Source organism: Cibotium barometz, chromosome 8 (genome assembly GCF_041138505.1).
Source record: "Cibotium barometz isolate CiBa-2024 chromosome 8, ASM4113850v1, whole genome shotgun sequence".
NCBI classification, from domain to species: domain Eukaryota; kingdom Viridiplantae; phylum Streptophyta; class Polypodiopsida; order Cyatheales; family Cibotiaceae; genus Cibotium; species Cibotium barometz.
In genome coordinates, this window is record NC_141053.1 from 1,084,195 (window position 1) to 1,201,863 (window position 117,669).

At 44.7% G+C, this 117,669-nt stretch overlaps 1 protein-coding gene across 13 annotated transcripts; it reads left to right on the forward strand.

Moving 5' to 3' along the window:
• Nucleotides 1-27,125: 27,125 nt before the first annotated feature.
• LOC147635820 (Ribosomal protein L7Ae/L30e/S12e/Gadd45 family protein) lies at nt 27,126-105,216 on the forward strand. Of its 13 annotated transcripts, none has more exons than XM_086801174.1 (8): nt 27,126-27,305; nt 27,762-27,900; nt 27,983-28,055; nt 59,447-59,516; nt 89,003-89,191; nt 95,930-96,100; nt 96,402-96,467; nt 96,591-97,182. In XM_086801174.1, the coding sequence occupies exons 2-8, from the start codon at nt 27,837-27,839 to the stop codon at nt 96,630-96,632; spliced, it is 675 nt and encodes a 224-aa protein (XP_086657300.1). In that variant the 5' UTR covers nt 27,126-27,305; nt 27,762-27,836; the 3' UTR covers nt 96,633-97,182. The 13 variants fall into 13 exon arrangements, 10 of the variants coding, with proteins under 10 accessions (XP_086657300.1, XP_086657301.1, XP_086657304.1 ...); XM_086801175.1 differs by lacking the exon at nt 27,126-27,305 and adding an exon at nt 27,332-27,620; XM_086801169.1 differs by lacking the exon at nt 27,126-27,305 and having other exon boundaries at nt 27,629-27,900.
• The last annotated feature ends 12,453 nt before the right edge of the window (nt 105,217-117,669 follow it).

Sequence of the window (117,669 nt, forward strand, 5' to 3'; positions counted from 1 at the left end):
TCGGGGGATTCACTCTGCAATTAGAGAATGAGGTCAAACTTGGAGGTAAAATCATTTTTTATGGTTTTTTCTAATTTTCTCAATAACTTTCTTCTTCTCAACCCCTCTCAAGTTTGAGAAGCTTTCTAAATGATTGTTTTAATTCAAATCAAGCTTTCCCTTAAAGTCTTAATGTTTAATTAAGAAAAAGTTAATCTTTATGCTTATTTGTAATGCTTTCTTTAAGTAAATCTCTCTCTCTAAAAGAATAGCCATCTTATGGCTAAATCCCTTGGAAAAGGATGCTTCTCAATGATAGTCTCTTAATTCAAAGCTAAACTCTAGGCTTGTTAAGCTAGAGATTAAGAAAATGATATTTTCATGATTTTGTGCTATTAAAATAATGGTAAATTCTTTTAGATTGTTTATTAATGGTAAATTCTTTTAGATTGTTTATGAGTAGTTGAAAACTACTCTAATTCGTTCTAAATAAGAAATGGATTATCCTAACAATTGGAAAAAAGAGGAATGTTGAAATTAGCTTAATCTAGTGAGATAATCATAGTTATGTTTAATTTTATGGTTAAAATTATGATTTAAATTCATAGTTTAATTATGAGCATAAAAGAGGAACTACTATCATATTTTCATTACAAGCTTTTATTCTTTAGAAAAAAATTGAGAATTACCAATAATAGCAGTGAAGCTATGGTAAAATTTTCAGAAAATAATACATATCTTATTTTTATGTATAATGCTAAAACAGGACTTCCTACCATATTCTAGGATTGGACATCCTATGCAAAAAGAATGATTTTCATCATATTCATGAGAAATAAATTTTTGTAATTATACATAATTAATTGATTATGAGAAAAGAGTAAATTTTGGTAAATTTATTTTTATGCAAAAAGAGGAATTTCCATGATATTTTAGATCCAAGTAATTAAATAGTAAAAGATGATTTTTTGGCATAATTCAAATTATAAGTATTTATCAAAAGTGAAATTTTGAGCATTATTAATTTTATTGGAAAATATGGGTAGAATTGATTTTTGTAAATCCCATGAATCTTTTACTCAAAAGAATAATATTGAATATATTTCACTTGAGAAATTTGAGAAAGAATATGAAAATATCCATCGAGAAAAAGTACCTTTAACTAGGCCAAGCAATTGGCAGAAACTTAGAAAAGTCCCATCGGTATCGAAAGTAGAAAACAGTATTAAAAGAGGATGTGATAAGATGTGATGTAGAGCCGAATGAATGTAAATGAATGTGACAAGATGTAAATGGATGCGATGTGATTAGATGAGATGTGAATGTGATAAGAGGAGATGTAAATGTGATGTCATAAGATGTAAAGGCGATGTGATAAGATGTGAATGCGATGTGATGAGATGTGATGTGATGTGATGTGATGTAAATGGATGTGGATGTGAATGTGGATGTGATGTGATGTAAATGGATGTGGATGTGGATGTGGATGTGGATGTGATGAGATGTGATGTGATGTAAATGGATGTGGATGTGGATGTGATGAGATGTGATGTGATGTAAATGGATGTAGATGTGGATGTGGATGTGGATATGATGAGATGTAATGTGATGTAAATGGATGTGGATGTGGATGTGATGAGATGTGAATGAGATGTGATGATATGTGAATGGGTGTGATGTGATGTAAATGGGTGAGAATGAGATGTGAAGTGATATATGTGCATGTGAATGAATGGATGGATGTGGATAGATGTGAATGTGAATGAATGGATGGTGTGGATAGATGTGAATGTGAATGAATGGATGGATGTGGATGAATGTGTGATGAGATGTGAATGGATGTGATGAGATATGGATAGATGTGAATGTGAATGAATGGATGGATGTGGATGAATGTGATGAAATGTGGATGAATGTGATGAGATGTGAATGGATGTGATGAGATATGGATAGATGTGGATGTGATGTGATATGGATGGAATGAATGTGATGTGATAAGGATAGATGTGGATGAAATGAATGTGATGTGATAAGGATCGATGTGAATGGAATGCATGTGATGTGATGTGGATGCAATGAATGTGATGGATGTGAATGGGTGTGATAGATGTGAATGGGTGTGATGGATGTGAATGGATGTGATGAGATGTGAGTGGATGTGATGAGATGTGAATGGATGCGATAAGATGTGAATGTGATGATATCTGAATGGATGTGAATGTGACGTGATGATATCTGAATGGTTTCCAGGTTCTATGAGCTAGGAACTATTAAAAAGACCCCTAAGTGAGCAGGTGGTGAGCGTTCTGGTTGCCAATGATGCCATAGGTACGCAGGGGAAGAAATGAATGTAATACTTGATTATATTTTCGGGTACAATGAGCTAGGAACTATTGAAAAGGTCCTTGAGTGAACAGGTGGCGAGCGTTCTGGTTGCCAATGATGCCATAGGTACACAATGAAGGAATGATTGTAAATTAGAATTTAAGCTAGATATTTTGGAGGATTATAATCAGTGATACTATGGTTTCATTAAAAGATTGTTTTAAAGACAGCTGAATCTGTGAAATAGGCAATTTCATATTGGGTGTGTAAGTGGTGTGACTATCTTGAAGTTTGCTTGAAGCGCCGGCTAGGGGGCCTGGGAACTCTTTTCCTTGGTACCTAGGGCAAAACATAACCAAATTTCTAAATGGATCCTATCACTACAGTGGTTAGGTGGTTGGTTAACCCATGGGATTGGATGGGGTTAGGCTGGACTGATGGATCCCTAAAATGAGACTCAATTCTATTAAGTTACGATAGTTGAAGTAAATCTTGGATAACCCTTGTTCTATGGAAAAGAATCAACGGCTGTGCCTCTTGATGAGGAAAAAAGCGTTGGATGATCCAAGTGCAAGTCTCTTCTTTGATGTGACCATGAGACTTACGGGTTCGGTAGGATCAGTTTGGTTAGTGAAGACCTTGACTACGTTAGAATAAAATATCCCAAAGGAATCGCCTATGTCTGCTGGACGAGGGAAGTTTTTTCGAGTTCGGTTTTGGAAGAACCGAGGGATTAGTGTCGTCTGTGGTAGACGAGGCCCCGAGTGAGAGGCTCTGCCTTGCGCAAGAAGTACTACTTTCGCTGCTCATATTCTTAGTTCTCATCTTCCCCATCCAACATCTTATTACAAGCTCTATAAAATCATTAAAAAAAAAAGCTGGACGGGAAAAAAAAAGTGCACGCACAAACTTTCCTATTATAGGTTTTAGGCCGTTGCGATCATTCGGCATAACCACAAGACAAAAAAAAAACAATTTTTGATAGTTAAGGGACCCACCTTAATTATAGGAAACCACCTCTGGTCGGTGAGAAAAATATTATTTCTTTTTGTAGTAGTATTTGAGAGTGCTTAAAGCCCACTTTAGACATACTTTGGTAAAAAAATCAATTAATAAATTAATCCAAAAAAATAACCTAAAACATCTCCCTAGCCCTAAAACAGTCTACAATGATACGTAGTTACGATCTGGGTGTGTTTAAGAGACATATTTAGAGAAAACTGTGTCGACCCAATTAGGCTCTTATCAACCCACCTTTATCTCAAGACCCTCTTCAAGAACGAGATTCAATATAGTATAGGGCCCGAGACTCTCAAACAAGTAGTGACACTTCCTTCGATCGTGGATCAGTGTGAAAGGGATATTGGACCAAGGGGGAGAAAACCCCACTTAAATAATAAACGCTAAACCTGCCACCCACCACTAGCTTGATAGGCCGCATGACCAATTACTTTAGACTGTAGCCTCTGTACTTAACCACGCAACATATCAATTTGGGGATGAGGGAGTTTGGCTATCATAAAGGCCGTATGTATTGGACATGTTGTCCAAGTATGGGATGGCTGATTGTAAGTTAATCTCGGTGCCATTAGATCAAAATGGCAAGCTTAGTGAGGATGCAAGTTATGTGTTGGAGGATCCCACTATGTACATGAAGATTGTGGGAAGTTTGATCTATGTCATGATTAGCTTAAGGCCACACCTAGGGTCACCTTACAAATGAGCACCATGCATGTAGAAATCCCTATGCATATGGGACCAATCTTGACTAGGAACCCTATGCTTATAGGCCAAAAGCTTACCCAAACCTTAATGCCAGATGGTGCGACGGTAGAGGAGGTGCAAGAAGTAGAAGCCCTAATCTAAGTTGTTAGGGCGAAAGAGGAACAAACCTTAGGTCGAGCCCAACAACGATTTTAGCGTCCCAAACTACACCAATTATATGTAAGCCAATAAGCTGCACCAATTGTCCATGTGATTGATAGCCTAGAGGGTGTCGGACCACATGAATTTATATCCAAGGTGGATCTAGGTGTAAGATTCTCAGACACATTACTACAAACTCAGAGAGCTAGGAATTTGATGCAACCCAAGAAACCTTGATGGACCTACCTAACAGGCATTATTTAAAGTGTTAGCTGAAAGGAAATTAAGCTAGGAGGTAATTAAGTAAACCATCTCTACTTTCACGAATGAGGAAGAGCGACTTCAGAATGTGATGGAATGTATTTAGGCTATTGTAGATAAAGAGAGGCTTAGACAAGCTTCACCATGCAACTTCCTGTGACACAAGTTGGGATAAGTAATGCATGAGGTCCTACCTTAAGTGAGATGAAGACACCATCTCACTTAACCCCTAGTAATCGCACATATGTGGTAACACCTAGCTACATGATGAACCAAGCCCCGACTATTGATGTTGTTCCTTAAGGTTACACGGGCTTCACATTGAGACCGCATATCGAGCTGCTACCTGCCATAGTTAAGAGAAGAAGAGAACTAGGTGTTGTGCATCAAGAGAGGAGAAAGTGGAGCTGTTGTTGTGAGCTTATACTTGCAGAGGCTGAAGAGAGAGGCAAAAAGAGGGAGTCCACCATTCCTTGTGCATCATAAAGAAAGCAAGAGCGTGCTCGCCTGCAGAGCAGTCCAAGAAGGCAAGAGGCTACCACACATCCAGAGCACAGCCAAAAGAAGGGAAAAGCACAAAATCTACGCAATAGAGTGGAGAGAGAGAGAGAGAGAGAGAGAGAGAGAGAGGGCATGTGAACTACAGAGCCGGCTACTGCAAGTAGTGAGCGTGCCGCATAAAGAGAGAGGAGGCCTAGCGCAACGTACAGAGAAGAGAAGAAAACAACCAACCAGCATGCAGCTATGAGAGAGAGCTTCACACTGTGACCTACAACAACGATCAAGCGGTCGTCAGATTAAAGATAAGGTTATTATTATTTTATATAAAAAATATTTTTTTAATAAAAAGGAATCACCACAAGACCCTAAAAATTGGGTGTAAAATATCTTATTTAAGAATCATCGAGAGAGAAGCTCTTTCATCAAACAAAAATTACACTAAATTTTTCATGTTAAACCATGAGTCAAAAATCATTCTAAAGACCAGCCAAATGAACACGCTAACATGTTTTTGTGTGAAAGAGAAGAATGCAACTTGTGTAAAAATGTTGCAACCACATGATTATTGAAGCGTTTATGTGCAAACAATAAATGGAAAAGTGCATCTAGTTCACATCAAAGGAGCAAGACCAAAGAGCCGACAAGAAGAAGTAGACATCATCAATAAGAAGAACAAGAAGTGGAGTCAAGGTTAAAGTAACCAAGAGGCTACCACGACATCAACATCAACATGAGCAATAATCAAGCTACCAACCACTATCCTAACCTAAATCATATATTGTAAAAGCCGCCACCAAATGAGTAGGCAAATTTGTATGTTTTGAGCACACTTGACCACCTCTATGAGTACCTAGAGAGCACCTAGGGGAAGTGATGCAAATGTAAAACACTCAACCACCAGAGAGGAGCCAAAGTAGCACCCTGGGGGAGTCAAAATCAAATTGACCATGTATAAAGTAACCTTTGAGCTTGAGAGTAACCAAGCCAAAGAACCTTTGAGTTACCCAGCCAGTTAGAAATAAAGGGGGTGAAAATATGTTGTAAAAACCAACATCCAACCACCTTGAGTATCCCAAAGATTTGGCACCAATGGGGGGGGTGTTGAGAAATGTGGTGCCAAAGAGCACAAAGAAGAGATAGGAAGTAAGTTGACTAAGCTAAATAAGAGCAAATCATAGCATGCAACCACATGAGCAAAGGAAATTATCCCACATTGATGTACAAGCCCAAGGGTGTACTCCTCATATAAAAGGAGGCCATTTCAAACAATGAAATCATATCACTTGCACTTATCTTAAGTCTCTTTATATATCCAAGCTAATTCGTCTTGGTGTCTAATTATACTTGAGTGTATCTTAATTAGCACGCACTCATGATGAGTTTTCTTCATTTCTATCCACCTTAGATTAGTGATCTCATTAGTGTAGGATTAGTTTATAATTAGGTAGATGTCTTGTCATTAGGAGAGCGTGATCCATGATTCTCAACAATACAAAGGAAGCTCGACCCTATCACAAAATCTCACACACTCACTCTCTCACATGCAAGCAAGAAAGCACACATAAGAGCTCAAAAAAGTAAGCAAGCAACAGCATAAGATAATAGATAGAGAAGAAGAGTACTCTATTGAATTACTATAAAAGAATGAGTTGTGATAGTTACATTTTACCTCCTATGTGTGGCTGTTGCTAGGGTTTACACTCTTGGGCGGCCAAAGTTAAAATTAGGTCCTAGGGCTCAACTCTAGCTTGTGTAACACCTAATCCACAATAGTACTATACCTAAAATCTAGTGGTGTGCCTTTAATAGATAAGCAGTGTGAGCACACGCATAAAATATACAATCCATGGTTTTCAAGTGTTGTGGTCCAAAGGTGGTGAAAATGATACAGTGCCTGGCATCAATGCCATAGAGGTCTCGAGCAAGGGTTAACATACCGCCTTCCTGATGTAGATTCCATCCTTGGAATATGTTGATGAAGATATGTTGGGCTGTATGCTAGATGCATGTTGGCGTTGGAAATGTCTGAGGTCTTGTAAGGTCTACAAGGCAACATGGTATAACCAGTAAGGTGTTCCTGTGGAAAATAATTAAAATTTAAGCATCATGTAAATACCTAATTAAGAAATGAGAAAATATTATTATGACAAGTCAATTTTATTTCGTTAAGGATAATATTATTATGATAGGTCAATTTTATTTAGTTAAGGATAATATTAAGATTGGTCCGAATTTGATCTAAACCGAGACAAAGCAAAGAGCATGCCTTGGGATATGACCCTGGTCTCTATACTATCACTTTGGTGAAACCATCTTTATCTTTTATCTAGCCTTATAAATGAAATTGATAAGTGATTATTACAAGCTTTTGCCTTTGAAATATTATTATTTTATTTATTTATTAAGAAGATAAAAATGTAAAAGTAGGGCACCACCTTGCAGAGATCTAAGCAATAGCCAAGAGACCTCATACAAGAGTATCTAAGAACCGCTAAGTATCTCTATAGCTATGGTTAAAAAATAATAAAATAAAGCCCTTTATTGGTAGGCCTTTAGCCACAAGGTCCCATCCCATGGAGATCAAGGCTACAGTCCCAAGGTTCCATCACTAAGAGCCAAAAGTTCTACCTAGATTGCAGATGGTGATGGTATTTCGTTTAAACTACTTTCACTTTCACAATTCACCAAGAAGGCTCTATTCTAACTAAAGAGGGCACACTAAGAAAGGTGGAGTACTTGGCATACTCCTTTGGCATACTTTAAAGTCGATCTCAGAAAGCATTGAACTAAGACCAAATCTTGAATGGTTATCCAAGTAATAACTAGAAAAGTGATAGACTAGTCACATAGAACAATGCAAGCAAGCACTCAAATAGACATGAAATGGAGAATCATAAAAAAGATTGAAATTGAAAATAATAGCGTTAGTATAGGATGGGTTTAGAATACACCTTGTTAGTTGTATGGTTGGAAAGTCAGTCTTGCGAATTGTACTTGCAATGTTGAGAACTTCCCTTGCGCTACCTCTACGATTCTTAAAAAATCTTCAAAAATTAACGCACCAGATCATCACATTTGATAGCCATAACTTATATGTAGGGTCAGACTTAATGTTGATATTATCCGAGTGTTTGAAAGACCTATGAGTCTACCCACAAGTTGATTTGAGTCATTGATTGGAAGCTCATCATCCTCATAGTTTGATTCTAATATATATGCCTCTGTAGTGTACAAGGTAATGGGTTGATCACATTCTCACTGTGATATGGCATGGGTAGCTACCGCTAGCTAAGCTGTTTAGGAAATGACAAATGACCCACCATGCTCTAAAAGGGACAAGGAGTCAACAACATTATTTCATAGAATGACGATGTGAGTGTGTAAGCTATTGCCCTTCTCCCCTGCTCTACAAGCTCTTTCTATATATTCCTTAGTTGATGGGGTCCTCCCACTGGGTAAAGTACACTCACGTTATCATATCATTGTGTTCTCTCCTACCATGAACTGTAAGAGTCCTGTCCCGTAATGCCTAAAATAAGTTCTACAGTGCTAGCATATGTAGGACGATGTGAATAATATACAATGCCCATATCTAAGACATGGTGCAAGGAGATGCCAAAGAAACCAAGTGTACATTCATGGCAAAAGAGGTGGAATACCTTGGTCACATTGTGAGGCATTGATTGCATAAAGGTGAACCCCAAGAAGGTGGAATGTGTGAAGAATTGGCCTACTCCCACCAATCTCACTCAAGTGAGGGGATTCTTAGGTCTCTCATCATTCTATCACTGGTTCATTGAGAGGTATGCACATATAGCAGCTCCTTTCAAGGATAAGTTGAAGAAAGAGGCATTCTTTTGGGATGCAATGGTACAAAAGAGTTTTGATGAGCTGAAAAGAATGTTTACTTCAGCACCTATCTTGGTATACCCGGATTTCTCCAAGCCCTTCACTATTAGAGCAGATGCATGTGGAAGAGGCATTGGTGTGCGATGTTGTATCAAGATCATGGAGTCATTGCTTTTGTGAAAGCCACAAATTTGATGACAAAGAGATGGAGATGCATGTGTTTGATCAAAAGATGATTGCCATTTTGCATGCAATCAAGAAGTGGCATCACTATCTTTATGGAAGCAAATTCTATGTGCGAAGTGACCATAGGGTTCTTCAATTCTTCCTATCTCAATCAGACCTATCACCTAAGCAAAGAAGATGGTTGGCTACCCTTCAACAATATGATTTTGAGATCACATATACGAAGGGAAAGGAGAATGTGGTGGTGGCGGATTCATTCTCTAGAATGTGGGCATGTTCTCTATTGGCCATCACGGAAGTGCATAATGATTGGGTTGAGGAGATTAAAGAGGAATATATGCTTGATGATGAGGCTTCACAAATAGTGAAGAAATTACAGCATTGTGTTCGTGATGATTTACCTCATTTTCAATTACGCAATGGTCTCCTCTATTATAAGGAAAGGGTGTATCTTGTACTCCACTCATCCTTCAAGAAAAAGGTCATGGATGAGATGCATTCTACTCCCATGGTGGGACATTTGGGTTTGTTCAAAACCTATGATGCTATAAGGAAAAGTTTTCATTGGAAATGCCTATGGAGGGAAGTCAAAGAATATGTTGCTAAGTATATGCCTTGTCAACTCAACAAGGATCCCACACACAAGCCCGATGGTTTGCTTCAGCCTTGACCCACTCCGGAGGGTAAATGGATGCATATTGCTATGGAATTCATTTACTAGCTTGCCTTCTACCAACCAAGAGGGGATGGGACAGCATCTATGTGGTGGTTGACTGATTGAAAAAAGCTACCCATTTTGTACCAACAAGTGAGACACTCAGCATCTATGGTGGCACACCAATTTATGGAAAATGTGTTCTCAAGTTGTATGGTATGCCGCAACAAATAGGGAGTGATTGAGATGTGAAGTTTATGGGCGCATTTTGGCATACATTGTTTGATAGCATGGGCACTAAATTGACTCCTAGTACGGCCTATCACCCAGAAACCGATGGTCAAACCAAAAGGATCAATAAGTGGCTTGAGACTTACTTGGGGCATTATTGTTATGAAACGCAACATGCATGGGATGATTGGTTGTATTTGGTGGAGTTTGCCTACAATAGCACCTATCATAATAGTATTGGAATGCCACCTTTTGAGGGTATGTATAGCTATAAGGTGCATGTACCGATTGTAGCATTCAAGCAAGAGAATGCAAGGGATGAAGTGGAAAGAATGCAAACTCGTTTGCAAACATGCAAAGAGAACATCAAGAAGTCTCAAGAGAAGATGAAGCATTATGAAGATGCACATTAAAGGCCATTGGAATTCAAAGAAGGAGACTTTGTGTTCTTGAGGATACCTAAGACTTGATATGGATCTCTCGAAGGTAGTACCAACACATAGCTTGCACACCATTATTATGGGCCATACAAAGTATTGATGAGGAGAGTTGGTGAAGTGGCTTATTAATTGCCACTTCCATCTACTACAAGAATACATGATGTCTTTCACGTATCACATTTTAAGGCATATGTTGGGCCTGAAGTGCAAGTATTGGATGAGCTTCCACCCATGAGTGAAGATGGCATGGTGGAGTACATACCTGAGAAGGTGTTGGGAGAAAGAGAGAAGGTGTTATGCAACCGCACTTTGCGTGAATACCTTATCAAGTGGAAAGGTTTACCTCAAGATGAAGCAACATGGTAGCTCGTCTCTATGTGGATGGAGACACCTCAAGATGAAGCAACATGGTAGCTCGTCTCTATGTGGATGGAACACCTCCAAGGTGCATTCTTAAGCCAAAATAGGAAAAAATAACTTGTTGTAATTTACTGTTATGAGGCATAAAAGAGGCTTAAATGGATGCAATTGACATATACACTTCTTAGCTATGATTGGCAATGTGTTCGGGAGCATTTCATGAAGTTTTCGTGGTCTCAAAGGCTCAAATAATGCTCTTTTGGACAGCTTTGGCCTCAAGTGATTCATGTTGATGCTTATGCAAACCTTCCATGCTATGGTTCTACTTTGAGCATATTTCGAGGACGAAACATATTTGGGTGGGGATGGTTTGTAATGAAGCGGTGGACACATAATTGTGGACATAAGTTGTACATATGAGGCTAATGGCCAAGTATAAGTGTATTGGGCCAAAGGGCCAATTGTAATTGAGGGCCATAGGCTTATGGGCCAAAGGCCAAGAGGGGGTGGACACTGATAAGTGTGTGTGAAAAAGGAGCCATGGTATATAGGCCAATGTGATTAGCTAATCACAAATTAACTCATACTAATCAAATTTACAAGCTAATCAGCTTTCATAGCAATCTTGCCCTTCTCCCTACTCATGGATGGTGCTCCTACACCCCTATTGTCACTCCATGCTTTGAGTAGCCATAGCTAGTTCTTTGCACATGCCCCCCACTATTGGGGACTCCCATCATTTGCTACCATTATTCCTAACCATATGACAACGGGGTAACATGTTCTAATATGCTAGCTTTTTCTTCAATTCATCTTTTTTTTTGTGTGTTTAAGGGTACCACGACCCTAATGACCCTCTTCCCTATGCGACTTAGTGCCAAGAATCCCGTGTGCATCTTTTTGTTTCTAAACCAAATGTTGGTGCAATATGGAGTAGAATATGACCTATTGCAAACACAATCAGAGCTCATGCCTTGACTTACCTCTTGGTCTACTTATTGTTGTTGCTTTGCCAATCCTCATCACTCAACAACCCAAGGAACCTTCAACTTTTTCCACCTCTATAGCCAGGAGCACTAAGAAGCTAGCCACATGAGCTACAACAATAGAACAAGTCAACATGTGTAAAAAGATTATACTTTTTTTTTCAAGGAGGAGAAAGAAGAAGAAGCGAGAGAACACTTAGCATTCCCAAACCAATGTCAACATGGGGAGAATCAGTCAAAGAGCACCAACATAAGGGCATCAATCTACAACCAAAAACCACGTGAGGAATGAGAACTCCCATTCTTGTTCTAACGGTTGCCTCCTTGTTCCTCTAAAATGCCCCTTGCCACTTGCTTTACTAATATTTTTATTTTATCATTTCTAACCTCACACTTACTACCATCACTTATTAACCATTTCAACACTAATAGGAGCATTGGTGATCGATTGCTTCAAAAATTAGGATCTATGATACCCAAAAGTTAGGAACTCACAACCCCAAAAGTGTGCACAGGGATATGAGGTCCCCCTTATAAATCCAACCCATATACTTCTTTATAGGGTATGATATACTTGCATGTGGGATTAAGGTCTAGGCATGCGAGGTGTCCAATGGAGGGAGTGCAAGATTTAACCAACACCCCCCCCAAAGCATACCCCCAACATAATGCTACAGATGGAACAACCTCGATCACGACACTATTAGGAACCCACAGGCACAGATGAATAATGAACACCATCAATAAGAGGTGCCCTCCCCACCATGAACCCACAGGCACATATGAATAATGAACACCATCAATAAGAGGTTCCCTCCCCACCATCAATAAGAGGTGCCCTCCCCACCATCAACATGAGGAGATTCTAACTAGCCACCCTATCACTACACACAATTCCTCCTCAGCATGTGCAAAATGAATGCACACCACGAGATCCACACACATAACGGCATGAGCAACATCGGGCATAAACTAGCTTTGATATCACTGATGGGAACTAGATGAGGGTCACATGGAGGGGGCCCAACCCCTCTCACATAGCCACCTTAGGGAATCACAACCCCAAAATCGTGCACAATTCCTCCTTAATGGGTGCAAAACGACTGGCACAACAGTAGGCAACACACCATGAGATCTACAAACAAAAGGGCACAAGCAACATTGGGCATAAACTAGCTCTGATACCACTAATGGAAATGGACAAGGGTCGCGTGTGGAGGGATCCCAACCCCTCATGCTAGCCACCTTAGGGAACCCCCAAATGCTTGCATGGGGATATGAGGTCCCTCGAGCCCGTATGCCCCTGTATAGGGTATAATATACCGGCATATGGAAGGTCCAAGTTGCCACATGTCTAATGGAGGGAGTGCAAGATTTAGATAGCATAAACAAGGATCTATTAGACCATAACACAACAAGTGGCACCTTGTGGAATCAAAGAATGCAACAACAAGTGGCACCTTATGGAGGCAAAGAATGTCGCTATAATTAAACAAGTTGCCATTACAACAAGGTCCAAAAAGCAATGATTGAAGATTACACTATTGTAGTTAAGTCTTTGTGGGATTACTTACATTATCATTAATTGTGTAGAGAAATCTCTTAGCAATTCCCCCTTCAAAGCCTTCATGTAGAAAACGTATGTCATATTCAACTTGATGAAACAAATCGTAAGAAAAATCATGAAAAGAACATTTTTACACATTTATATAACCTAGGAAATCTAACAATTTATATTCATAGTAATAATTCTTGTAAATTTCCTTATTCACTTCTCAAAGTTAAGGTTTACCATAGCCATATGACCAATAAATCTTTTTGGGACCAATATATATATATATATATATATATATATATATATATATATATATATATATATATATATCAAAAGGCATTACAACTTGTCAACATTACAACAACTTATTTATTATTCAAGCCCTGTTTAGCAAACTGCAGATCAAATCCCATCTATCTTCCTCGCATACAAAAGAAGATTTTTCCCAAGATATCTGATATCCAAGCTGAATGCAGATTTCAACCATAGCATTAGTGGTACATCCTCTGGGTAATTGTTTTTCCAACACATCCCCTTTCTTGGACCAAATTTTGATTGTAGGTCTAGTGCAAGTTGGGTTTTCAATAAAGGCAACAAAAGTGTAGTTTATCTGCTTCACCTTCATGTACCATCTCTTGGTCTTTGGTCCATACTTAACTGGTTTAAATTTCAGCTTCATGTACCATCTCTTGGTCTTTGTTCCAAACTTAACTTGTTTAAATTTCACCTTCATGTACCATCTCTTGGTCTTTGGTCCATACTTAACTGGTTTAAATTTCAGCTTCAGCTTTGAGAGGCCTTGAAAATAGATAAACTAAACAGTTAGGCAAAGCCCAATATGAGTGAAGATATCTCCCAAGAGTAAAGGTCAAGAGATGGTTTTCTGCAGGGCCTGAATCATCTGAATCAACTCCTCCATACTCAATTTCTTAACCAAACATATGGACCAGCACATACATATACACTTATGCATCAACCCTATTACATCAATTCCTATGTCACAAGCCTTTTGAAATACAATATAGTTCGTGGAGTTCCAAATCTCCCATAAACAACAAAATCTGATTATGTTAAAAATCAGATCAATATGTCCATCATTATGAGAAATGTAGTAGGAGAGAGGATAATAGATACAAATGGAAAACCTTTAATAACAAAAGAAAGCCTGATGGGTATCTTTTTAAGTTGACTAAGGGGAAGAGGGGCAAGGAGGTTATGGGTAGGGTTCTGGATGAAAATTGCCAAGGGATAGAGGGGATTAGTTTAATTGCCAAAAAATGGGTAGTTTAGGCTCAACTCTCAGCCTTAAAGAGCATTATTCAGCCAAAAGATTTCAAGTCGAGGCCAAATTGCTAGAACAAGTTAGCAATATATTGGATCCTGGTAAGGCTAAGTGTGTGGAGATAAATATTGAGATAGATGAATGCTGGGATGCCCTTCTAAAGCTGGGAAGAGATAAATCTCCTAGGTGGGATGGATTCTTTGTAGAGTTCTTCATTGCCTTTTTGCCATCACTAAAGAAATTAGTTTTATGTCATGCAATTTGGATAAGGATCAGAAGAAAGGGTTGGTGAAACTCATTCCTAAACAAGATGCTTGTGATAGATTTAACCATTGGAAACCCATTACACTGTTGACTGTTATATACAAAATGCTGGCCAAATCATTGCCATAAGGATCACCTCTGCTCTACAAGAAGTCATCTCTAAGAAACAACATGGTCTTATCAAAGGAAGGTAACATTTATGCTACCATGTTGGGGAGAGATCTAGCTTTGATAACAAAGTGGAAATGCATCCTTCTAAAACTTGATTTGGAGAAGGCTTATGATAGGGTACATTGGTCATTTGTGGCTAGAGTAATGGAAAAATTGGGGTTTGGAGCTAGAATGGCTACTTGCATATACACCCTTACTATGGGAGGAAACTCCAAGTTTTTGCTGAGGGAACAATTTGTCATTAAGAGGGAACAATTTGTCTGACATCTAGGGGTCCCCTTTAAGGTTGAGGTGACCAACAAGCAATTAACAGCTTGGGCATTGGACAAATTTTATTTTAAACTAAAGAAATGGGAAGGCATCAGAATCCCTTTCTATGATAGGGTGGCTATATGTAACACAATGCTGAATGCCTACTTTATGTTTTTATGCCCAGTGTTGGATTTTGGGAAGGTCATTTGGCAGAGGACTGTAAGGCCCATAAGAGACTTTGTGTGGAGTAATGTTTATTCCAACAAAAAGGCATTAGCCTGGCTTGTCTGGGACAAACTAAGCATGCTAAGATGTGAAGGAGGCATTGGTATTCTTCATCTTCCCTCTTACACAATTGCAAGGATGGCACTTCTTCTCCCCAAGTACCTTCAGCAAAAGGAGATTTGGAGATACCGAAAGAGCTAGTGGATAGTTCAGATATCTATTTTGAGGGTAGTTGGTAAGGCTTAGGATGGAAGGATAAAATATTATATCATGCTCATAGGATCTCTATTTTACAGAATGCTTTGCACTAAATGGAAAGAGGTTTTAGAACTAACGGTTTGGGATGGGTGTGGTAGGGCTTCAGGAAATTCTCTGTTATGTCTAGGGATTTGGTGGACTTATAAGTTTAACCCTCCTTTAGCCCTGCATGATCCTAGAATAGCCAAAAACCTAAACAATAAAGGAATTGGAAGTTTTTGTTTGATTGTTGAGATGGGGCTTCAGTTGTGGGTGGAAGGAGATTGAGCAGCTGGAATCAGAACTTGGACTGTCTTACAGAGAAGGGCAGCTTGTTATACATGTATTGGAGGAGGTACAAAAGGGATGTACCTCCATAGCTGTGGATAAGTCTTGTTTGGATAAAGGAATGGGTCTGATTCAATGGGTCTAAACTGGATAGAGGATCAACTAAGGTTATGTACAAGGCATTGAGAAAGAGTGAGGATAATGCAATCTATTGCAATAAGATTTGGAGAGTAAGCTGGAGTTCTAGTTGTTGGAGAAAGAAATGGAAGGCAATATGAAAGACTAAAACTCCTACAAAATCTCAAGTCTTCCTATGGAGAGTGTGCATGGGAGCCTTTCCTATTAGATCCAAGTTGGTACAGAGGAATTTCACCAATGGTTGTTGTCTTAGATGCAGCACTGCTTTGGAGGATGGAAAGCATGCTTTTTGGAACTACCCTACCATTAGGAGTACTTGGACCAAGATTGGAAAATGGGTTCATAGCAACATACGGGTACAAGGTCAATGGGGGGACTGGCTATGAGGGGCCTCTTTTTCTAAAAAAATTATAGAAGATCACTACATCTCTTTCTTTCCTGTCTTTTTTCCTCAGCTCTCAATTTCCCAACCCCTTTGATTATACCCTACATTTCATTAGCAAAAATCCTAGGAGCCCTGTACAGTTTCTCTCATTTTGAGTCTCTCAATTGCCTCTTCATCAATATATCTAATAAACAGTTCATCTTTAAGCAACAAGTTGTTTACCATTAGTTTCTTAGTAGGAAACTTGTTTAACTTAGCCTCTTCCCAACCCATTATATGCCATCCCCATTTTAGAGGCATATGATCATACAGAGCAGTACTGGATTCCACTGAGAGTGTGAGGAATCCACACAGCTTATTGATTGAAAAAGACCCTATCTAATCTGGAGGATGAACTAAAGTATTATAGACTAAAATAAGTGTGCCCAGGATCTGAGCCCCAATCTCCCATCTCCCATCTCCCACCCATCCCTTAAGCCCCCATTCTCCCTCTCAAACCCTCCCACTTCATCTTCTTTTGTCCCATCAAAACAGTACTCCCCCCCACACCTATCCCTCTACTTCTGAACCATGATAAAATCCCCCATAAAGATGCAATGACCCTGAATATTCAGGTTAACTATACATTCCCACATCCCACTTCTCACTTTATGATTACAAACCCCATAAGCATTTATTACCCACACCCTCTCCCCTTCTAGTAATATTTCCACAACCAGAATTCTATCATTGGGATGATTAGCTATAATGTTAGGCTTCAAGCAGCTTTTAACAATAGTCATAACTCCACTATACCCTCCATTCACACCCCCATACAACGCTACCCAATCCTTAAATCTATCTTTCCTCAAAATTTTAGACTCGCACAAATTATGCTCTTGTATAGCCAAAATGGATAGACTGCACTCCTTAACTAGACCCCAAAAAGTAGCATTCTTCTTTTTGTCTTCAATTCCCTTAACATTCCATGTGCACCCATTATTTTTTAATGCCTCACTCATGTTAAAGTAGTTTCAGGCACCATTTCTACCTCCTCCCGACTCCCTCCATGATCCCCTTCCTTTTGTATTTCTTTCCAAGCTTCATCCGCATGCCATTTGAGCTTCTGAACAAAAGAAGTCCCACTGTCCTCCTCTCCTAATGGGTTAAAAGGATTTAGCAGAGGGCTTAGGCTATCTGATGATTTACTTCCTTGTTTATCCCTAGCCCCAACTTTATTAACAGTTCTTCTAGCCTCATCCTTAGCCTATCCTAAGCTAGTTTTCCCTTTTACCTTTCTCCACCCTCCTTCTCCTGAAGAATCCCCTTCATTAACCAGAATCCCTTTTCCTCTATTTTCTTCAATACTATTCATGCATGCCTCCTTTTCTTTAGTCATGTTATCTACCCATGTTTCTTCCGTATCCTTGGTTTCACCCTCTGGTTTAGCCTGCACGGCCCCCCTTACACAATTCCTTGCTATATGTCCAAACTGAAACATGCCTCGGGGAAAGGCCCAAATTTCAAATTTAGTTCCAATTTGCCTAACTGACCGAGATCCACCTTTACAATTTTAGGAGTCTCTACTATTGAGGTGTTCCAAGAGATGCACACATTACTAGCCTAACGGTTTCCCACATCCTCTTTTAGCAGATATAGAACTAGACCAATAGGATTGGCTATTTCACTCAACGCTGGTCGAAGCCATGGGGTAATCCTACCACCTCCACCTAGACAAGACAGGCCTCAGACAAGCTCTTATTTACATCAAAAAACGAATTAAGTGGTATTGCTTGCATCAGCCTATGATCCATGAATAGAGGGGCTTTTACAAACAACTTAGAAACAACCTGAGCCTTACTGAACAAGATATTACAGATTCCCTTTCCTAAGTAGAAAATTTGGGAGACAACTTTATCATGGAAAATATCATCTTACAGCCATTTAGCAATATCAACTTTAGATGGGGGCTTACCAGAACAAAAAAACAATTACGTTGCACAGAGAAAACAAACCAACTTGGCTCCTCACCAGCTCGGGTGAGACCTTTAAACATACCTTACCACTCATGGTCCGAGGTCTTTAGGCCTGGGCGATGATTCTATCCGCTACCCACTCTGGAACTGCCTCCCTTCATTCATTCCCTTATCCTCCTGCACTCGTGCGCGTTCCATGTCTTCATAATACTCCTCACCCAAATTCCCCCCAACCTCCCACATCCTCCTCTGGATAGTGAATCAAGTCTCCTCCATGCATGCAAGCCATCATCCAACTCAACATATAGGGACATGCGCTCACGCATGAGGCGATGCCCACTCGCCCACGTCCACCACCACACATACGTCCTCACCTATTAATAATGCTCACTCAATTTGTCTCAACCTAACACCCACTCTCTCTCCTCACACCACATGACCAATAATTTTAATATAAGTGTTCACTTACTCTCTTACAATCTAAACTAGTGCTCGAAATAAAGTCTCTCATTTATAGGTCCATCTCACCAAAGTGCAGCTAATATGGCAATTAATTAATTTTTTTGCGGATGCTTATTCACTCTAACGCATTAATTAATTTTTTCGAGGGTGGTTGTCTTCAATTTCTAGAGGAACACCTTAGGTTTGCTAAGGCTTCAAACGTTAATAAGGTCATTGCTCGATTAATTTTAAATTTTCATTTTAAACTATGAAGAAAACATAAGATACTAAGGATGGAAGAATTAAAAAAAATTATTCATTTTCCATGGATGGAATCATTAAACAAACAACCATTAGCATGACCAAAGAACTATCATTGTACTGTATTTATAAATGGTATAAAGCAAGACAACATGACGTAATTGTGTAAACATAAGATAGAGAGCTTTCACCAAAATAGTGTCCTTGGTAACAACTCTCTCTCTCAACATGATGAGGTCTTGCATTGTCCTGATCACGTTGTCATCCTTCCTCTTCTTTGCCTTCTTGTGCAGGTGAGAAATCATGGCATCTAAATCCCTTAGTCTTCTCTAGATGAACCTTTCTCCTGCATGTATCCCTTAGTCTTCTCTAGATGAACCTTTCTCCTGCATGTATCAATTGATCTTTCAGCTAGATGTGCTGAGTAGGAGAATTGTTAAAGACAAAGTCTAGCCTATTTAACCACAGTACCCACCACAACCTTTTAGACCTCAGCACAGACCACAACTCCAAAGAGCAACCTATACTTTCTCCCAAAATCAGATTTTTCCATCCCAAAGACAGGCCATTCCATGTCCTAATGCAATTGGCTAGAGAGTCAAAACATCTTTTGGCTTGAGGATAGTGGATGAAGATGTGTAAGTCATCCTCTATCTCATGGCATCTGTGGCATTTTCCATCCCCAATGTTGCATCTGTGTGCTTTTTGCTGGGTCCAAATGGCTCTGTACATAATTAGCCAGGCTAGACAAGTCTTCTTTGGCTTAACATATAGTTTGCCAAAGAGGAAACACCAGTGTTTTATGTCCCACATGAGGTTCCACCTTCTATTGAGTGTGCAGTGTACACCCGCAGTGTACACCCGGGGGCCGGGGGTCCTTTTCTTAGTAGGGATGGGCATGAGGTAGGACTAGGAGCTCCAATGGAAGGCTTTGGGTAGAGGCAAGTCTCTAATAGAGAGTAGCCAATAGTCGGAGTGGCACCATAGGCTGATTCTGTCACCAATGAGCTCTAGCTCTTCATTTGATACATTGTACATCCTAATCAAGTCTACTCTGGACAGCAAGGTGTTGCAAGCATTGTCCCGTACATCCCACCAGCTAGCTAATGTTTGATTTGTGCAGTCTGAGAGTAGATTCAACCTTGGCCTCCTCCCGTGGGGGGAAGGGTAACATAGGCCATTAGATTGAGTCTCTACCATGGAACCCCCAAGTATGGCTAGGTTTATTTGAAAGGATTAGGTCCCCTTTGATAGAGTTCCAGGGTGTCCATAGAGAAATGACTAGAGGGTTAGCCACAGGTTTAATACGATATTTGCTCACCAATATTATCGGAGGCACTAGGTTCTTCCACTTGGGGAATTTTTTGAGCTTGAACTGATGTGTGTTCCTATTGATTGGCCAAGCCCAATTGTCTAAAGGGTTAAAGATGCTCCTCAGGACCCACTTAGTAGCCATTCTATCAGAAGCTAGGTTAGATATATCTAGGAGACCAAGTCCCCCTTTTCTAGTTTCTAGACAGCACCAGTCCCATTTGACCTTTGGTATTGACTTGGACCCCCATGGATCCCCCCCCCCCCCCCTAGAAAGTTCATGCACAACCTTATGAAATTGCTTAGGTCTTCATCTAGGGGTCTCTAGTAGCTTAGAAAATAGATAACTGAGGGAATGATGAAGTGGTGGATGATCATTTTCCTACCTACGAGGTTGAGTTGTCTTCTTTGCCACCTGGTGAGTTTGCCTTCTACTTTGTTTAGAACCCATTGCCACCTCTGTTTCATAGTGACTTTGAAGCCCATTGGGATACCCAATAGTCTAAATATCACCCTATCTTCCAATGTTTTGCATCCTACATGAAGCAGCCACTCTGGAGGCTTGTCAATCAATGTTCTGATCCCAGTTTTCCGATGGTTTATCATCACTGATCCTGATGCTCTGCAGTATATGTCTAGGCATGACCAAAAGCATCTCATACTCTGCTCATTTTGCTGGCAACCATTGCATTTGTGTCGTCTGCAAACATTTGTGTACATAGTTTGCCACTGGTGGGGAGGGCAATTCCTTGCATCTCCCCTTTCTCCATCTTGTCTTTAATTAGCTAGTTCAGTCCATCTGCAGAGCAATGGCATAGAGCAGGGGAGCCATCTGCAAAGCAATGGCATAGAGCAGGGGAGCCAGAGGATAGCCTTGCCTAATAGACTTGGTCAGAGGGAGGGCCTCAGAGAGCACCCCATTAACATTAACCCTTATTATGGCATTACCAAAAAGGGTCCCCACCATATGGATAAAGTGCTTGCCTGCCCCATGTATCTGAGAGACTCCAAAACATAGTGCCAGCTTAGTCTATCATATGCTTTGTCAAAATCTATTTTGAAAAAGATATAATCCTGATTGGTTTCTTCAACAAATTCCATACCCTCCCAGAGGGTAATAATAACATGCAGGATGTAACGACCCTTTATGAAGCCCTTTTGTTCCTGTCTAATCCAGCTTTTCATGTGGCAGGAGAGACTCATAGCAAGGGCTTTTGCATAGATTTTATAAGCTTTTATGAGCATAGTGATGGGTCTCCAATTGCCTAGGCTATCTTTCTCTCCCTTCTTGTGAATAAGTTTGATCCATCCTTCATTGATTGAGAGGGGGAGGGCTCCATATGACAGAGCCTCTTGCCAAACATCAAGAAGGGGCTCCACCAAGGTCTCTTTGAAGCTTTTGAAGAATTATGAAGGTAAGCCATCCACCCTTGGGCTTTTCTTCCCCTTCAGGTTGCTGATTTCTTCCTTTGACAGATTGTATTCCATAGTTTTTGAGATGCCTTTTGGGATGGTGGGTTTTCTGGCTTCACCTATCACTGCTATGCATTGAGTTTGATTGTTTGTGAGCTCACCCCCCTTATTGAATATATTGTTGAAGTGTTGGAAGACCACCTTTTTATTGTCTTCCTTAGAACCACAACTAATTCCATAGTTGTCTTTGAGGAGGGGAAGTTTATCCTTGCTTTGTTTTACCTTCGGCATTTTGAACATTACAGGGGTGGGGAGATCACTTTTGCCTACCCACCAATCTCTAAAGAAGAGATTGATGCTTTAGGGAGATCTCTTCCTCCTTTCTGATCTAAGCTCTAGTTCTACACGCCTCCTCTTGCATTGAGGGGTCTATCTTATTGGCCAATTCCTCCATGTTCTTTAGCTTCGGGGGAAGAGCTGATCTTTCCTTAACTTTCTGATTCTGGTAATTTCCTTCCTCATGCAAATCAGAAGGGATTGGGTAGATCTGGTGGCAAGGCTCCAAGCCCTGGAAGGGGTGAGACCCCTATTGAAGAAGTCTTCCCTTAACCTCTTCTTGGACTATGGGCAATTTGAACAAAGCAGGGTCAGTGTGAAACCATTGATTGAGGACCTTTTTGTCATAGTTGTCCAACAATAAGGTAATGGGGTAATGATCAGATAGGCATGTGGAAAAGTCACTTTTACATTTAGTCCTCACACAAATGTGTTACATAGACTTTTGCTAACATAACCCTTGTCCAGTCTGGCCTTTCTGGCTAGTTCCCCCACAAGATAACTATGCCATGTGAAGTCACCCAGGTTCCCCAAGTCACATAGTTTGAAGAAATCTGAGGTACTATGCAAGGATTGCAACTCAGCACCTCTGAGAATCTGTCCAGCACCTCTAACCTGTCCTCTCTAGTCTCAACCATATTAAAGTCCCACATTAGGATGATAGGATTTGGAACCAGTCTCAAGGTCCTCTAAGTTCTGACCCTATTAGCCTGTGGGCTTGCAACATAAATGCCTATGAAGGAGAAGGCAGTCATCTCAAAGGCTGCCTACTGGTCATATACGTCTCGTTGAACATCCTTGAGGTCTTCTTGGTGGTCGTGGTGCATTTCTACTGCCACTCCCCCTTGAGAGTGGGAATTGTATATCCAGATATGGTCTTGGGAAATGGCTTGTAGACTTTTTTCCAACTCCAAACCACTGACTTTAACTTCAGTGAGGGCTATAAAATCGAGCTTGCCTTGTTTTTTGAGCCATTGTCTAACCATCTGAGCCTTGGAAGGGTCTGTTAACCCCTTAACATTCAAGGTAGAGCACTTCATTTACTTTTTTCTTTGGGAGTTGGGCTTCTTCGTTCCCCCTTTAGTTGCTGATTGAGGGGTGGACGTTTTTCAGCTCTTTCACTACCTCCATTTCATTGGGCGCCAGCCATTATCTATGTCTGGCTCTGGGTTTCGTTCACCCTGTTAATATCCTCATTTTGGTTCCCTCCTCTAGTGGTTGGTAGGGATTAATGTGTTAAAATTACAGCAATGTGATGAGCTATGGTGGATCAAATACTAGAATCAACATCATTAACAATGTGATTAGATGATAATCAAGATGTGATTAGTCAAATAGCTTAATGTAGGCATGGATAATCAAAAACCAGCAAATTCTCATTAGGCCAATGCCTCAATTTATAGAGTTTACATCCAAGCATCTAATCCCACTGATTTCTCCTTGATTCACTCCACCTCTTTTGCTTGATTCTCTTCGTCTCTCCCAGAATATCTCCACACTTCCTAAATCTTCTCATGCTACCCTTTATTCTCTCCCAGTAGATTCTTCCACAGGTTCTCTCACATTTACACATTCTCTTTTACAGCCTCTAACCAAGGGCTTGTTCCCGCACACACCCTATTCACTTGTGTATTTCAACACCTCCCCTCAAGTGAATACTCCTAGAACACCTAGACCCTATACCAAGTTTTCCTCTTACTTGATAGTCCGCGAGACCAGTGCCTAGCACACCTCCCCTCAAGTTAACTTAGCACACCTGGACCCTGTACCAAGTTTCTCTCTTACTTGATAGTCCGCGAGACCAGTGCCTCAAGTCCCTAAACTCATAGTCCTTGACACTCTCTCTCTATGTGTCCAAGGCTACTACAAGTGCCCGCGACCTTGACTCAAGTTTCTCTCTTACTTGATAGTCCGCGACCAGTGCCTCAAGTCCCTAAACTCATAGTCCTTGACACTCTCTCTCTATGTGTCCAAGGCTACTACAAGTGCCCGCGACCTTGACTCAAGTGCTCACACATACATCTACCACATGGCCTACATCATCGGTGGCTCAGAGGTGGTTTTACTTTGTTGGGGCAGGTTACATTGGGTTGTGGGGTCTCTCTCTCTCTCTCTCTCTCTCTCTCTCTCTCCCCCTCTCTCTCTCTCTGAGATTTTCACATGGCTCCTCACTCTTTGGAGCCTCACATCTTCTCTTATCTTCAATCTTCTTGTCGTGGCAGCTTCTCTTCACGCGTCCATGTCTTCCTTTTCCTTCCGTCTTCTTGTGGGCAGCTTCTCTTCACGTGTCCATGTCTTCCTTCAATGCTTCCTCTAGATCTTCTTCTTGGTGTGGATCTTCCTCTTGGAAAGAGATGTTCTTCTTCTTTTATGGCTGGGGCCATGAGCTTGTCCGTCTTGCTCCACGTGAGCAACATGTTTAAATGTTTTGTTGACAGTTCTTTTGGGCTTTTGATGTTTATCTTGTATCATTATGCAATGCAAACCCAAATCTATGCGGGAGGTCTTACCTCTTGCCTTATTCTTGGACAAGGGCAGTGTCTGAACCCATTTTTACACTGATGTAATGTGCCCAATACATAATGCATATGGCATTCATTCTTATGCACATTCCAAATGCAACTCTGGCTATGAATAATCTTGAATTTGAGTGTGATTTGCAGGCATTAACCAAGGGTTAAATGTAAAATGATGATTATCATAAATTTATCAAAAATTACATTAAATCAAGGGTAACCAATTTGTACAGAATGGTTGGAGTATCAAACCAACTCCGAATTGCAATATGAAGTTATAGAGATCTGTATTAGATACCTAATGGTTAATTTGGAGCCTTAATTGTACCAAAATACAGTGATTAGCATTGATTAATCATTGATTAGCAAATTAATCCTCTGTTTTGTGTGCAAAAAACAGAGTATACGGGGAGCCCAGATCTGAGAGTTCAAATGAGCTCGAATCCTTTCAAGGCCATCAATATAGCAATTCGTCTAGTAGAGGATTAAGCCAAGAAACACAAAATTTGACCAACACATTGAATGCTTAATCTCTGTTTTACACCAGTCACCTGTGCAGATTGAAGAGCTTGGATCTCACTGTAGACTTGATCAAATTGAATTCTGACTTCACCAGCTTGTAGAGCATGCTTGAAAACCCGCGGGGCTAAGAGGAATTAGGCTGATTTGATTTGATGAAGTAGAGATCTTTGATTTGTTGCAGAAAAACGACGCCCACTAATCAGCGAATTTTCGGAGTTCTACGCGGCGGTTTGCGCTTCTGATTCGACTGGCTGGAGCACCTATGAGTTGGCTATCTATGGCTAGAAGGGTTTGGGCTAATTTTGAGTGTGCAAGGAGAGGGAGCTCCTCCACTGGCTGGGGGTACAGAGGTTAGTTGAAAATAACTAAAAATTTTAATTATCTATTATCTATTAATCTTAATTAACTAGATAATGGGCTCATAAACTTGATGGATTCTAGGCTAGGCTCTGATACCATGTTAAAATTACAGCAATGTGATGAGCTATGGTGGATCAAATACTAGAATCAACATCATTAACAAAGTGATTAGACGATTAAGACGTAATTAGTGAGTAATTAACAAATAGCTTAATGTAAGCATGGATAGTGATTAGATGATAATTAAGACGTAATTAATAAATAGCTTAATGTAGGCATGGATAGTGATAATTAAGACATAATTAGTGTGAGTAATTAAGATATAATTAGTGAGTAATTAACAAATAGCTTAATGTAGGCATGGATAATAAAAAACCAGCAAATTCTCATTAGGCCAATAGCTTAATGTAGGCATGGATAATAAAAAACCAACAAATTCTCAATTTATAGAGTTTACATCCAAGCACTAATCCCATTGATTTCTCCTCGATTCACTCCACCTCTTTTGCTTGATTCTCTCCACCTCTCCCACAATATCTCCACACTTCCTAAATCTTCTCATGCTACCCTTTATTCTCTCCCAGTAGATTCTCCCAGTAGATTCTTCTCACCTGTTCACAGGTTCTCTCACATTTACACATTCTCTTTTACAGCCTCTAACCAAGGGCTTGTTCCTGCACACACCCTATTCACTTGTATATTTCAACAATAAGGTCATGGTCCATCTGGTTGACTTTTAAATTGACCCTGTTTCTATCTAGAGGAGTGGAATGACTGGACTCTTGGGAATCCTCACTATCTTCTAGGTTAGAGGGGTTATCTAGAAGGGCATATGTATTAGCATAGGCCCTCTGCTGGCCTGGTCTGTGCTGTCTTACTGTTTTCCTCCTGTTAGAAAGCAGAAGCCCATCTCCTTTCTCTTTTGCAGGGCCAAGGACATTGAGAGGGGGACCTTGTTGGGCATTGCCACTAGCATGTTGGCTTCTATTGTCAGGGGGTTGTGGTGGGGAAGGGGGACTAGGAGCTCCTAGATTTAGGTTCTTGATAGGGCAATTCCTAATAGCATGTCCCTGCCCACCACGATGGAAGCAAGCATTGGGAAGGTGCTTGTAGAGGACCTTGTGATGCAGGGTGTATTCCCCACAATTAATTTCAATTTTTTCAATTAGAGGTTTGTCCAAGTCAACTTCAACAAGAATTTGGGGATGTAAGGCTGGATTGTAGTCGTTCTTGGGTCTAAGGCCAATGGTTTTGCCTATAAGGGAAACAATCTTTTTAATCCATGGGTAAAGGTAAAATGGGAGATTGGGCAGTTCCACCCAAACCGGGCACGCAGAAGGCTTAGAGCCATTGGGGTTAAATTCTTTGGACCATCTAAAAAAGTAGAAGGGGAGGTTCCTGTACATCCACTAGTCAGAATCCATGACCTTGAGAGCCATTTCAGAGTCCTTAAAGAGGAAAATGCATTACTCGTTGGGGAGGGCTTGGATGATCTCAACATCAATCCCGATTCTAACCTAGTTGTCCCTTACCCAGCTCCTTAAAAATTCAACAGGAGGACGAGGGCCAAATAGGAGACCAACTAGGCACCTGGTTGAGTAATCCATTTCCATTGTAAGTAACGTGTCTGGGGGCAAGCAAACTTGAGGGGCGTTAGTAGGAGGATTACCTGAAGATGGAACAGAGGGAGCCTTTGGGAGCACCTGGTTGGAGAGCTCGTCTTTTTCTTCTATTTGTTTCTAGAGCAGAAGAAGGTTGAGTTCCTCTATTCTTGCTCGAGTCCTCCAACTGCTTTTTTGTGTCCATCTTGCCTCATCAGCGCCTCTTTGTTATGATCCATTATTGGGGGCTAAGGGAGAAATTGTTGGTATGACGGTAGGAGGGCAGCTCTAGGGCCCTGGGGGCTTTGTATTGCCCCAGCGTTGGAGCCGGCGCCGTGAGCCCTAAGCAGGGTCGGGGTACCCCTCCACTAAGGGGGGGGGGGGCGAGGACTTCTGCCACAAGCACTGAAGAACTTAGAAAAAAAAACAAAGAAAAATTTTCGCCAAAGCTAAACGGCTGCCGTTTCGGTTCGTCGGCTCAACGCCGCGAGAGCTCGTTTTACAAAACCTCTTACAAACCACATTCAAATTTTGAAGTTCTTTTGGAAATGATATGAGGGCTTCTGTGGTATGAATTCATTTTGATTTACGATGTTGCAACAACAACAGAAGAAGAAGAAGAAGGAGAAGGAGAAGGAGAAGGAGCAGAAGACGCCGACCAATCACGACAGAGCGGACAATGACATGCCCATCAGTCGACGACCCGCTTCACTAGGTTCCACACCGCCACCACAAAAACCTTTGCCTGGTACCCTCTCGCTGGCTCCCAAACCATGTTTTTCAAATTCAACGTTGGTTGCTCAGTAGAGCCCCGCTTTGTGTTTTTGAAGACAGCGATCTGCTTGGAGGTTCGCATCATCTGAGCGGTCAAAGATTGGATCGCTTGTTGGAGTTGCTGCGCAGGTTGCTTGGTTTGTCCTGCTAAGCAAGAAAATCTGGGAAAGAAATATTGTATTAAGAAATAGAAGTTCCACATTGCTTTTGTTTTATTGAGTTCATTATTAAGAGTACACATTTTGCTATGCCTGTTACCAAAATCTCCAAGGAAGTAGTGTGAACTTCTTTATATTCTTCAGTTGTCTTAAATTACCTGCATTTCTTGCAGGTCATGGAATGGTACACTACACGTTCCATGCTGTTTTGCATGCTTTGCCACGCCTTCCTAGCATCCTTGCGTTCCTTGTCTAAGGATAGACTGCATGGAAAAGGAACATTTGGATATGTTTTCTGGTTGCAAAGCCATCATTAACACTAGTTAAGGTAGCCTCTTGTACTAGACGACATTTTTCTTCTAATGCTTCTCTATAGTGACAATAAGCCTCTGTAGGGCCGAAATGGCCCATGAGACCTATGATGATACAACATGTGTGAGTAACTGTTGGATATCACAAGTTATGGAGGATGAAATATCATCATCATGGTGGAATGTTTAGACGAGAGAGAGAGAGAGAGAGAGAGAGAGAGAGAGAGAGAGAGAGAGAGACACGAATGATTGTATTATGATATACTACTCACACGATGTACAATGCTTTTATAGGCACCAAAGCCCCTTATCTTTTGATCCTCAATAAGAGGGTGTTCACACCACTAAGGACACTTGACTAGACTCTAGACTAACTTTGAAATACCCAACAAACCCCTTCAGAGTGATAAGAGTGTCATCTAAGAGAGACCTTCAATATGATGATTTCGGCTCTCGACTACAATCATGTGATAAAAAAGAACACAATGATGCTACCACCTGAAACTTCATGTCAGGCCTAATATAAGAGCTTGACCATACATAATGCCTGCATCAGTCTATCCATAGACAAAACCCCCTCCCCCCCCCCCCCCCAAAAAAAAAAAAAAACCCACTCGAAGCAAAGGTAAAAAGGGAATGATGGAGAGGAGCCTTTTATAGAAACAAGGTGTTCACAAAGATCCAAAATATATAACTTAGATTTTGGGGGACTATTTGCAGAGAAGCCAAGACTCAATGTAAAGTAGGACATAGATAATCATGGGGAGATTAAGATCCTCCACCCCCCTTGAATTTATGTCGGTGAAGAGTAGGCATACTCTTTCGGCGTCGTTCCAAGCTATTGATGCTTGGGCCAACATTTTAGGCACATGGGCGAAGGCAGAGTAGAGTCAAACATAGCATCCTAATGCATAGAATATATCCTCTTCTCTGACCAAGATACCACATAGTTGAGAGATTTCAGCAATATTGTGTGAAGCACCTCTGTGTGCTAATTGTATGTCCCCCTTGAACATTGGAAAAACTTTTGATCCATTGAGAAAGCCCCAAATTGATGCTGAAGTGGGAAACCCTCAATTTTTGCTCATTGATGTGGCTAATTATGCTGCTGATGTCGTGGCTGAACTGCCGCTGAAGTGGACTCTATTGTGGAGGAATGCCTTATAGCAGGTGGTGCAGCAGATGATGGCAGCGAAAAAACGATGATGGTGCAACAGATGACAAACATGTTGTAGATGGCCACGGGGTGCAGTGATGAGGAGTGTGCTCTCGTGGAGCAAAGTCGCTCAGCGTTGATGGACTGAAACACAAGGCTGGGTGATTGCGAGAAGACAGCAGCAAGGGCAGCATTAGGGCGTCTAGGTGGCTGCTGGCTGAGAAACGCTCTGCTGAATTAACGCAGTAGTGATGATGACGAGGCAGCACGTAGTTACATGGCTATGGCGGGCTGGTGAAGATGAGAAGGAAAACGCAAATGTGCTGCTGAGGCAAGTGATGCTGAATTCAGGTGGAGGAGAAGATGCACAGGTGAGGTGATAAGGGTGGCACCGGTGGGCTGAGCGTTGTGGTTGTGAAGGAGGCGGCTATTAGAATTGTACATCTCTGTGTTTTGGGGCTTTACCATTTATTTGGTATTTTATACATTTTCTCCTATTTATTTGTCCAGGGCCAGTCGGCTAGCCCTAGAGGCAGTTGGTCAGTTCCCTATTGCACTATATAAGGAGTTCCCCATTATTCACTCAACCATCCACTTCCCTTGCACATAGTTCAACACTCAGTTGTTGGCCACTGCCATTGTAAAGCTTTACTGCCTTTATAAAAGGTGATCTTGTCCAACTCTCTCAATGTCCTTTGCACTCTCTCATATGTTTACTGTTTATGCTTCCGCCTGCGCTATCTCCTTCATGGTATCATACGCTTAGCTCCAGGCTGCTCCCAACTCTGCAAATCTGCCCACCTTTCCCTCCTTTTGCTATGCGTTTTTCTCCATATCTCTGCCGGCTGTAGATCTGTGACAACAAGTGGCTGCGTTTCTCAACTATGCTGTGTTTTCAGGTCCAGCCAGTGTTTGCTGCCAGCCAGTTTTGGTGGCTGTGTTTTCTCCTACAAAGGTAGTCCGGCCAGTTTACTTGGCTGCGTTTTCTTCTACAGAGACAAAAGGTGGATTTGTGGCTGTGTTTTCTGCACCAGCATCTGTTTTTGGTGAGTTCTTTGCATTTGGTGTTGCCAGACAAGTGGCCCTACAATGTCTTTTGCCTCCACGAGTCCTTGCCCTTCCAGAAGGAGGTTCTCGGTGGATCTTGGACTGTTTTGCTGCTGTCCAGCCTCTTTCTCTCCCAGGTTTGAGAGGGGGCTGATTGTTCTGTCAGAATATGCAGCGGAAATGATAACCAAACTTGGGTAGACAAGAGCAAGTAGACTGCAGAAAATAATCAGCACAAGAAACACAGAGAGATAGGTGTGTAAACTCTTCTCTATACACAAGATCCTGAAAAACTGAATGAGAAAGTGGTGGGGGCTGAGGGGCAATATATACAACTCCATGAGGGTAGTCGGCCAGCAGAGCAGATAGAGCCCACGACTGCATAAATGTAGTCGGCCAGCAGCCTGATGCCCACGACTGGTGCAAAAGCAGTCGGCCAGCAGCCCTGATGCCCACGCCTGAAGAAAGTCCAGTCGGCCAGCATTGGGGTGCTCCTGGCATCACCTGGCAGCCCTCCCACCACTAGAAAAAATGGAAAAAAATAGGGAAAAAATACGGGGAGTGTGGAAAAATGATATACGGGCGGGCACACCCACAACAGAGGCCCTGGTGTATACAAATAGACAGGAGATGACTTCTAACACCCCCTCTCAGCTCCTGGCTGTGAAACCAACCCAAGGGAGCTGGAGTGCCGCCTGAGCGTAGCCTGAGGTAGAGACTTCGTGAAGAGGTCCGCCGCATTGTCCTCCGTCGAACAATAAAGTAGCAAGATGTCACCTGCCAAGATCTTCTCACGTACAAAGTGATACTGTATCTCTATATGCTTGGTCCGGGCATGGAAAACCGGGTTCCGAGCAATAGCTATACAACTCTGGTTATCACACTGGATGACTGTGGGCTCCCTCTGTGGAAACCCAATCTCGCCTAGCAGCCTCTGCGGCCATACAACCTCACAAGCAGCACCACAAGCAGCCCGATACTCTGTCTCTGTCGAAGAAAGGGCAATAGTTGGCTGCTTCTTGCTGCTCCAGGAAACTGCTCCTGAGCCGAGGGTAAAAGTGTATCCTGAAGTAGATCTCCTCGTGTCTGGATCTCCTCCCCAATCTGAGTCACTCCAACCTTGGAGCTTGACTCCATTCCCTCCTGTGTAAAAGAGTCCCAGATCCTTCGTACTCTGCAGATACCGCAAGATCCGTAATCCTGCGTCCCAATGAGTCTTCAATGGCGTCTGCATAAAAGAGCTCAACAGTCCCACGGAGAAGCTCAAGTCCAATCTGGTGTTCAGCAACCAGATCAATGAACCAACCAACTTCCGGTACTGCGAGGCATCAACTGGCTCACAAGGATCTGTAACGGTTAACTTTGTGTTTGGGTCCATCGGCGAAGTAATAGGCTTGCAGTTCTCCATCCCAAAGGCCTCAAGCAACTCATGAACATACCACTGCTGAGAGACGAAAAACCCCCTCTGGGTCTGCCAGATCTCCAATCCCAAGAAGAAGTGGAGTAAGCCTAAGTCGGTCATCTCAAACTCCTTTGACAAGGTAGCCTTCGTCACTCCGATGTGCTCCACATGACCGCCGGTGAGAATGAGATCATCCACATAAAGGATGATAAGTGTGACCATGCCGCGTTCTTGAAAGAGATACAGGTTCGGATCTGCAACCGATCTCTGAAATCCAGTCCGAATAAAGAAGGAATCAATCTTCTGATTCCAAGCCCTCGAAGCCTGTTTAAGACCATACAAGGCCTTACGTAACCCCTGTAAACCATCCCTTCCGATCCTGGAACAATAAAGCCTGGAGGCTGCTCAACGTACACCTCCTCCTGCAGGTCACCTCTAAGGAACGCAAATTTTACATCCATCTGGTACACGGGCCACCTCTGAGAAGAAGCAAGGGCAAGAACGGTCCGAATCGTGGTCATCCGCGTTGTCGGTGCAAAGGTATCCTCGTAGTCGATGCCTGGCCGCTGAGCATAACCTTTAGCCACGAGCCTGGCTTTCTGTTTGTCCACCGACCCATCAGCCGCGTACTTGGTCTTAAAGACCCATTTGACACCAATGACTGACCGCTTCGACGGCCTCGGTACCAACTCCCAAGTGTTGTTCTTCTCGATGGCATCAAGTTCCACCTGCATGGCTTCCCTCCAAGTATCCTGTGAAAGGGCTTCCTTTACGGAAGTGGGCTCTTTATCCCGCATGATACGAGACATCAGAGCATAGTTCACCTAAAGAAGCTCCGCCGTGTTGCTTTTATCTCGGACTCGATGTGATCTTCGAGGGCCGTCCTCTGTGGTCCACTCGGAGGGTAGCTCTGTGACACCCGACTCCCGAAGGGTGTCTAACAACCACCTAGGTACTCGAACAGATCGTGGAGCCTCCTGTGATCGCGGGGGCTCAACTCTAGCTGCGGGCTCAACCTCCTGTGATGACTGAGGTGGATCAACTGCAGTAGTAGACTGGGAATCATCATCAGACTCCTCTGGATCTCCAAGAAGTGGCGGCTCCTCGACAGTGGATGCTAGAACATGCTCGTCAAAGACCACATCCCGGCTGACAACAATCTCGTTCCTCTCTGGATCATACAACCTGTATCCCTTGGAAAGAGAGTTATACCCCACAAATACCAGCTTGCGGGACTTGGAGTCAAGCTTCTCCCTCTGCTTCTTCGGAATATGTACATACGCGTCACTCCCAAAGACACGGAAGTGCGAGACATCGGGTTTCCTGCCAAAATATGCCGCAAATGGAGTCATATGGGGTACGGAAGTCGTCGGAGAGCGGTTAATGGTATGGACAGCTGTTGCCACAGCCTCACCCCAAAGTGGACGAGGAAGATCACGATGCTCCAGCATGGTCCTCGCCATCTCCACCACAGTCCTGTTCTTACGTTCAACAACTCCATTCTCCGAAGGCGATCCGGTACTGGCCAATTCCCTCTTGATGCCATGATCTGCACAAAACCGGAAAAATACAGTCGAGGAGAATTCACCTCCTTTGTCAGTCCTGAGAGTCTTGACCTGATATCCAGACTCTTTCTCCACCATCACGTGCCAATCCTTGAACCGAGCAAAAGCCTGGTCCTTCTGGGAAAGAAAGTAGACCCACGTGAATCTGGTACAATCATCAAGCAGCATGAAGTAGAGAGATCCTCCCAAGGATGGTATCTGCTGTGGTCCACACAAGTCAGTGTGAATCAACTCCAATGGTTTCGAAGCCCGCCTGGAAGCTTGCTTCGAAAAGGATTCCCTGTGCTGCTTACCACGTATGCAAGAGCTGCAGCGTCCTTGCCTATTTCCAACATCTGGCAAGCCAACCACCATCTGGTCCCGGAAGGCGTGCCGCAAAGCATCCACATTTAAGTGGCCAAAACGAAAGTGCCACAAATCTCCGACGTGAGAGCCTGTCAATGAGGAGAGTGCAGAGAGCTTGTAGATGCCATTCTCACCGCCTTCCCAGACAACTTTACCTGTCTCACGGTCCCTCAGAGCAACTGAATGCTCCTCAAATTCCACCCGAAAGCCAGTCTTGCATACCTCATGCACTGACAGAGGATGAAAACCCAAAGCAGGGACATAAAGAACACGGGAAGCATGCTTGCCCTCCTTGCCGTCGGGAATAATCTCCATCCGGCCCTCACTATGAATCGGAATAGTGGAGTTATCGCCAATAAAGATACGACCTGACTGCCGTTTGAGATCCAGAAAGAAGTCACGGGATGGAGTCATGTGCCTGGAAGCATCACTGTTGAGAATCCATTCCCGGGTATCCTTCGCGGTGAAGCCAACTGCCTCCTCGCTCGAAGATGATGAAGCATCGGAGTCCACCATCTCCAAGTGCACAAATGTTGGAGTCTTCGCAGCTGAGGCTGAGGAATCAGCACTCTTCCCTGTCCGCTTAGGGCACTTCCTCCTGTAGTGGCCTTTCTCGCCACAATCATTACACGATCTTTCGGCCTTCAGCTTCTCTGGTTCTGGATCAAGCTTCTTCTCAGAAGACTTCTCCGGTGAAGCCTTCCCTTTGCCCTTGTTGGTATTACGGCCTTTCGACCGTTGGCCAGTTAAGGCCTCTGAACCTCCGCCGTGAGGAGGGTTCGTGAAACGTTCCTCCTGGTCCAAGACCATTGGCACAAGCTCCTCCCAAGTAATGGTGCTGAGCTTGCCACTCGTGATCAACGAGGAATAGAAAGCAGAATACTGACCAAGCAAGTGGGAAAGTAACGTGATGGCCATATCTTCGGATGATATCTCTTTCCCAGCTTGAAGGACTTCCTGCTGAAGGGCCTGCAGCTTGTTAATGTGTTCCCGCATCGTCGAGGACTTTGCAGGGTTCATAACCCGCATCTGCACTTCCAAGGATATCCGCTTCATGGGTGACACCCTGTTATACAAAGAAGCCAAGTGCTCCCATATGCCTCTCGCCAGCGTCATGTGCTTCACATGGTTGATCACCTGTGGTGTGCAATTGAGGAATATAAACGACCGGACCTTGGCGTTGACATGGTCCCACATGTGTGCCTGTGCCTCTCGGTCCTTCCTCATCGATAATAACTCCCCTTCCTCAGCTTCCGGCCGTGGCACCCCTATGATAATAAAATCAGCAAGGTCATATGACTCCAGAACTGACTCCATCATGACCTTCCAGATGCCGTAATTGGACCCGTCCAACTGACGATCCACTGGGAACGTGGGGAGAGTCGGAATCTTCACGTGCTTCTCAGCCATTTCTAGTAAATCTGCCATCTCGGAGAGTAACCTGAAAGGGTGGGTGCGTGGGAAAAATCTGAAAATCTGAAAATCTGCAAGTGGCTGTCCAGCACCTTTGCCCGCCTTCCTCTTGCACCTTCTCTTCCTGTTCAGCCCGAAACAGTCCACCAATCAGCAACCTGTTGCTCCCCCTCTTGTTGCTCAGAAAAACGCCCAAGATCTCCTAGAGCCTAGGGCTCTGATACCATGTCAGAATATGCAGCGGAAATGATAACCAAACTTGGGTAGACAAGAGCAAGTAGACTGCAGAAAATAATCAGCACAAGAAACACAGAGAGATAGGTGTGTAAACTCTTCTCTATACACAAGATCCCGAAAAACTGAATGAGAAAGTGGTGGGGGCTGAGGGGCAATATATACAACTCCATGAGGGCAGTCGGCCAGCAGTAGATAGTGCCCACGACTGCATAAATGCAGTCGGCCAGCAGCCTGATGCCCACGACTGGAGCAAAAGCAGTCGGCCAGCAGCCCTGATGCCCACGCCTGAAGAAAGTCCAGTGGGCCAGCATTGGGGTGCTCCTGGCATCACCTGGCAGCCCTCCCACCACTAGGAAAAACGGGAAAAAATAGGGAAAAAATACGGGGAGTGTGGAAAAATGATATACGGGCGGGCACACCCACAACAGAGGCCGTGGTGTATACAAATAGACAGGAGATGACTTCTAACATGTTCTTGGTGCCGTGCTTCGTTGGAAAGCACTTGAGAGAAGTGTTTGAGAGCTGAGGTTTTTCTTTGTTGCTGTGGATATGGCTCCCCCCTATACGAACAAGGATGACAAGTTGTTGAAAGTGAAAGAGTGCATAGAGCGGAAGCAAAGGAGCACTAGAGTGTGCTGAATAGAGAGTGCAAGAGAGAGAGATATGGAGCAAACTATGCTGAATATACTGAAGCAAAACAGTCCCAAGCAAGAGACACTAGAAGTCTCATAAGTGAGGGAGCAAATATGTACAAGACTGAATGAACAATGAGAGGCCGGCACCTCCTATTTATAGTTGAGGTGAGTTGGCCGACTGGAGCTGCAAAACAGGCCGACTAGAGCTATTGGACTGGCCAATTGGAAAATGCCAGAAAGGTTGGGAAAAATCCTAGAAAAATACATAAAAAAGGCAGCCCACAAGCAAGGGCCATGCAAAAGGGACTAAATGGGCACCATAAATGAGTAGAAACTGGGGATGAATGTGCTAACACCCCCTCTTAGTACCAGATGCTGAGAAGAAACTCCGAGAGGCCGAAGAAGTCGTCCTCTGTCAAAGACAAAAGAAAGCAGCAACAACAGGTACCAAGAAAGCTCCACAAGCAATCTCCACAGCAACTTAGATACAATAGCAACATAACAAGCTGCAAGGTACACTGCTCTTCTAGAAGAAAACAACCATGAAGGTTGCGTCGTGCTGCTCCAAATATCGGTGCCAAACCCAAATATAAACATAGTGTCATAGGAATCCCTAGAAACCTGTAGCTCCAAGAAGATAATACCCTCAAAAGAAATAGAGTCCATCTGCACCAACTCTGTACCAAGAGTAGCTAAATGTTGTACAATAGCACCCTCCTCGAAGGTCGGCATCGCCAGATGTAAGAACTCGACTGCCCCCTCTTAAAACTGATGTCGGGACTCCATAGTCCCAACCAAATCAAAATCCCAATCCTTCAAGCCCTGGAAGTACCACTGTGCCCTAGGCACGGTCACGGACACACCTGACCACAATCTAGAATCCTCACACAGAGTAAGAGGAAGAGGAACATCCACTGTAGTGGTAACTGAAGTAGTAGTAGCCTCCTCAATAGCATCACACAGTATGATCACGGACACACCTGACCACAATCCAGCATCCTCACAGAGAGTAAGAGGAAGAGGAACATCCAGTGTAGTGGTAAAACTGAAGTAGTAGTAGCCTCCTCAATAGCATCACACAGTGTAGAAGCTGTCAAAATACGCGGCGGAGATGATAACAAAATCTGAAACCACAAGAGCAAGTAGAGTGCAAAAAATATTTAGCACAAGAGAAGGAGAGAGATAGGCGTGTAACTCTTCTCTATACACAAGATCCCGCAATGAAAACAAGATACAATGAGAGAGGGGGCCATGGGGCCATTTTATATGGCCCCATATATGTAGTCGGCCTGCAGTAGGGACAATCGACATGACATAAAATGCCCACGACCAGTGAAAAACACCAGTCGGCCAACTTCTCAGGGTCGGCCCTCACACGTGTGGAGTCGGCTAGCTGCAGAGAGAACCTGGGACTGCCTGTGACCAGTCGGCCAGCATTTGGTATAGCCGACAGGTCCTACACTGCCTCCCATACCCTGGAAAAATAGGGAAAAATGGGAAAAAAATACGGGGAGTGAGGAAAAATGATAAAACACCTACAAAGGGCGGGCACACCCACAACAGAGGCCCTGGTGTCTGATAAAGACAGGAGATGACTTCTAACACCCCCTCTCAGCTCCTGGCTGTGAAATCAACCCTAGGGAGTTAGAGTGCCGCCTGAGCGTAGCCTGAGGTAGAGACTTCGTGAAGAGGTCCGCCGCATTGTCCGTCGAACAATAAAGTAGCAAGATGTCACCATCCAAGATCTTCTCACGTACAAAGTGATACTGTATCTTTGTGCTTGGTCCGGGCATGGAATACCGGGTTCCGAGCAATAGCTATACAACTCTGGTTATCACATTGGATGACTGTGGGCTCCTTCTGTGGAAACCCAATCTCGCCTACTAGCAGCCTCCGCAGCCACATAACCTCGCAAGCAGCACCACAAGCAGCCGGTACTCTGCCTCTGTCGAAGATACGGCAATAGTTGGCTGCCTCTTACTGCTCCAAGAAACTGCTCCTGAGCCGAGGATAAAACTGTAACCTGAAGTGGATCTCCTCGTGTCTTGATCTCCTCCCCAATCTCAGTCACTCCAACCTTGGAGTCTGACTCCATCCCCTCCTGTGTAAAAGAGTCCTAGATCCTTCGTACTCTGCAGATACCACAAGATCCGCAATCGTGCGTCCCAATGAGACTTCAATTGCGTCTGCATAAAAGAGCTCAACAGCCCCACGGAGAAGCTCAAGTCCAATCTGGTGTTTAGCAACCAGATCAATGAACCAACCAACTTCCGATACTGCGAGGCATCAACTGGCTTACTAGGATCATTAACAGTTAACTTTGTGTTTGGGTACATCGGCGAAGTAATAGGCTTGTAGTTCTCCATCCCAAAGGCCTCAAGCAACTCAAGAACATACCGTTGCTGAGAGACCAAAAACCCCCTCTGGGTCCGCCAGATCTCCAATCCCAAAAAGAAGTGGAGTAAGCCTAGGTTGGTCATCTCAAACTCCTTTGACAAGGCAGCCTTTGTCACGCCAATGTGCTCGACATGACCGCCGGTGAGAATGAGATCATCCACATAAAGGATGATAATCGTAACCATGCCGCGTTCTCGAAAGAGATACAGGTTGGGATCTGCAACCGATCTCTGAAAACCAGTCCGAACAAAGAAGGAATCAATCTTCTGATTCCAAGCCCTAGGAACCTGCTTAAGACCATACAAGGCCTTACGTAACTTGTATACCATCCCTTCTGATCTTGGAACAACAAAGCATGGAGGTTGCACACCTCCTCTTGCAGGTCACCATTAAGGAACACAGATTTTACATCCATTTGATACACTGGCCACCTCTGAGAAGAAGCAAGGGCAAGAATGGTCCAAATCGTGGTCATCCGTACTGTCGGTGCAAAGGGATCCTCGCAGTCGATGCTTGGCCGCTGAGCATAACCTTAGCCATAAGTCTGGCTTTGTGTTTGTCCATCGACCCATCTGATGCATATTTGGTCTTAAAGACCCATTTGACACCAATGACTGACTGTTTCGACGGCCTCGGTACCAACTCCCATGTTTTGTTATTCTCGATGGCATCAAGTTCCACTTGCATCGCTTTCCTCCAAGTATCTTGTGAAAGGGCTTCCTTAACGGAAGTGGGCTCCTTGTCCTGCATAATACGAGACATCAAAGCATAGTTTACCTGAAGAAGTTCCGCTGTATTGCTTTTGTCGCGGACTCTGTGCGATCTTCGAGGGCCGTCCTTTGTGGTCCACTTGGAGGGTAACTTCGTGACACCTGACTCCCGAAGGGTGTCCACCACCTGGGTACTCCAACAGATCGTGGAGCCTCCTGCCGTTGCGGGGGCTCTACTCTAGCTGCGGGCTCAACCTCCTGTACTGATTGAGTTTGATCAACTGGAACAATGGTCTGGGAATCATCACTAGACTCTTCTGGATCTCCAAGAAGTGGCGGCTCCTCGACAGTACTGGAACATGCTCATGAAAAACCACATTCCGGCATACAACAATCTCATTCCTATGTGGATCATACAATCTGTATCCCTTGGAAAGAGAATTATACCCCACAAATATAAGCTTGCGGGATTTGGAGTCAAGCTTTCCCCTCTGTTTCTTCGGAATATGTACATACGCATCACTCCCAAAAACACGGAAGTGCGAGACATCAGGTTTCCTGCCAAAGTATGCCTCAAACGGAGTCATATTAGGTATTGAAGTCGTTGGAGACCGGTTGAGGGTATGGACAGCCGTTGCCTTAGCCTGTCCCCAAAGTGGACGAGGAAGATCATGATGCTCCAGCATGGTCCTCGCCATCTCCACCATAGTCCTGTTTTTGCGTTCTACAACTCCATTCTCTGAAGGCGATCCTGTATTGGCCAGTTCCCTCTTGATGCCATGATTTGCACAAAATCTGAGAAATACATTCGAGGAGAATTCACCCCCTTTTTTTTTTTCCCGAGAAAAGATCCTTTCATTAGTTATGTAAAAACGCCCGTAGGGCTACAAAAGATCTCTCCTGCTCCTAAGAGAGAGAAGAGCAGTGAATACATCATGGCAGCCCGGGAGACTCTCCCTAGGTGCTGTAAAGTACAAGCATCAGTATAAAGAACTGAGCGGCTAAATCATACAATAGGGGGGGGGAAGAGCCAAACAGGTGGCCTGTAGTGCCAACGGGGGGATCCCGTGTGTAGGGTGTAGAACGGGCCGCAGCGCCAAGTGGCGTGAAAGGCCTGGCGCCGTAAGATCGCCTCATCCGAGTCTCCCCGGATGCGGTCGTACTGTCCTCGCAGGGTGTGGATCAACTCCTGCCAAATCCCCCGAACAGTCTCTGCTGGTGGCTCTAATCTCCCCTCAAAGGCCGTAAAGCACCGGGCCCTCCAGGTGAACCAGATGGTGAGGCTGCTGAGGAGCTCCCATCGTAAATCCCTCTCCTGTGTCCAGCTGGCGGACGAGAAATCCGGTGCCGGAACCAGGCGAGGCTGGCCCCTAATAAATCTGATGGCCCGACTGCCCTGCTCCATCTCATAGCCCATAGCAGGCCCTGACGAAGTCGACCAAGCAGCGGCACCCCACGTAAACATACCCTCTGGAGAGAGGGGGGCTAGAATACGCAGCATCCGCAGCCAAATCTGCTGTGCCTGAGGGCAGTCCCAAAGGCAATGTCTCTGTGTCTCCATAGGGTGGCTGCATCGGACGCAGGCCGCCGGAAGACCGCTGTAAACAAGCCAAGTGCCAACTGCTGAGCCCCTGTGGGCGACTAGCCACTGAAAAGCCGAGATCCTGCGGGCCTGTCGACTAGCCCAGAGCCGAGCCCAGAAATCCTTCAGGAACTCCTGTGAAAGTCCCTGCAATCGCCAATGCCCCGCTGCCGCTGGAGAAACCGTCCTCCTCGCCGTCAAAATATGCCGTCCCAGCCGAACAGTATACTGGAAAAAAGTGATCTCTGTGGCCTCAAGGGATGCATAAGGATCATGCCACTCGTACTCCCCGGGGTCCCACTGTAGCCGGGCCAAGGGGCGCGCTGCATATGCCCATATGCGCCAATCCGGGAGCACATCAGCAGGGTCGGGGTCAATATGCCACTTTCGAGAAGCGGCAGCCACTACCCGAATCCTCTGAAAGGTGCACTCTGCAACCAAAGGCGACTCCACCTCCACTCTCTGGAGTCTGCCCTCATCCTGAATCTCATAATAAAGGCATCTGCCATCCTCAGTGCTGGCTCTGACAACAATCAGGATCTCCAACTGTGTAAAGGCTCCCATCCACCGTGGGGCCACTGGCTCGAGGGGTGTGAACCACTCCTCTGTAAGTGCCTCCTGAATATCATCCCTCATAATCAACCCCCCTCTGAAGTGACTCAGCCTCTCCACCTGGGTCTCCTCTGGTAGACTGCAGAAAGCCTGCCAGTCTCCAAAACTACGAGCTGGGCCTGCCGCTAAAGGTCCCCAGGCTAGACGAGGCCGAGAACCAAGCATATGACCCTGCTCCGTACGAACCGCTGGGCTCCAGATGAGCGGCTGCCTGGCCCGCTCCTCAACACAAGAAGGAGGCCGCTGAGAAAGCCCCGGTCTCAGCAGCTCCCAAGCTCTCAGGATACTCAAAGCAAATCTGTCCTCCCATCCTCTACTGAGGCCTGTCCTCCTCATCTCTATGAAGATCCAGCGAATCTCTGGTGCCCAAGTACCCCCTGCAGGGGGCGCCCGAGCCTGCAGTTGCTGCAAGAGGAGCTCTTTCCAAGGCTCAGCGCCTGGAAGCAACCCCCGAACAATAAGCTTCCCCAATAAGGCTCTACTCTGATCGACTGGATCTATAATGCCCAAACCGCCCTGAGCCAGCGGAAGTGTAATAACTGCCCATGCAACCTTTGCCCGAGCTGGCTGACCGTCCCGCCCAGACCACAGAAAGTTCCTGATCAGCCTCTGTACCTGGCTGATGCAAGAGCTCGAGAAAATCCAGCAAGATGTAATGTACCACATGGTCGCTAACAGCACCTGATTTGCCACCACCACCCTCCCAGCCAAGGATAGTCGAGCTGTACTCCAATACAGTAGCTTCTTCCGAATACTCAGAAGAAGCGGGGCAATCTGCTGCTCAGGTGACAAATCGAGGCCAATCTGGCATCCCAAATACCGCACTGCTGTGCCTGGAGGAATCCATCTAAAACCGGGGTCCGGGCTCCATGCCGGAGTGGGAGCACTACTGATCCAAAAGGCCACTGTCTTGCGCCAATTGATCAATGCTCCCGAAGCTGCACTAAAAACCTGGAGCGACTGCTCTGCCCGAATAAGATTGGCCTCATGGCCATGCAAAAATAAGCCCGTGTCGTTTGCAAACTCAGCATCAAGCAAATCCTCCCCCGGACTGGGAGCTGAAGTCCTCTCAAACCAACCTCCTCTGCCGTCAAATACATACTCATAGCCTCCGCAAAGAAGAGAAAAAGGAAAGGGGCGAGAGGACACCCCTGACGGACTGATCTGGTCAGCTCAAAACTCGGCCCCCGACCTCCTGCAATCAGCACCTGGCTGCGAGCTGTGGAATACAGAGCTGACACCCCTCTGATCCATCCTGGCTCAAAGCCCAGGCGAAGCATAGTGCCCTCTAAGAATCCCCAATCAACTCTATCATATGCCTTCTCAAAATCGAGAAGCATCACGACCAAGTCCTCGCCAAGAAACCTAGCTCGGGCTGTCGCCTCCCAGAAAGTAAAGATGTTGTCAAGGATACTGCGCTCCTTGACAAATCCTGTCTGAGTAGCATGAATCAACTCCCCCAGGAAGGGCTGGATCCTCAAACTCAAGGCCTTTGCTAAGACCTTGTAGACAGTATTGAGGATCGTAATAGGCCTCCAATGCCGAATGTCATCTGATACTCCCTCCCCCTTGGGGATAAGATAGATCAAGCCCTCTGAAAAGCTCTGCGGCATCACCCCAGTGTCCAAAACATGCTGAAAGCCTCTGCGGAGGCCTGGCCCCAAAAGGTCCCAATAGCGCATAAAAAAGGCCGGCGTCAGTCCGTCCTCCCCTGGGCAACTATGTCGCGGCAGGACCCTCAAGGCCTCGGCAAGCTCAATCTCTGACAGAGGCGCACCTAGAACTGTACGCATATGGTCTGTGACCCTCCTTTGCACATGGGCCCACACAGTCTGTCTGCAAACATCTCGATCCTCAGTGGCTGGCTCCGCTGAAAGCAGGTCACTATAAAAAGCAGTGGCAATGGCTCTGATCTCCCCGAGCTCAGTAGCTATCGATCCATCCGGTCTACCAAGCTGGCGGACTCCTGCTCGCGCATGACGGGGTCCAGTGATCTCAAAAAACTCCCCAGTCACTCTATCACCAAGCTGCGTCCACTGAGAGGCCTGACGACGATAGTAAAACTCATGTCTCTGCTCCTCTACCTCTCTAACCTCCTGACGTGCCTGGCTCAGCTGGGACGCCACCCACTCACATGCAGGCTGCTGCTCCTGAAGGCGCTGTAGCGAAGCAAGGCTGCGTCTAAGCCGTTGCTCCCGCTCGCGAATCTCTCCCAGTCGTGTCAAAGCTGCAGCGTGTAGAAAAGAGCTAAGATCAATGAGTCCCTGGGCACACTGGCCCGCTGCATCCTGGTCAGAGCACTGACTATCATGCCAGATCCTCTCAATGTCCTCAGCGAGACTGGGATCTGCAAGTACCCTCTCTGGGATCCTCAACTGCAAGCTGGGCTCCCGTGTCCCCTCCTCCAATGTCAATATAACTGGCGCATGATCTGAAAATGGGGTGCCAGCGAGAATGCCGACGGAGCCCCCTCGCTCCCCTAACCAATCGCCCACATAAAAGCGATCAATCCGTGATAGATTAGTCCCTCCCTGCCGGCGATCCGACCGAGAGAAACTAAGACTGTCCTGAGACCGGGAGAAAGCCCCATGCTGCCATGCATCAGTGATCCTCAGTGACATGCAAAACCGGTCCCAAGCTGCAAGCTCCGTGCCGTGCACTGTAACATGACTGCCTCCCACCCTATCTGCCGGGTCCTCAAGCATGTTGAAGTCTCCCCCAACACACCAATGTGCGGCCTCTGGCAATGCATCTGTAACCTGAGTCCAGAACTCTGCTCTGGCACTAGCATGATTGGGCGCATAGATGTTGAGCACACCCAATAGCTCATCATGCATCCTCAGAATGACATACTGTGCTCTACCAGGCACAATGATCCCTCGATCCACAATGGCCTGCCGCCATACATCTGCAATAACCATGCATACTCCTCCCTGTCCACCCAAAGGACCAAACCCTGCAGACCAAAAAGTGTCCCATCTACCAGGCATCACCGAACCATATCTCCGGATCCTGCTCTCACCCAAGTGGTGCTCCTGCATCATCAAAATGTCAATGCTGCCACCAACCAGGCATCTCTGAAGCTCCTGCCTCATGCAACCTCGATAGCGTATAAAGTGTGCTCCGCCAAGGCCCTGTACATTCCATGAGATGATCCTCATGGATGCCCTGCTGAGGTGGATGCTGTCTCAGCCGTACGGCGGGCCTTCGCAAGCGGCTTGGATGGAGAGTAGTCCCCATCCGAACGGCTGCGAATCTGCCCACCCGGTGTACTGCAAGAATCCCGGATCAGGCGCCAGTGGCTGTGGCCCATGGCGACTGCCTCCTGCTCTGACAGAGAAACCTCGTGTATACTCACATATCCAGGGTCGCGTGCCAAGTCTGCCACTATGCGCACGACCAAATGCCGAATCCCTGAGGTATCCACACTCCCGGGATCCAAGAAGAAATGAGCCAACTCCCAAAGTCGGCCTATCACATCAGTCACCTCCAGATCGCTCATGTGGTGAGAAAACTCAACTGCTTGAGTCTTCAAAATGCTGAGAGCGAGCTCTAGAGTCCACTCCCGATCACAAGGTCCACAAAGAGGGAACGAGAAGGCCACCGCTGAGTCTAGTGCCTCCTCCCCGCGGGCCGGAGGTATCACTACATGAACTCGAATGGGTGCTGGCTCATGGGGGCCCTCTGCTCCAAAAAGCCGTGTAAAGGTATAATCAAAGGCCTCCGAGCGCTGTCTAATGCCAAGGCGACTCAGCCGACTGCGGATAGATGAAATCCGTGAGGCCCTAATCGGCATAGGTCTCCTCTGTGATGCTCGAGCGAGGTCAGTGCTCAGCGCTCTCCGGACTGCAGGTGAGCGCCAGGGAACTGCCAGGGTCTCCCGGGAAGGTGAGGCGGGCGGAGGGGGAGGAGGGGGAGGCGAGGGGGGTGGAGAGGGAGCCGCTGCCGAAACCGGAGCGGGGGCGGGAGGAGGCGAAGGTGGAAACGAGTCGGTGGGAGGGGACGGGGGTGGGGGGGGGTGAAGAAGGGGGGGGGGGAGCTGGCATCTCCTGGTCCTCGGTCGCTGCAGGGGTCTCCTCCTGAAGGGGAGCAAAGCTGTTCCTCACGGGAACCCAGTGAGGCTGAGACTGCTGCTGCTGCTGCAACGGTCTCTGTGCGTGCTGCTGTGGCTGTCTCCCTTGGCGGCGCCCCTGTCCAGGCTGCCACTCCGAGGTCTCTGTGGCCTGAGCAGGTGTCCCTGAGGCAGCCTGCCGAGCCGAATCTGTGGGCGGGCCATCAGTAGCCTGCGGCGGTGGTGAGGGTCGAGGTCTCCTGCGAGGGCAGGCCTTGGCCAGATGACCGACCTGCCTGCAAATGAAGCACTGGTTCGGGAGCCCCGAGAACTCCACTCTCTGATCTATCCACCCCCCCCCTATCCTAGGTAGCTGAATGACCTTAGGAAGGGAGGAGATGTCAGACACCAACACTCTGACCGAAGGTAGCCCAGCTGCTGAGGGGCCCGTCTCTAGTACCGAGCCCACCAATGCTCCGAGCCTGGAGAGGAGCGGAAGATACTCCCGGCGGAGACCAGGGAAACAAACTGTAATATGGAAGAGGCGCTCTCCCTGCTCCGCCGCTGCTGGGTCAAATCCATGCTGCCAAGGTCTGAAGAAAGCCCGAGCACCCCTGATGTCCAGAGGACTCATGGCAAGGACCTTGGCAACGCTCTGGGCGGCCTCGAACTCGATCTGATAATGGCCCCGGCCCAGGAGCTGTACATCAAGGATCTTGCCCACATCTGCAAGAAGGCGAGCCTGAAGAAGATCCCTGATCTCCCCTCTGCTGGGGCGAGTGCCGACTATACGGCAGATGGTGGAATGAGCCTGGAGGCGTTCCACCTCTGCAGTGAGGCTCGCTTCCTCTTCCGGCGAAAGAGAAAGCCTGATGGGGATGTCCTCGGGGGCGGGCGAGGGGGCTGCAGGTGAGTCCCTCTGAGGCGAGGCGGGAGGAGTCTCCATCAGAGTTTGAAGCTCAGGCGAAGGCGAGGCGAATGCGGAAAACTTGCAAGGAGCGGGCTGCACCCAAAGAGGCGGAAGACCGGATGAAAATGAAGAAAAAACAAAACCCCCTGGGGGTGACCAACAGCACGAAAGAGGAGGGAGAGGGGGAAAACGAAGGAGAAGCTCGGGGGGGGGGGGGGGGGGGGGCGGCAACAAAGCGGAAGGGAGGGGAGGCGGGGCGCTGGCGCGAACAGGCGGAAAAAGGGGGGGGGGGCGAAAAGGCGACAAAGGGGAGGGGGGGGCGAACAGGCGAAGAGTGGGTTGGGGGCGAAAATACAAAAAGGCGGCTAGGCGGGGGGGGCGAAATGGGGAGGAGGGGGGAGTCGCAGCAGCGAGGCAGGCGGGGAGTGAAGAGGCGAAACGGCGAGGAGAGGAAAGGACGAAATGGCGAGGGGGGGGGAGGCGCACCAGCGAGGAGAGGGGAGCGAAGGCAGGCGGGGGGTGAAGAGGCGAACCGGTTGAGAGGTGGGGGGCGAACAGGCGACAGAGAAAAAGGGGGGGGCGTGCAGGCGCGCAGCGCAGGGTTGAGGTGGGAGGCTTCAGCGAGCTCTAGTTTCCGAGAATTCACCCCTTTGTCAGCCTTAGAGTCTTTACCTGCAATCTAGACTCTTTTTCCACCATCGCGTGCCAATCCTTGAACCGTGCAAAAGCTTGGTCCTTCTGTGAAAGAAAGTAGACCCACGTGAATCTGGTACAGTCATCAACAAGCAGCATAAAATAGAGAGATCCTCCCAGTGATGGTGTCTGCTGAGGTCCATACAAGTCAGTGTGAATCAACTCCAATGGTTTTGAAGCCTGCCTGGAAGCCTGCTTTGGAAAGGATTCCCTGTGCTGCTTACCACGTATGCAAGAACTGCAACGTCCTTGCCTGCTGCCAACATTTGGAAAGCCAACCACCATCTGGTCCCGGAAAGCTCGCCACAATGCATCCACATTTAAGTGGCCAAAACGAAAGTGCCACAGATCTCCGACCTGAGAACCTGTCAATGAGGAGAGTGCAGAGAGCTTGTAGATACCATTCTCCACACTGCCTTCCCAAACCACCTGGCCAGTCTCACGGTCTCGTAGAGCAACTGAATGCTCCTCAAATTCCACCCGAAAGCCAGTCTTGCATACTTCATGCACTGACAGAAGATGAAAACCAAGAGCAGGGACATAAAGAACATGGGAAGCATGCTTGCCCCCCTTGCCGTCGGGAATAATCTCTGTCCGGCCCTCACTGTGAATCGGAATTGTGGAGTTGTCGCCAATGAAAATGCGACCTAACCGCCGTTTCAGATTCAGAAAGAAGTCACGAGACGGAGTCATGTGCCTGGAAGAACCACTGTCAAGAATCCATTCCCGGGTATCCTTTGTGGTGAAGCCAACTGCCTCCTCGCTTGAAGATGATGAAGCATCGGAGTCCATCATCTCTAAGTGCACAAATGCAGGAGTTTTTGCAGCTGAGGCTGAAGAATCAGCACTCTTCCCAGTCCGCTTAGGGCACTTCCTCCAGTAGTGGCCTTTCTCGCCACAATCATTGCAGGACCGCTCGACCTTCAGTTTCTCTCGTTCTGTTTCAGGCTTCTTCCAGAGCCTGCACCCTTCAGGTCTTGCAGCACCCTTGTCATCAGAGCTTGCACCACTACACCACTCAGGACGGCAGCCCTCTCTGCTCTTCATCTACCACCTCAAATACCGCGACACCCTTGTCACTAGAGCCTCATCACCTCATCTTCCGCTGCCACTACCACCTTGGAGTGCCTTTGGATCCACCGATGCGAGCCTTCAACATTGACCACCTCTCGGAGTGCTTTGCCTCACATCGACGTGAGCCTTTGTCACGACTGTGCTTCAGCTCCGACATCATCTCTGCTTCCGTACTATCTTTCTTCTTAGAGTCACCTCACATCAGAGGGCTCTTGTACATATGTTCACTCACTCACCATTATATATAGACTCACTCATATATTTCATGCTGTGTTGTTTTGCTTTGATCTCTCATACATTTGGTCCTTTCATCCTTTTGCCCTCACATTTTATAGGCACCAAAGCCTTATCTTTTGACCCTAAATAAGAGGATGTTCACACCACTAAGGACACTTGACTAGACTCTAGACCAACTCCGAAATACCCAACAATACCATGGTTAGAGATGGAATGGGCATCCCTACTTTCTAAACAAAGAATAATTTAAAGTAAGCTAACAAGTCCGTCAATGTCACATGTGGAAGCTCTGGGAGTCTTCTTTCAGCCCTAAACACCATCCTGGAATATGCTTGATGCAAAACGCATACAGAGGATAGAGAAGAGAGAAAGAAAGAAAGATATATTAACGTCTATAAGAGGCCAAAGTGGCCTATGAGACAAAAGTACCAATACATCCAAAACTCAAGGAAACTAAATGTCTCGAGTAGAAAATGAAAAGCATAAATTGAAAAACAACTAGCTATAACATGTGGCCAAAGAGGAACTAGTAGCCTGATACAACTGCCAGAAAAAGGTATATCTGATAAAAGTGTGGAACTGGAAAACCGGTAGGCTATGGGAAGCAGCTAAGAGAGAGAGAGAGAGATAGCTGAGTATTTAGTATATTCATAATGTGCAAAAAGGAAGTACAAGTCTTGCAGCCCTTGGCTGCCTTGAAAAGGTATAAAATACCTAATCTAATCCTAAGTCTATGACCCAAGCCACTAGGGAGTGAATAATCAAAACGATGAGCAAGTGTGCCCTTTTAAAGGGTTGGATTGCCTTCATGGATTGGCCGACCTACCGTCGGCGAGGTCTAGGACAAATAATCAATCTCCATGCTACAGCTGACAGAGCAATATTCTAGCCCCGACAGCCTCCTGTCCTCTCCACAAGGTTCTCCTGCCCCAAACCTAGCAGCACAAGCTCCAAATCTGGTTCTAGTCTGATTCTTTATCTGTTGCCCTTCAAGGATTAGCCAATACATGTCTTGCACATGACAACCGAGTAGATTCTGACCACAAAAAAGGTTGTGTATGGAGAAGCTTGATGGGATTACATAGCTGTCTCAAAACTATGTCCGGTGATGGAAGTGAGGGGGATCCAAAATCATGGATCACCATAAGATTCAAAATCCTATGCCGTTGAGGAGGATGTTTTCCTAGGTGTAGCTTCTCTGTTGAGCTTTGGGCCTGTTCATTGAATTGAAATCAGGTTAGAATAAAGCGGATTGATTTTAAACTCTCCAAGCTTTTTTTTTCTTGTGCATTTCTGGCATGGTACTCGAATCGCCAATGGTGTCTGGTACCACATGCACCGTTGGCTTGGCTTGCTTCTCTTTCTCCAAAAGAGGATAAGCTGTAAAGATTTGACCCTTATTGCTGCAGTTGGCTGACTAGTGTGTATGGGCGAGAGCCTTGATCCCTATGCTCGGGGTTGATCTGATATACTGGATCTACGGTTGGGTGATGAGCTTGAGTATGTGGACCTGATTTGGATTAACCATGTTTATGTCTTGTGTTTAGGGAATCTTATGGGGGTTTGGTCTCGACAAACCCTTGACAGTTGGTATTAGAGCTATCCTAAACCAGTGGGAGGCATGAGGCGATGCATGGAGTGAGTTTTCTGTAAGCTTTCTGATCTAATTTTCCAAGCTTTGCGCAAGATGCATGTATTCCATTGAATCTATCGCCAATGGTGTCTGGTACCACATGCACCGTTGGCTTGGCTTGCTTCTCTTTCGCCAAAAGAGGATAAGCTGTAAAGATGTGACCCTTATTGCCGCAGTTGGCTGACTAGTGTGTATGGGCGAGAGCCTTGATCCCTATGCTTGGGGTTGATCTGATATACTGGATCTATGGTTGGGTGATGAGCTTTAGTATGTGGAGCCTGATTTGGATTAACCATGTTTATGTCTTGTGTTTAGGGGATCTTATAGGGGGTTTGGTCTCGACAAACCCTTGACAGTTGGTATTAGAGCTATCCTAAACCCGTGGGAGGCACGAGGCGATGCATGGAGTGAGTTTTCTGATCTAATTTTCCAAGCTTTGTGCAAGATGCATGTATTCCATTGAATCTATCGCTTTTGGGTTTGATGCATGCTCCAATACCCATCTTCTTAAAATTGTACACTTACATAGACAATTGTTTATCCCCTCTTATATGTATACACGTTTAGATTTGGATTCCAAATCCCTCTATGTAATTTACATTCATGAATTACATTAAATAACTATTTATTGAATCCCCTCTTACATGTGTACATCATGTAAGTCTTCCATATATTACCCCCCCCCCCCCCCCATATATATACCCCCATCCCCCCCTCACCCCCTCCCTCCCTGTAAGTCTTCCATATATACCTGCCCATCCCCTTCCTCCCTCCCTCTATTAACTATCGTGCTATGATACATATACATAATAAGGTGACTCCCCTGAGGTGAGAAGCATGTTTTTTAAAAGCTGGCTTTTCAGTCCTTCTCCATAAACAGAGACTGAGGCCTCCTCTTTTCTTCACATGTGCTTGTGAAGCTTGTGGAGAACATGGACTTCAAGAGCGCAGGATCACGTACCAGCTCTCTTCACCCTTGGCTTGCGACCTTTCCTGTTTTCCAATGTGGGAATACCCTATCTTACTCTCCTTCTCTACCTTCCTTTCATGATGGTGGATCTGTAGTTTGAGGATGACGTGTGCGTTGATGACCATCATGGTGACAATGAGGAAGTTGAGGAGCAAGAGGTCGACGTGGAGTATGTGGAAAAAGCTGATTTCAATTGGCTTAAGGAGGAGATGCAACTTATGCATGCACATGCGCCCTTTTGAACCCTCCTCGTCAACAAACCTAGGATCAATAGCTCCTTCTTTTGCTCCCGATGTGACAAGAAGGAAAAGACCCAAGAGCATATGGACTCTTGGTTGAATAGGTGGAGTACTCACTTTGAGTTTCGTTCCTTTCCGGATAAACGAAAGATTTAGATGGTGCAAGGCTCTTAGACAGAAAGCCTTGACACAGTGGAAAGACTTGAAGCAGAAACTCATTACATGGGATGATTTTGAGCAGCGTTTTTGGGCTGACTTTGTTCAACCCAAGGATGAATTCGTGGTGCCCAATAAGCTGATGAAACTAGAGATGTGGGACCTGACTTTTGATAGCTATGTGTAGAAATATCGTGACTTGGTTGCGCGTGCTACACATGGATTCACACACTTTACGTGGATTTTTCATCCATGGATTGCCATGCGATTATCAATACGAGGTTTGAAAAAACCACAACAGGACAACAGAATAGAGGAGGCTATCTACTCGCTAAGATTTTCGACGAGACAATGATTGGCAATACAAGAATTCTTCGATCACAGCTACTAAGTCGGGACCCCGGCAAACGAAAGTCTAAACTTGGGAAAGCAAAACGATACCATTTTGCAGAAACCTCTGGCGAATATGGAATCTTCGAGAGGCTCGATGGTTTGGTTGCAATGAGAAGGGCCGCACTTAGAAAATTTTCCCTCAGGCAAAAACTCGTGGCAAAGCAGCAAACGTGTTTATGGTTAAAGGTAATCTTAAGTTTACTTCTATTGGTACTTTCCTGTTAGAGTACAGTGCTTGCATTGATTGTAACTTTAGTTTGGCAGTCTTTGATCCCAATGATCTAATCCATATGTACAGGTCAGTCATGGGGAACACTATACTCATGCTTTTGACCCTGAAAGTGTCCACAATTTTGTGAATGCCAAATTGGTGCAGAAGTTGGGAGTACCAATGCAGCCAAGCGATCATGTGTATTGCGTGAATTCGGAGGCGGGTCATGGAAAAGTGTGGACCAGACGAGCCCAAACCACCGCAGAAGTTACGGGTGCCAACATAGCCAAGTGATCACGTGTATTGGCTGAATTTGGAAGCAGGCCATGGAAAAGTGTGGGTTAGATGATGATAACGGGATTTTTGTCATGTGAATTTGCATTAAAGTGATGTTAAGATCGTGAGAACACTGTAAATCCATGTCGCTAGGGAGCTTGGATTGGTTGAACCTCGCCATATAAAATAGTTGGATCATCTACTATAAGGTCATGGGCTAAGGATAAGTATTAATTTAAATTATGGCATATTTAGAGGTGTGCACATTAATATAGGGTCATATTTTAAGAGTTTGCTTTTTGGCTTTTTTAGAGCCAAGGCTTTGTATAAATAAGGGTTGTCCCCCTATAATAGTTCAAGGAGGAGTCTTGGGGTTTCTAGCTTTTTATCAATTGTGCTCTCTATCTCTTATTATTAGTCATGCTTTCAAGCACACGTCGAGGTGCTTTGTCTCCAGCAAAAGAGCCCTCACAATGAGCATCCCAACTACCTATTACGATACAAAATTACATCAAGTGTCTAGATATTTTGCTTATGAATCTAGATAGGGTAGATCTTATTTTAGGTGTTAAATCCATGGGAGACACAAGCTTTAGATAACACAAAGGTGACAACTCAACTTTTTTTGCATGCCCTATCAACTATTTATTTGCTGTACTAATTCTTTCTATTTGCTACTTCCCTTAGTGCTAGGCTTCATTATGGCTGAGTTTGCCCTGCATCTTCAGAGGTTTGACAGAAACTCAGTACGAAGGACTTTGTGTGAATATATGCTCTTATGTGTGTGTGTGTGTGTGGAGTGCGTGTGTGAGAGCATATCTTGATACAGAGTTCTACACCCACTATTGGGCACTGATGACGTTAGTGGGGATGTCGTAGTATCTAGTCCATACTATGCATAATGGAGTTGATAGTTGTATAGTCTTGTGGGTTGACTACCATGAGTATATAACATGCACGTTCCTAAAAGGTGAATTTGGGCATGTTCCTGGATTCATCTAGGTATATATATATATATATATATACTAGGTCTACCTCAAGTAGGGCAGTTGATTATAGGATTGAGCTAGTTCCAGACGCTCAACTTGTGATTTTAGCATGGTATAGGATGAGTCCGTAGGAAGATTATGAGATCGCCTGATAGTCGTTGGAGTATCTCAAGATTGGTCAAATTTGTAAATCTCCATGGGGGTACACGTGCTTTTGAAGCACGAGAAGAATGGGAGTTGGAGGATGTGTGTAGCATGCTTTTCAAAGGGTTACAAGCATCCTTCCACTCCCACTCACCGGGGTCCCAATGCAAATGTCTGATAGGGCAGCCACCATACAACCAAAGGCTAACACTCTCTGTAATCATCCTTGGGGGGGGGGTGTCAACAAAGACGTGCTTCCCTAACCTGCCAACAACTCTGACTGGATGAATCTGGGGGCCCTCAATAAGGTCCTGCACGTCACATCTCTCCAGCTGCCATCCATCCTGTAAATTAAAAAAGACCAGTACATCATCCTCCCTAGGCAAGGGGAGACCCATAACTTGAAGAGGAACACCTGTCCCAGAAAAAACCCCAAACCAAGAATGATGACCGCCTTCCAAGAAAGATCCAGTAATCCAGTGGTTGGGAATGGCTGCATCAATCTGTGCAATCCTCCGGCTAGAGCCTCTCAAATGCTGCATGAAATCCAATCTCTGTACCTCGGTGAGGCTCTGAAACCTCTTCCAAGCCAGCATTGTGGGGCATAGGGTCTCCCAGCCAGCCCAAAGAATATGCATAGCTGCCCCAAGAGGCCTACCATGCACATCAAAGATCAAATCATTCCATAGAATGGGCTGTCGGTTAACTTCCTCCGTTGAATGCGGGGGGATGTGTACCAAAAAACTCCTCAGGCAGTCCCAGGCCCGTAGGAGGGACCTAACCAGGGGGGATGAAGGGGAGCGGTGAACTGCATCCAAAAAAATAAAGCGTGAGCTAAGAGTCCAGTCACCTCCGCGAAGAGGGACACACTTCGTGATCTGCTGCATGAGAAAGTCCTTCCATGGTGGTTCAGTGCGTGGAAGAAAGCCCCTAAGAACCAGCTTACAAAGCAAAGCCTTACATTGCACCTCAGGGTCAATGATATTCAATCCCCCTTCTTGCTTAGACTTGATAATGGTTTCCCAAGCAACTCTAGCCCTGGTGTGTGCATTTCCATCAAGCCCTCACCAAAGAAAGTTCCGAATAAGGCGACAAAGCTGGCCAATGCAGCCCTTATGAAAAATCTAGTATGAAGCGAAAAACCAAGTCGTGGCTAGCAAAACTTGGTTAACCACCAAAGCTCTAGAGGCCAAGTCGAGCTTCTTCCTACTCCAGTGATGAAGTTTGCTTTAAATGCTTAAGAGGATTGGAGCAAATTGTTGTGCAGGGGAGATGTCAGCGCCCACCTGACAACCAAGGTATCTGGCAGAGCATCCTCTCTCAATCCAAGTAAAACCAACATCTGTACCCCAATCAGCAAAGAGGAGAATCACTGATCGAAAAACCGACTGACTTATGCCAATTGATTATAGCTCCTGCTGCCAAACAAAAGGCCTCCAAGGCTGTCCGAAAAGAACATAAACAAGCATGTGAAGCCTCAAGGAACAACGCCATATCATCTGCTAACTCAGAGTCCAAAAACTCTTCCTCTGTGCATAAAGGCAGCTTGAGACCCACCACACGAGGGGCAGCCTGAAGAAACCTGCTCATAGCCTCAGCTACAATGAGGTATAGTAAAGGGGCTAGGGGACAGCCTTGCCTCACTGAACGGAAAATCTGAAAACGCTCACCGCGCCCTCCACAGGCTAAAACAGTGCTATCAGCCTCCTTGTATAGGCAAGACACCCCTCTGATTCAGTTTTGGGAAAACCCCATGTGTGCCATAGTGCCCTCCAAAAAACCCCAATCCACTCTGTCATAAGCTTTTTCAAAATCAAGCAAAAGAATGGCAAGAGGCTACTGACTAGACTTTGCCCACTCGATAGCTTCCCAGAAATAAAAAATGTTATCAAATATACTCCTTCCTTGGAGGAAACCATTCTGGGTATCATGGATAGTCCTTTGGAGAATCGGCTGCAACCTTATACTCAAGGCTTTAGCTAAGATTTTATATGCAGATCCAAGGAGGGTGATGGGCCTTCATTGCTTGATGTCAGTCTTGTCCCCACTCTTGGGGATAAGGTGAATCAGCCCCTCCGTGAGGTATGAAGGCATCATACCCATAGTTGCTAGGCGTTTCAGAAACGGCAGGTATGAAACGGGTTTCATACGTTTTGAAACGTTTCATAAAAGGTAAGAAACGGGTATAAAAAGGTTTCATACAAAATAGAAAAAACATGTATATTTTTAACTTGAAATATAGAAAAGAAAAAACTGTTGACATAACTTATAAGAGACCACATTGAATTCATTTCAATAAAAACAAAATACATGTAAGATATGATGATATCACAAATCACGTGGGTGACCACTGATAACTAAGCAGAAATCAAAAGGATCACCACGTGGGTGATGAGTCATGACTCAAAATCCAAGATCAAAATAAATAGCATGTCCAAAGCTCAAACTAAATAACATGTCCAAATAAAATGATACTGGCAGCAACTGCTAGCTACTATCTGCATCCTCATGCTCATCCTCATCTGCATCTTTTGCCTTTGCAGCCTCACTCTCAAGGTCACTGCCGGTAGCCGAGTCCTCAAATGCCTCATCCTCTAGAGGTGCAGGTGCACCACTAGTACTAGCCTCTCGAGAAGATCGTGTAGTGCGAGCCGGAGCCATGATCTCCTCATAGAGCATAGAATAGATGTCTCTCTCCTCCTGAGGAATGTCGGGAATCTCCTTGCACTTCATGATATCAATCTTATCTGGATTCACTTGGCGAGGCTCAATGGGATGACCCTTTTGTTCTAGCAATAAGAGATTGCAATGACAAAAGACAAGCCTCTCCAATTGTGCTGAGGAGAGTCTATTTCTCATTTTCGTGTGAAAAAGAGCCCATGTACTCCAGTTTCTCTCACAAGGCCTTGAACTGCAATCCTGGGAGAGAACTCTCAATGCAATCCGTCTCTACATTGTACACAAAAAAAAATAAAAAAATAAAAAAAATAAAAAAAATAAAAAAAAATTGGATGATGAAAAAAACGCGTTTCATACAGGACGAAACGTTTTGAAACGTTTCGTATGTTTCGAACTTGTATGAAACGCGTTTCTATGCAACTGTGATCATACCCGACAACCACATTTCCTGAAGGGGGCAACAGTGATAGCATCTCCAATATGATCCCAAAAAAGAATAAAGAAGGCGGGAGAAAGACCATCATCCCTTGGGCATGAACCACTGGAAAGAGCATGCAGTGCGTGAAGGAATTCATCCTTCGAGAAAGGGGCATCCAGGGAAGAACACATAGCATCTGTAATGAGCCTGGGCATGCACTCCCAAACTTTCTGCCGTGCCACAGCTCTCTGAGGAGAGGGCACCTCTCCAGTCAACAAAGACCGATAAAATTCTGAAGCAATACCCCTCACCTTATCAGGCTCAATCTGAACCTCACCCTGTGAGTCCTGCAACAAGTACCTCACAGAATCCCTGCTATGGGAAAACCTGTGCGCTGAAAAAAACTCTTTGTTGCATCTGCCACCCATCTGAGTCCAAAAGGCCTCGTTCGCATGAAAGGCGAACTCAGCCCTCCTGTCCATGGCTAACTGTAGCTCTGTAGCTAGAGTAGGGAAGAAAGAATATCTTCCTCGAGCCCAATGGCAAAGGGCTGCCCTTCAAAACCTCTGAGGCTGCGTCCTCAGAATCAAAATCCACTTGGAAGAAACCTCTTCCAAGCAACCTGACATCTCGAAAGTGTAGAGCGAGGTCGGAGGGCAGAGCCGCTAGGACCCAATCCCGAGGCTAGAGACAGGACGGGTGAGATCCAAAGATTCTGGCAATGAGGGTCGTTTTGGAGTCTTTCTCTATTTCGGTGTAGAGGACCGCAAGCTCGGCTTCGGAAAAAACAATGGTTCGCCCAGCCGAGGGAGAATGATTAGCCATGATGCTAATCGAAGAAAAAGGCCGACTTGAACCCGGATGAGGAGCAATCCGAACCAAGGGGAAGAGGTAGGCAAGGAGGCGGAGGAAAGGAAGGGAGGGTGGAAAAGGGAAAAGCAAAAGGGAAAGGGAGGCAAGGGGGAGATGGCTGGACGCAAAGGCGAAGACGGGCGGGGGAAGGGCAGCACAACAGGGCTGCGCAGAGGGAAGAGGCGGAGGAAGGAGGGGAGGCAGGGAGAGGAGCGGAGGCGAAACAGCGCAAACTAGAGGGCGAAGAAGGGCGGGCAGAGGCAGGGGCGAACAGTGGGGAAGGATGAGGCGAAGAAGGGCGGGCAGAGGCAGGGGAGAATGGCGATGGAGGAAGGATGGGAGGCTGAGTGTGGATGGGGGCGAAGCAGGCACAGAGGCGGAGGGGCGCAGCGATGGAGGAAGGGAGGGAGGCGGAGGAAGGAGGGGGCGAAGCAGCCACAAAGGCGGAGGGGCGCAGGTCAGGGTTCGGGGAGCTAGGCGGTCCTCTCTGCAGGCACACAGTTGGAGCTTGATAATTGAGTACTAGAGTTCTCTCCATTCCCACTGTTCTTCTGTGGGGTCTTGGGATTTGCTCATGTGCATGAACATATCCCACATCTTCAACATATGCTGCATCATGGGCTCCGGGTGAGCCCACTGTGGTTGTGACGAGGTGAGTCTTGTGAAGCTTCCTATATTGCTCTCTTCCCGAGTTCTCTTAGTGGATGGTTTAACAAGTTTTCTGGAGTCCTCTTAGTGGATGGTTTAACAAGTTTTCTGGAGTACTCTTAGTGGATGGTTTAACAAGTTTTTCGGAGTGTATATTAACCATCCACTAGAGTGGTGTGGGGGTATCTTATGTGTAGCTGAATAAACCATTCACAAGAAATTTTTTTACTGGTTACGCTCGTTATATGTAAAGCTTTGATACCAATGCTACATGCACTGCAGAAGTACTGAGGATGAAGGAGAGATTGAGGTTTTCACACACGTAATGAAGAGACTAAAGAGGAGAGAGAGAGATGATACACCAGATTGTGTCCCAATCCAACCCACTTAAGGGCCCCCACTGTAAGCGGTGTATTTGCTTGTATTACGAGTATATAGAGTACAACGAGATGCTGTAAAAATGTAGACTTGCTGGAGTGCCTTGATCGCTATGAAAATGTGTTTGGCTGAATGTCAACAACTATGCACATTGGGCTGCTGGACTTGCAGGGCCTGTTGCAAGTGGTGGAGAAGTTGACGCCAGCTTTGTGCTGCTCTTGGACAGCTGCTGATGCTCGGTGATCTTCTTTGCTCGAGTGCTTGAAGGCTTGGTCTTCAATACTGGAGAGATGAATAATGAGGGAACCCGAGTTTGAAGAATTCGTTGATGCAGTCAGCGAGCCCTACACTTTGGAAATGGAAAATCTGCTCTTTGGTGGCTGACTCTGGATCCTTCTTATGAGTCTTTTGGGCACCCTCTTTGTGTGAAAATTAGCTACCCATAACATATCCAGTCTGCCCACTTGGTGTCCAGCCTGGCCTGAAGCCCAAATGCACAGGCCTTTGTGTCCTCCTTTGCTGCCCAAAACTTGGGTATTCAGCTTTGCACTTGACCTAATAGTTCTGGACACCAGTCAACTCTGTCCGGTGCTGCCTGGCCCTTTGCCTAATAAGCTGTTTGCACCTTTGTACAAAGTGGGTTTTAACTGCGTGCGGGACAATGCAGATACTTGACATTATTGTAATTTTTTTAATAGACCTTTTGAACATGTAGGAGAACACAAACAATAAAATAATTTTTTTGTCTTTTAAAGCCCAGTGTTTAAAGACACAGAAAAAGCATGGATTATGATGAGAGCTTAAGGCAACATTAGAGTGACCAGTTGCATGATCTATAATTTTCTTTATGATTAGAGTTATGAATCTTTCATGTCTTTAGTGTGGTTAATACAAGTATCTGATTTCAGTTTAAACACTTTGTATATGCATGGTGTGCAAGGTAGTACAAGTATCTGATTTCAGTTTAAACACTTTGTATATGCATGGTGTGCAAGGTAGTGCCTTGATGAAAGAGATTGGACAAGCCACAGAATTGACTTCGAGCAAAGTTTTCATGAGGAAATGCAAGGTGAGATCATTCAACCAACATATGGTGTTAAATTTTCAATGTCGAATTGTGATGGTTCATTGAATGGTTGTATGTTCTGAGGTTGATTTGTAAAAGGGTCAATAACTTTTTAGAATATGTCAAAATAGTGTGTGGTTATTATTGGCACTCTTGGGGCCACATGTTTGGCACGATTTTGGACCACACACATCATGTGGTGGTTGGTTGTTTGCTTATTGCAACTATATATTGGGATGTATCTGTTAGAAGTCATCTTCTGTCTATTTTTATACACCAAGGCCTTTGTTGTGGGTGTGCCCGCCCTTATGAGGTGTTTTCTCATTTTTCCCCACTCTCCGTATTTTTCCCCCATTTTTCCCTATTTTTTCTATGGCTTGGGTGGCTTCCCTGTGTTGGCAGGAGGGCCTTTGTGCTGGCCGACTGTACCTTCAAGAACCTAACCTCATATCTGTTCAGGCCGACTCAGGACAGCTGGCCGAATGAGTGTATTTGCTGGTCGTGGAGGTTCAGGGCCAGTCGCCTGCCTTTAGCACAGGCCGACTGGGTATTTGGGGCCATATAAAATGGCCCCATGGGCCCCATTCCATTTTGTATCATTCTCGGGATCTTCTTGTGTACACGCCTCTATCTCTCTCTCTCTCTTGTGCTGTGATTTTTTGCACTGCGTTTTGCTCGTGTTCCAGATCTGGTCAACATCTCCGCTGCGTATTTTGACATGGTATCAGAGCCTAGGCTCTAGATAGTTCTTGGGATTTGTGTGAGCAAGAGGGGGACTGTTGTGTTGCTGATTGGTGGACCATATGGGACTGTTCGGGAAGAGGAGAAGCAAGAGGATGGCGGGCTGATTTGCTGGACAGCCACTTGCAGGTGTTAGTTCTTCTTTGTTCCCACCCACCCACCCTTTTCAGTGTACATCCCTGCAATGGAAGATTTGTTTGGGATGGCCGAGAGGCATGTGAAGATCCCGACACTCCCCACGTTCCCGGTGGACCGTCAGTTGGACGGGAACAACTACGGCATATGGAAGGTTATGATGGAATCTGTTCTGGAGTCTTACGACCTCGCTGATTTCGTCGTTGTTGGGTTCCACGGCCGGAAGTAGAGGAAGGGGAGTTACCGTCGATCCGAAAGGACCGGGAGGCACAGATGTGGGATCGTGTCAACGCCAGGGTCCGTTCGTTTATCTTTCTCAACTGCACACCGCAGGTAATCAATCATGTAAAGCATATGACGTTGGCCAGAGGTATATGGCAGCATTTGGCCTCTCTTTACAACAGGATATCACCCATGAAGAGAATCTCCTTGGAAGTGCAGATGCGGGTTATGAACCCTGCAAAGTCCTCGACGATGCGGGAACACATTAACAAGCTGCAGGCTCTTCATCACGAAGTTCTTCAGGCTGGGAAGGAGATATCGTCAGAGGACATGGCCATAACGTTGCTGTCACACTTGCCCTCTCAGTACTCAGCATTCTACTCGTCTTTGATTACCAGTGGTTGGCAGGCTCAGCACCATCACGTGGGAGGAGCTGTTCCCATGGTCCTGGACCAGGAGGAACGATTCACGAACCCTCCTTAGGGTGGAGGTTCGGAGGCCTTAACTGGCCAACGGTCGAAAGGTCGTAACACGGGCAAAGGGAAGGCTTCGTCGGAGAAGTCTTCTGAGAAGAAGTCCGTTACTGATTGCGAAAAACTGAAGGCAGAGAGGACCTGTAATGATTGTGGTGAGAAAGGCCACTATTGGAGGTAGTGTCCCAAGCGGAAGACCGAGAAGGGTGAAGATTCCTCAGCAGCAATCATGAAGTCTTCGGCTTTTGTGCACCTGGAGGTGGTGGACATGGATGTTTCATTTTCTTCAGGCAGGGAGGAGATTGGAGGACTCTCCGCAACGGATACTCGGGAGTGGATTCTAGATAGTGGTGCTTCTAGGCACATGACTCCTTCTCGTTTCGGTTTACAGGATCTTTGCAGGTTTTCTGGTCACATTCTTACTAGGGATACATCCACTATCCCAGTTCACAGTGAGGGCAGGTTGGAGATAGTTTCCGATGGCAGAGGGGGGAAGCATTCCTCCCAAGTGTTGTATGTTCCGTCACTTGGTTTTCATCTGTTGTCAGTGCATTAGGTTTGCAAGACTCGCATACGGGTGGAGTTTGATTAGCACTTTGTTGCTCTCCGGGACGAAGCAACAGGCCAGGTAGTTTGGGAAGGCGGAGTGGAGAATGGAGTTTACAAGCTTTCAGCACTCTCTCTCCCAGGTCCTCAAGTTTGTGATGAGTGGCAGTCTGGTAATGGCCGCTTAAGTGTGGATACGCTGCAGATACAGGCTTTCCGAGACCAGATGGTGGATAGCTTGCCAGTGGATGGCAGCAGTTGGCAGGAACTCTCCAGTACTGATGTTGGTAGTTCTTGTGTTTGTCAGTCAGTAGAAACTGAACACGTCACTTATGCTCTGATGTCTCGTAGTATTCGGGACAAAGAACCTCCTGTAGATGAGGATGTTCTTTCCACGGGGACCTTTCGAAAAGTCAGGCAGGTGGCAGTTGATTACTTGCAGAAGGAGGTGCATACCCCAGGCTTTGTGGTTCCGGATTCAGAGGGGGTGGTTGACAGGTTTCAGAAGGCCTTGCGTGGTCTTCATCAGGTTTCCGGGACTTGGTTTTGCACCGTAACAGGTGTTGATCCTTGTGAGCAGTGTGATGCCTTTTTGACTCAGAAGCATAATGGTTCATTGATCTAGTTGATGGACACCAGTTTGGATGGGAGCTTTGTGATGAGGCAGTTGAGCTCATGGTTGCAGATGACTCTTCGGGAGGCAGGATTGCGTTTCCTGTGGTTTCTGCGGCATGCAAAGGATCATGGATTCTTGTACACAGGATTGGGATTGATTGATGGAGTCCGACTCCACGGTTGGAGTGACTCAGTTTGGGGAGGAGATCCGGAGACGAGGAGATCTACTTCAGGCCCAGGAGCAGTTTTACGTAGCAGTAAGAGGCAGTCATCTTTTGCCTTGTCGAGGACAGAGGCAGAGTACTGGCCTGCTTGTAATGCTGCTTGTGAGGTGGTGGGGATGCAGAGGTTGCATTGCAAGTTTGGGCTTCCATTGGAGGAACCCATGGTCATCCAGAGGCACTTTGTTCGTGAACAGATCGTTGACATCTTGCTAGAGTTTTGTTCAACGGAGGACAGTACGATGGACCTCTTGACGAAGTCGCTATCTCAGGATTTGCTTAGGCGGCACCCCAGCTCCTTGTGGTTGGTTACACAGCTAGGAGCTGAGAGGGGGTGTTAGAAGTCATCTCCTGTCTATTTTTATACACCAGGGCCTTTGTTGAAAGTGTGCCCGCCCTTATGAGGTGTTTTCTCATTTTTCCCCACTCTCCATATTTTCCCCCCATTTTTTCCTATTTTTTCTATGGCTTGGGTGCCTTCCCTGTGTTGGTAGAAGGGCCTTTGTGCTGGCCGACTATACCTTCAAGAACCCGACCTCATATCTGTTCAGGCTGACTCAGGACAGCTGGCCGACTGAGTGTATTTGCTGGTCGTGGAGGTTCAGGGCCAGTCGGCTGCCTTTAGCACAGGCCGACTGGGTATTTGGGGCCATATAAAATGGCCCCATGGCCCCCATTCCATTTTGTATCATTCTCGGGATCTTCTTGTGTACACGCCTCTATCTCTCTCTCTCTTGTGCTGTGATTTTCTGCACTGCGTTTTGCTCTTGTGTTCCTAGATCTGGTCAACATCTCCACTGCGTATATTGACAGTATCTTGGTGCCTAGATTATGAGAGTGATTCTAATGCAATTAGCTTTTATTCTTAATCTTTGATTGTCCCATTTGCTTAATTATCTTTTTAAGTAGGTTGATTATTAGCAAAGGAGCATAATTCTTGCTTTGAGCCTTCCTAGACACCATGATTTTGTCATAGTATCAAAGCCTCCTAGGTCTAGGTCAAAATAACTTCACTCAAGATTAAGCAATGATTAGTGTAAGATTAGTGATTCTTCTTGGTACTTTTAGGATTTGTGTAGTGTGAAGCTCTCTACTCCCTTCCACAATTATCTCCCATTTTTATTCTTTGTGTAGGTGTTGCCTTGTAGCTTTGAGTTTGTTGAAAGAGATTTATCTCCATTGTAGTACTTAGATGAGCGAGAGAGAGAGAGAGAGAGAGAGAGAGAGAGAGAGAGAGAGAGATTTTATTAACGTCTTCCAAAAGACCGAACTCGGCCTATGAGACAAATCGGAGTACCTGTATGGGGTATCCTCTGTCATCCCAACAAAATGAAAAAGCACTGAATAAAAAAAAGTTGAATCTCCTAGCTACACATCCTAATCACACACTAATCTACTCTAATGACATTGCTAATCTAAGGTGGATGGAAATAAAGGACACTCATTGTGAGTGTGTGCTAATTAAGATTAGACTCAAGTTCAATTAGGTAACAAGATGGAAACTTGTACTCATAAAAAGACTTGAGATTTGCTTGTATTCCATTGCTTGAAATGTTCCCCTTTTATATGAGAAGAGTACAATTTGGCTTTTCTCTTGCATGTGGGATGATTCTCAACTCTTATCACATTCTCTCTAGCTCTCATGTCACCTCAAATCTCAACACCCCTCTTTTTTTGATGGTGACTTGACCTATCTTTGTGGCCTAGAGGTTATCTCTAAGAGTGAGATCCTCCCCTTGATAGAGACTTGATCTATCTTTGAGTTCTAGAGGTCTCTTCTAAGAGTAGGGTTACAAATTTTGGCTATTTCTTCTACCTTGGTTAGATCATTGATATCAGAGGATAAGACATACAATGTTTTTAGAGGACAGTTTTGGAGCTAGAGGCATCTTGAATTGCATTTTCTGGCACAAAGCGATCTTCTTCCATATAGTTGTTTTCTTGATTCTGTTTGGAGTAGCAATGTTCTTCCAAGTGCTCAATCCTTCCACAAGCATTACAAATTCTTTTTGGCTTGTTTTTGAAATGACAATTTGCAAAGATGTGACCAAGCTTGATTACATCCGACAGTTTTTCCTCTTCCAACATACAAAGCATCTTGATTGATCCTTGAGTGACATTTGATGTTCTTTTGAGTTTAGACTTGTGCTCAAGTAGTGAAGATTCAACTTCAGTTAGAGTTTTGTCGACATTTTTTAGTGTGGACACAAGAACGTCATAGAGGATTTTGTCGACACTGAGAGGAGAACTGCAACTGCTTCATCTTCTTCTTAATTCTTGCTAGTTGTTGCTTGAGTGCCTTGAACTACTTGATGTGAGTCACCATTGTGTCAGATTTTTTTTTTTTTTTTTTTTTGGGGTTCAATCTGTAAAACTGCATCCAAAGGTTAATCTTGGAGCTCTTGGTTTCACTTCCAAAGACCTTGTTGAGTTACTCCACGCCTTCTTGGCATCTTTTATCCCTGCAATTTGATGTATAACTTCATCTCCCAAGCTCTGAGCTATTATGCCAAGCGCTTTGTGATTGTTGAATGTGTTAAGTGATGTGCTATCACGATCTTCACTAGGGTCAATTAGATCCCATAGCCCTTTTCTCATCAATGTGTACATGGTTTTCATTTGGCAAGTGTAAAAACCATCCCCATTAAACCTATTTTATTCTAATGTGAGTCTCTCCATCATATATGACAAGCGGGTCTTACCGACAATATCGGTAGTGTCTATCCCTTTTTACAATATGCGATGATGCAATGTAAGAGAGAGATTATTTATGACAATGCTTGTGTGCCCAACAGGTGTGAACACCCCCTATATGTGAGACCAATTGTGTGTGGACACATCCTTATAGAAGTCTTTTTAGACCTTAGCTTTTTTTTAATAAGAAAAATTACAACCTTATCTTGAAGCGACAACCGTTTGCTGATTTCTTGCTCGTCTCTCTGCTCACTGCGGTTGCATGTCTTCATTTGTTGCTGGACTCGGCTGATTTCTTGTCCTTTTTTCGGTCGCTGCTGCACTCGGTGGCCTACATTGCTTTGTCTCTATTTTGAAGGGTGGTGATGAATTGTTTCTTGGATGTGCGCTGCACGACCTCTTGCAGTTGTGTGGAGGCATGCTAGAGACTATTGCTATGCTGGTGCATTGATTTTGCAGGTTCTCGACCTCTGTCCAGCTCGATGCTCGCCCTTGGTGGTGTTGCGCTCCTACCCAATGTGCTTCATGCTATTGCTGCTTTGTTGTTGCACACAAAGCTAGAGTCACCTCCTCCTTGTTCATGCCATTGTTATTGCAAGCTCTTGCTTTGTTGGGAATGCACTACAATCCTAATGAAGCCCTAATGGAGCATGGAAAGAGAAGAGAAATGGAACCCCAAAGAAATTCTAAATGATTGCTAATCACCTTCTAAGCCCTAATCAAATGCTAATGATCTGAACCTAAGGTAGGAGAGCTAGACCTAAGCTCTGATATCATGTTAAAAACATGGATCGAGCTCTCTTAACTACACGTTCTAATCACACACTAATCTACTCTAATGACATTGTTAATCTAAGGTGGATAGAAATAAAGAACACTCATTGTGAGTGTGTGCTGATTAAGATTAGACTCAAGTTCAGTTAGGTTACAAGATGGAAACTTGTATTCATAAAAAGACTTGAGATGTGCTGCTTGTATTCCATTGCTTGGAATGATACCATGTTAAAAGCATGGATCGAGCTCTCCTAACTACACATCCTAATCACACACTTATCTACTCTAATGACATTGCTAATCTAAGGTGGATGGACATGAAGGACATTCATTGTGAGTGTGTGCTAATTAAGGTTAGACTCAAGTTCAGTTAGGTTACAAGATGGAAACTTGTACTCATAAAAAGACTTGAGATGTTGTGCTTGTATTCCATTGCTTGAAATGTCTCCTTTTTATATGAGGAGAGTATAATTTGGCTTTTATATGAGGATGCCGATCATGGGTGATATGAGAGGACTAGAGATGTTGATAGTATGCTGTGACGATGAGGTTGCTTGATGGCGGACGAGGATCTCTTGAATCCGGGGCCGATGATGAACTAGGGGTGGTCGTGGTTCGATGGGGCAAGGGCGTCTAGTTCTTTGGAGTGTGCGTGCTCGATTTGAAGGGACTCCCTTGGGCCCGTTGTTGTGAGGGGGCACTGTGGTATAGGCTCCCGTATCCATTGTGGTGGTATATGGTGCCTTCCTACCCATCCCTCTAGGGTGGAAAAAAATGGTGATGGTAACCTGAGACTAGGGCTGTTGGACGCAAGGATCTTTGAGTAGTGACTCTCTATGTGTCTGCTGAGCTCCAATAGGAAGAGTCCAAGGCACCTCTATTGATTTGGGTACTCCATGATCTGGGATAAGGGTCCAAAGCTCTCTGTGAATAGACATTGAAATCTCTCTCTAATCTCACAATAGACTGGGCACTGGCAAACATTGTGCTCCAACTCAATCCTCGTCTGTTAGAGTCTACATGTCCTGTCCTCTCTAGGTATCCGCTCAACTTTGCGAGTCTCTATCCTCAGTCTATGGGATGATATCCTAAGCTGGCCAGTGGCTATTCTCATAGCATGGGACATGAACGCATCGAGATAACTTGGTCTGTATATCGAACCATCTGTTGTGAGTCTCAAGAAATGATCTTTGTAGTATTGCATCTTGGTAGGCAATGGACCTACCGGTGTGATCCATTTGTTACGTGTGTATAGCCCTAGTAGATCGTCTCGGATCACGCGGTTCCTGTTCTCGTGTAAGCCTAATGTATGGGGAATCTAAGTCATACTGAAATGGAGGGAGCTGGTCCATGTGTAATCCATGTACCTGAAACCAGGTGAGTATTGTGCCATACCAAGATGAATGCTCTCCTCCCGCTATCCGTTTTTATGATTGTAGTGCAAGTCAGGGGAGTCGAAGTGGATCCTTCTCCCTCACCCTCTGTATATAATTGACCGTCTGGAATAGGGCCTCCATCAACATAGTAGCCGTAGATGTGGTGGGGAATAGATAGCTTGTTGTGTATCATCCGTGATAGCATCATGAATTTGAGGACGCTCTATGCGCTGCCAATCTCCCTTCTAGTGCCCAGAAGGGAGCTGCATATATAGTGCCAGGGTGACTAGGGTGTTGAAAAGCCAACCCTTCGTCGTGGGCTCTTGAAAATGCACCTGGTGTCATGACCCTGTGTTTTTCTCTGGACAGTATGCAGGTGTGCACGGGGACATAGTGGAGAGTGTGAATGGCATCAGTTTGGAGTTAAAAAGGAAACCCATGTGTGGACAACCCCAAGTGTGAAGGGGACAAAGAGAATTTAATTTAAAAGGTTTTATAACCTTTGGTGGCCCAAAAGCTAATTTTGGGAGGCTACTCCACTTCTGGGAGACGCGCTTTTCTCTCTCATGTTTTTTGGGAGGCGCCAGCTGCATGTTTAGGGGTATGCTTTTTCTATGGGAGACTGACGGGCTGGTTGGGCTGCAGCATAGGGAGGTGTGCTTTTCTCTTGGACGGTTGGTCAGCAGGGCGCACAGGACTGAAGCGTGCTCTCTTTCTCTCTCTCTCTCTCTCTCCCTTGGAGGGTGGTAGGCAGACTGCAGGCAGCGCATAGTTCAGCAGGGAGCACAGGCGGGTAGACTGCAGGCAGCGTACTGTTCAGCAGGCTCACCCAGCAGGCTCACCCACGGGCTTCTCTTCCCCTCTCTTGCTACAAGTCGGGTAGCAGCACACACAGGCCCCTTTCTTTTGCGCAACAGACCGGCGGGCTGAACTGCCATCTCTCTCTCTCTCTCTCTCTCTCTCTCTTGCTAGGAGGCGGGGCTGGATTGAGCATGTTTTCTCTCTCTTTGAGGACTGGCAGGGCTGGACAGCAGGGAGCGTCGGGTTGGACAGCAGCCTTGCCCATGCGTTTTTCTTTCTCTCTCTCTCTCTCTCTCTCTTTTGGGAGGAGGGGTTTGGCAGCTTGGAGAGTGGATTCCAGGGATTTTTTATGGGCTGTTTTTGTTTGGCAGCAAATTTAGCTATGTGCTTGGGTTTCCGGCTGCAAGTATAGGTCAACTGAATGTGTTCCTTGGCATGGGAGTGATGCAAGCTCGCATGGCTGCATGCTCATGGAGCAGATTGTTTTCTTCTTGCTGGAAATGAACAGAGGGACCTACAATTATGGGCATCTCTAAGTTTCCAGATGTTTCATGAGGGAACATGTAACTAGATGTATGCCGTTGTTGGCACTGTTGTTGAATGGTGTTGTGAATGGTTCTATATGGAAACAGGACAAAGGTTTCAAAGGGAAGCATGCCTAAGGGTTTCACGGGAAACAGGTCGTAGGTTTCTCGAGGAAACATGTTTATGGTTCTCTAGGAGATAGGTCACATGCAGGCAAAAGGTACAGGACACATGTTTGGTACAGCCTTGCTACTGATTGGATAGGGGACAAGGAATCCATGACAGAGATGGATAGTATCCTTGGAAGGTAGAGAGGGTTGGTACAGGTGTGTCGACTGTATGGTATGCTGTGCTGTGATTCGAGTTCTCTTTTGGGAGACAGTTTGGGAGTCTGTGTTGTGATGCAGAAGCACTGGATGTGTCAAGGTGTGATGCTGTTCATAGGGTGAGAGGCTATGGGTGGTTGTGGCAACCCTGATCATGGGAGAAAGCTTCTGTATGCAGACTCAATGTGTGAGTCTTTTGATGTGAACAATGGCTGGACTTGTTTGTGGATGCCGAGTGGATATGAAGCCATGATGCAGGGTCTTTGCAAGCTTCAGGAGTTCTACTGTGACGGCTGAGTTTCCAGCCTTATTGTAATCAGAGCTCTCTTATAATCAATTAAAGAAATACCGCAAGGGGAGCCACTACGTTTTGGGGCCAATCGGTATCTGTGTACTGTTTGTAGGAGCACTCCAGCTCCCCTTGTATGTTTTCCTTTTCTTGGTCCTCAAAGGTGTTGAAGTGTTTTGCGTGCAAGTTTGTTTTTGCACTGTCCTTTGGTTTCGTCTGAAGACCGAGGCCGGTTTACACTTGGAAACCGTGCCTCTCCAATAAGGCTAGAGCTACACATTCTCTAGTGAGTCTATCCTCTACTGGGTGTCTCATAGAGAAGCATGGAGTAGTAAAGGTAGCTCTGAGATAGACATATGAGTGCACCACCTCAACCTTGCTACCCATGTAAGTGATCTCTGTATGACCTACAACTTAACCTTGGTTTTCCCAGGGTTGATTGAGAGCCCCCTCTGTGTGCAAAAGTCTTGTAAAGTATCCACGTGCTTCTGTAGCCACTCCTTAGAATCTGCAATGAGCACAATATCGTCAGCATATAAAAGGATGGAAACAAGAATATCTCCTGGAAAAGCTCCTTTGACTTCGGGTCTGTCAATGAAGTTTGAGATCTCATCTATGTAAAGTACAAAGAGGGTCGAAGATAGTGGGCATCCTTGTTTCACTCCGATGGTGCTAGAGACCTCCTTAGATAGTCCTCCCACACATCTCACCTTGCCAAAATAACAGACTCATATAAGGCAATGATAGCCCAGATTATGTCAGATGGGACCGTGAGATGCTATAAGCGCTTTAGGAGACATGCCCAAGGCACTGTATCAAAAGCTTTGTGGAAGTCCACAAAGTTGCAAAATAGTTGGCGGCCATATGCCTAGGCTTACTCGATGATAGCCCAAAGCGTGAATATGTGATCGAGCGTGGAGAAGGTCCTCCTGAACCCTGCCTGCCTTGGTCCCCTGTATCCCTCTCTCTTTGCCAGTGTGTTGAGCTCATACTCAAATATAGATCCATAGACCTTTGCCAAGATATGGCCGATCATGATGGTTCTGATCCATGGGGTCTCCCGCCTTATGGATAGGCTCAGTAATGCGTGATGACTAGGTGGGGGGAAAGCCCTCTGAGAGGGCCCTGCTAAACATATGGGCTAGGAGGGGTGCCAAGGTGTCGCTTGCATAAGAGAGGTGCTCAGCTATAAGCCCTCGTGATCGTGTGATTGACCATTCTGAAGCCTGCGTATAGTCTTCACCACCATGTCTCCTGTGAAGAAGGTGGATGTGGTGGGATGTGCATGAGGTGGATGTGGGGGGTGGGGGGGGCGTGGGGTATGTGGTATAATGCATGTGCATATGAGTGCCAGGTGTGTGGGTCTGTGATGGGGGTGGGTAAGCGATGTTCCCGAAGCCTACGCCAAGCCTCGTCAGAATTCTGCTCAGGAAGCCTCGTTTACAACAATGTGCGGTGAGTAAGGTATCGGTTAGTCTGTTCAGCTTCACGCTTCTGGATTTGGCGGATAGCTAACTCATGCAAAAGACGCACACGTGTGATACGCCATTCATCGTAATACTAAAAATTCTGAGGCATGGTACCTGTGCGGGCTTTAGCGGTGGACCAGCAGGTGTGTGGAAAACTATTGATTGCGGATGTGTGGATGATTGTTGTGAGTTGTGAGGTGAGGGTGGTGAGGGGTGGGAAAGGCAGGTATCAGCGAGGCTAGTTCCGGTGATCCCATAAGATAATCAACTGTGCTAGTGCCCCCATTGTACGGAAAACTAGTAAGCCCTCCTGTTGTAGGCGACCATGCCATCCCAATATAGATAGCAAGGCTGTGGCATGAGCCAATCTATAGGAGGCATCTCCCATAAAAAGTGATGGCTCCATGGTCCTGTGAGATCCGTTGTAGCCCTATGCCATCCTGGTCTGTCACTTGCAACCTGACAGGGTCCTCAAAATCATACATCTTTATCTGCTCACTGTTGGTCGCTAGTGATATCCTGAGAGAGATTTGGGTATGGAGACTTCCTCTGCTTGTGTGGGGCATATCGTGAAGAATTCGGGACGAAATAGCATATTGCCACACATAGATGCATCTGGAGGCTGTAATCTGTAAACCGAACCCACATGTAATGGGCCTCCTCATCCTTCCTGACTATGCTAACCATGGGCAGTAAGTGTGTTCAAATAAAACCGTGACGACTCCTGATCCCCTCACCCCTCTTGCTGTTCGAGTCTCCCCCCGATAAGCTGGCTCTCACTAGTATCCCGATACATGTGGCAGTCCCCTCTCTTGGCTCTGACATGTCTCTGTGTAGAAGATGATGTCCTGTCCTGTGAAAGTCTCCTTGAATCTCCCAATGTCTGACCACAAAGTCCTGTTGTAGCTCCAGACTACAATTCTTAGATGTGGTCCCATAGACCCTGTGTCCCTATTTGGGACATTTGTCTGTGATGATGACCTTGCCATCTCTATATAGTATAAACTGCCCACTTTCTTGCATTACAGGCTTCAAGCACCTGCGGCATGCTCATTTTCTTATGCTCCACTTGTGTGGGAGTGAGGTCATCACCAAGGTAAATTTCCTCACCTTTGAAGGCTGCTCTGTGACCCAAGAATGCTTGCCGGCTAGTGGTGTCCTTGAATTTGAGTAGTAGTGGCCGGAGATTGTGGCATTCTTATAGGAAGCCACAGGTTTTCTCCTTTATCTAGGTTTCTCTTCATGATGGTCTGGCCACCAATCAGTGGAGGTCTGTTACTGGTGCTTGCCCAGCATGCCCTAGATGTGCAGGAGTTTCGGAGTAAGTTTACCATTGTTTATGGGAATGCAGGGAAGCACAAAGGGTTTGGTCTGTGATTGCACACCTCTTTGGTAGGATTAAGAGGGATGCTATCATTTCTTTTGGTTCTATCATTTGGTTGACACAGTCTGGGCCTTAGCTGAGATTCGAGGGGACTGACAGGAGCTTGGCCATTATGGTTAGGCAAGGAGTAGCTTGGCAGTGTTGTCTTCAGGATTTGCCACTTTCACACTTTGTCCCTCCGGCACAGAGGTTAGACAGCTCTTGGGAGATTAGAGTACCCTCAATGGCCTCGGTGCATCTCAGGCTAGATGCACCGAGGCCATTGAGGGTACTCCCGTTCTTGTTTCTCAGTGTCTTTGCAAGATTTGGAGTGATATTATTCAACCATTATGGCTACCTGGGCCATAATCCAGGGATCTTCGAGGGTTGCGGAGAGGAAGCGGCCAGTTCATGAGAGAGTGGGACATTGGTATCTTTTTCACATCCTCTCATTCGGGACCTTATTGGCAGCAGAGGGCTCCTGATTGGTTGAGATCTCCACCTTGCTTGGTGTGAAATTTCCATTTTGTAAAATTTCTTCATACTTAATAGAAGTCTCCTTTCTGAAAAAAAATAAAATTTGAGGAGTAGTGGGTGGGCATGTGTTGTTTCCTTACGTGCTCTTCATGCATCCATACATGATGTGCCTTCTATGCCCATTTTCCGACAGTGTAATGGCGTTTGCCTTGGCAGACTTTCCTTCTTGCAGCCCAACCACCTGCACATGTAATGCCCGAATCTGCCTTCTTTTATTCTCCTTAATCGTGTCATGAATAATAGTGGGCGTGTGTGGTGTCTTGTCTCTCTTGGTGACTTGTGTGCATTCCTTCTCAACGGCTTTCTTCACTACTGCAGCCCACCCTCATTCAATCTCCCTTTTGGTCTCCATAATGTCCTCCTGAAGCTTCACCTTGAGGTCTGCAACTTCAGAGGGGATGGAGGGACTGATTTCTCCTTCTTCCTTCTTGCAGTCCTGCATTTCTCCATTCAGCCAGGCAATCACTATCTGCATTCCATTTACCTGTCTGGCATGTTCATCTTACCTATCTCCTCTTGTATTTCTGTCATCTCCCGTTCGTGGTGATCTTCCTGGGATAGTAAAATTTTCTTTCAGCAGCTGTAGGCAGTCTCTGGTAAGCACACTGTCTTCGTTTGGTTCTGTACTTGCATTGATCTGGGCATCAGTCTTGTCGAGCACTTTTTTTTAATTCTCCTTGCAATCCATGCCACCTGCTGTATCTGGTCATTTTTGGCTTGGGCTACTCCTTACCTTTCTCAAGTTTGGCTCAAGGACATGGGTGAAGACAGGGGGGCGTCACCTCTTGTTCGACCATTAGTCCGATGTTGGGTGTATGGGGCGGCGGAAATGAGAGAGGCGAGAGCAGGGGGTGACACTAGAGCCAGAAATGAGAGAGGCGGGAGCAGAGGGCGGCAGGGCCAGTGGGTGATTCGAGAGGCGGTAATGAGAGAGAGGTGGGAGCAGAGGGTGGCAACCTATGGGCGAGACTGCAGAGGTGACGTTAGAGGTGGAAACGAGAGAGAGGCAGGAGCAAGGGGGCGATTCCAAAGCGGAATTGGGAGCAGTGGGGCGATGCCAGCAAAGGCACTGGTATGGGTGGTGGACTCTTATGTGGATGCGTGTACCATAAAAAAATAAACGATGGCTCTGTGAGAGGTGTCTTGTCAAGGCTAGGCTTATCTTTTAGCGTGCTACCTCGGTACTATGGCCTTGTGTCGTTTGAGCTCTATCAAGTACATGCGTAGGCATCTTTGATCCTCATACTGGATCACCCGTGGGAGTGGGTAGGACCCTTGTTGGAAAAGGCAATGGAACCTCCTCCATATTTCATAGTAGGATGAGCAGGTAAACATATAGTGTGCTTTGTCCTCCACCTCTCCCGTGGTATATACTATACATATCCTCTCCTCTCCTCTTGTGAGATATCCTGGACACAGCTAGTCTCTACCTTGAGGTGGTGGGAGGGTACCCTAAGCTGGCCAATCACGATACACATAGCATGTGACGTGTATGTGAATGTATCTGAAAGAATCCAAACTTAGAGAGTCAAGAAGTGATCTCTGTACAAGTTACATTTCTTGCCAATCTCTGACGGGGACGCCCATGTCCGATGTATGTGTAGTCCGAGTAGATCTAACCAAATGATCCGGTTGATCTCCTGCCCGTGAGAGGTAGAGGTAGGGGGAGTCCAAGGTGTACTAAAATGGGGGAAGGACGGTCCATTTGTATGATGCCATGTGCACAAAACCGCTGAAGTACCTCTGAATACCATGCACGTGTAGGTAATGGTGGTGGTGGGCCGTTTCAATGAGGAGGGTGTAGGTTTAGGGTTTGCACAGTTACAAGTAGGATCAAAGAGATCCATGGTGTGTGTGTGTGCGCGCATAGAGAAATGAAATGATATTTTAACGTCTTCAAAAGGCCAAAATGACCTATGAGACCAAAAAGGTTACAACAATTGGTGGATCTGATACAATGTCTGTGTAAGAAAAGCTAAAACAACTAAACAACTAACTGAAACTGAAACAACAACTATGAGGAAAAGTAAGGTACTAGGAGCTCCTAATGGATAACATCTGGGAAGGAAAACTCCAGCAACAAAGGTAAGCATCATATACATCACTGTCCAAAGATGTCTCTCATCGGTCGATGATGGATATCCTCAATGTCCTCCATGGTGAGTACTCTGACTGGATGTCTCCCATGCCGTGCTAGTATGGTCCTGATCCTCTGTTGTAGTCTTCGCCGGTGTCAAGATGGGCCTCTCATCTTGGGGCGCCTGGACCGCCCTAGCTCTATAGCCCGATGAATCAGTGTACCTCTGGTGCGGCTATACTCTAGGGCTAGTTGCAATGCCTGCTGGCCTGACTGCTCAATCTCTGGTCGAAAGAAGTCTGTAATTTGCTTCTATAGGTGTCTCTCCCTCTTTGATCCCATCCCTCTCAAGAGACCCTCTCTATGTCCACGCAGCTCCAGCAAGTATAATCCGAGGCATCTTTGATCCTGGTATCTCATGGCTCTGGAAAGTGGTCCGAAACCCTCTCTGAACAGGCAGTGAAAACGGCCTCGTATCTCATAATATACTGGACAGTGACATATGTAATGTAACTCTGTCTCTGGCTCCATCTGGTACAACTGACAAATCTTGGCCTCAGCTGGTACTCTTCTGAATCTGCCAGTCTCAATCTCTAGCTGGTGTGAGGATGTGCGCATCTGACCAATAGCACACCGTACCCCATGAGAAAGATGAGTATCCATGTAGCTGGGTCTAATCACAAACCCATCCTCCGTGAGCTGGAGAAGATGATCTCTATAGAAAGCCATCTTCGTACCAAGCTCGTGTGTCGGCTGTTATCCATGTCCTCCTAGTGTCCAGCTGAGTCAAGTCCTACCTGATAAGTCTGGTAATCTTTGCTCGTGTGAGAGAGAGGGAGGGTGCATGGAGGGAGTACTGAAATGGAGGTAGCCTGTCCATACTAAAGCCATGCAGTTGGAACCAAGCTGTCATCTGTGCATACCAACATGGTCCGTCTCCCTGTGATGCCAACTGTCGTGAAGACTCCAGGGCCAAGCGAGCATATCTGTCCTAGGGAGAGCCCAAGTGCTATGTATAAAGGAGACTGATCGAGTGAGTGCCTGTACTACCAATGGGGGGGCAGCCATCTCTTCACGGATAATATCATGTGGTACGTAGGCCTTGGTCCTAATCATCCGAGAAATCATAGAAACCAAGGGCCTCTCCATACATCTCCATCCATCAATGCTACCAGCTCGGCTGTGGTGATCCACTGAGGGTCCCCATATCTCCACTCCATACAGCATGGCTGAAGTGACCAAAGTGTCAAAGAGCCAGAGCTTTGTTCAAGGTTCCTAAAACTGAACCTGCGAACACATCCTCTCTAGTCTCCCCAATGCTGCATAAGCTGTGGTCAATTGGGTCTCCGGTGCTCTCCTCAAGGAAAATAGTGGGCCACTAAAAACCACACCAAGGTAAGTATATGCATCTGTATACTCCACTGTCTCCTGACCATATGTAAAGGTGGGTAACCCACTGTGCTGTGGTGTTAAACACCATCACCTTGGTTTTACCAAGGTTAACAGACAATCCACTGTCCTGTGCAAATGTGTGCAATGCATCCAAACGACGCTGCATCCCCTCTGGAGAATCTGAGATCAACACAATATCATTAGCATACAATAACAGTGGAATCCATGTCCCTACTAGCTGTGCTCCTCTGTCACCCTCCCGCTCTACATAGTCCGAAACCTCATCCACATACATCCCAAATAAGGTGTGAGAAAGGGGGCAGCCCTGTTTCACCCCAATAGTGGAGTGAACCATCTCAGATATACCCTGAGTAGTACGTGGACACTCCCATCTCCTATAGTCTGCGCATCAGTCTGGCTCTCGGTACTGTGTCAAAAGCTTTGCGGAAATCCACAAAGCAACAATAAATCCTCGTGCCATAAGATCTGCCCTCCTCAATAATAGCTATGAGTGTCAAGATATGGTCAAGAGTGGAGAAACCTCTCTTGAACCTTGCCTGCCCTGATGCACGTATGCCCTCTCTCTGTGCCCATCTACTCAACTCCTGCTCAAGAATAGATGCATATAATCTAGCCAATGTGTGACCAATCATGATGGTACGATAATTCCCAGGAAGCATGGGATCCCCTGACTCGAAGATAGGCACAATCGTGGACATATTCCAAGTCTCAAGAAAACCCTCACACATGGCTTGGTTAAACATCATAGCAATAAGCTCTGCAAGCATATCTCTGGCATGAATAAAGTGCTCTGCTACCAAACCATCATGATCATATGCTCTCCCAGTCCTCATCCTGTCAATAGCTTTCCTTACCATCTCAGCCAGTAAAGAAAGCACATGACTTTGGACATGGTTCCGATGGATCTGGCAGGGGTGGCTGTCCTGGTGCTGTGTACAGGGATGCTGCACACTCACTCCAAATCTCTATGGAGGTAATGGCTGGTGATGGTGAATGCTCATGGAATAGTCTCCATGCCTCGCCTGAGTCCTGACTCGTAACACCCATGAGCACCTCGCTCTGTAATCTGATCCTCATCATACCAGCTGTTCTGGGGCATGTTCCCAGATCGTCTCCGTGTAGGCTGACTATGGAGATATGCCTCTGATGTTGCAGCATGAAGCGTCTCTATCAATATCTGAGTGAGCTCATCTAATGGCCGTCGCGGCTCCTTGGCACATAAGCGTCTGTATATCTGATCCGTGTACACGGTGTCAGTCTCCCTCGTAAAGGCATAACGAGTGTGTGTGGAGACCTGTCCCAATGGAGTTGTGCTGAACTGAAATGTGAGTGTGAAGGACAAGATAGCATGATCCACTGCTACTCCAATCGGCCTAGTGCCTACCATAAAATCCTCAAAAGAGGGAATGAGACTGGGTTGAGCCATAACATAGTCCACTGTACTAGCACCATGCCGATGTGGAAAGCAAGTGAAACCGCCCGCTGCCGAGAATCTCTGTAGGCCATTTAGGATGGCCAATCCATGTGCAGTCCCCATGTGTATCAAATACCGCCCATACTCAGTGTGTTCCTCATCCTGTGAGAGTCTAGATAGGCCCACATCCCTAACATCAAGCTCCCTCAACATCTCCTCTGAGGTATCATAAAATACTGTCTGGTTATGGGTGGTCCTGGCATTGAAGTCCCCCAGGAGAATGATGTCACCATCCCTGGAGAACTCCCAAATGTCATCATCCAAAATAGAAAAGGGAGACTGCCCTCTAGGTGATGCATACACCGATGTACTAGGAGAAAAATAGCATATAGCAATGTAGAGATATCTGCCCGTCTCTGCCCTCAGTCTAACCCACATGTACCTCTGCTCATCTCTGCGGACTATATGTATCAGTGGCTGTAGCTCCTCTCTAAACAATACTGCCAGTTCTCCTGAGCCCCATCCTCTATGCTCTGAACGAGTCTGTTGTCTACAAGCGATGAGACTCTAAGCTGACCAATAGCTACTCGGGAGCCGTGTGGTATAAAGCCCTCCATGTATCTAGGCCTCTCTATAAATCCATCGTCAGTGATACTCATGAAGTGATCTTTGTAGTATAGCATCTTCGGTGGAAGAGGCTGTGTAGGCGATATCCATGTCTCTCGTGTATAGAGCTGCCATAGGTCCTGTCTCAATACTCTATTCCTCTCACTATGAGAGAGACGGATATGTGGTGCATCCCTGTCATACTGGAATGGTGGTAGATGATCCATGTCTAGGCCATGTTGTGAGAACCAATGTGTGACCTGTGCATACCATGATCCTCTGTCTCCTGCCTCAGCCAGTTGTCTAGATGCCTCAAAAGCTCTGTATGACAATCTGTCCTGTGGCATCTCTCTGAATCTGTCTAGCAAGCATATAGTCTGGAATATGGCCTCTACCATCATAGGAGGCGCAGCAAACTCTGCTTGGATAATGTCATGAGGTACTGACGGTTTGCTACGTATCATGCGTGCCATCATGAGGGCCTGTGGTCTCTCTATCTGTGTCCACCAATGGGTAGCAAGGCATGGCACCCATACCGCTGCTCCATACATCAGTGCCGGTGTGACTAATGTGTCAAATAGCCACCCCTTCGTCTGGGGATCCTGAAAATGCGCCTGGTGGCACTGTCTCTCTAGCATAGCCAATGCTGCATATCCCCGTGTCAATCTAGCTCTGGCTGCTGAACCCATGGTGAAGCGCGTGCTGCAGAGAAGGTAACCCCTAGGTACACGTATGATGTCACCACCGCGTCCTGCGAGAGTGAATGTCAGTTGACTCCTGCCCTGTCTCGATGTACGAAAGACCATAACCTTGGTTTTCCCAAGGTTCATAGTAAGACCCCTTTGTGTGAAGAAATCATCGAGTGCATGCTATATTAAGCGTCTACTAGAGAGAGAGAGAGAGAGAGAGAGAGAGAGAGAGAGAGAGAGAGAGAGAGAGAGAGAGAACTTTTTAACGTCATAGGAAACTATTCCAAGAGACCAAAGAGAGAGAGAAAGAAAGAAAGAAAGAAAGAAAGAAAGAAAGAAAGATATATTAACGTCTACGAGAGGCCAAAGTCGGCCTATGAGACAAAAAATAATACAACTGTGTTCTTCCGGTCATCGGAAGAACAGGAAAAGAAAGAAAAGAAAAAGTGTGCATGTGTCTGGATACAACTGTGGATCATCATGGATCGGTGGAGCCCATATACAAACAATATAAAGGGGGGTGGGGATATGTGGATGGAGTGCTAAGGCAAGATGCATCTCTATATGCTGAAGGGGTAGTACAAGCATGCTATGCAGATCTATGTCTAACTCCATCCAGTGCCATAAAAGGGATATAAGATATCATACATCGCCGATGCTGAGGCTGTGAGTGGCGTGAACATGTACCCTGAGTTTGAATGAAAGCGAGCTAGCCTCTCCTGTGTCTCCACTGGTGTCTCATCCGGATAGCTGCTCTCTCTCGATGACGGAGTCGGGGTGCTTTGTGTCCAGTCTGTCTAGGTCTCCTCCTGGCTCTCAATTCCTCTGCTCTCTGTGCGGTCACCCATGTCGTGCACGATGGATGGTTTGCTGCGTATCATCCTCAAGAGCATCAAGATCTGTGGTCTCTCCAGCTGTACCCATGTGGAAGCTGCAAGCCTTGGTGCCCAAACCGCTGCTGCATACATCAAGGCTGGTGTCACTAATGTATCAAAGAGCCACCCCTTCGTGCGGGGTTCCTGAAAATGTGCCTGATGACACTGACGCTCAAGGCCAGCAAGAGCTGCATATCCCCCGGGTCACTTTGTCTCAGACTGCGTGAGCCATGGAGAAGCATCCAGGTGAGCTAAGGTAAACATAAGAGCTCACCACCTCGACCCTCCCTCTTGCTAATGTTAGAGTAGTGTGGCTCCTAACTGCGGGTGAGGTGTGGAAGATCATAACCTTGGTTTTCCCAAGGTTCACTGTGAGACCCTGCTGTGCGCTGAAGTCATCAAGAGCCACAAGGTGTCTTTGAAGCCCAACCTGCGTGTCGGATACCAAGACGATGTCATGAGCATAAAGCATAACATGGACAGTAATACCTGATAGCTCAACCCCAGAGCCTCCTCCCTGTGTGATGTAATCGACCACCTCATCAATATAGAGCCCAAAGAGCGTGGGGGAGAGCAAGCACCCCTGCTTCACACCAATGGTGCTAGCAATTGTGTCGGACAAGCCTCCTGGGCATCGGCTCTCCCAAAGACCTGCTCATATAGCTTTGTATATGCCCCACATCATGTCTGAGGGTATGCCTAGTGTCTGTCGTCGCCGAAAGAGGCGCTCCTGGGCACAGTATCAAATGCCTTGCGGAAATCCACACAGCAACAATAGAGCCGTTGCCTCCGTGCCTTGGCCTGATCAATCAGGCACCTCAATGTAAAAATGTGGTCGATGGTCGAGAAGGCTCGTCGGAAGCCTGCCTGGCCTGCTGCTCTCAATCCCCCATCCTCTGCATGAGTGCTCAGCTCTGCCTCCAAAACTGCCTTGTATAGTCTGGTCAATATATGGCCAATGTTCCTGGGGTCTAGTACATCTCCCGCTTTATGGATCGGCACAATAGTGTGCATCGTCCACTCAGCCGAAAACTCCTCTGACAGAGCTCTATGTAAGAGATGAGAAAGAAATGGTGCCAATGTATCAATAGCATAGATGAGATGCTCTCCTTGTAATCCTGTATGATCTGTCGCCTGTCCATGTTGGAGTCGGCATATGGCCCTCCTAACCATAGGTGGGGTGAAGAAGGTGGAGACTGTGGAGCATGGCTCTGTGGGCTGTGGTATAGGGGGCTGTGCAAGCACATCATAGAGTCTCTCTGCATATGTCTGCGAGGTCTGAGGATCGGTAATAGGTGTGGGAGGACGGGGTTCTCTGAGTCTCCTCCAAGCAGCAGCAGCATCTCTGCTCATGAGCATGTGATGTGTTCGAGTACTGAGCCTCCTCATAAGCTCGCCGCTTACGGCGGGTGAGAGTATGCATCCTCCTGCCTGCCTGTCTCTGGGTGAGCTCCCTGCAAGCCCTCTGCACTCGGAGACTGCGGTAAAGGTTTCTGCACTCATCATCATACCATCGGTTTTGGGGCATGCTCCCAGATGTAGGTGGCTGTCCTGTCTGTATGTGGTATGGGAAACTCCTCGCGGCTGCGGAGTGCAGTACATGTGAGAGCTGGGAGGTGAGCATAGCCATGGGTGCCGATGGGTCTAAGGCAAATAACTGATCATGAACATGATAGTCACACACATCGGCTAGGTCCTGAGTGAAGTGGAAAATAGTGCGTGGTGGCTGTATGATGGTCTCCAGTAAGCTCCTGAAAGTGAGGGATAGATATGTATGATCCGCACCAATGGGGCATGATGGTATGGTAAAGTGAGACACCATATCTGCTGCCTCCCAGGATCCCATCACATAGTCCACTGTACTGCTGCCGCCCCCCACTGGAAAGCAAGTCAACCCACTTGAATCTGGCCACTGAGTCATCCCGTTGTAAATAACGAGATGGTGTCGGGCCCCAAGCTCCAGCAAATGTTGCCCATATCCAGTGCTGTCAGCTCCTCCGCCAGCGGAGATCCGAGTGGTCCCTGTATCCTCTGTAGCTAGCGGCTCTAGTCTCAAGGGATCCTCAAAGTCATAGATCTCGCATTGTCTGCTCTGAGTCCGTGCATTGAAGTCCCCCATCAAGAAGACTTCTCCCAGTGTTGAATAGTGTAAGATCTCCTCAGATAAGACAGAGTATGGAGACTCACTAGCCTCTCCTCCACCCGGCTCCTCGGTGGTGGCAAACCGCGACCCCTTCGGAGGAAAGTCCTTGAGGCATAAGCTAATCCACATGTATCTCGCCTCCGAGTCTCGTGCTACGACTCGAACATGCTCATGTAACCCATGTCTGAAAAGCACTACAATACCTCCTGAACCTCGGGAGGTGGCCTGTCTCATCCCCTGGGTGAGCTGACTCCCACTGATAACCCTCAACCCGTGGTAAGCCCCTCTCCGGGCTCTCATGTGTCTCTGTCATCAAGATGATATCCCGGCCCTCCATCACCTCCTCAAGTCTCCTTGGATGTGTCCATAGGACTCCATTACAGTTCCAGATTGCTATGTGTATCTCTTTGTCTTCATGTTGTTTTCTCCGTGTCTCATAGGCCAGATGGCGCTATTCGACCCTCTTCCCATCAATGTAGATGTGACCATCCCTATAATGTGCCTTCTTCCCTTCTTTGCGTGCCGCCTTCAAAAGAAAGAGAGAGAGAGAGAGAGAGAGAGAGAGAGAGAGAGAGAGAGAGAGAGAGAGAGAGAGAGAGAGAAATGAAATGAAATGATATATTAACGTCTTCAAAAGGCCAAAATGACCTATGAGACCAAAAAGGTTACAACAATTAGTGGATCTGATACAATGTCTGTGTAAGGAAAGCTAAAAACAACTAAACAACTAACTGAAACTGAAACAACTATGAGGAAAAATACGGTACCAGGAGCTCCTAATGGATAACATCTGGGAGGAAAACTCCAGCAACAAAGGTAAGCATCATACACATCACTATCCAAAAATGTCTCTCATCGCTTGATGGCGGATATCCTCAATGTCCTCCATGGTGAGTACTCTGACTGGACGTCTCCCATGCCGTGCTAGTATGGTCCTGATCCTCTGTTGTAGTCTCCGCCGGTGTCGAGATGGGCCTCTCATCTTGGGGCGCCTAGACCGCCCCAGCTCTATAGCCGGATCAATCAGTGTACCTCTGGTGCGGCTGTACTCTGGGGCTAGCTGCAATGCCTGCTTACCTGACTGCTCAATCTGTGGTCGAAAGAAGTCTGTAATCTGCCTCTGTAGGTGTCTCTCCCTCTCTGATCCCCTAATGAAATGAAATGAAAGAGAGAGAGAGAGAGAGAGAGAGAGAGAGAGAGAGAGAGAGAGAGAGAGAGAGAGAGAGAGAGAGAGAGAGAGAGAGAGAGAGGAAATGAAATGAAATGTTATATTAACGTCTTCAAAAGGCCATAATGACCTATGAGACCAAAAAGTTACATCATGGTGGATCTAATACAATGTCTGGATAAAAAACCAGAAAATGGAAAAGAGAGAGAGAGAGAGATGAAATGAAATGTTATATTAATGTCTTCAAAAGGCCAAAGTGACCTATGAGACCAAAGTTACAACCATGTGACATCTGATACACTGTCTGGAAAAGGAAAGAAAGAATTGAAGGTAAGTATCTAGCCCTACAATACATCAGTAGGGAGCATCTGGAAGCAGCAACTAGGGAGAGTGGGAAGCTAATGCTACTAGTCAAAATGGGGTACATGAGTACATGGATACATGAATACATGAATATGGGGGAGTACAAAAGTGATAGTAAGTACAACAGTATATGGCTGGAGTTGTAATCATCCTAGGAGCTCTAGCATGGGTCTTTCCCGGATGGCGTGGATATCTGCCATAGTGAGATGCTTGGTCAGACGAGCTCGATGCCTCGTAATGATCCTCTGAATCCTCTAGTGTAGGCACCGTCTCCGATGTAGGATCCGCGAACCCTCGGGCGTCTGGATTTACCCAACTGGATAGCTCTCTCAACTAGAGTCCCACAGGGTGCCTGCTGTTGGGCTGTCGGCTGTGTGTCCTCCCGGGTAGTCCCTCTAAAGAAGTCAGTAATCTGTCTCTGTGTGACTCCTTGCCAGTCGGGCGTCTGCTCCTGATAATGGACTCTCTGAGCCTGCGGATCTCCAGGAGATAAAAACCCAAGCATCTCTAATCACAATAGTCCATGACTCTAGCCAGTGGTCCAAATCCCTCTCTGAAAAGGCAATGGTGGCGCCCTCGAATCTCATAATATGCTGTGCAACGACAGATGTAGTGCTCCTCCGTCTCTGGCTCCATCCAACAAATCTGACAAATCCTGTCCCCAGGAGGTATGCCTCTAAATTTGCCTGTGTCTATCTCTAACTGATGTGAAGAGGTGTGGATCTGCCCAATGGCGCACCTCAATCCATGAGACAGATGAGCTCGGCCTAAGTATAAAGCCATCCTCAATGGTGCGGAGAGAGAGAGAAAGATATATTAAGCGTCTGCTAAAGACCAAATGGGCCTATGAGACCAAAGTGATACAATAATGTCCATGGCATATCTCATCATGGAATGGAAAATAAAACAGAAAGAAAACATAAATATAGCTATCTCATTAGGGTGATACAAAACTGTCCATGGAAACTCATCATGGAATACTAAGAACATAAAAACATGGGAGCAACATCAGCTCCGAGTAGATGGTATACCACTCTCCAAAATGTCAAGCATGGGGCTGACGTGTTTGGCTGAGAGGTCTCCCTCAGCTATGTCACGTGAAAGGTAGCTCGATGGCGGTGGAACATGTCCTGGATTTGGAGCTGATGAGGTGATCGTGGCCGCCGGGGGGGTCGAGGGCGTCGGGCACGCTGGAGTGTAGAGGCTCGGTCCGAGGTAACTCTTCTCGGGCGAGGTAACTCTTCTCGGGCGAGGTAGGTCCAGAGGAGTTCGTGGAGGGTCCACAAGATCCACTATGTCGGTGTCCTCCACCTCCTAGGTCTGGAAGAAACTAGTGATGGTTGGCTGCCGAGGGAGGGGGTGGGGTGGCTGGGGCCTGTGTCTCAAGAAGGTGTCCCTGTGTGTGCGGAGCTCAAGCAGGAAGAGGCTCAGGCAACGCTGGTCCTGGAAGTCAATGATCCTAGAGAGTGGACCGAATCCCTCATGAAATAGACAGTGAAACCTTTTGCGGATCTCATAGTATACTGGGCAGCGGCATATGTAAAACTCTTCCATCTCAACCTCTGTGTGTGTGGCATAGTCGGCAGATCCTCTCCATATGAGCTTCCCGGCTCTGAAGATGCACACTTTCAAATGGCAACTGTTTCTTTGCCAGACTTGTCCAGAATCTAGTCGGTACAGGTTTATTTCTTACCTGGTGGCTCGCTAAATAAATATGGGAGTTCATCACTTCAATGTGGAAAATGGTGATTGGACACACTTTGTCACCTAGGTAGTGGGTATTTAGACATGATCAGCCCGGGGGGAACAATCAGCAACATGAGGTCTTCTTTGTTTTCTTTGGATGGTTGGGTCTTTGGCATAATTGGCTCATGTGAAATGCCTTCATCTTTGATTCACAATCAGGGGTGAAAGGTCATGTCCAGCGTGTTCGTGGTTTATTGCTTTGGCAAGTTTCTTCTTTGATCAATGCACACGTTATCACCAGGGCGCAAGCTGACCTGTGGGCATGCCTCATGTGGCCTTTTAGTGTGTGTGGTCTGATGGCCTCTATGTACATGTTTGTATAGCTGGTCATGCAACCTTTGCTGTGTATTACATTTTCGTAATCTAATCAACCAACCATTACGAAAAGAGAGAGAGAAATGAAATGAAATGAATGAAATGTTATATTAATGTCTTCAAAAGGCCAAAGTGACCTATGAGACCAAAGAGAGAGAGAGAGAGAGAGAGAGAGAGAGAGAGAGCTGTATTAACGTCTACTAGAGGTCGAACTCGACCTATGAGACAAATCAATGTACAACTGTCAATGTCTTCTGGATGTCCAGAAAAAAAAAGGACAAAATGAACATGAAATAAAGTATGAAAGCACTCAGCTAGTCGGTGCGTGTGATGGATGGAGCACTACTGCTAGAGGCTTAGTATGCAACCTATATGCGTAGGGTATACAAGAATGCAATGCAGATCTGTCTAGTTCCAACCAGTACCATAAAGACCCAATGGGCCTATGAGACCAAAGTGGTACAATAATGTCCATGGCATATCTCATCATGGAATGGAAAATAAAACAGAATGAAAACATAAATATAGCTATCTCACTGGGGTGATACAAAACTGTCCATGGAAACTCGTCATGGAAAACTAAGAACATAAAAACATGGGAGCAACATCAGCTCCGAGTAGTGGTATACCACTCTCCAAAATGTCAAGCATGGGGTTGACGAGTATGGCCAAGAGGTCTCCCTCAGCTATGTCACATGGAAAGGTAGGTCGATGGCGGTGGAGCATGTCCGGGATTTGGAGCTGATGAGGTGATTGTGGCCGACGGGGGGGTCGAGGGCGTTGGGCATGCTGGAGTGGAGAGGCTTGGTCCGAGGTAACTCCTCTTGGGCGAGGTAGGTCGAGAGCAGCTCGTGGAGGGTCCACAAGATCCACTATGTCGGTTTCCTCCACCTCCTGGGTCCGGAAGAAATTGGTGATGGTTGGCTGCCGAGGGAGGGGGTGGGGTGGCTAGGGCATGTGTCTCAAGCAGGTGTCCCTGTGTCTGCGGAGCGCAAGCAAGAAGAGGCCCAGGCAACCCTGGTCCTGAAGTCAATGATCATGGAGAGTGGACCGAATCCCTCACGAAATAGGCAGTGAAACCTCCCGCGGATCTCATAGTATACTGGGCAGCGGCATATGTAATGCTTCTCCGTCTCAACCTCTGTGTGGCATAGTCGGCCGATCCTCTCCTCTCTGGGTGTCCGTACGAGCTTCCTGGCTCTGAAGATGCGCTAAGCTCTACCTGTCTCCACTCTGAGGCAGTGGGAAGAATCCTGTATCTGGCCAATCGCGATCCGCATGGCATGGGACATGTGAACACTCAAGTAGCCCGGCTGCTGGATGAATCCATCCTCAGTGAGTGTGAGGAAGTGGTCTCTGTAAAAGTGCATCTTCGTGGGGAGCTCTGGGGGTGTGATCCATGTGCATTGTGTGTAGAGGCTAAGAAGATCTGACCGGATAACCCGGTTGGTATCCTTGTGAGACAGCTGGAAAAAAGGGGAGTCCAAACTGTACTGAAGGGGGGGTAGGCGGTCCATGTAGAGCCCGTATACTGAGAACAAAGTGGAAACCAGTGCATACCATACTTCAGAGTGCCCCTCAAGTGCGAGCTGTCTGGAGGACTCCAGGGCAAGCCTCGGGTACCTATGGGGATCCATGTGACTGATGCGATGAAGGTACGTGACTGTCTTGAAGAGTGCCTCCACTACCATCGGGGCTGCAGCAAACTCTACTTGGATAATCTTGTGTGGGACTGATGGTTTGTTGCGGATCATACGGGAGAACATCATGACCTGGGGCCTCTCAACTCACTGCCAATCCTCATCGGATAAATATGGCCCCCAGAAAGTTGCTCCATACATCAAGGCTGGTGTGATGAGGGTGTCAAAAAGCCAGCCCTTCGTCTTGGGCTCTTGAAAATGTGCTTGGAAGCACTGCTGCTCAAGTAAGCTCAAGGCTGCATATCCCCGTGTCACTCTGGCATGTGCTGCGGGAAGCATGGTAAAGCGTGGGCCACTGAAAGTGACACCAAGGTAGACATAAGATGAGACAATCTCCACAGGATCCCCTCTATATGTGAAGCTCAATCTGGATGTGACGGGGCTGGAGGTATTGAAGACCATTACCTTGGTTTTACCAAGGTTAACAGAGAGGTCCCGCTGAGTGCAAAAGTCATGTAAGGCATCCAACTGTCTCTGAAGCCCTTCGGCTGAGTTTGAAAGGAAGACGATTTCATCCCCATAAAGTAGTATGGGGATCAATATGCCTGCCAGTCTGGGACCAGCCCCGCCTAATCCATCAATGAAGCTCGAGATCTCGTCAATGTAGAATATATATGGGCATCCGATTATCAATTACGATATAGTCTTTGGGCGTTTCATTGGCCGTATTCCGGGCTCTCCATATGTGGCTGCTCTCAATCAAGATTGGCAAGCTATCCTACGCATCTACAATGGTCCGGTAGGCCTCTGAATTGGGGTAACTCAATGTTGTATTCATTGGAGCTTGGTATTTGATCGACCACTTGCTTTGTCTCATCCTAGAAAGACGACCTACAATATGTCTACATTGGGGATTCATCACATATGTGACATTGTGGATGAAAATGGTATGTTTTCACTTTTCCACAAGTTGTCAGGGAATGCAATTTGGGGATGCATCACATGCCAATCTAGAGAGTCATTTCGGAAATGATGCAGCCTTTTCAGCCAATCCCAATGCTGGAGGAGGCAGGGAGACTCTGAGATTGGAGTCTTGATAGGCACGTTCGACGGTATATTCCTGTGCCTTTTTACCAATTGTCTACGGCCAAGACTTACACGTTACTCTTATCGCTCCCATGGATTGAGGACCATGCAAATTACCTGTGTCTTATGTCGAAATCTCTTGCTTGGTGGAAAGCTGCATTGAAAAGAATTGAAAGAGTGGATTGCCCCTCAAGCAACACGATTGTTTTTATGGAGATGTGGGTATTCCCAATGGGAACTCTTTTGGCACGGAGGCATATTGTGGTTGCATCTTGTAGGCTGTGCTTCCATCCTAGAGTGACAATGCCTCACCTTCTTTGGTATTGCTTGCACTCTTGGGGTTTTCTTGATGACCTGCCCAAACACCTCCATGCTCGTTTTTGTGGGAGGTGTTTCGGGCGAATATTTTGGCTTTTTGGTTGTCTTTCTCCTCCACTACCAGCTTATACAGACTTGATTGGACTAGATTTCGGGCATTGTGGACTATCTACCATGCTCGGAATTAGCTGCTCTTCTCTGGAGATTCGTTTCAGCTCTTTGCTTACTTCTAGAGAGCGCTTCAACAATCCCTCCGAGATTCTCATGAACTCGGAGACCTTTCCTTTGAGCAACTAGAAATGTTTTCTCAATGTTTCTGAACTAAGTAGTAGCCGCCCCACTCTGGGACAACTATGAATGTACATTGTTTCTTCTAATACGAGACAATGGTTTCACTAAAAAAGAGTGGTTGTGTGTGTGTGAGGAGAGAAATGAAATGTTATATTAACGCATAGTGTTGTTGTTTTGTTAATTTCTTCCTTATCTAACAGAGTGGGGTCTGAGTTTTTTTTTCCCCTTTGAAATTCAGGCTTTCTTTTGCATAGGGATCAATAATGTGACTCGAACCTTAGAAAGAATGCCATGTGTGCAAATCAGTTCACGCTTGGAAGTAGGAGCAGCTAAATGTGTGCGAGAAGAGGCAGCCAGCAACTTGAAAGACACATGCGCCTTGATGGATATCAAAAGTAAAATAGCTATGAAGACAACTTGTCTCCAGGTTTGTGATGTGCAATGGACAATGCCAAAGCTGAAAATAAATTTTCTATGTGATTTTGTATAAAGAAAGGAATGCAAAGAGCTCATTAAAGATTCAGGTTCGTCTGGTCAATTCTACCTCAGCAACTCTTGCTTTATATTTTACTGCACATGCAAGACTCGAACATGGGCCACTCAAACTTTGCCTATGTTTTAAAAGGGCCCTTACAAGTTGAAACCTGGGCACTAAGATACAAGGGTGACACATTGCTTTCAACCACTCCCCCTTGATGTCCACCCAAAGATGAACATTCTCCATGTGGCCCAGAGTTAAGTGATGGGAACCGATGCTCTAACTCATTTCTGCTCAGAGATTTGGTGAGGATGTTTGCATGGTTCTTCAGCATTTGCACTAGACAAGCTCAATCTCTTGAACTTGTGTACAAAGTGACAATGACGCTTGATGTGCTTTGTGTGAGAACACGAGGTTCTTTATGATTTCCATGCAACTGTGACATTCACATTGTAACACTATCAGCTGCTCTTGCACTCGTCCCATCCCTCAGATAATGTGAAACGTGTAGCCTTATACTGTGCTTCTTTAGCGTAGACAAGATTGCCACCACAAAACTTGATCTTGAGCCAAGTCTTTGAGAGAGAGATGAGACTTCCAACAAGTTTCTTGTACAGTTGTATTGTTCTCCACTCACAACTTTCTTTACACTTTTTTTTCCAAGAAAAGATCATTAGTCGTAAAGCAGAAATGCCTGCAAAGACCAAACTACAAAACTGCCCCAAAGTGAAGCCTGTTATGTACATCCCTCAAAAGAGGCAACGACAAAATTGAAGAAGGGGGGGACTCCCTCTCTGGCTTTCCGTTCTGAGAGGGAGGCTGAGGGCAAGAAGCTCTTTGAATTGTGTATTGTCCACCTTTCTTTAAAAGAGTGAAAAATACAAAATGTAATCAAATATAACCACAACTTTTGGTTGAGGATGCTGTCGTGAGGATCAAGATCATCGTTTTTTTTTTCGGGGGGGGGGGATTTGAAAAAACCACATTGGGGGCTTATAGCGCCAAGTCAGTCGTTCTCCCCCCTCGACGGGTGAGGAAGGGCCTCGGACTGTATGCCTGTAGGAAGGCGGTGTGACTGCATCCGCTCCGCTCTAAATTGCCAATAAGGCATTCCCAATGCCCCTCGCAAGGTGTAGATGGTGTCTAACAAAACGGAGCGGATCATCTTTGTGAGGGGATTAACTATGGCCTCTCTGCATCTAGCCCACCAGATATGCCAAGTGGTAATGCTACTGATGATCTCCCATCTTTGGCCAACTCCATACCTAGGGGTCCATTGGGTGACTGGGATCGACGAGGGTAGAATGGCTGAAATCCGAAAGTGGGTGAGTTGCAAGGCAAGGCGAGTGCCATTCTTCTTATAGGGTCCACTCTCTATGAGAAAGAAATTGTACCCTTCCTGCCATTTAAACTTGTGACGCTCTGATACCAATGTAACATGGGCGCTTGCGGAAGCGTCCGTATGAATTGATTGATTGCAATTAGTGCCTAATCAAAGATTTAAACCCATGCAAAAGCTGCTTGTTCTTCATGCTCAATACATAGTAGAGAGAGATGACCTAATCTACCATGTATTAGTAACACAAAGTATATACAATGAGATACTCCATGGTAGCTTTGCTCCTGAGCTCTCAATGACTCAATGATAACTAATTGAGCAATTAATCAAATATGAATAAGGCCTAGACTCCTATTTATTGTAGTCTAATGTTAGTGAGTGTAGTGAGTCAGCTCAAGCAAGCAAGGGTGGGTGTAGTCAGCTGGGCAGGGAAGCCGCATATATTCAGATGTGAAATGCTGCTCTATCTTCCCCCTCCATGCACAAACTGGATGGCCTGTAGCACTCCCTTGGAGGCGCCCTTCTTTTGTGTTTTGCTACTGTGGATGGCTGCCTACTATTTGCTGTCTTGTAGCCTGAATTGGTCTGCATTTTTCCTGAATCTGGCTGCTCTTATGCTCTCCCAAATCTGGCCTTTAAGAGCTCACCATCGGATCCCCCTAAGGTACCTTTTTCCACCCCTGTTTGGCTGCATTTGAAGCACAAACACCCGCCTTGCTTGCTTGCTTTGTCCATTCTCTACTTGGTGCGTTTGCTCTCTTTCTTGCCCTTTGGTTGAGTGCCCCTTGCACACACTAGAGCTATTCAGTACAGAATTTGCAAAATGCAATCTCGGTGATGGAAAAAAAACCCTAACCTGAGTGAAAACGCTGATGAGATGATGGGGTTCTTTGCAATGGATTTCCATTCCCTTTTGAGAGAAATTGCAACTTTTTCGCTGTCAAAAGCTGACGCTTTGATATTAATGTAACATGGGTGCTTGCGAAAGCGTGTTTATGAATTGATTGATTGCGATTAGCGCCTAGTCAGAGACTCAAACTCATGCACAAATTGCTTCTTCTTCATGCTCAATACATAGTAGAGAGAGATGACCTAATCTACCATGTATAACTAACATGAAGTATATACAATGCTGAATAGAGATACTCAATGGTAGAACTACTCCTGAGCTCTCAAAGACTCAATGATGATTGACTGATTAATGAATCAAATATGACTTAGGCCTAGACTTCTATTTATAGTAGTCTAACGTTGATGAGTGTAGTTAGCGGCTCGGGGAGGGAAGGGTGGGTGTAGCCAGTTGGCTTGGGCAGGGAAGCCGCATATACTTAGATGTAAAACGCTGCCCTATAGCTAGTTGGCTAGGGTGTTGGCGGATGACTAATATGGTAAGATTACCGTATTAATTGACAATAGACATTATGCAGTAATAACATACAATCACACTTACAAAAAGATGGAGACAAAGATCACCGAACATTGCATTGTATTGATGTGTGTGTGTGTGTGTGTGTGTATTGTACTGAATCCATGTAAGAATGTAAATAGGAAGTGCATCTTTCTCCACCTTTGATACTTCGATCCCCTGCCCCATACATGGGGTGTGGGTTTATGAGTTGATTGATTTGGATTAGCGCCTAATCAAAGACTCAAACTTTATGCACAAATCGCTTCTTCTTCGTGCTTAATAAAGAGTAGAGAGATGACCTAATCTACCATGTATTACTAACGTGAAGCATATACAAATATTGAATAGAGATACTCAATGGTAACATTGCTCCTGAGCTATCAATAACTCATTGATGATTGCTAGATCAATAAATCAAATATGACTAAGGCCTAGACTTATATTTGTAGTAGTTTAATGTTGGTGACTGGCATGTAGCTTGCTCTTTGTTCCATCACTCTTGTGAGACAAAGAATAGATCAAATTAAAAACAAAAAACACACAAGGGTTAATGTTAGAAGGAAAGCCTACTCTAATCACACACAATCCACTCATAAACACACAAATCACACATACAATCACTCAAATCAACTCAATATCCTACTCTAGAACACATTTCTCTAACAATAGACCAAGGTTTTGTATCCAATGGCAAGATAAAGTGAGAAAAATAGAAGATTTTTTAGTAGAAGATAGCTCTACTTCCTTCTCTCATCCAAGACTAGTTCTTTCCCGGTGGCAGCAATACCATTTGTTCATGTCAAAGAACCTTCTTGCCCAATTGCAAATAATCATAGGATAGTGGCCAAACCATTTATCTTCGATCGTGAAAGTTCCATTAGCAGAGGTGAAAGAGGCCAAGAGGTGTGTCAATCCCTCTTGTTTAAACCCTTCCTCAACGCTCAATCCTCTAAGTTAATCCTTGTTGGCTCGAGCAGGAAAGCCACATATATTGAGATGTAAAACGTTGCCCTATGTGCCCCCCCTCCGTCCACAATTGACCATATTATAGCATCCCCTTGGAGGCACCTTTGTAATTCCATGAGTCGGTGTGGAATGTTTGGTTGAACACTATGCTAATCAATACACTTAAATACACTAAGATTTAATGGACAAAAAGCACAATACAAGATGTAATTTTTTGAATTGCAAGAGATGCACAATGAGCTTGAACGGCTGACCCCTCCCTCAAATAGTGCACATATTAATCTTGGGAGAATCAAGTACATAGTGTCATGGGCATTTCTGATCAGATTTCCATACGAATGCATATGAATACAATATTGTAAACAATATGGTTGTTGGTGAAGATCTTCAACTCACACTATCCTCTCAAGTGTCCATGTTCCCTACCATCTGCTCTCTATTGTTCCACCCACACATGGTAGAAACAATCTGCAAGAGAGTCCTTCCCTGAATCCCCTTAGCACAGCTGAAAATCAAGGTTAGTCCTTAACTAAATCATGAGGTAGTAGGCTAGCTCACCTCCCAACCGCGATCAGCATCCACCGGCCTCCCCCAAGCCAAGGCTAGGGCTTCCTGCACAATCCCATTGGCCCGTGTCTAATTCCAGCATCCCATACCACCGAAGCTCACCCGTAGGCCTTCGACACGCCAACCTACGTACTGGCCATGTGCGTGGCATGAGCATGTGTGCTCCCTTGGTCCAAACCAGACTCTCCATACAACTATATCTCTCAATAACCCAAGCTCCCACTTATATGGTGATAACTACGCCATAAATAGCTAACTCGCTATAAAAGGCCATGAAGCTTGTTTTATCAGTTGAGGAACCTTAGCTAAGTATTAGCCTCTGCTAATCTCTAATCTTGAGAGCCCCTAACCTCGCTAGATTAGATTCCTCATCTGTAGATTAGTGTCCGGGTACATAACATTCTTCCTCTCTTCAAACATTTACTCTTAAATGAAATTAAGGAAGTGCTTACTCAAACTAGCTTATGACTCCCAAGTCGAGTCCTCCTCTGCCCTATCTTATATTCAAGTATTAACTTTTCCCTAAATTGTCTTTCCCTGAAATCTATAATCCTCTCGGGTTCATGTGGAACATAGGACAAGTCCTCAACCTCAACAAGTTCCTAAGGGTAGCAAGGTTAGTATCTCTTTTAGTTGATTGACGTGGAAGATTGAACATTCGGAGGCAACACTTGTCTATTAAGTGTTACAGCCCGACGGATCTCCTAAACGCAAAAACACAAGTGATTAGTACAAACCCCCTAAGAAGGATGTAGGCTAGCTCACCTCCTAACCGTAGGTTCTATGCTTCGAAGCACCCCCGAGCCAGGGGCTAAGGTTGGATTGCCACAGATCCATGCCAGTTCTTTGGCATGCCGATCTATGCTCTACCACACATGTAGCCAGAGTCTTGGTCAAACTTTGACCAATAGTGAGGTTATGACAACAATAACTGATTTTTCACTTATAAAGTGTCCACTGCCGCTATAAATAACCAACCTGTTATAAATATCCAGTACACATGGATTTATAGTTTTGTTGTTCTCACAGAGGGAAGTTATTTTTTTAATATCTTCTAGGTGCGAGGAATTACCGAATCTTGATAGGATAGATTGACTACGACAATTGTCTCTGTGATGTCAAATTATCCGATTCCTCGGGAGTTTGATTAAGGGATTGTTCTGTTCCTGACAACTCTGATTCAAGTTGATCTGTTTTTAGTTCCACTAAGATAGTTGTAGGAACAAAGGCTGCAATTTTAGCCGGTTCCTATGGAAGAGTTATGAGTGGAAAGAGTAGACATGGTGAACCAGATTATGGAGTCACTTGTCAGATGTAATTTGAGTTTCCCTATTTATTTCCAAGATTGGGAATGTCTTCGACGTGGGAGCCAGTTGCTAGTTTATAGCCCAATTTTCTTTCTTAGACAGATTTTGTTTCCAAGAGTAGAAATGTTGGAGAAGGGGAAGTATGTTACGTACTAGGGTTAGGGGAGCCCTGCGATTAGGAGAAAGCAGGCTAATACGGGTGGCTAAGGTTATTATTAATATTTTCCGTTCCATGATGACATATGCCATGGGCATTATTGTATCACTTTGGTCTCATATGCCCATTGGGTCTTTAGTAGACGCTTAATATATCTTTCTTTCTTTCTGCATGTCAAGGAAAGGGTTCCACAAGCTTCCAAATGTAACCCCTATTTGGGTTCTAAAAGCTATTATGGATTCCCTATACCCAATGTGTATGAATATCTATCTTTGTCATTCTTTGAAAACTACTCAGGTCCTTGAAGTTAATCAAAGAGCTCATCAGTGTGAGGCATTGGATATTTATTCTTAATTGTGATCTTATTTAAAGCTTAATAGTTTATGCCTAAACACATAGAACAACAATCCTTCTTCACCAATTAAACCAAAGAATCTCAAGGAGATTGAATTGCATCCTTCAACCAGTTGTCTCCCCATTTCCTTTTGTTCTACTTTGCTAAGTTTGTAAGGGCTGCCTTTATTTTTCATAATCTTGTGTTTTGTCTTGTTTTTGGGATATCACTATAATTCCATCTCTGATTTCAATTCATTTCTTTTGGCTGGTTGGGTTTATGGCCACTTTATACTTTGGTGGCAAAATTATGTTCCCGACATCTTTCATGTATCCTAACATTAAAAAAAAAAAAGGCTCATTGGAATATTGTGGGCGTGTTGTGCATGGTGCATTTCTTGTTTCAGCAGCCTGCAATAAGGAGTCGTTTGTTAAGCCCCTGCATACCTATGATCATTTTTATTTTGGATCTGCCTATTACAGGTGGTTTTAATATCAGCGGATGTGTGGTGCATGGTGCATTTCTTGTTTCAGCAGCCTACAATAAGGACTTCTTTTTTAAGCCCCTACATACGTATGACCATCTTTTCTTTGGATCTGCCTATTACAGGTTGTTTTAATTGCAGCGGATGTTCATCCTCGCTTTCTTGTTAGCCACCTTCCGTGTTTAGCTGCCAGCAGGAGTGTTCCATTGTTTACAATTAGTGGTGGCAACGGAACTGGCTCATTGAGGCTAGGGGAGATTTTCAATGTACGCACAGCAATAGCAGTGGGCCTAAAGGTAAATTTGCTTTTGATGTTCTATTTGAGACCATCATGTTGCATTTGTCTTATAAGGAGTTGTACCCTTCATTCTACTGATTTTCTTTGCTTTCTTTAGTAAGATGCTTCATATGCAAGTCATGTCCATAAGCCCATGCGCATGCTCACACCCATGCACATGCACATGCATGACAACTAACATATCATACATACATACATACATATACATTTGTGCACTGAGTGCGCGTGTGCATACATACGTGTGTATGAGTGTGTTGTGGTGCATGTTCTATTTAGATGTTCCAATTGATGATGTGCAGTTGCTAGAAAAGAGGCTCTGCTTGGTGAATAATAACTATCTCACTCACCCCTTGTTTCAAGATATGGTACGTGATATTGTCGATGCACTTCAAGCAAAAATGTATGAGGACATAGACTTTGCTTGGTATCATTTTGCAATTCTCATGTAAGGAGTAATCACTGACTATGGAATGGAAAATGGTATTTAGGGGAAGAAAGACATAATTACTGGGCTGAAAAATCAATTATAAGCTCTTGAAGAGCTCAGCCATGCTCGTCTTATCCTCTCAAGAAGAATTGCAAATGTATTATGCCAGGCATGAACTGGACAAAAATCATCAAAGAAAACTGCAAAAATGGCAAGTTCGATAAGGATAGAAACCTCTTTTGGACAAGGGTTTTTCTTCAAAAGTTTGCATACAACAAGGCAAAAGCAATGCATTTCAAGACTTCAAATGCCAAACAGTGAATGAACACAAACTCTTATGCAACTAGAGAAAGAATGTGTTACTCATTTTCAGCATTGTTTTGCAACACCTTTTCAGTTGACAAATAGCACTTCTTGTGCTCGTGTTGAGCTGCTTTCTCATGTGGAAGAAATCGTGGATGCACGAGAAGTGCAAGATCGTGAAGGTCCTTTCTCGGGATTAGGACTCAGTGCTGCAATTAAATAATTGGGTTGATGGAAATCCCCAGGTTGGGATGGTTTAACTATGGAATTCTTTCTTCCGTTTTAGGAAATACTGGAACAACCACTCTTGCTTATGATCAATCAATCATGTTTACAAGGTATTATGCCATCCTCTTTGCAAGAGGGGTCAGTCAAACTGGTTCCAAAAAACAAATGTGTCCAAATATTTTTGAGTGGCCACCTATTAATCACTAAAATGATCATTGCTAGGATCAAAACGATCTTGAATGGGAGCTTGCATGTAGCATAGTATGGCTTGTCCCTAGATGACAAATCAAAGATAATATATGTAATGCATATGTGGGACTAGAATGTGCTAAACTTACAGAGCAGGATGTCTTATTACTACAAACAGATACAATTTAGTGGGATTGCATTGTTGTAGTAATGACAAAACTTGGGTTTGGAGAAAAAATGTGTAATGTCATTTACTAGCTATATCAAGACAGCACAGCACAATGCATACTGAGCAAAGGATTGTCCTCTCCTTGGGTATTGGAAAAATCGGTTAGGCAAGATTGCTCTTTGAGAGCTTTGTTATATGCAATTGTAATTCATTCTTTTTTTTTCCCCCCCCAAGAAAGAGACTTCTATTGTATAAAAAAGGCATACAACAATCACAGCTATAAGCTGGAAAAGAATAGAATTGCCCCAATATGTAAGGTGATTTCAACCACTGAGGAGCATCATGATGCCATGAGAGACTTGTGGGGCTAGAGGAAAAGAAAATGCCATGGTCCCACTCCCGCATAAATATAACGCGCTTTGCCTGTGCAGAACGAGAGGACTCGTGAATACGAGCCCAAGTAGCCATAAGAGTATGGATGATTTCACCCCATATAGAACTAATGCACTGAGGCCCAAAAATCTGGACACCCTCAATAGCCTCCGTGCATCTAGCTCTCCAAATTTGCCATGTTGTAATACTGGCAATAATCTCCCAACGAGTGTCAATCCTTTGTCAGGGGGTTGTATAATGAGACTGAGGGACATCTTGCAATAAACCGTGCTGGCCAATACCTCTACAAATGAAAATAGCAGAGTCTGTACCACTGCCCTCGTAAAAGAGCTGCGGATCGGATTGGGAGAGCCAAGTAACTGCCCCCCAAGTCACATGCATGGTGCGGCCACTCAATTTGCCCGTAAGTTGGGCTACAACACCCCAAATCTGTTGTGCAGTGCTGCATCTCCATAAACAATGTTGTACATTCTCAGAATCTGCAGCATACCTAGGGCAGGTAGGTGATACACCGAAAACTGATCTCCAGTGATTGGTGGGGAGACTACCATGTAAGAATAATCAAAAGAAATGAGAGATTTGGCTCCTTCTGCATGAATGCCAAAGCCTATGCCAATATTTACGCTGTATCACTGGAGAAATATCATAGCTCTCCCAGTGGGGCCTGAGAGTAGGGATCCTATGCATCTGTCGAGTGAGGAGAAGCCTGGCATTCCGGACTGTGAAACTGAAAAAGGGAAGGCTTTTCAATGGATCGAAGGCATCATTCCACTCCCACTCTCTTGGATCCCACCGAAGATATCTGATAGGACTGCCACCATATAAGCCATGAGTCACTATCTGAGGAGAAGCGTCAATGAACTAATGCTTTCCGGAACGACCAACAATCCTCACTGGACTAAGCCTAGTATGTGGGATGATCTCCTCCATGCTACATCTCCTCAATCTCCCTCCAGGCATGATAGAGTAAATGAGGCAATCTGTAGTCTCTTGGCGCGAGAGAGAAATGACCTGCAGAGGTATGCCTATCCTCGAAAAGACTCCCAACCAACTCTGATGATAGTCTCCATGAAAGGTCCCAGAGAGCCACTCATGTGAAATAGCTGCATCAATCTGATCAATACGAATGCGAGAGTCCCTGCGATGCTGAATGGATGCAGCTCTCCGATCCTCCGGAAGACTCTTAAAGGTCTTCTAAGCAAGAACTGTGTATGCACATCTCTCCCATCCTGACCATTGCATGTAACGAGATGCACCAAGTGGCCGATTGGCCTCATCCTTGATGAGCTTGTTCCACATAATAGGTTGTTGGTCGGCCTCATCCAAAGACCTAGGAAGCCTTTGTTGCAAAAAAGGTCTCATGCTTCTCCATGCTTTGATAATGGCTACAATAAGAGGGGAAGATGGTGCCCTGATATCAGCCTCTGTGAACAAAAACCGTGTGTTGGGCAGCCAGTCTCCGGAAATCTGAGACAAGAAAAAATCCTTCCAAGGCTCAGTGCCTGGTAGGAAACGTCTGACCACAAGTTTGCAGAGCAACGCCTTGCACTAAACATCCGGATCAATAATATTCAAGCCCCTCTCTCGTTTGGGCTGAATAACTATGAGCCAAGCTACCCTGGCATGAGTGTCGGGGAGGTGCCATCCAAACCCAACCAGAGAAAATTGCGGATCAATCTCCGCAATTGACCAATGCACGCACGAGCGAAGCACCCACAAGAGGCAATAAACCAAGCCGAGGCAAGCAATACTTGATTAGCCACCAAAGCTCTAGAAGCTAAATCTAATCTCTTGGAGCTCCAATGAAGAAGCTTCTTCCGGATACTCATAAGTACCGGAGCAAACTGCTGTGCAAGAGAAATATCAATCCCAGCCTGGCAACCCAAATATCTAGGAGTGCATCCTCTACTGATCCAAGTAAAACCAAGCTCTGCACCCCAAGCAACTCTCGGTGAATCACTAATCCAAAAACCAACAGATTTGTGCCAATTAATGAGTGCCCCTGTTGCCAAATAAAACTCTTCTAGTGCTACCCGGAAGGAACATAAGCATATATGTGAGGCCTCCAAGAACATGGCTGTGTCATCAACTAACTCAGAGTCAACCAGCTTCTCTTGACTACGAAGTGCATAGTTGTTACGAGGCGCGCCTTGAACAGTTCGAGGTGTACGACTGCCTGATCGAGCGTCCACACAATTTTTTTTTTTGGCTGGTTGAGTCTTTAGACGGGGTCTTTAAGGGCCCAAGGCAGCCCCTCTCACACAGTCTCTCTCCCTCATTCTCTCCCTCCCTCCCTTAAGCCTTTCTCAAGATCCAAAGTTCAAAGTTCAAACTTACAACACACTAGGATGATGATGTTTTTAATACCTACTTTTGGAGCTATCTCTATACTCTACCGGTTCATTTCATTCTACTTTGTACCCTTGAATCTTGATGATGTATCCAGATGATGAGAATGGACTATTTTGGTCTCATAGGTCATTTTGGCCTTTTGCAGACGTTTAATACAGCTTTCTTTCTTTCACACACACACTCTCTCTCCCTCTCTCATACACACCCTCTCTCTCCCTCCCTCAAGGCTCATACATACACACTCTAATCTCTCTCTCTCTCTCTCTCAACTTTCACTATATATATATATATATATATATATATATATATATATAACAGACGCCTCTAACGTCTCTAAAAAATACGAGTCTTTCGAGGCACGTATCATACCTGACTCATACCAAACACCCCTCTAACAACCATGACGAAGAGGCAACCTCAATCTAGAAATACCAGCAGTGGAGTGGAGAAAGATGCTCATGGCCTCTACAACTATGATATATAATAATGGGGCTAAAGGGAAACCTTGTCTTACTGAGTGAGAAATCTAAAACCGCTCTCCTCTATCACCACAAGCGAGCACACTATTGTGGGCATCACGATACATGCATGAAACTCCCTTGATCCATTCTTGAGAGAAGCCCATATGGCTAAGAGTACCCTCAAGGAAGTCCCAATCCACTCTATCATAGGCTTCCTCAAAATCCAAGAGTAGAATGGCTAAGGGTTGATTGCTCGCTTTGGCCCATTCCACAGTCTCCCAAAACGAGAAAATGTTATCAAAGATGCTCCTTCCATGTAAGAATCCATTTGAGTATCATGAATGACATCCTGCAAAATTGGTTGCAATTTGATGCTCACTGCCTTAGCAAGAATCTTATATGCAGTCCCAAGTAAGGTGATAGGTCTCCACTAGCCAATCAATGTCTTATCCCCACTCTTAGGGATAAGATAAATAAGCCCCTCAGTGTGAGAGAAGAAGGCATAGAACCTATGTCCCACATCTCCTGGAGAGCCGATGTGATCTTAGCCCCAATCTCATCCCAAAAAGTGATGAAAAAAATAGGGGAGAGGCCATCCTCCCTTGGACACTTAGCAAGAGGTAAGGCATGAAGAGCATGACTGAACTCTTGCATAGAAAAAGGGGCACCAGAATGGCACACATCTCCTTAGTGATCAAATGTGGCAATGTATTCCAAACCTTCCTGTGTGCCCTGTGTCTCAAATCAGAGTGCGGCTTAGCACTAAGAAATTGATTCCTGCTCTGCACATGAGGTGAGTTTGTATCTAGCTCTTCGTGGCTGTTTTTTTAGTAACTAATAGAAGGATTTTTTCCCTAGAAAATCCGACTTCTTCACTGTCTTTGTTGTAAGGCTAGGAATCGGCTTTTTCCCACGAATGCACTGAAACAGGCTGTGATTAACGTTGGCTAAGTGTGATTAGCAGTGAATAGTTTGTTACGCAAATGCGACGAGTTTCATTAGTATCAAAGTGGTGTTATGTTTCTAACCTTGTTGGTAATTGAAGACAATCCTTGGGAACAAGCTTTTTGCTGCTAAGAGAGAGACCAAGATCACCGGCTCATTTCAGTGAGTTTGTATAAGTTTCATCTTCAAGAAGAAGAGGTGGTGATGTTGACAGAGCAACTAGGGGACGTGATGAAGGGCCACAATCCTCAAGGTCGATAAGCCATGGAGAAGGCACATGGTATACTTCTCATGCCAATGGTGATACGGTGCTCCTTTGCCGACTTAAAGAAATAGAGGACTTATTAACCGATCCGGATGTGCAAGCGGTGGTATCAAGGAAGGCTATCTGACCCTTGGTGTTTGCAAAGGAATATTTTTCTGAGAAGGAAATCATTGGTCCGGATTCATCTGGGCAAGCGGTTTTCTTGGAGCCATGCATCCTAGCTTCCTCTAGTCTACCACCAACGGAGTCACCAATGATGGTGAAAAAGGCGGTTGTACTGGATATCAAGGAGGAGAAGAAGCAAGAGACTTGCAAGCTAGGAGATAGAAGTGTGAAATTACCATATTATGATGGGAAGGAGAGTGACATCACAAAGATCTTAGCTTTCATTAGGGAGTTTAATTCGGCTTTCAAAAATCGTCATTATGTTGAAGAATCGAAACTCCATCAGGTCGCTATACATCTCAAAGAAGTTGCTAGTAATTAGTATCTAACACTTCTTACTAGGAACCTCAATCCAAAAACGTGGGAGGAGTTCAAGGAGATGTTCAAAGCTCAATTCTTGCCCACAGACTTCAAGAAGGTGTGTATAGATACTTCCATCCCTAAGTGGGGAAGTGTGATTAGACATGCTTACCTTTATGGGGGAGAGTATAGATGGATACAAAGTGTATTGAACGGACGGTATTCACCTTAGGCACATGCATATTAAGTTGCTCGATGAACTTGCATCGAATGCTGTTTTGGGGATGCGTGAACACATAGGCATTCATCCTTACGCATCAAATGTTTGCATGTTACTGGTTGTTGATCTAGCTACTTGTATTTTGCAAGAGGTGAAGTATTCTTATCACTTAACAACTTTCAATTTCAATAAATTTTAAAGTATATTAACTTTTAGGATTGAACCGTGATTTAAGGGCTTTCCCTTCATCTTTTGGGAAAACGGAGGTCGGAATTAGAATACGAATGATCGAAAACACCCTCCCCCCCCCAAAAAAAAAGTGATGACGTGGCGATGAATCTTCTCGCCCATGCTTGCTCAGCAAACTTTCCCTTCAGCTGAACATGCAAACTCATTTCAGAAGTTTAGTTATGAGCATCTTTCTTGAAGGGGGGAAGTTACTTGTGAAGAGCCATGACTTTCTTTCTATTTTTAAGGGAGAGAGAGAGTCACCATCTCTTTCTATTTTTTCAAAAGGAAGATTAGACCATCTCTTTCTATTTTTAAGTGAGAGAGAGAGGCACCATCTCTTTCTATTCTTTCAAAAGGAAGATTAGACCATCTCTTATTATTTTGAAGAGAGAGCTATTAAGAAAGTTTCTCATGCACACTCATTAACTAGAGTTGAGACCATCTCTTTCTATTTTCAAGAGGGAGATGCACTTTTAGACCATCTCTTTCTATTTTGAAGAGGTGGAAAGAACTTCACTATAAAAGAGGCTAGCTATCCTCATTATGCACATGTGAGAGGAGAGGTAAGAACTTCATTTATGTACATGTAAGAAGAAATAACTTTATAATCATTTTGTGAGGGGGAGGAACAACACTTAGAGCTTGAGAGCAAGAAGACAAGGAGGCTAAAGCTACTCTACCAAGTGTGAAGATTCTTTTCCAAAGAGAAGACCATCACTTTTTTGCAGAGGTGCTACTCAAGTGTATGCGAGAAAGTGTTTCAAAGCCCTTGAAGAAAGGCCAGCTGATTTCTTCTCCGAAGGACTACACTTGTTACTACAGAGAAAGGAGACACTTGTTTCAGTAAAATCACAGCAGCAAGAGTCTACAAATTGATCATTCTATGGCCTTGGTTCTCGAAGCTATGAATAAGTCGGCAAAATGGTGGAATCAAACTTTGTAAAAAGTATGGAAAAGCAAGCTATCACTAAAACGACGAGTATTCTTCTGGCAATGTATTGCAATACTCCCTTGCTAGTAAAACTTTGACACTGTGCGTTTGACTGCCGGATTTCTTGGTACACATTTCTCTAGGAACTTTTGCATCTTTGGCGGATACGCGAGGAGGCTAGCAGGAATGACGCCATTTTTTGAATTGACAAGATTTTGGGCTCTCTGGTCACTTTGGAGTGCACGTAGTCAACTAGCTTTCCGATCATCCTCGATTGACAAGTATTACTACTTCCATCAATCATTGCACCAATTCTTATATGAGTGCCATCAACTCCAATAGCTAGATCAGATACATCTAGATTTGTTTTTCCATTTTTTAAAGTTTTGTGACACTCTCACTTTCAGGGTTGAGGGTGCTTCTCTCCGTGGAGTAAAGTAATAGAACAGTGATTTTACAGGGGAAAAAAAGTGTGTGCATACATACATGCATGCATGCATGCATACCGACCCACCTGCATAACTTGTGTGTGTGTGTTCCTATACATACATGCATGCGTGCATGTGTACCAACATACATAATTATATGCATCTTAAGTGCACGTGCACGAGCTTTTTATTTTGGTGCTTAATGCTCGTGGGCATCAATGATAATCCTTCTCATTCATTTTCAGGGCTCGTTTTTTAATATTTCGTCTTGTTGCGTAAGAGTGGTGGGCGTTCATGTTATTGATGTGTGCTAGTGCATGTGTTTCAGGTTGGTGATTCAGAAATACATAAGACAATGAGTTGTTTCCTGAAAGATGATGGTGGTAGATCAAACTTTGATATTATCTGATTCATGTGGTGGTGATGCCAAGAAAACCAGTTTTTCAGTGTGCGTGAATATTCCTCTATAATGAGACACTGTATCAGATGAAAGCCAAGCAGAGATCAATAATAATCATTTGTTTAGAGAGGTTAGGTTGTATAGGCTGAAAGCCAACCTACAGAATCTTGATGAGTCCTAGAATGGAGGGGAGCACATTGGGATCAAGTATGGGGGTGGGCACCTACGAGGTATGCTTTGCGACTAGCATGTTTTTGTCCTTTATTTGATTTTTATCCTCACCAAAGCAATGCACATAAATTGCAAAGATGCTAACTCATATATATACAATGATCCCAACTAGTCTTAGTATATGGTTTACAAGGGCGTGCTTCAGTATGATTGATGACCTTGATACTTATTTAGAAAGCCACGATTGTGTGTGTGTGTGTGCAGTCATAGTGGCATGGCTCCCTCCTTCCTTGATTTCTTTCTCTGTTTTTACAGACGATTCCTTTCTCAAGCCATTGCTATCGTTTCCTAGATAAAGCTTGCTGGAGATTTTAGAATGCTCTCAAGGTCAAAATTACTCATAACAAGCAAAATGGTAGAAGCCGTAATAATCACAGAGAAGCCCTTTGGGTTAGACATGGAATAGTTCCTTGAAAGAGAATGGAAAAACGATGTAGCCTCGAAAAGCTCAGAGGAGAACAGAGCACCTTATGACAATGTAAAAAAAAAAAACTTTTGATCTCAAAGTTTTGTTATGCATTGTATGTTATCGGCCCCTTCAGTCTCTTATAGCATATATTAAGTCAATACTATGAATCCAAGATAGTGGTCATGTGACGATATGGTGCGAATGGAGAGGCTAAGGAACCACTATCGATGGCACAGCTAGTCGTGTACCCTCTAGGATCAAACGGATAGATAAGGTACACAACATTGATCCTTGGGAAGTATCGATGTCATGGTAGTACCAGGGTCGAAGGGAAAACTTGTAAGCCCGTCCACATGACTACGGTGTGAATCCTCAAGTGCACTATATCTTGAAGTGCAAGATTCTCTGTGTGCGTGATCTACCAAGGTAAAAGCATGATCAATAGCATCACCGTAGACCTCATCTCGTCACTGGAGACGGATAAAGTATCTATCTAAGTAGAGTCACCATCCTCGGAATCTCCAAAATCACTTAAGGTCACTTTTATAGGAATGATCTATACCAATCCATGATGCTGCTATATGACGTAGATTCCAAGATAGATCTATCTCATCTAAGTAGATATCTAGATCAAATGAAAAGATCTCTAGATCCATAGCATAATCGTTTCTCTCCTACAAGGTCTCACCTCAACAAAATCATGGCTATGTTCATGTGCAATGCCTAATTGTCCAAATATATACACTAAACCCAAGTCAATGCTGTCAGGTATGCTATGAGAGCTCGGAGTAGAGATAGAATCATAGATATCCCCGTGAATCGAAGACATAAAAGAGTAGCCTGACTTATCTAGCACTAGAAACTCAGGTCTATGCTCCTCATAGGTGTCTCGTGAATCCATATGCGGAATATCACTAACCAAGTGCACACTATCCTCTAGAATGAACCCACCATCAACTAGTGTATCCGCATGATGCATAGGAAGAAGGATAGGCATAGAGGAATCAATGCTCGATGTAGAGGAAGCCTTCAAAATCATGCCCACATGTTCTAACTCACACACATCACTATCACCTACATCATCATCATTTGCATATATACTAATAGTATCATGTGCATGTGTATCATTATGATCATGTGCATGTGTATCAATGCGATACAATCTCATGGGTAGGAGATACATCATCATAGGTATGTGGGTGTGATACATCATCATCATATGAATCTATGCCAATACAATGTACACTCTTAGGGACATAGTCATATAACGACTCAAGAGTGTAGGACACTCATATAAGTCGCAAAGAACAAAACCATCCCATGTAATCAGCGTTGAACCCCCCATGTGGAGGTAGGGGAGCAATGAGTCGATGAAGTCGCCGTGTGCGGACCACCTAGCACATACATCTACCTCGACGAACAAATGCCTCAAATGACTTGGCAGCAAGTCTTGAAGCTCGAACATCCATCCATGGCATGAATAAGATGCCTCATAATAGCATGAAGTCGACGAGTGAGGATGTAGAGGTCTAAGCCTCGAAGTGCCAAAAGTATGTGTGAACTTGGCAGAAGATGTGTTCCACAACACAAAGTGGCAACTCGAAATAACCAGCATGAAGCCATGAAAACAATGCATGAGCGACTTCCCTAAGATCGGGATCTGAGATGGTAACATAGTAATGTCGATGACGATGATGGTGTGTATAGTGTTGGTCATAATAAGGATAGAGGTAATAAGAAACACCCATAGCTACGAGCGAACACTCCCCATTAAGCACACAATATGTATAAACACACTCACAAAGCACTAAGTGTGTGAACAAAGGCTAAAAATCCCCAAGTGTGTGAAACAAGATCCAAAATGTGCTAAGGTATGTGAACAAGCCCATCAAAGCACGAAGCATATGAAGCCTCTCTAAGTGTGCTTGTGTGTGAACAAGGGATATACAATGAATTAATGTCACATAGCGTGTCACTAAATGTAACAAATCCAAATAGAGCACACTTCATGTGAAATGTCCCTAAGGCTTATGCTCAAGTATGTACCAACCTAACAAAAATCCGAATGATGTAGGTTGCGTGTGAAACACACCTAAAGCCCAAATAAATGTGTTGTGGACAACGAGTAATGTGGTTTGGACCAAAGGTGTGAAGAGGCCAAAGGGAAAAACCTTAAAGATTAAAGGTGAAAAGCTTTTCTCCCTCACGTTATGGCTTGAGCAAAAAAATTTATTTATCTTCTTCAAGCGCTGGCTACTCACATTGAGCCTCTGGCTGAACCAAGGCCATGAAGCATATTTCTCCCTTTTTTTTTTTCTCCCCTTTGCTGAGAGCTACAAGAGCTCTTTGATGCTCTCCAAGGAAGCGTTGTGCTTCACGAGTTCTAGGAGAAGAAAGAAAAACGACTGTAGGAAAACAATTATTGTTTTGAATAGCAAACGATGAAGCCACCATTTTTTAAAAGCCTTTTTGTTTCTTTTGTTATTGCGCTACTGCTTGCTTGGATTGAACAACGATGAGCTTGTATCAAACGTGGGCTGAGCCTTTTTGTTAAGGCGATGATGAGGCATCTCTCTCTGGTTGTGGCAGGTTCGCTGTTTTGCAACGCCCTCCATCGTGTAGCTGTAACAAGAAGAACAAATCGGATACTTCAACACATCCTCTCTGGTTGCGTGTTTTTTGTATGTAACCGGCAAAGACAAGCCCACAAATGAGCGACTTAATGACGTTGCCTGGTGACGGTGCTGCACGCGCAGCCACTTGAGTCTTGTTGCTGAGGCGAATCAAGTTGTGCTAGCGAGCAATGCAACGACAGCCACACAGCCACTTGAGTCTTGCTGCTGAGGTGAATTAAGTTGCGCTAGCGAGAAGTGCAACGATAGAGAGTCTGTTACATGTTAGCTCAGCACTGAGCACGACCTATGGAAGTGTGGTGTGTTAGCTTCTCACTTAGAGGAAGCTCATCATAAAGAGCAATACCTAGAGCACTCATGGGAGTTTGCACTATATCCATGGGAACACATGTTCCAAGGACATAAAGTGAGTAAAAGATCCTAGTACATGATAGTAATCTCCTATTTATACCCCTAGGGCCCCTTGTGCCTCACATGTGTAAATGGAGCCTAACCCATGTGCATGTGCACCACTAGGACACTTTGTTACAAACCATCTCCTCCTACAATGATTTCATCCTCGAAATCAAAGGGTGGTCGTGCACAAAACATATACAAGAGGCTATGTACAAAGCCAAAAATTTACCCATGGCCTAGATGTATACATGAACATGAACAGGACCATGGCACCCTCTTGGATCATAAGGAAAGGATGAATGAGTGTCGTCTTCAATGGTGAGGGTAAGCGAACAGCCTCTAGAATCAAAAGGGAATCCACGGAAAGCATGCGTGAAATAAAAAACCATATGCCATCTGCCTGGGTCGAAAGGATGGTGTCTAAGCCTCTCTCCAAAGATAGGATAGCCACAAATAATGCACGAATCATATGGAAACCCTTGGTGACCATCATCCAACATCGAGGCTATATGATCGCCTGGATAAAAAATGAACATAACCATGCAAGCCTCATCTCGATCAATGCATCCACCTGAAGTATAATATATCCAATGAACATCCGGAATGCATCCATCCATCATAGCTGTCATGTGAAATTCCCACAGCTCATAGGAAAATCCATGTGCACCCATGCCAGGAACCCATGCTAGATCATCTCAAAGGCTCATCATCACACCAAGGACCATACATCTCATATGGCATAGGTCACATCCAAAGCTAAATGCCTCGGCTCCATAGAACATAGGGTCGTGTGGACATCCATAGGAGCCAAATGAGCATGCCTCGTAGGTGGTATCATGCAAAAACATATGTGAATCCATGTCCTCACTGCATCCATCACCATGCATAGGTCCATAAGCATGATCCAAATCACAAATGATCACCTGAGCATAATCAATATGTACCAAGGCATAACCCTCATCATTGTCCATATAACCCTCGTAGAGGTCACAATTATAGACTCTCCACTCATCTCTCAAGAAAGGGTCATAGACTGGGTTCCCATAGAACCTCCATGAAGTATCCAATAGCTGCTCATTACTAGATGCATGAATAATCTCATCATCGATGTCATTCATATCATCAATGTCATCCACATGCTCACTAGCATCATAAAGCTCATCTTCATTATATGTAGCATGTGTATGCATATTACCATCATCCACATCAACATAAATGCTCTCCTTATCACAAATAATGATAGTAGATGAATCATTAACACTTGCATAAGCATATCATCAAGATGCCTAATGTCACAATGCATTTTGGTTTTCCTTTCCTTTGAAGACTTCTCTTTGCAAAGCTGTAGTACATACACACATTCCATCCTTTTTAGCTCTCTCTTGAGCTTTGTGCCATTAATCAAGGTCAAGATGCCTAATGTCACAATGCATTTTGGTTTTCCTTTCCTTTGAAGACTTCTCTTTGCAAAGCTGTAGTACATACACACATTCCATCCTTTTTAGCTCTCTCTTGAGCTTTGTGTCATTAATCAAGGTCAACTTGGATGTAGTAGTACCCCACAATGTCACTTGACTACTCTCATGCATAAAGCTCATGAATTCTCTCTTTAAATTCATAGAGAAGGTGCCAAGTGTGGACATCCAATCACATCTTAACACTAAGTCAATTGGCCCCATGTCCAACACTAACAAATCAGCTTTGCAAGCATAATCCTTTGAAAGCAACACCTCCGTGTCCTTACACACCATTGTGCAATCCATACTTTCCCCATTTGCCACTTGCACAACATGCAATGCATCCAAAGCATCCGAGTACAACTTGAGATTACATAAGGAATTTCGATTGACAAAGCTATGCGTACTACCGCTGTCCACAAGTACATGTGCTTCTCTACCATTGATCATAGTCTTGGTTCTCAATGTCTTAGTGTCCTTTTGCAACCGGCATAAGAATCATGTGACAACGTACAAAGGATAGCATCTTTCTTGCATGTACTTGTACTATGCATAGGTAAACCATCATCAAATGAATTGTTCTTCGTGGGTCCACCCGGATCAAAAGGAAATTCACCATTAACTTCATCATATTTGTCATTGCAATCCGTAAATTTTGTTTCCCCATCCTCGAGTTCATCACCATCCGACTCAGTCAAGATCATACTCAAGGATTGTTGTTTATCTTTGCACACCTTGTAATGTTCCTTAGACCATTTCTCTCCTCACTTATAGCATAAACCTTTGCTATGCAACTCATTGATGCGTTCCTCCTTTATCACCATGCTCTTGTGTGCAGCATTAGTCGGCTTCCCATCCATCTTACCATTCCCAACTTTCGAAGAAGTACTACCAAACTTGAAATTTGATTTAGTGTCCTCGCCATACACCGTTGGAAACTTTGGAATGGCATTGCTTGGAGAAGTCTTTACATTGGAAGATGGGACTGCATCACCTTTGGAAACTTTCGATTGCCATTGTTGACTATACTTCTCCTCATAGATTTCGGCTAACACGATGGCTTCCTTGAGAGATGATGGCCGTTGAGCATTTACATTAGCTCAAATGTTTGACTTGAGTCCCTTGATGTACTTAATCTTCTTATATGTCTCACTCACATCATCTACATGCAAGGATAGTTTGAGGAATTGATGGGTGTACTCCTTTACACTCCTCCCTCGTTGCTTAAGCTCATTCCAAGCACATTACTTTTTGTTGATGTAATTCCGAGACAAATGCTTCCTTCATTTCATCCTTGAAATCCTCCCAAGTGGTAATCACGTATCCATGAGTAGACAAGTGCCTCCACCATGTATGGGCATAGCCTTCGAGATGAAGAGTGGCAAAGTACACTTTAGCTGAAAGTACACCTCCATTTTGTTCACCCATTCTTTGTACTCTTCATTGGTATTGCCCTCACCCTTGAACTTGGTGAGATTCACTTTGTCCTTCACACCTTTGAACTCATCCCCATCTTGTGACGCATGATTCCCTTGATTACCACTAACTCTCACGGGAGCTTTGGAAGTCTTCCAAGACCCATCAATAGTTTGCGCATCAAAGTTGAACACCACTTGCTTGCCTTTTTCAACATCCCTTGAGGTTGAAGGCATAGCTCTATCCATGTCACCATTATGCATCTTAGGTCCACCCCAATGTACAATGATGCATTTGGAGGTCGATTCTCCTTGTCACCATTGTCCACATATTCGTTCCCACCATTGCTTCTTGCATTGGAGGCACCACCCATGAGATCTTTGCGAAGTACGGCAAATGCTTCAATGAAGGCTTGTTGTTGATCCTTCATCATTGATTCCATACGGTTGTTGTACCTTCGTTGCTCTTCTATGCTTGCCGTCATGTTTGCTATCATACTTTGCATGAGCATTATCATGTCATTAGTTCTGATTGGTCTAGCATTCGTGAATGGCCTATGGAATCACTCAAGGGCAAGTTTATAGCCTCAATGCTCACAAATCTCTAATCTAGTGCATTAGGGGTGGCATTTGGCTCATGTGGTAGCCATTTCAATTAACGCATTCTAATTCCATGAAGGCTCCATTGCAATAATAAAAAAATATTGAAGCATTGTTGCTCACAACTTCATGATGATCATCAAGCATCATTAGCATCATCTTAATGAATTTGAGGCATCATTTTCACATCTTTAATGATAAGACCCTTGTAGCCATGAAATGGAAAAGTGGGAATCTTGCTAAGGCAATGGAAGAGCATTACCTTCACTTTGGCAACCAATTCCTAGAAAAAGAACTAGATCTTCATGTGATCAAATGGCTGTAGTTCCTCTTATGTTTCAAGGGTTCTTGGAAAAAGTTCAATGATTTGCTCAATGGCCAAGGGAAAGCCCCACAAATTGCTGCATGAAGTAGCCGTTGCACACAGCCCACCATGGAGAAGAACACGCAATCCATCTCAGCTACGGCACTTGCCCAGCCCGAAATTGCCATTGCTTGAAGCCGCAGTTGCGCTGAAGGTATAGCCCGAAATGGCTGTTTCTTGAAGCCGCCACCATTCCACTGAAGACCCAGCCCAAAATGCCTCCTTGTAAAGCTTGGATATGCTTTGAAAAATGCAAAATGAGCCATAGGTGCTCTGAGAAAAGTCAAAATTACCCATAGGAGCCTTCAAAGAACAAAGCAATGAAGCCTTGAGTGAGCCTTCAAGAAAACAAGGCGATAAGCCCTTGGCTGGGCCTTTTTTGAAATCGTGCTTGCGTTGGGCTACTACCAAGTAACAATGTAGATGAGTGTGGTTCAACAAGCAAAGTGTCTCGTAGCCAAGGGGATTCCTAGTGAGAATGAAAAATGATGCACTACTACCACTTGTTGAATGAACACTGACTTGGCACTCAGGTTGGTTATCCTTGAATGATCAAGTTGATGAAGCCTTACACTGAAGGTTTACTTTGCAACCTCAAACTTATCTCACTTGAAATGCCCAATCTTTCAACCACTTGATAAGAAATCAATATAATGAAATGTCTTTCAATAAGATCACTATATTTTTTGCATGTACTTGAGTTTTGTTCACTGTAGGGGTGATGCTTGATTGTGTTGGTTGTTGGATCTCTGATGGTGTAGCAGCAAAAGAAGAAAATTCTTGGTCTTTAAGCCTAATTCAATCTTCTTTGTATTGTAAGCCAACTCGGTTCTTTGTGTAGAGAACAGGTTGCTTCTTTTGTCACAAAGGAACTCTTCTTGTAGAGTAGCACATACTAAACTTTAGTTTTGCATCACATCATTTGCATCTTGCATTTGATCTGTTCTTGTGGAAATGACTTGAAGAAATATTGCATTGTCTTGTACACGATGATGTTTTGCAAAGCTGGAAACTCAAGGCTCAATGATGCCAAGATCCAAGTTACCAATTGTTTGCCTTCTCAATGAATCTCTACTCTATTGCTTGTACACCAAGTTTTATAGATTGAAGATCTGTAATAATATGCAAGAGATCTTGATACTCAAGAAGTCTTGTATACAAGTTAAGAGAACCTTGTGGTGTATGGGGCACACTGGCTCAGACCAGTGTATTATTGGGTTCAATTCCCTGCAGAGCCATACTTGCAAACATAGTGTTAGCAAACTAACTTTCTGAAATTCCGCACTTGAAATTGTTAAGCTTGCACACTTTTATATCAATTATTTATCCACATGCTCTTTGCATAACACTAATGTCTAGATCTGTAATTGAGCATCATATTATACATTTCTTAATGAAAATGTACTAAAATGATGTAATCCAAAATGTCTAGATCCTTAATAGATCAGCATGCTATACATTTTTTGATGAAAATGTACTAAAATGATGTAGTTTAGAATGTGTGCTTACAAACAGTGTTTTCTCAACACTTTTCTTGCTATCTTAACTTGCAATACATCAAGATTTATACTAATCTATGTAGATTTGTACTACTGCAACAGATTTGTAATCTTTGTCCAACTTCTTTGTAAGAACGTGATAAGAGTAGAAAGATTTTGATCAAAAATCACTTACTGTTGCTGTTTTGCTTCAAGATCGGCACAATAAACTTTGCATAATCTATAAACTGCTATGTTTTGCACGTTAGATCTGCAACAACAGAATTATACTTTGTACTCTAATCTTTAACTCTCTACTTGAATCTACACAACAATTGTATTCTACACACTTCTCGAAACTGCACCAAGATTCTACACACTTTCTCGAAACTGTATCAAATTTCTATACTTTCTTGAAATTGCACCAAGATTATGCACACTTTCTTGAAACTACACCAAGATTCTGCACACTTTCTTGAAATTGTACTAAATTTTTGCACAGCAATCCTCTTCTTGCAATTTTCTTTCAAAAACTCAAAGATTTGGCAATCTAGGGTTTTAATCTCGAGGAAATAAGAGCTCTAAGGATTAATCTTTAAAAAATAATGCTCCTTAAGTAAGATAATGCAAGAAATCTGGTGCTGAAACTTTTGTAAACCCTCATTTCAAAAATCAAGAAAAATTTCAAGAAATCAAGATCAAGAAGATCAAGAACTTCAAGAAAGCAAACAATAAAGTGGATTAGGCGTTTGAAAATAGTGATTAATACAAATTTAAAAATGATTAACATAAATTTCATTGCTAATCTTCTCAAGTCAAGAAATTAACAAATTTGAAAACTGTGTAAAAATTAATTCAAAAAATGATTAACACTAATCATGATCAAGATAATGCATTTTAAAAATTAGATTAATGGTAATCCAAAAATGATTATCTCCTAATCAAAGCATCAAGATCTAAGCCAAGAGTTTTGATATCAATGAAAGAAAGTAACATTTCGATTAACCTTGGATTAGCTTAATTAAATTAGATTAAAGAAAGCTTGAGAGATTAACACTAAAGACAATGGAAAGTAAAGTGTAATGATAGTCCAAAGACTTCCAAAGATTCAAAGCTACAATAGTCCTAAAGCACATGCCTTTTATAGTCCCAAGGCCATGTTCCTTAATCCCACATGTAAATGACCCCAAGCCCATGTGCCTAGGCCCATCCCATGTACATGTGCATCCTAAAAATACTTTGTTACATAGATGATTCATCAAAGGGTCAGGTTGCTTGTGAGTATTTAAATCATCTTTTAACTATTCTAAAAACTTATATATTTATAGAAAACCTCAATCCAACTAGGATGGTAGATGTAGGGATTTGAAAATATATGTACAACCTTCATTTCCTTGGAGATGGCCTTCATTTTGTTTCTGTGGAAGTTTCAAAAAATATAGTTCTTTGAAAGACAAATCTTGAGAGAAGGAAGCTTTAACTTTAACTTCACAGAGGGAAGAGAAACCCTCAATCTTTTGGACCAAAGAGGAGAAATTTCAATGGAAGACCGATTCTAATAAAACTTCTGAGACTAAGGGTGATTCCAAACAACTAAAGAAAGTGACTTATTAGTATTGTAAGAAGCCTGACCATGCAATTGCCAATTGCTTCAAACTTCAAATGAGGAAAAGAAAGTGACTTATTAGTATTGTAAGAAGCCTGACCATGCAATTGCAAATTGCTTCAAACTTCAAATGAGGAAAAGAAGACAAAGGAATCTGACAAAGGTTCCAATGGTTCTATTTCTGACAATCAAAGTTCCAAGAAACATGACTCGACTATTGTCATTATCCATCAAGACTTCTTACTAATGACTATTTACAGTCATAATCTTGATCAAGAAACATGTCTTAGTACAACTGTCTCTCATATTTGGGTTCTTGATGGTGGTGTTTCTAAACATATAACTTCTCAATGAAGTTTGGTCAAACACATGGAGACTACACAAGATGGTCACATTGTTATGTGTGCCAACAATGCCTCTTACTCCATTAAAGGTATTGGTAAGATAGTTCTCACTACTACAAGTGGTGAGGATCTTTGTCTTCAATATGTACTTTTTATTCTAGGAATTTAAATGAATCTTCCTTCTATGCACACTCTAGCAAGCGGGGTACAATATTTGTGAATAGAGAACATGACAAATAGATTGTGCTTATTAGATCTTTAACCACTAGTGGTTTATACAAATTGGACATGTAAGAAAATTGTGATGCTTGTCTAGTAAACACTTCTAATGCAATGAAAGATTCCCAGTTGGTGGCATGCTAGGTTTAGCCACACTTCTGTTAGTGGTTTGATGCTTTTATAGCAACATGGAATATCATAGGATCTTCTTCAACTTGATCCACCACCAAGTTATGTTTGTGAAGGATGCATCCTTGGTAAACTTTCTCACTAACCTTTCCTAAAGAATGCAACCACGATAGAGCTAATCACAAATTATAGCTCATACATAGTGATGTGTGTGGTTCAATGAGAACTCTCTCTTTGGGAGGAAACTTATACTTTCTTACATTCATTGATGATTATAGCAAATACGACTGGTCTTGCCATATGAAAGAAAAATCAGAGGTATTTTCTCATTTCCAACACTTTGTTGATATGGTTAAAATTAAAACTGGCTTCAAAATTCAAACTCTCCCTTCAGACAAAGAGGGGAAATATATATGTCCAATACATTCAAAGAGGGAAAATATATGTCCAATACATTCAAAGAGGGGAAATATATGTCCAATACATTCAAAGATTTTTTGGCACAAAAAGACATTAAGCATTAGTATATAACTCCTGATGTACCACATCAAAATGGTGTTGCTCTAAGAGACACAAAAGGACTTTCATGGAGATGGTTAGGTGCATGGTTAAAGTTCTCAGGAACTTCCAAATAAGTTTTGGATGAAAGCAGTTCTTGTGCCACCTATGTGTTTGAATAGGTGCCCCACTAAATCTTTGAAGACTATCACTTCTTATGAGGCTTGGTTTAATAAAAAACCTAAGATTGAACACATGGTGTTTTCATGGCTGTAGTTTTTTGTACTACCTATGTGTTGAATAAACCTTTGAAGACTATCTCTTTCTAAGGCTTGGTTTAATCGAAAACCTAAGGTTGAACATGTGTGTTTTTGGTTATTTGCATATGCCCATGTACCAACACAAAGCAAAACCAAACTTGATAATAAGATAATGAAATGCATTTTTATTGGTTATAGTGTTGAAAGCAAAGATTATTGTCTCTACAATCCTCTCACTAAGTAAATTATTATCAATAGGGATGTCGTTTTTGCAAAGGATTCTATTTATTCAATGATGGAATTCAATAAGCATGCTTATGCCAATTCATCTGACATATATGATGGTGTTATGGGCTACCACACCTCTAAGAAGGAACTCTATGCATTCACCTTTGGAAGAAGCAATAGAACACAACTGTCGTAGGGCACTTACCAAGGGCACTTACCAATGCTTCGAGCTCGTGTCTCTTGAGATCTCCAAGCTCACTTGAGAATCTCCAATCCTCCAAGCTTCACCTCCATGCGATCACCATAGAGTTGCTTACACCACCATACAAGGCAATCACTCTCTCTCTCACTTCTCCATATAAGCATACAAGTATAGAGAAGGCACATGTGCTAGAGTACTCTCTCTCACTCTCTCTCTCTCTCTCAAGACAAAAGCAAGAACTCTCATAGCACAAAGGGGGATTGTGTCCATTCATTATGAGGAAATGCCTTATATACAATTGGCCCTTATTCACACTTGGACGCCCAAAACTTACTAACTAAGGCCTTGGGTGGCCAATATCTCATAATGTACAACTTTTATAGTGCCTTTGCATGACACTTATTAATGTCCTCAAATGGAGGAGCATATTTATTAATCCAAAATGGGATTAACATCTCCCCCTACTTGATGTAGGTTCTGTCCTCTTAGAACCTGTCACCGAGGTCTAAAGACCTGGTCGCCGAACTTGTGAGATGATAGAAGTTCTGGCGTGATTGATGCTTTTTCGGGGTTCTTCTAAATGCAGAGTGTGATCTCTAGAACCCAGTGTCAACCATATCTTCAAATGTTACATGCATGTATGTGGGTAGACACCTTAGGTGACGATAATATAACATCATGACTCTATCAT

Bases quoted from the DNA above. Each gene is read 5' to 3' on its own strand.
- LOC147635820 (XM_086801169.1), top strand. From the start codon at position 27,744: ATGTTGCAACAACAACAGAAGAAGAAGAAGAAGGAGAAGGAGAAGGAG. The intron at 27,901-27,982 runs GTACCCTCTCGC...GTGTTTTTGAAG, and splicing joins ACCACAAAAACCTTTGCCTG to ACAGCGATCTGCTTGGAGGT. The intron at 59,517-89,002 runs GTGAGATCATTC...TTTGAAATTCAG, and splicing joins TTTTCATGAGGAAATGCAAG to GCTTTCTTTTGCATAGGGAT.